Source organism: Arvicola amphibius, chromosome 14 (genome assembly GCF_903992535.2).
Source record: "Arvicola amphibius chromosome 14, mArvAmp1.2, whole genome shotgun sequence".
Taxonomy (NCBI): Eukaryota; Metazoa; Chordata; class Mammalia; order Rodentia; family Cricetidae; genus Arvicola; species Arvicola amphibius.
This window is the reverse complement of record NC_052060.1, coordinates 48297861-48426743: the sequence shown is the minus strand read 5'-3', so window position 1 is coordinate 48426743 and position 128883 is coordinate 48297861. Positions and strand designations below refer to the sequence as shown.

General features: G+C 39.9%; 4 protein-coding genes and 1 pseudogene across 12 annotated transcripts; all 5 read right to left on the bottom strand.

Moving 5' to 3' along the window:
- Window positions 1-8446: 8446 nt before the first annotated feature.
- LOC119800932 (guanylate-binding protein 2-like) lies at window positions 8447-28412 on the bottom strand. Of its 3 annotated transcripts, none has more exons than XM_038311316.1 (12): window positions 28202-28412; window positions 24678-24888; window positions 24085-24212; window positions 22979-23088; window positions 19649-19845; window positions 19059-19301; window positions 17349-17629; window positions 15868-16080; window positions 14070-14172; window positions 13153-13346; window positions 11724-11836; window positions 8447-8893 (listed from the first exon to the last, which is right to left on the bottom strand). In XM_038311316.1, the coding sequence occupies exons 2-11, from the start codon at window positions 24865-24867 to the stop codon at window positions 11726-11728; spliced, it is 1770 nt and encodes a 589-aa protein (XP_038167244.1). In that variant the 5' UTR covers window positions 24868-24888; window positions 28202-28412; the 3' UTR covers window positions 8447-8893; window positions 11724-11725. The 3 variants fall into 3 exon arrangements, with proteins under 3 accessions (XP_038167244.1, XP_038167246.1, XP_038167245.1); XM_038311318.1 differs by having other exon boundaries at window positions 8447-8716; XM_038311317.1 differs by lacking the exon at window positions 8447-8893 and having other exon boundaries at window positions 11209-11836.
- A 22814-nt stretch (window positions 28413-51226) lies between these two features.
- LOC119801079 (guanylate-binding protein 4-like) lies at window positions 51227-67881 on the bottom strand. Of its 2 annotated transcripts, XM_038311537.1 has the most exons (12): window positions 67798-67855; window positions 67424-67550; window positions 66188-66389; window positions 62584-62711; window positions 61799-61908; window positions 61407-61603; window positions 60264-60509; window positions 59136-59416; window positions 57407-57619; window positions 53870-53972; window positions 53365-53558; window positions 51227-51959 (listed from the first exon to the last, which is right to left on the bottom strand). In XM_038311537.1, exons 3-12 carry the CDS (start codon window positions 66357-66359, stop codon window positions 51741-51743), a joined length of 1863 nt encoding a protein of 620 aa, XP_038167465.1. In that variant the 5' UTR covers window positions 66360-66389; window positions 67424-67550; window positions 67798-67855; the 3' UTR covers window positions 51227-51740. The 2 variants fall into 2 exon arrangements, with proteins under 2 accessions (XP_038167465.1, XP_038167466.1); XM_038311538.1 differs by having other exon boundaries at window positions 66188-66383; window positions 67424-67881.
- On the bottom strand, window positions 66966-75668 carry LOC119801081 (annotated as a pseudogene).
- A 1665-nt stretch (window positions 75669-77333) lies between these two features.
- On the bottom strand, window positions 77334-89935 carry LOC119800835 (guanylate-binding protein 4-like). 2 transcript variants are annotated; one of them, XM_038311130.1, is made up of 12 exons: window positions 89790-89935; window positions 88580-88652; window positions 86835-87030; window positions 85293-85420; window positions 84236-84345; window positions 83881-84077; window positions 82144-82389; window positions 81038-81318; window positions 80022-80234; window positions 78832-78934; window positions 78133-78326; window positions 77334-77862 (listed from the first exon to the last, which is right to left on the bottom strand). In XM_038311130.1, exons 3-12 carry the CDS (start codon window positions 87004-87006, stop codon window positions 77623-77625), a joined length of 1884 nt encoding a protein of 627 aa, XP_038167058.1. In that variant the 5' UTR covers window positions 87007-87030; window positions 88580-88652; window positions 89790-89935; the 3' UTR covers window positions 77334-77622. The 2 variants fall into 2 exon arrangements, with proteins under 2 accessions (XP_038167058.1, XP_038167059.1); XM_038311131.1 differs by lacking the exon at window positions 88580-88652.
- Window positions 89936-97696: 7761 nt separating this feature from the next.
- LOC119800873 (guanylate-binding protein 5-like) lies at window positions 97697-114552 on the bottom strand. Of its 5 annotated transcripts, none has more exons than XM_038311214.1 (11): window positions 114421-114552; window positions 108025-108236; window positions 107212-107339; window positions 105963-106072; window positions 104403-104596; window positions 103875-104117; window positions 102512-102792; window positions 100991-101203; window positions 100079-100181; window positions 99760-99941; window positions 97697-98268 (listed from the first exon to the last, which is right to left on the bottom strand). In XM_038311214.1, the coding sequence occupies exons 2-11, from the start codon at window positions 108212-108214 to the stop codon at window positions 98146-98148; spliced, it is 1767 nt and encodes a 588-aa protein (XP_038167142.1). In that variant the 5' UTR covers window positions 108215-108236; window positions 114421-114552; the 3' UTR covers window positions 97697-98145. The 5 variants fall into 5 exon arrangements, with proteins under 5 accessions (XP_038167142.1, XP_038167143.1, XP_038167141.1 ...); XM_038311215.1 differs by having other exon boundaries at window positions 108025-108233; window positions 114421-114517; XM_038311213.1 differs by lacking the exon at window positions 114421-114552 and adding an exon at window positions 110942-111077 and having other exon boundaries at window positions 108025-108266.
- Between the last annotated feature and the right edge of the window lie 14331 nt (window positions 114553-128883).

Genomic DNA, 128883 nt, shown 5'->3' with positions numbered 1-128883 from the left:
GTATAATCCAAATGTCCTCTGTATCAATTAAAATGACGGGCATACCTATTTGGTTACCCTAGACTTACCTGTTGTAATCTTTTGAGGGGGAAGTTTGTTGGTCTTCAGCTGTCACTTGTGACAGCATTAACCTTCAGCTACCAAACTCAGAAGGTCTGAGAGATTTTTTTTCCATGGAGGAAAAACTTGAGAAAACCTTAGCAAGGAAGAGTAGGGAAGTCAATACAACTGTGTTAAAAGTTTGGGCAGGACCCTGGTGGAGGGTGCAGCAGTGGGCAGTTCTCTCTCCAATGGTTAGCATTACCACAATCCAGGTGGAGTTATCTGTGCCCCGTTGTCTTCTTTGGAGACTTTGTCAGAGGAGCTGCAGTCAGCAGTGGAGCTTATGGAGCACAACCCACCAGATAGCACAGCTATGATGAGTGCACCCCGGAGAGGCAAAGTCCCAGAGCGGTTGTTTCCAAAATGTCCCTTACTTCTGTGCCTTCTCCTGCTTGTTGCTGTCATGTTCTTTACTGTATTTGGCATGGTGTTATTACTATGTGAAAGAATCCCACTGTGTCTAGTATAATGTGATTGTTTCATGGGAAAATCCTACTCCTCATTGGACAATTTATTTCCAGATAATAATGACGATGATTTTTATCTTTTTTTTTTATCATTTTAACAATGCTTAGTTGGATCAATGATTAAAGATACCGGTGGTTAGGACGGTTAGTAAAGATGATTCAGGAAATGGTTTAGGTTACTCTGCCAATTTCTCCAATAAAAGATACCAAAAAAAAAGAGGCAAAAACAAGCTAGACATCACATTCCATTATGCTAAATGTGAGACTTGCTGGGGATAGAAAACAATAACAAGGAACTTTCATGCATTACAGACCCATGAATTCTGCCTGTGGAAAAACAGGCTGATAATCAAAAAAAAATTATGGACCTACACCCATTGTTAGGTCTGAGGTCTTTGGTCATGTAGCATACAGAATTAATCACAGGTACCTTGAAAAAACAAGGTTGTGAAAGGAAATTAAATGATTCTACTGTGTGTAGAAACAAAGAAAATTAGATGGTTAACTAGACCACTTATTTAAGGTTTTGTAAAGTAGAAATAGAATAGAAATTTGCTATGCTGAAACTGAAAACAATTGTTTGCCAGTACAGAAGAACCGGCTGAAATATACTTGGCTTGGTTAAAACTTTGTTAATCAATAATAAAATAATCCTTGCTTTGGGGGTGAAGACGTTATGGTGAGAAAATTAATACAAAGGAAAATGTGTAACTACTTGTGGGCCTGTAAGAAAAACATGCAACTTGTGACCACTCATCCAGTAACTAATAGAAGCAGATGGAGAAATCCCATGGAAGAGGGGAGGAAGGATTGTAGGACACAGAGTGCTCAAAGACACTACAAGAACATCGCCTAAAGAATCAAGTAAGCAGGGCTCACAGGGGCTCACAGCAACTGAAGCCACAATCAAGGAGCTTCTATGGATCTGAGCTAGATCCTCTACATATACATTATGGTTGTGTAGCTTGATGTTCTTGTTGGACTCCTAACAGTGGAAGTAGGAGGTGTCTCTGACTCTTTTGCCTCTATTTGGGCTCTTTTCCTTCTACTAAGTTTCCTTGCCCAGTCTTGATATGAGGGGGTGTGCCTAGTCTTATTGTAATTTGTTATGCCATGTTTGGTTGATACCCATGTTTGGGTTGATATCTGAAGGGAAATAGAAGAGGAGTGGATCTGGAAGATAGGGGATGTGGGAGATAGGGGCTAGGAGGAGTAGATAGAGGGGAAACTGTGGTCAGGATACATATTTCAAAATAAAAACATTGCACCATGAAACATAAGCTTCATTAGCTATATACTAAATGAACTTAAACCAGAGAAGATCACAGAATCTTCAACAAGCAACTGACAGAAGCAGATGGAGAGGTCCACAGCCAAGCACTGGACTGAGCTCCTGGAGTCCAATCAATGAGGAGGAGAAGGGATTATATGAGCAAGTGGGGGGTCAAGATCATGAAGGTGATCTTGGATCAGAGAGAGCTGACCCAAGCAAGTAGGAGCTCATGAACTCTGGACTGACAGCTGAGAAGCCTACATTGGCTTGAACTAGGCCCTCTGAATGTGGATGACATTTGTGTTGTTTGGTCTGTTTGTTGAGCCCCTGGCAGTGTGACTAGGATTTATCCCTGGTTCAAGAGCTGGCTTTGGGGAGATCACCTTGCTCAGCCTTGATGCATTGGGGAGGAGTCTGGTCCTGCTTCAACTAGATTTGCCAAGGTTTGTTGACTCCCCATGGGAGGTCTTACCCTCTCTGAGGAGTGGATGGGGGTGGGATGAAAGGATGTGGGGAGAGCAGGATGAGGGGAGAAAGGGGGAACTGTGGTTGGTATGTAAAATGAAAGAATTTAAAATAAAAAGAGTTGCACTCCGAAACATAAACTAAATGAACTTAAACCAGAGAGGATGTGAAAGCAAATATTGAAAACTGCAATATTTAAAAAAAAATATGCTGATGATGTTTTGTCATCACAATAGTAACTCCAAGATACCATCCTAATCGAAAATATTTTGGGTACTTGCTGTTGCTTTCTTAGTTTAAAAGGAAGATACAACAATAATTTGAGGGCTCAGGAGGACTAAGAAGTTTTACAAGTGTTGTCTTAGTTGGTTTATAGTAGTTGGTCATCTTAATCAAGTTGGTGATGAAGTTACATGGCAAGTACTCTTTTAACCTTAGTAAATATGGTTGCTTTACTAATAAATTGATTATCCAACCATGTGACTTACTTTATACTTGCTCTCTCCCTTCTTCTCTCCCTCCCTCCCTCTCTTCTCTTCTCTTCTCTTCTCTTCTCTTCTCTTCTCTTCTCTTCTCTTCTCTTCTCTTCTCTTCTCTTCTTCATTTCTCACTCTCTCCACCCCCAAACTCCTGGCATAGCCTGGTTCAGTCTCTGGGACTGGATGTCTACTACTTCCTCTCCCAGCTCTGGACTGTTCCAGATGCCCCTGACTGTTCTCTCCATCATATCTACAATAAAACCTTCCCTTCAACCACACCTTGAAATATGGTTGGAGCCACAGGTATTAAGTGAGGTAAAGGCCAGCAGACATTTTGCTATGCTAATTACTACCACAGTTAGCTATTTGTCCCAATTTCTTTTGGACCTGACACCTGACACCTCTCTCCTGTCTCTGAGTTTCACTTTCCATTTCTCTCTCAGGGGCCTGTTTACGCTGCAGCTGACTAACCAGTCACATGGTTGTTCTGTCCTGAAAAGGTCATCAGCTAAGATGAAGGAGAGTCACATAGTTGCTATTTTAAAACATCTATTGAATCCAAGCAAATAAACTATAGATCTAATCCAAGCTGTAGCAGATTTGGTTTTCCAAACAAGAGTTGAATCCAAGTTACTTATGTAATAATACTGTAATAAATTAAGATTGCATATGCATACATTTTTAAACTATCAGCCTTAAGGTATAAGTTTTAAGTTAACATTTTGTTATAGATTTCACAGATTTTAAAACATACACAAAGAACTTAAAAAATCTTGAGGTAAATGAGTTTATACCATATAGTCTTAAAAGATTTCTTTCAGAACAGAGAGAAAAAAATCAAAGATATAATGTTTTCAAGTGTGAAAAGTAGAAAAAGCTTAGAGATTATAGAATTTTGGAAATGAAGAGAAGAGAAAGCTTAGACATAAAAGATTTTGGGATCATTTGTTTGTGTAGCAGCAGAAGTGGTTACAATATGAGAGAATTTGAAAATCAAGTGTACCAACTTTTGGTCATTCATTGAACTGTACTGAGGCCAAGCAGTTTGCAGTAAGATAGCAGGTCTTTAATAAAATCTTTTGAATCTGAGGAGGAAAGGAAAAGGACCAGAGAGAGAACGCCAATGGAAGGAGGGTTTCAATAGAGGGAGAGGGCAATGGCTTTTTTCAGAAAGATGCCCACATGGTGAGAGCACAAGAGGGAGTAGAAGATTCCAGGAGCCAGAGAGACTGACAAAGGCCCTGAATCACAGTGGAGAAGTATAGCAGATAGAGGGGAAGAAGAGCTAGACTCTAGAATCTGGAGTAGAATATGATGAGTAGCAGAAGCCAGCGGAGAGCCAGATCAGCAGCTTGGTTTGGTCAAGAGGCTGGGCCCAATAAAAGGGGCCATTTACGCCCTACTCAGTGGATTTTGACATCAGAGTAGAAAACAAGAACATGACTGCTCTAGGCATGGTTGAGAGAATGGGTTTTTTTTTTTGTTTGTTTGTTTGTTTTTTTTTTTTTTTTTTTTTTTTTTTAGTGATGGCAGAAAGAACAGCCAGAGACATCTGGAAGAGTCCAGAGAAGGGAGAGAAACGTAGAGTAAACATGTGCAGTAGACTGAACCAGGCCATGCCAGGGTTTGGGGGTGGGCAGAGTGAGAGAGGAGACAGAGAACAGTGAGAATGGGCCAAGAGAGAGGATCAGGAGAGAGAGGGAAAATAGGACCAAGAATGACAGAGGCAAGAGAGAGGATCAGGAGAGAGAGGGAAAATAGGACCAAGAATGACAGGGCCAAGAGAGAGGGAACCAAAAAGGCCCTTGACTGAAATGGCAGGGTTCTATAGGAAGGAGAGGCTTGGGAAAGGGAAGCTCATGAGCTGGAGAAGCTTAGGGTAGGGAATCAGAGTGAGAAAGGAGGAAAGCAGACACTTTGCTATGCTAATTGCTACTTCAGTTAGCCCTTTGTCCAAGTTTCTTTTGGACCTGACACCTGAGCCCTCTTTCCTACCTCTGAGTTTCACTTGCCTTTCCTCAGTCAAGGGACTGTTTATCCTGCTTCTAACTTACTATTTTTACCTTCTCCTTAAAATAACATATCCATGTTCTTTTCAGTTTCTTACCTGCAGTTTGACTGAACTCAGCACATTCCCTCAATGACAATGACAATGAAATCCATGTCCCTGAAAACACTGAAAACTTTAAGAAAAGACAATCCAGAGACATTTCAGAGCTTTCGCTTAGCCAAACATCTGTCAGAGTGAAGTTTGATAAAAACCCAGATTCTGGGGACACGCTGCTGCCAGAAGATGTTGCAGTATGCCCTCAACTCCTTTTCTATCACAGCCTCCATTGGTTTTCTATCACTTTTTAAAGAAATGAACTGAGCCTTGTGACTCCCTGCATAGAACTCATCACCCTCACTCCCTCTCAAAGAACAGGTCTCTTTGGAGTGGCAGAGAGAGTTGCTTTGGTGAGAAAGTAGATTTCTCTACTTATTACTTCTTTTGTCTTATTAAATAAATAAGTATTTATTCACTTTCAGGATGGGGTTTCTCTGTTTCATAGGGAAAAAAAATCACACCAGAAAAGGGTGACATATTTGCTTGTATTAAAACATGAGACCCATAATCATACAAACTCTCATACCAAGAAACACACATGCCCGGCCATCACAGGGTGGGAGGAATGGCTAATTACAGTCATCAACAAGCAAAAAAATCAGAAGTCAACACAGGATGTGACTTTAGGAGTGAATTTTGCTTGGTGCTGTGGTTCTTATCTGCAGGAATATGAGCTTTTTTTCTGACTCTAGTACTCAGTACTAGCAAAAGGAGAGAAGTTCTTACCTGTTTTTGTCCACCACTGAAAGGTAGGATTTCCACTACCGCCTGCCTCTGCCTGCACTTCCTTTGATTCTGATGTTCTTCAGACACCCGAATGACAGAAGGAAACACGAAGCACTGTTTTCTCTCTGTGAAACCAAAAGTATGAGAGCAACATCTGATCTCATAGCTATAAAAAGATTTCAGAAAATATTGCCAGAAGACTAAGTATTCAGCCATGGTCTCTTGGTTCAAAAGTTTTAGTCTGGGAAGTAACCTCACAAAGTGAAGATTTGGGGTAGTCTAAGAAAGCAAGAAAGAAGACATAATCCATAATTTTTATGAATTGTTAAAAATAGACACACTTAAGTTGTCTGGGTGGTTCCATTAGACATGCAGCAAGCGTGTCCAAAGGGCATTTTATACACACAGCATCTAACCCAGCACCTGACACTTAAATACCTACTATTTTCTTAGAAGAAGCCCCTAGTAGAATCCAGATGTTCCAGCTCAATGCTGGCTGCTTCATGTGGATTACATAACATATGCATAACAAATATTTCCTCACAGAAACTCAAGCACCAAAGGAAAAAAAATAGGTTCTATTTGAATCAGGAAATTATTTCTAGGCACTCAGTCTTCTGACAAGTAACTCTACACTCCTCTCCTCTCCCCAACTTCTCTCCTCTCCTTTCCCTCTCCTCCTCTCTTTTCCTCTTTTCCCCTCCTTTCCCCTTCCTTTCCATTCCCTTCTTTTCTCGCCTCTACCTGTCTCTCTTCTTCCCTTCCTTCTCTCTTCCCCTCTTCCTGTTTCTGTTCTATTTATTCTCTAGCTCTTCCTTTTCCTCATTCTCTTTATCCTTCAAATTTAAGAGCAGGAAGAAAAAGAGAAAATATGAAAGTGTGTATGAATAAAGAGCACATGTTTTGATCCCTTACTCTTTAGCTCTCTTGGTCTTTTCTTTCTAGTTTTAGTCCTTGAACTTTTTCTTATGTTTTGTTAATCCCCAAATCCATGAGAGAAAAGCCAGTTCCATAATTCTGAGGCAAACTTGAAGCAAGATTTAATTAAATACTGACCAGGTAGATGGACTCTGAACAGGTCAACTATCCCTGGGTTTCCATGAGTCATAGTTTGTGGGGATTTTAAAAAAGCAAAACCCATAATTCATTGCATTTCTCATCAGGTCAAATCAGGGAGAAGCATATATCCTGACATATTTCCTACCTACATGTGATGAAGCTCATCCAGTGTATTTGGTTAAAATAAACTTGTTTAGGTGAGTGAAAACGTATGGCTTGTTATTTCCCAAGAACTACAGCTCCCAGCATTCCAGGAAGTTACTTTGTCCTTGGCCAGGTGGGGTTCACAGGTTGACTTTTACTCTAACAATTATTCTTTACTCTTGCTATTCCTCCTCAACAACCAACAAATAAGGCCCTTACAACATCCTTTAATTCTGGAGAATATTATAAAATCACGTTATTTCTCTCTTCCCTTTCCTCTCTCCAAACCTTCCTATATACTCTTTTTTGGTCTTTTTAAAATTTAAGTCCTCTTTTTTATTGACTGTTGTTACATGAAGATAGATAGATAGATAGATAGATAGATAGATAGATAGATAGATAGATAGATAGATGATAGATATCTTTATGTACATAATTATACATATATTTCTAAATATAACCTGTTCATTCAGTATACTATTATTTATATATGTGTTTCTGAAGCTTTGAGACATCATATGATTCAAAAACAATTATAATCTTGCATTGTGACTCTTACAGATTCTGATATGATAAAATAGCATCATAAAGTGGAAGAAAGAATAGCATTAGCATCCTTTATTGACTACTGAAATTAACTTGGTACAGATATGAAGTAAATTTTGATAGACAGGAAGCCTATGGCAAGCATAGAGAAACAATATGAAGATAACCGAGAGGGTTGGAGTGATGGATCTGCAGTGAGAAGACCCTGTCTTGTTCTCAGCACCCACGCCAGGCAGGTCACAACTATTCTCAACTCCAGTGCTAGGGCATCCTTTTCCAAGCCTGGAAGAGAGTTGTGGCTAGTGTTCGCAATCGCTTGTGATTCACCTCAGGTTTTCTTTTTCCTTTAGTATTTGTGCACAGGATTTCTTTATTCATAAATGGTAAAAGAAATCATTTGCAAATAGCGTTCACAAACACATGTCCACATGCAGACACATTCAAACTAAAGGAAGCATAACACCAAGAAAGTGAAGAAATACAGATCACATATTTAGTAGGAAACATACAAACCAGCCGTGTGAGGCACTAAAATGGAAAGATAAACTCAAACAAGCAGATTAGAGTGTCGAAAGCATATGAGGAGATATCTCTTTATGTGAGCAAGTAACAGAGAAGCATATTAAAGCTCTAGGTTATGAGACATTAGGGTATTCAAGACAAAACCACAGTCATTGTCTTCCCTCCTACAAGGGTAAATGCACTTTCTCAGTGGTATTACTGAAGATGCAAAGAAATCAGATCACGTCCATCAGTGAAGAATGTGTAATGGTTCTGGCACTTTGGACCTGTTTGCACTTTCTGAAATGGTTAAACAGAATTACTACTGATCCATCAGTTGCCCTCTTAGGTGTGTGCTGAAGAGAAATACACGTGTCCACGCAAACCCTGATGCACAGCTATGTAAAATACTACTTATAATACCTAGGTGGTTAAATCAGAGCAAAAGATGAACCGACAAATGGATAAATATAATGTGGTGCTAATAACATTATTTGCCAACAAAATAAGAATCAGTACATGTGAACATTAGTAAAACTCAAAAGACTGTGATAAAATTAGAGATAGAGGGAGAGTATGCATTTTATCTTTTTATTTATATAAAATGTAATAATCAGCTAAAATTACAGAATTAGAAAGCATACTAGAATTTTCCAGGAGTTGGGGTGGGGTGACAGAAAAGGATTATACAAAGACTCTTAATGGCTTGGGGGTTCTGTTGTGCTAGAATTTCTTTAATAAGCATGCCAACACCATTGGGAGTAGCAGACAGGACATGTCCCTGATGAATCCAGGAAACTCCTGAAAGGCTTCTGTGCCACATCTGGTTTGAATTCTCATGTTAACTCTAAAACGACAAGGTAAGGCAGGAAAGCCAGTGAGACTTCACAGGAGCACATGTGTCAGTCTTTTGTCTTAAAAGGCATTGGTCAACTTGGCAGCTGGAGCCTTTCGGGGTCAGGTGCTAAGGCCAATGACCTGTTGTTTCAACAATTTCTCCAGGTTGTTCTGTTCCAGGTAGCATCTGGAAAAAAGTCATGCATGGAAATGAGCAATATAAACCAAGTTTTAAGTAAAACTACTCATTGGTTTTCCTAAATTATTCTACTTTATTTCTACTTAGAATGTTGGAGAAATTAAAACTAAAGAGCTGTGACATCATTCAGCATTTCATGCCCAGCAATTTTATTCCTAAGACTTTTTAAATGATACATTTTATGTTATGTCTATGATAGCATGGTGACTTTGACAAAGCTAACATGTGGAAACGGTTTGGAGCGGGCCCCAAATGCTTCTCTAAAATGGTCACATTCTCTGTTTACATTTTCAAAGGACTGACATCCTTGTGTTTAGTTCTAGAAAACTACAACAGAGAGAAGGGGCTGAAGGCCTGGGACGCGCCTCTCATGTTTTCACCAGAGCGTATACACTTCCTGTTACTCTGTACGAAATGACAGAATAACTTGCACACTGGATTAATGCTGCTTATCACAGTCTTTCATGGATGTGTAATTTAGTCTGCAGCTGAATGCAGTGAAAGCCACGTAATAATTGGTATAATCTAAAAACCACATGGATAGATGGACCCCAGCAATGGTGCCCCTATGCACACAAATGTTCTGTATTAGTTATTTTTATTTCTGCTGCAGCAAAATATTTTACAAAGGGAACTTGGAGAATAGAAGGTTTACTTTGACTCTTGGTTACAGGATACAGTCCACCACGGAGAAGATGTCATGGTGGCAGGAGTTTGAGGCTGCTGGCACCTTGCATCTGCAGCCAGGAAGCAGAGGCAGATGGATGCTGGAGTCCTGCCCAGCCTCCCCCCATATTCATTCTGAGACCCCCGCCACTGTAATGATACTGCCCACTTTCAGTGTGAGTGTTCTAAACTCAATTAGCCAGTCTTGAAATCCTGTCACAGATGTGCCCAGAGGTTTGCCTCCCAGGGGATTCTAGACTTTGCCAAGTTGACAAACAATATTCACCGTTATATCTAGGCAGAGACAAAGTTGACAGCAGTCTATGGAAATTATGGAAAAATCATTGTCATCAATAACCGAAAACTTCCTCTTAACTCACTGCCCACTAGAACCAGACACATATATTCACTAACCAAATACATTAGGTGCTGTGCTGATGGTTAACCCACTCTCAGAATCTCCACAGCAGCAGCCTTTAACAAGAAAAATACATAAAGTTTCCTTTCACTGTGTGGCTTTTTTTATTCCTCTGCCTGCCTCTGAGTCTCTATGAGATCCCAGTGGTGGCCAATCCCTCACTATCAGAATCTCTTAACAAACAAACGCCCCTGTTCTTGCCTGTACGGCCTCAGTTACTTGCAGTTTTCTCAGAGGTCCCACTGAGGCAATTAGCAGTCTGTAAGCAGTAGCTGCTACCCACTTGTCTTATTTCTCAGTTTGTCCAGGCTGTGATGTGTGGTAAGACAATATCATCCCAAGCATGGAACTCCTGGTTCCGTTACTCCCTCCATGGACCAACCTAAGCTTCAGTGCTTGATACTTTCCTGAGTTCAGACTCTAGCCTGAATACATGGCCCACAATGCCCTCGTTCTACTTCATCACTATCAGTAAAAAATTTTAAACATCCCCAAAACATCCTGTATTCTTCCTTACTCTGATTTGAAAGGAATTTCAGCAAGCTGCAGTTGAGCCTACTGGTTTTCGTACTCATGCAGAATGATGGACAAGAAGCTTAGATTGCATCTGCTCGTAGCTTTCATCCTCATCATGTGCATGCTTGTTAGGAACTATACCAACTGAGCTACATCACCAGCACTATAATGCACACTTTGAACAAAGGAAAGTTTTGGTGTATGGGTCAACCTATAAACTCTATTTAGCTGATTACCCAGATGTGATTTCCAGTGTCAAACAGTAAACTCTCCTGTTGTGGTACCCAAAAGGCATTGCCAATTTGTTATATGTAGAAAAATTCTTGATTTAGCCATCAGAACAGATGCAACTAATACCATAATGTAATTCTATCTCTTTCCAGTTAGAATAAACATTACAGAATAAATAACTAGCATGTGCTGGTCAATGTTGGGAGAAAGGATGCAGAGTGAGAGAGAAGTCATGTAGCCCTGCTGGAGCCAGACAGAACTTTGCCCGGTAAGTTGCCACGTGGCAATACACAGGTTACTAGAAATGGGTTAAGTTAAGATATAAGAGTTAGCCAGAAATATGGTTAAGTTATTGGCCAAATAGTATTGCAAATAATATGGTTTCTGAGTGATTGTTTTGTGTTTGGAAGCTGGGAACTAACTAGAAGCTTTCCTACAACAAAGTAAAAAATTAAATACATATTCTGAAAAATTACAGTGGGCTAATACTTTTTATTAACTTGTGTAAGACATTTATCCTGAGAAACTTCAAGACATGATGTCACAGCCGGGAAATAAAAGGCAAAATGGAGGTGGGGTTTAGTTTTTGAAGGACTGTAGGAAAAAAATAAGAGTCCTCAGAAAAATGAAAAGGACTTCATTTTGAGAGTTAACTAAAAGTTGCCTGCTCTGTGATTGTAAATGCTATACTGTAGGAAAGAAGAAAGATAAGATTGTAAAGGAGAAACATATGTGGTCTGGGGATGGTGTAAGTCAAGAAGACCTCTAGAAGACAGAGGCAGAGCCTCTGCTCATACATCTATTCTACATAGAGGGAAACTTCGTCTGTCATTGCCCAGGGGTCATACAGTGACCATAGCCTGGAGTGACAGGTGATTTTGAGTTGACGTGAGTTGAGTTTAATAGCAGTTGTTTCAAATGCTGCAATTCTCAGTCATTGCACTCCTTGATAAAGGATTGCTTGGCAGAGCAGTTCGAAACTCAGACCTTCAGAGTATGGTGCAGCCCCCAGATGATCCGCTACTCCTGAGGCTCTCGATCTCTTGATGAAGTCTCCTGCTCTCATTCTGGAATCCTTCCTTGAGAAGTAGCTCCTGTTCCTAAAAGAGAGATGGAGACTGAACTCAGACAGCTTCCCACATTTCACAGAGTGTCTCACAGACTCTCTGGTAGTTATATTATTTTCTGGAGGAATTTTGGTGTTTTTCTTGTAGCCCTTTTTTTCTTTAACTTCCTCTTCCTTCCTCTTCCTCCTCCTCCCCCCCCCCACCTCACTGATCAATTTTCTATGATTTCTCCGGCTTAAGAAATGTTGTCTAACAGTTGCTAAAACACCAGTGGCCCACAACTCTCCTGTGACTTAGTAAAATTCATTTTTTTCTATAAAACCACCAGTTTCCCTCTTCTTTCTTGCCTCATCTCTGGTTTGTGTTGTTTGAACTCTCAAACATATCTAAGATGGATATAAACCAAATGAAAGGTTACTACTTGATTCAGAACCAGGGCAGTTATTCAATCAGGGAATTTAGTACATGTCCAAAATTTTAATAACAGAGAGAGATGACAGAAATATACTGAAGCAACTGTGGTATGCCGTCCTAATGGGATATTCTGGGATACCACTGAGACTCAGAACTGATATAGAGAAATTCATGAATAACAGGACAGCACTGTAATTTGAGTACTTAACCGATGTGTTTGAGTGGGTAGATGGTTAGGAACTCTTGTTATTCATTAGAATACTTCCAGACACAAGGTCATATTAGGTGTGGCAGAAATGAAATCCCTGTGGGTTCCATTTAGTAAAGAAAATAAGCCATATACGGTATCATGTATTCTGATAAAATTGCAATGTCTTCATCTAGCACAACATAAGAGACCTGAGCTATTAAATGGAAATAAGTAGGAGACATGTAAATAGTGCTCAGTAATTCCTAGCCACTATCTGTGAATAGCCTAATAAAAGATTTCATCCATCCATAAGCAGCTCTTACTACTCATGGCTAAAGATAAGCCACGAAATGAAAGGAAATGTATCAGAGCATCTGAACTATTTATGGCATCTCAAGAGTCATAACCCAGGCTGACTTGAACCAGTCATCCTCCTGCCTCAGCCTGATAAGCTTACGTTTTGGTTTTCTTGTTTGATTTTCAGATTTATTTGTGTTAAGTGCATGAGTGTTTTTGCGTGCAGTGTTGTAAATGTACCACATATGTGCACTATCTGCAGAGGCCAGAGGAGGGACTAGGGTTATGGACTGTTGTAAGTCACAATGCAGGGTGCTGAATCCCAAACCTGAGTCCTCCATAAAAGCAATAAGTGCTTTTAGCTGCTAAGCTGGTTTTTTTTCAGTCTCCTGCTGCTCTTATTTTTGATTGGCTCACAGGAACTTACTGAGAAAATATAACCAAGTACCTGAAGTTTGAGAGATAAAATTTTGTCTTGTTCTCTTATTAACTGTTCCCGTTCCTGCTGCATCTTCAAAGTCAACTGTTTCACATGCTCCTGGTAACTCTCTTCCTTCTGCTGCATCATCAGCTCATACTTCTTTTGCTTCGCTTCTAAGTCTCTGTTGGCAGCTTCAGCAGTTTCAGCCTTTATTCGTTCCACTGAGAAGACAAAAAACAAAGAATCCAAACATTAAATTTTATGACTTCACTTTTGCTTTTTTTCTCTCTCCTTTAAAAAATTCTCTTGTCTTTGATAAAATTTCTTGTGGTGATTTTTGCAGGAAATAACTACTTAATAGGAAAACAAATGACTATATATATATGTATATATATATATATACATATATATATAGTCATATATATATATCATATATATATACATATATATATATAATCAGTGTAAAAACAAAACACCATGAATGATACTTGTGATCCTTTCTCTGCAATGATGATTTCACATGTGTTGGCCGAGGCTGTCTGCTCATTCCTGGCCATCCAGACCCAAAATAATCACAGAGAAACTATATTAATTATGATACTGTTTGGCCTATTAGTCAGACTTCTTATTAACTAACTCTTGCATCTTAAATTAACCCATTCCTATTATTTTATATTTTACCACAAGGCTCGTGGTTTGCCAGAACCTTAGTTCCGGGTCATCTCTCTCCTTTGGCTGCTATATGGCGTCTCTGTGACTCATCTATCTTGGAATTCCCACCTTGCTCAGTTCTGCCCTGCCAGAAGCCTAAAGCAGCTTCTTTATTGACCAAAGGTAACAGAACACATTCACAGCATACAGAGGGGAACCCCACATCACATGGACCGCAACTGCTAAATGTGGCAAGAGTTTCCAAGCACCGGAGTTTCTTCAGCAATTCTCACCTTCAATCTTCTTTGCTGCTTCTGTGAGTGACTGATCCGCCTTTAGAAGTGATTCAGCCACATCGTTCTTGGAGTCAAAGTACGTTTTCAACATGTTTTCTGCCTGGTAGTATAGAATAAGTTGAAGACAAGCCAATGTGTCTATTAACTGACATTCGTGATGCCAGTTAAGTAGCAATTCAAATAGCTTCATATGTTTAATGGACCTAAAACTGACTTAGAGACCTCTCCCCAAATCCTAAACTTTCCATAGCCCCATCTTTAAGCATCTAGTAAATCTTTGGAACTAGTTGGATCTTTGATCTCTTTTCTTAGTTGCTTCACATATCTCATATGTGACCATGAGCTGACTGATCATGTTGGCTCTAGTTTCAAACATTACAACCTTTTGCTTGTCATGTGTGTCTCACAGCTCCAGGTCTTGCTTCCTGACTGCTTCAGATGATTCGACTCACAGTAGCCAGAACTTTGCCATGTTACGTTAAGCACAGTCCTATTATTCCAATGCTCTGAGATGACTTTATAGTTCCTCCAAATGAGCAACAAGCAGTTTTCAGTGTCCTTCAAGATCCACCTTGTCTGGATTGTGACCTTTTTCATTTTTGTTAATCTTTGCTCTGCCCACCTTCTCCCAGAGCATCAGGTTTCTTGTTGGCCCTCAAATACACATTAATTTACTCTTATAAACTAGTTCTGTTGCTTGAAATTTCCAACCTCTACATAGCCACTTGTCTTTCTGTCTAGTTTCTTTAACCAGTTTGCTAAATCTTTACCTCATAGTTTATCAAAATAGTAAAATACAGTATCTCTTGTAAGTCTGGAATGTTCATAGGATTAAATACTTATGAAAGGAATACAGTCAGAAAAGTGTCATGGTGTGCCTTAGAAATTTTAAAAGGAGTTGATGTACTATTTTTTGTCCTTTTGTCCCTTCTCTTTGTTTCAAGGTATAAATTTGAAGTAAATCCTGACTCTCTAGCTGCTATCTCAAGGCATGAATGCAGATCATAGATAGAGTCCCTGGACTAATGTTCTAGAGAACAAAAGAAGAGACCTGGGAACAAGTAGGTGGTGGAGCCACCACAGAAGCCCCGGGGTCTTCCTTTGTGACTCATCCAGAAGAAAAACAAGAAATATTCAGCCATTTAAAAGACATTTAGGTTTGTAAATAATTCAAAGTCAAACCTAATCTTAAGCTCCATCATCAGCACAGAGCAGTCTGGAACGGAGGGGTACAGATAATATTAGCTGGCATTGCACTGGAACTGAGGGATACAGATGATATTAGCTGGCATTGCATTCAAGAGTTACTGATCCTTAGCTGTGTGATCTTAAGTGAGTCTTGTGCTTTGCTCTGCCTCATTTCTGTTTCTCTTTATGACATGCTAACAATGCATGGTTTATGCGAGGATGTGAGAATTAAGAGAAGAAACCTCTAAAGCCCAGGGGGAGCTATCTAAGTGCTGACAGCTAAAGGTCATTTGTCCAAGTACTTTGAATGAACATAACTTTTAACTAGTTTTCCTTTTTCATTAATCCTCTTGTCTCTAGCAACCTGAGAAGCCCTTGTCACACAAAGCCAAATAAATCAATGAATGAATTCCGCAAACATTTCTGAGATATCCTGTTGTGCTTCCAAGCAGAAAGGTGCTGTCTGTCTCCTGTTTTTCTCTCTGCCGAGATGGATGTAAGGCAAGGGCACTCTCCACCAACACCAGGGCACCTTCCTTGCTCTCATTAGCATTTGGAAGAGATTCCTCACTAAGCACCTTCGCATGGTACCAACTACTCGCTTTACCTGCAGCCCCTTCCCAGGAATCTGGTTGTACTTTTTCTCCAGCTCTTGTTTCTTTTGAAGAAAGAGGTAGTAACCTCCCGGTTTAGAAAATGTCCCCTGTTTTACTTCTTTTTCCAGAGGTCCAAAAATATCCTCCAGCAAATCTGAGCAACGAGCTGAAGACACGTCCATGTTCTTCTTAATAAAGGCCTCTCGCTTGGCGTCCAGCTGGGCCTGGGTAAGAACAAAATCACACAGATGGTTGAGAGGAGGGAGATAACACAACTGACCACTGGAGAATGTCTAAATGGGGCCCATGCTCTTCACCTCATTGTGAGATCCAAGGTATTCCCGAGGAGGGTGCAGGATACAGAAATTGACACTTCAAATTTTATTTCCTAGAGTCCTTCTCCCCTTTCTCCTGCTTCAGAGATATTCTCAGAGCACAGACACTGTTTCACAGGAAGCCTCTATCTACTGAAGTCACTAATTAAAGAAGCATTTCAGATGATAAAAATTAGACCTAGGCCAGCCTGTGTAGATTTCCTGAACCCACCATTTTGTGGCTTCATGAACATGTCATTAGTGTCCTAAGGTGTACTAAGGTTTCCTTGTCTATAAGGATGGGGTAACACCACCAATCCCAGACATTTCTTTTCAGACTGTATGAGCTGATACCGAATACTAAGCCCAGAGACTCGACAAAAACACTCAGTAAATAGTAATTGACTATGTAATGTTTCCCTGTATTTTCTCACCATACAGCCATTGAAAGTATTAAGACGACATGATGAGTTTTCTGTGTTTGGAAAGGATAACAGAAGAGCTAGTTCTCCATATGACATCAAGCAAGTAACTAAATATTACCTCCTGTATTTCATTTGTGTTGGAGAGTACTCAATTTCTTGTTTACACTGACTCCCCTGTTTTGCCAGAACCTCTGAATGAAACCACTTTTCCTTTGTAAAATCCAGCCTTGGTTATCTAAGAAGCATTGCCAATGATCAAATGGCAAAGCGTTTGTAAACATTCTTACAATTGGTTTGTCATTACGAGTGGGGAGCATAAAAGCAGTGTATTTCTGGACAATAAAAACTACATTAGAAGTGAATATGATTAAAAACACATTATGTTTAAAATTCTCAAAGAATAAAAATGTTATATTATATAAAAGTAAATGAAATAATCCTTTGTAAATGCCAAATTTGTGTAATTAATTCCCTCAGTGGCTGAGATTATCGTTTCTAGAGTGGAGAAACTAACAAAAATGAAATGTGCGTAGATGTAGGTACGTGTGTGTGTGTGTGTGTGTGTGTGTTTGTGTGTATGTGCGCAAAATGTGACTAGTTATAGTGTCATGCTTTTTTATCAAAGTCCAGAAGAATCTAGTCTTTCAATAACCATTGCAAATCTCTGCATATCATGGGGTATCACTGAATAATGCTCATCCCAGAAAAGGCCCATGTTTTTCTTTGTTTTATGATTTGGGGTACCACACATACCCCTAATTCCTTCTGGAACTTTTGGTCTACATCCTTGAAAGAATTCTTCATGAAGATTTCAATGGCCTCATTCTCAATAGGCCTCTGCAGGTCCAGCAGCTCCTGGAGGGATTCTGTGGGCAGCTGGACCTTATGATTCATCTGTTCTTCATAGTGCTCAATGGCCTTTTGCACTGCAGATGAGTTCTCTATCTGGGCCAAAGTCAGGACGGCATTTTCCATGCAGGGTAGTTCTCCACTGCGGATGGCGTTGACATAGGTCAGCACCAGGCTCTGTAGACCTGTTACAAAAGTTAAGAAAATGGCTGTCATTTGGTAGAAAAAGCACTGCACAGTTTTCAGGATTCTCTGAGAAACAAGAGCAGCATAATAATTTATTAACCTTAAGATCCAGAGGATATTAAATCCTCTTTTTCACTCTCCTTCATTTGTTTCAAAGATAGACATTTGGTTGAGTAACTTCTAGTATTGGGAGAGGAAAGCTGTGACACCAAACCTTGTTTCGTTATTAACCTTGCCTCTCTCCTCTCACTCCGTTTCTTTCGTCTCATTCATTTACCCTTCCATTCTTTATTGATTTTTTTTAATAGCCAAAGTAACAGTTTTGCTTTTTATGCCAGTTTTTTTATAGTTGTTTTTAAAATGGTGCATCATCCTAGTCCTTTCTCTAGTCTGTATAAAGGTAACATCCCGGACACTCCTCCACAGAGGTGAAAGTAGATAAGCAAAATATCTAGGCTTGCTCATACTTTGTTGATGGATTGAGAGTGTCACACTCCAGTATTCTACCCTACTCCTTGATAGCACAACAATGTGTTGTATGCAGAATACTCCAGAGAGTGTGGCATGTAGACCAGAAAACTTTACTTTGTCCTCCAAAGTTCCTGCCTGCCAAATCTTCCATAGAACTTAGAACCAATTGAGATTTCTGGAAATCATGTTCCTGTCTTTTCAGGATATCACCATTGCAAAACTCTCCAGTGGGGGACTCTCCTGTCCACTGTCTTCTTTAGTCACCTGACTCTTACTTTCTTGAAGTCAGAAAGTTGTGTGCTGCTTTGGGCCTCCCTCTGTTGCACTGCTACCTCGGGCATTACCCTCTCTCCTTCTGGGTAACTGCTACCCATTTCTAACTTCTCACCTCACTCGGCTTATGAAACCAATGTGTTCTCTGACTCCCTGGACTTAGATCCCACTTGCATAGACCTCTTGTTACCATGTATCAACTTCTTATTTTTTATTAATTGTATGAATTATTATTTATCACTATGAATTTTGGGGTTTCTTATTTATTTCCTTTCAACGTGTCCTTTTATTGTGCTGTGCAGGAAGGAGGATGGAAACCATAGCTCTTTACCCCTCATTAAACACAATAATAAGATTTTTAATATCACTACTAAACATTTTTCTGTACATGAAAGTTTGAAGTAGCAAACTCCACAAATACGGTATTTTCACTTTCCTGACTTTTAATTTTTTTAAGTGTGAACCATGAGTAAGAGGAAAAAAACTTCTAGGGTTGGATTAGATTCTAGTTCATTTCTCTTTTTCCCTTTTGCTATTACAGATATGAGATGGTGAGAAATGGCTTTAGTTCCCAAGTAAATTCCGTCATGTGATAAACACACTACATTTTCAATGACAGCATCACTGAGTATCCTACAATGAGCAGAAGAGAAGCCCAGGTAGAAGGTAGAGGGGGTGACTTACGTGGCCCATTGACTATGATGCCACCAGACAGAGTCTTGACACTGGCAGAGCTGAAGATGTATGAGGTGAATTCTCTAACTTGTTCTACAAATTCTTCACTCAGATCTTCCTCTTTCATTGTCTCTAGTTTGGAAAGATACTTCCTCTGAGCAGGCCTGTCGAAGACAAAGCACTTCCTCTTTGGAAAGAACTTCCTGATGCATAGCCGAGGCTCATTAAAGCTTTTAATTTTCTTATCAGATCCTGCAAAATTGAAAATTAGATATAGTAAAACTTCAAATGAATTACCTCAACGTATGATACTTCCAATTCCAAAACTTCCATAAAGCCTATGTAAGCTGAAAAACACCTAATACAGAGAAGTGATACAAACTTAAAGGAAAGAGAAAGGAAACATCCTTTCGCTAAGAAGAAGCAGCTTGTGAAATTTCAAATGGAGTTCAAATGATTCAGCAAAGCTGTGTTTCATTTCCTGTGACAACTGGCAGGATAACACATTTACAAAATCAAGACCTTTGTCAATCAAGCAGAAATGGCATTTAAGAAATTGTTTTCCCTTTGTATCAGAACATTCCACCAAACTCAGGTACCTTTTTTCAGGGTCAGTGAGTGTTCCAGGTATTCATCAGCAGTGATAGGTTTTCCATTAGCTTCCAGTTCCAGGGAGAAATCTCTCAGTGCCCACACAAAGATTGGGAAGAAACCTACAAAGTTAGCCGAGTCATCTACCCCACTCTGGTCAGGTGATGACTTTGACTTGATAAGATCAGTCAGCTCTGTAACATAGCTGAGATGTTAAATTAAGAAAACTACAAAAGCAAGTTTAGCATTTTTATGATAAACACTTTGCCAGTGCCTTCCCAAATTAATTTTTGTTTTTATTTTTAGCTATATTGGTTAGTTTTTGTCTACTTGACACAACTGGAGGTTCCTCAACTGAGGAATCTCCTCTTTCAGTCAGGCCTGTAGACATGCCTGTGAGGACATTTTTTTTTCAATTACTAATTGATGCAAGAAACCCCAGGCCATCCCTAGACAGGTGTGTGTGGTGCAATCCCCAGACAGGTGGTCTCTGACTGTATAAGAAAAGTAGCCAAGCAAGCCACAAGAAGCAAGCCAGGAAGCAGAGGTCCTTCTTTGCCTCTGCTCTAGTCTCTGCCTCTCAAATTCTGTTTTGACTTCCCTTGATGCTAGACTGTAACCTGCAAACCAAACAAACCCTTTCATCACCAAGTTGCTTTGGGTCATAATGTTCACCACAGCAACAGAAAGAAAACTAGGACATTAGCTCATTCATTCACAGAATTCAGCCATTTGCAAACATCTATCGAACCTCTGCTATGAATCAGGCACAGCCCCCGGGAATAATTTTTAAAATAAATGAAAGGATTCTACCATCATAGGGCTTACAATGCAGCCGATGAATATTTAAAATACAAGTGAATAAAATATTTTAAATTCTCAGATATTTACTACCATTTTTGATGCAGCAAAAGGCCTTAGCCGAAAATACTAGAGAATAACTGTCTATGTCTAGTTACTCAGAGAACTTCAGGTGCTTTCTAAAGTCCTTGATTAGCAGAAATCTACAAGAATTAGAAGAGTCATCTGTGAATGTTCGAGTGGAGAGGTAGAGAGATTGCTCAGTGGTTAGAAGCAGTTACTGTTCCTGCAGAGGACTCGAGTTCAGTTCCCTGGTTAAAGTTTCAGGAAATATGATACCTCGGGTTTTAGCAGGCACCTCATTTGCATAAAAAATGCACAAATAATACCTTTGAAACTTCTACTTGGAGAACATTCCAGGTAGTAGCCAGAAATCCTTCCATATAAAAACATGAGTGTAAATGACATGTATGTGTATATAGGGTACAAGTGCTAAAGAAATAACTGCCAGAACAGGCAAGTTTTTAAAGCCAAAGTAAGAAGTTTCAAGTGTGTTTTCTACTAAGTAGAAAGCTAGTGATGGATTTTGAATGTAGAGGAGATGGATATGATAGTATTTCAAAAGATCACATTTCTGAGATTCCAAAAGGCAGTCAAGACTGTCAGGAAAGAGCAGCTTGGTCTTTGAGACAGAACAAACAAAGCTTAGACTAGAGACAATGGAGAAAAGATGAGGAGGTTGGTCCAGGGAAGTAGCTTTGCTGATGGAGTTTAAAACATGTGAACTAATACTTTCTAGACTACGAGTGAAAAGATCGAGGTGATTTCTGACGTTTTGATCATGGCAACTTTGTGGAACAACTGGGAATTTACTACAATGGGAAAGGTAGGGGAAATGTTTTTGTAAATTTTGAGATTCAATTATCTCTTAAAGATCTATGTGAAGATGTAAAAATTTGAAGTTAGTCACAGCTGTAAATAAATATTTAATGGTGACTGGAATACAGGTGCACAGAAGCCCTTCAGACAGAATGACATTGCCTTGAGACTAAGAGTAGAGAGTCAGGAGAGGTGCAGTAACTAGAGAGCTGCAATATTCGGAGTCCGCACAGGCAATGGAATAGGTTTCCAGAGAAGAAAGGAGAATATTAGGAATTTTGAAATTCTACATGCAAGAACCTAGTGTCTCAGAAAAGGAAAGAACTGATTTTTGGAATGCTGTGATGAGAAGAGATAATCTGACTTCTGAATGAGCACAGTGATATGAGAAAGAATACAGCATGGCACCCAAAGTTAAGTTCATAGAAATTCTTGCAGCACTGATAATGACATCGGTGGGTAACTGAGAAGGTAGGGGCTAAGGACACAAGGAAAAAGAACTGGGGGAGAATAGTGGAAACCCATGTCTATTGGTTACCAGACTCCAAACAGTAGGGGTTAACGTATTCAGCAAAATAAGGCTGTGTGGACTGAAGGACTGATCAAAGACGACAAAGAACGGCCATGTGGTCTGAGAGCCTTGGCTTCAAAGGAGGTCATCTTTCCAATGAACAAGTGACTGGGAGCTGATTGGAGAAACTGGAGCTGCAGGCTAAAAAGCAATCACTATCTCAGATCCCTTGATGAGTTTGTGAGGCAGCGCGATAGCATAATCAAAAGCAAGCACATGAAAACTCATGATGAGTAAGCAAAATTGGCCAAGGCAACCGGTAAGAGGCTCAAAGGCACGGTAAGTAATGATGCGCGCTCCTACCCCATCACAAATCACCAGCAGTGAGTGCCAGTTTCAAAAGGACCACCCAGAAACATTCCTGCAACAGCTTAAGTTTCTTTCTTTCTTTTTTTTTTTTATTTTTTTGGTTTTTCGAGACAGAGTTTCTCTGTGGCTTTGGAGCCTGTCCTGGAACTAGCTCTTGTAGACCAGGCTGGCCTCGAACTCACAGAGATCCGTCTGCCTCTGCCTCCCGAGTGCTGGGATTAAAGGCGTGCGCCACCACCACCCAGCAAAAGCTTAATTTTCTTAACCCCATAAAAAAAAAACCCAAAACCTGTTTCCAATAAAGAGCTTCTGTATTGGAGTCTCCTCAGTCTGTGCAATTGCCTCCACATCTTCTCACTTCCTACCCCCCCCGACCAAAAGGTGACCGCACAACAGGCAGCAGCAACAAGCCTGCAAAAACTATGAGTTTGCAGGATAAATATACTGATAGCATTCTCTGGGTAGTCAGGAGATAGGTAACATTTAGAGATAATGATAATAGTGATTATTGAGTACATGGGTTCTAAATCATGTTGAGGATTTGGACAAATGCAGGATATTGACCTATTAAATAGTGATGTTCTCAACAGTGTACCGCAGGCAATGGGTGACTTAAGTTTGAACTTGTAGTGAAAACAGGCAAAATCACATGATAAGTATAAAGGGATTGCTTAATGACTTAGAAATAGTAAGGTCCTTGCCTGCCTGTCTACCTGATGAAATAATAAAGCTGTTCTTCCTAGGTTTAATACTGTTCTAGACCACACCCAAAGGATACTGCAGTTGGTCCATGGCCTGCTGGTTGATGGTTCCTATGCTGTTGTAGATGAAGGTGCTGCTGAGGAGGACCGCCAAGGCGAAGATCCAGCAGTCGTTCTGGTTGTCTCCCTACAGGCCAGTGAGTGAAGAAGAGTAACTAAGAGACTGTCCATCAACTCAAGTAGCCAAAGATGAATCTTTGTTGTATCCCATTAGCTATGGCATCAAGAGTAAGTCGTTTCTACTACATAATAACTTTTTATGTGTGATGATTTTATGAATATTCAATTCATGCTCTATAATATAACTAAGATGATGTACATCCATGTGTATAAGTGTGTGAAGGACACTTACACTTAAAGGTCATAATGGTGATCAGTTACTAAATCTAAACTGGCAATGCTAAGCTTTATTTACAGGACATACCACATATGGTAAGAGGCATTTTAGCACTAGTCTTAGGACTAGTGAAAGTAAGGTCATTCAGTAAGAGTTTTATTGGTCTCAGCTTAGGAAGAGTAACACATGATTCTCCATGAACAAAGAGATGATGCAGATCTTACATTGTTGTTCTCTTACTGGCAGTCGTTTGTAAAAGTGGTCATTCTTTTAAAATATATTTTATTAATTTTTGATAATTTCTAACATTGTATTTTTATTAGGGTCCCACATTGAATAGTCAGTCATGTTTATAATGTGCACAGGCAAGTTCATGGTATCATTAAGAGTTTCAACCAAGCCGGGCGGTGGTGGCGCACGCCTTTAATCCCAGCACTCGGGAGGCAGAGGCAGGCGGATCTCTGTGAGTTCGAGACCAGCCTGGTCTACAAGAACTAGTTCCAGGACAGGCTCCAAAGCTACAGAGAAACCCTGTCTTGAAAAACCAAAAAAAAAAAAAAAAAGAGTTTCAACCAAAATATTTGGGGTGGAAATAAAAGACTAAGATATCATTATCTATCATTATTATAATATCATCTAAATGCTGATTCATTATTCTTGGCTCTTAGAACAACTTGAATAGAACATTCATTTAATTATTTAGAAGCATATATCCAGGAGTGAAACAGGTTCTTCAAGGTGGTCTACTGACAAGCTACAAGTAGAATCTGGAAGATTTATTTTTACCTTCTCAACGTCTTCAAGGCCCTCAGTGTCAAGCAGAACTAGAGTGTGTCCTGGCTTCTGGGGATGAGGCACACACCACATCCAGATCCCCTTGGTGTGAGACTGCACTGTGGAGCCCAGAGAGAAGCCTGCAACACAGAATGGGCATGGGATGGAGAGGGGAGTACATAATGGTGCTTCTGGTGTTGAGTTACACTTGAAAGAGTGAAACATCTTCAAGTATTGATTTCAATTACTACCCCAGAAATAGGGTACTGATCAATGCATTCATTCCTTACAGCTGGACACTTACTCCTCCTATGTGGACCATCTAATAACGTTTTATAATTCATCATTAAGCAAGTTAACTTTCTCAATAAATGCATTTGTTCTTTCTCCAAAATATACCTTTAACTTTAAATTTGAAAACAAAGGTGCTGTTTAAAAACCAGTGAGTAGCAATAATTCATCAAAAAGAAATTCCACTAGTGGATAGACATTATCCTTTCACATTCCTCCCTCTCTCTGACATTCTTTCCTCACGTTAGCTTTTAAGATTCGGGCTACATGGGTGGACAGAAAGGGCCCAGCACAGCTGTGTTGGTGACACCCACCTGCATTCTTCCCAGCCAGCTTGTTCATCAAATAGGATTTTCCTGTGCGGTAGAAACCCACGATGGCCACCACTACCACTGGCTGCTTGATGGCCGACAGATAACCCAGAGCCTCCTGGTTGACCATAAGCTGCTCCTCAGTGTTCTCAATGAGACATATGGGTTTCGGCATGTGGATGTCTGAGGCCATGTCTTGCGTGTTCTTTTGTCTCTAAGGAAAAGATAATTGGACAACAATTTCTTGTCAATGAAAGGAATAAAATAATATGTACTAAAATTTCCTTCTTTGAAATGTGTTCTTTGTATACTTCTAAGTGTTCTGGAGCTCTTTATGGTTGTCCTATAGGTTGGTCCACTACGTCTATTTAAATTCCACCAATCTGGGCTCCGTAGATAACCAGAAAGGTTATATAGTAGGTTCAAAAGGCTGAATATACCATTTCTTCATCTTTGTCCAAAGATAGTATCTTATATACTCTTAGTGGAGTAACTGACTAGGCTTTCAACATTTCTGCAACACCCTTACTGAAGCTGCATACCTTATACTTCCTCTTTTTCTTAAATCAGATTTTTGCTGATGTCCTTTTTCTGCTTTATGATGTAATCCAGGATCCCTTCCTAATTTTCACATCTCTTTTCCTTCCTCTCATCCTCAGTAGATCCTTGTTCTTTCTTTATCCTTCATTACTTTAGATCCTAGAAGAGTGTATCACATTTATATTGTAGAGTATTTTCAGTGATATTTTTAGTTGTTTTTTAATGATAGTATGAAATTATATTGGTACGCACAGGGCAAAAAGGTTACAAGACTGATATTCTGTAATCTTCATTGATCAAATCAAAGATCAGTGAAGCTGACATGACTTGCTCTGAAAATACTCTTTTGAATATGGCCTCTTTGTTAAGGGGTTACCTGCCAAGAACTGTTTACTATTTTGCATTTTAATTCACTATTTGAATAGCAGATAAATATTTTGGGTAAATGTCTAAGATTTTAGTTACCCAAGAAATACAAGTTAAAAATGTATCAAGGTTCCGTTTCTCCACTAAGAATGTGTAGCTTAAAGAAAACAAATAACAAGTGTTTCCAAGGGTGTGAGAAAAATAGAACCCTTATGCATTGCTGGTGGGAATGTAGCCACGGTAGAAAGCAGTATGGTAGTGTCTCCAAAAACTTAGAACTATCAAATGACCAGATATCACTTTTGGGTATGCATGTATGTATGTATGTATGTATGTATGTATGTATATATGCCTACACATACATATATATGTATACATGTATATGTGTGTATACAGGATTATAAGACAAAAATTCTTGCATCTTCATTTTATTGCTGCACTGTGGAACCAGTCTAGCTGTCCATCAACAGATAAATAGAAAACTGAAGCATAGTACGTATACCCAGCAGAGTTTTATTCAGCCATAAGAAAGGAGGATGTTATATCATTTGCAGGAATCATGGATGGAACTCAAGATCACCATGTTAACCAAAATAAACCAGACTCAGCAAAAGAAACATCGTATATTTTCTCTTACACATGAAATCTAAATTTAAATATATAGTTAAATACACACTCATAAATATGTGTTCAGACACATATAAAATGAGAAGAGCAAGAATGAGAAAGAATAGTTCTAAAGATAAGAGGGAGATAGTGGTGGATGAAAAAAGAGAAAAAACATGACAGACTAGCACACATTTTACTCTTAAATGCATGAGTATGTTCATACACACATATACTCCATTCTGTAAAAGCTTGATAGGAACTATTTGGGGGACAGGAAAGGTACCAGGGAATTGAGGTTAGGAGTGATGGGGTATACTTGGGAGACAAATATGGATGAAACACATTAAAATATGTATTGGTTTAAATGTCCCAGTGAAGCCCATTGCATTGTACACTAATTAAAATTGTTTTTTAGGTGTGAAAGCAAAAACAAGGAGAAAAATTTGAAGTTTCCATTTGGAGAGACTCTAAGAGTCAGCCCATGTAATTTTCTTATACTTCATGGGCTTTGGTCTCTATTTTTAGCATCTACTAATAATGCACACTTATAAAATAAAACCACTATAATGTTTTCATAAGATGACCATCTTCTCTTATCATGCCACATACTTATACTTATTAATTGGCGGTCTACAGAGAGTAAGAGTATTGCTCCTACTGTCAATCACTCATTCATTCATTTGGCTACATCAGTATGAACTCCTAGGTATTTATTTTATTCTGTGTGCCTTAGAACTGTATGATCATTCTTTATTTTATTGATTGGCTTATCCTCTTTGGTCACTGAGGCTCTTTCCTCTGGATCCTGTGTTTGGCTGTCAGACTTCCATCACATCCCCGGTGCTGCAGTACTTTCCCCACCACAGATTCTTCCAGAGACACCTCACACTTTTCCTGTGTTGCCCTAGAGTTGAGCATTCCTCCCAAAGTTTTGGTTCCTTTCAATGCACAGTGGTACTTATACCAAAAATATACATGGAGTACAGTCATTGCTTCAAGGTGAAAGAGTATCTTCTGAAACATGATAGGGTCTTTGAACTCATGAAGTCACAGTTGCTTATAGAAAATCTACATAAATTCAGGCAGTTGTGGCACTTGCCTTTAATCCTAGCCCTCAGGAGAAAGAGGCAGGAGTTGGAGGCCAGCCTGGAGTACAGAATGAGTTCTAGGACAATTTGGCCTACATAGAAAAACCCTGCCTCAAAAAACAACAAAAGAAAAAAAAAAGAAAGAAACCTGCATAAAATTCAGCAGCCAAAATTCTATTATGGATGGGTGAGAGGCTCAGGGAGTCCCAGGGTGTAGTTTAGGAGCTGTTGGCATTGATGACTGACTGCTAAGGGAGAGACGGTTGGTTTGCTTCTGTGATGTGGCCCCTGGTAATTTACCCAACCTCCAGTAGATGGCTTTATGCACATGCCCAAATGACTCACAATAACCTGACTCAAGGCAGACAGGAATTTGTGAAGTGAATAGAGCTGGGGGCTGGGGTAGAGGAGATGGCGGAAAAAATAGGGAATACATACAATCAAAAACACACTACATATATGAAATTTTCAAAGAGTAAATACACACATACACACATATATTTTTAAAATATGCAATGGTTTTATAATTTCCTAAATTATCAGTGGGGAAATTGTCTCTTTTTACAAACTCCAAGAAGCCTTACTTACTTTACCAATAGGCAGACATTGGCAACAAGTAGAGGGATTTTTGTCTGAGTTTCATTAGACAATAAAGATGATCTACAATGGTCCCACGAATGCACTATCAATCTTCAAAGAGTCATACACACCCTCTCCGTGGACTCTCCCTAACCAGAGCCTATTTAACTCTACACAGTAGAGACCTGGGCTCTAACAGCAAAACTACCTCTGTCAACCAACCCTGCTTTCAAGTGATCTCCTGTTCCACTCATGCCTGTCTCGTTTTCAGCCTCCCTTAGAGAGGTCTTTTTAGGGCAATGCAGCAGTCTGGTACAGCCTTTTCCACCCCCACCTCTGTCTTACCTGAGCAAAATCCTTTAGTGCTTATGAAAGCAGCCTGTCTGAAGTGTTGAATGCTGTCTGCTTTGCTTGTGAGTCTGGTTGCTGAGCCCTCTGTCCTCGCTCACAGTTGCTGTGACACCTCCGCCCTCTGCAATAGCCTAAGAAGTTCTGGGGTTTTCAGCAGAGAATTTATGGCTCAGCTCAGTAAAAGGGCAGTGTTTAGAAGATGAAAGTGAAAGTAAAAAAAAAAATAACACTGAACAGGAAGAAATGACTCAACCACTTGACAGGAATGAAGGGCGTGCCAATAGGATGGCTTTAGGGGGCTTCTCAACTAGAAACTTACAAATGATACAGTTTAACTCCAGAGTTTCTGTGGATGGTTAGAAACCTAAGGGGATGCATGTATTGAAGAAGGCATGGTTCTGAAGTCACTCGCTCTTACCTTCCTGTCCTTCTTGGTCCACTAGTGTTTGGTTTGTGAAGCTGCCCACCCCACAGAGCCGCACAAAGGCAATAAGAGATTGTGCAATTCAGAGTTGGACACGAATTTGTTTAAAAGCCATGTCTCTATACTGTGAAAGAATAGAGAAGAAAAGAAATAAAAAGGTGGAGTTAGAAGGAACAGTAAAGGAGGAGGGAGGGAAGGAGAGAGAGGTAGCAGGGAGGGAGGGATGGAGAGAGGAGGAAAGGAGAGAGGGAGGAGGGAGAGAAAATATTACTGAAAGTGAAAGTGAGCCTGAGCTCTTTTAAACAAATCAAATGCTGGAAATCAGCTGGTTTGCTCTGTTTTTGGACTAGTAAACCTATTATTATAATCTGTTAGCATATACCATCCCCCAACAATTTAGCACCTGTTGAATATTTGTCAATCTTGTGGAGCTTAAGGGTAAACAAAAAGGATTTTTGTGTTCATTTCTAGCGTAGAGACTGGGAGTTTTTTAGCCTGTGCTGCACGTTTGTTTCTAAACTGAGAGGCGGGTTCTCCAGTCCTCTTTGTGCCCTGTTTCCTTACAGATAAGTAAGCCAGGGTCCTTTCTCTGAACCCCTGAATGTAAATAATGTCTGAAAAGCCTAGGAAAGCCACTGCCAGTTCTAAATCTGAGATATCTGTGAGCCTTTGAAATGTCCCAGCAGGCTGGGAATGAACAAGGCATTGACAAGCTGCCCTGGGGCTGTGAGCAGGAACTGAAACAGTGGTTTGAAGTTTGGGAGACATTTAATTAACCCTCACGCTGATCAGCACTTAAAACTTTGACATGGACCAGCACTTAAACTTTCTGTCTGAACTAACACAAATCAGAAAATGGGCCCAGTTCTTAATTTTCCAGCTACAAGAGTTGAGCCATTTCAACAAGTCCCCATGATACCAATGTGCACTCAAAAGTATATTGAAAAAACACTATACCACTGCCATTATTCTCTAAGTATTATCAGAATTACATCTGTCAAAGTCTTAAGTTTGATGCCAGCATCAGTAAAAGAATTATACAGAACATACTTTTGTGTTTCTATATTCCACGAGAGTGATGAGACCCACAACTTTGACAGTTTTTTGTGGTGCTTTTATTCTGAATGTGTCGATGCAGAGCCAATGCCCTCATCATTGGGAGACTGTGTCGGCTAAGTCTTCAAATTAGCCCTCTTCTTATAGAAATTTAGGAGAGGATTCCCATGTTTCTGCTGTGGTGTAGAAGGCATTTATCCTCGGGAGATTTGTATTGATTTTTACAAAATTTGCAAATTTTTTTTAAATTTTCTTCAGATTTATGTTATAGTAGTTTTTACGGTAAAAAGTAAACTGCACCATTCCCTGAGTGGCTGTAGCGGGCAGTGGAAGGGAAGGCAGGCAGAGAGAGAGAGAGAGAGAGAGAGAGAGAGAGAGAGAGAGAGAGAGAGAGAGAGAGAGAGAGAGACAGAGAGAGACAGAGAGAGAGAGAGAGAGAGAGAGAGAGAGAGAGAGAGAGAGAGAGAGAGAGAGAGAGAACCAGAGAGGGGGAGGGAGAAGTGGGAAGAAGAGAGCAAGGCAGAAGTTGCCTCTTGTGGGGAGAGACAGAAAGGGCGGAACTCAGGCTGGAAGCAGAAGAAAGTTCTGCTTGCCTCAGCAGAGTGGGGCGGGGCTTGTCTCTTAAAGGGGCAGGACAGACCATTCCATTCCCATCTCTTTTTTATAATAAAAAGGCAGGAGGTTAGCCACAACAGGTTAAAGAAATTAGAATGACAGATTCTCAAGGCTTATTTGTGGGTGTCGTCTTGGGGGTGAACCTGAGAAAGCTGGGTGTTGGTTACATCCTGGGATAGCAGGTCTCTTTGTTACTGTCTGGTGTTTGTGGTATGGAAATGTCTGGTGTCTCTTGTACCTGTTTAAAGTGAATCCTTCAATTCAGCTCTCTGGAGCTCATGAGAATTCTTTGGGTTTGTGAAAACCTAAGTTTTAGACATATGCATTGTATAAATAGTAGCATATTTATGTCAGAATGTCTGTGACAGATTTTTTTTGCATAATAAAAAGTATCTTTAAGACTATGGAAGACAGCATGAGAGAGAATTTTGATAGCTTGTATTTGTTCTTACACCTTTATAGCTTGCAGGTGTACACCTTAATAACTTGTATTTGTGTTTTGCTGAAATTTATTAGGCGAGGTTGTCCTTTTAAGCTGACAAAACCACTTAGCTGTCAAACTGTATCAGAGATCTTTGAGAAGAATAAAACTTTGCTTCAGCTATTGATTAAAAAAAACCACAGAGAACTTACTTGGTTGGGGACTGGAAGGGTAAAACTCACCATTGAAGCTGCTGGTGTGTGTGTAGAGGTTGGCATTTTGGCAGCTGGAACATAGAGCTGTTGTAAAGAAATCTTGTTCCCAAGCCCAGGGTTCCACACATCCTCAGCCAGCCCACCCACAGGCGGGAGGGAGCATGGAGAGCCTGGTTGAGTCATAAGCACCAATGTTGTGGTAAAAGTAAAATGGTGTCATTCCCCCAGTTGCTGCATCGGGCAGTGGGCCAAGAGGAGCAGGGAGCCAGGTGGTGGGTAAGAGACCAAAACAGTTGGCAAGCCATGCAGAGTGAGGTCGGATATTATTTAGTGGGTTATGGAAGGGAATGGGAAGGGGGGAAGGGGAGAAGGAGGAAGAACAGAGAGAGGAAGAGAGGGGGTAGGGAAGAAGTGAGGAGAAGAGAACACAGAGCTGCCTCTTCTGGGGAGAGACTGAAAGGGAGGAACTGAGGCTGGCAGCAGAAAGAAAATCTGCTTGCCTCAGCAGATGGGGGAGAGGGCATGGCTTGTCTCTTAAAGGGACAGGTCAGACCATTACAGTGGTGAAACCAGATAAAAATGGAGATAAGTTTCAGAACAGTTGAGGATGTGGTCATGATCCTTGGAAGAGTAGAAAGGAATTTATTTTAAGTTCCCCATTCTTTGACGATAAAAGTCATTCAAAACTGTAAGAAGAAGAAAAACTTAAAATATTAAAAAGAGGGAGATTAGAAAGAAAATGTAGTTGGCTAGAACATGATGCAAGCTAAGAAAGCCTCAGCTCTGGGAGATGAAGCTTCCACCTGCACATGCATTCTGCATGAAGAGAAATTTTCTCTGCCACTATCCAGTGGTCCTTCTCTGCTCATCCAGCAGCCATGCAGCCTTCACACATTTGAGGACTGCCCAATGTCTACACATGGAACAAATGTCAGGGTCCACACTTCCTTTGCCTGGAAACAGCATGAAATCCAAGAGCATAGAACGGTTGTGAAACTCCACTGTATCCTACGGGTATGTTCATATTTTTATCACATTTACAACATGCCAATCTCAGCTTAGGAAAAAGCTAAATCCTCGAATTACTTATAAGCATGCAGCAAAGAATATCCAGAAAGGAGTGTGTGTGATTCAAAAAAGTGTACCCAAAGAGATGTCATACCACTGTACTGTTTAAAAAAAAAATCCAATGACACAATTTAATATCTCTGTGTAGTCCATGTTTATAATTTCAAATATAAGATCCAATTAAAGATCACATTGCTCTTTAGTTCTAAAATAAACATGAACTGAATCACTTAATAAGCAAAACACTATTTTTATACTTAAACTTTCTTTGTTAATTTTATTTCCACCCTCCTCTCAACAGAGTATCATTTTTTTAAAGTATAATTCAGTGTCAAGTTGCTTCATGGTCCAAAGTTGACCCCAGAAAGAATTTCTTGATGAGTCAGACCTGGGTACAGAGGTTTAGTTGGTGTGAAGTTTAGAACATGGTGCATGAAGATGACAGACTGTGCTGGATTTTCTCCATCTCTTCTTGAAGTTTCCTGCTCTCTTCCTGAAATCCTTCCTTGAGAAGTTGTTCCTGTTCCTAAAATGGAGATGGAGAGTGAACTCACACAGATTTCTTGTTCCTCATGTGTCTCACAAGCTCTCCTTTGGGAAGTTATACTAAACCCTGGGGGAATTTTGAATTTTTCCCATAATTGTTTCCTTCCTCAACTTGTTTATTTTCTCCCCCGTCTCCTCATATGGCAATAAAATTCCTGTGCTTTCTCCAGCTTTATAAATGATGTCTATCAATCAGTTTCTAAAACACCTGTGGCCCACAACTCTGATACTAATTCTCAGATCCTTTTGCTCATGGAAAGTACAATTTTCTATAAAAATCAACACTAGCTTCCCTCTTTCTTGACTCATCTCTGATCTGTGTGCTGTGGACTATCAAACACATACAACAAAATGATAATACTGGCAAAAAACAAGTCACTACCAGATTCAGAATTAGGGCAGGCATTCAATTAAGGAATTTAGTACATCTTCAAAATGTTTAGTGTCCAATATAGGAGACAGATACATATTGAAGCAACTGGAATCTTCAGTGCTCACACACTGTTTTATTAACAACCGTGAAGGTAAAGATGAGGAGGGATGCTCAAAAAATAGAATGTTCCTGGAAATGTGAGAATTCAGCTGTTTTCTTTATGGTTTGAGACTGTGTCTATTCTTTAGGGTGATTTCAGAGATACAGTCATGGGAGGTGTGGCAGGAACAAAATTTCTATGGGTCGCATTCAATAGAAAAGATAGGAGTTGAACATAACATCATATACTTTTATGCAAAAATCATTTTACATGTAGTAAGTACAACTTCTCTGTCTAGCACACGAGAAAAAATAATCCTTGGTGGGTTAAATGAATATTTTGTCACAGAAATCCTACAAAACACATGAAAAGAATCTGCAATTCAAAACTACTGTTTAACAGAGATGCCCTGATAAAGGGTTTCATCCAGAAATAGGCAGCCTTACAGAGCCAGAGGTGGTCAAAGAAAAAGCAGCAAGTGGCTGAGACTGTAGTAGATAATGTAAACAGTTCACTCCACTTTGGAGGACCTTGTGCTATTATCATTGTATTTCGGGGTAGGAGTGGCACAGAGTCTTCATTCACAATCCGGTCAAGCGTTGTTCTTGTGAACATAATACCTCAGGCTCATGATACACATGGTTGATTGGACTGCAGAAACTGAAAATTAAAATGTTGCAGCCTAGTACCTTACGTTTGAGGGTTATAACGTTTTTCTTTTTTTCTCAGCCATTAACTGTTCCCGCTCCTGCTGCATCGTCTCATTCATCTGCTTCTTAAGCTCGCGGTGACTCTTTTCCTTCTCTTCCATCCTCCTTGCATGCATCATTTTCATTTTTGTCAGTTCTCTGTTTGCAGCCACAGCAGATTCAGCCTTTAAATGTTCCTCTGAGAAAATGAAAAACAAAGAACATGAGAAGTGAAATCTATTAGCTGCTTTTTCTATAGTCACTTTAGGGAAAAAAAATCCTGTCACTGACAGAAATTTCCTGTGGCATCTTTGCCCTATAAAACCAGCTAACAAGGATGGAGATGACCACATCTACCAGTTTAAAAACAGCCACCATGGAGCTAAGAGAGACATTTGTCATCTTTCTCTGTAATGACAACCTCATATGTGAACAGTCCAAGAATAAGAATATCGAAATGTAGGTTCCAGAGATAGGAATAGAGAAATAAAGAAATATAATGTTATAAGCGTGGGAGAATGAGAGCAGAAGGTCAGCAGCTTTCTCAGCAACTTAAGGATTAACTATGGACAGTACATTACCTTGTTTTACAACTGGCAGCTCTGTCTGCAAGGCTGAAGTGGCCCTCTGCAAACTGAGGGGACTCTGCAAACTGAAGATCAGCTTTTACATAACCTCCTGGCCGATCGTGACCACAAATCGACAAGAGCTGAGTTAACTTTTAAATGATGGAATGTATGTGACTTTTGGTTTTGCATTTTCTCAAACCGTTTCCTCTATGTAAAACTGGTAGTGTCAGGGAAGTGCAGAGCTTCAGTAAACACAATGAGAAAGTGCCAGAAGGAAATAATTGGCTACATACAAACACTAGTTTAACTGAAAACCCTGTTAATGGAAAGTATAAGAAAAGAAAAAGAAAAGACTAGACTTTAAAATGCTAATTAACCCAGTTAAAAAATGGAGCACTGAACTGAACAGAGAATTGTCAACAGAAGAAGTTCGAATGGCCAAAAGACACTTAAGGGCATGCTCAACCTCCTTAGCAATCAGGGAAATGCAAATCAAAACAACGTTGAGATACCATCTTACACCTGTCAGAATGGCTAAAATCAAAAACACCAATGATAGCCTTTGCTGGAGAGGATGTGGAGTAAGGGATACACTCATCCATTGCTGGTGGGAATGCAAACTTGTGCAACCACTTTGGAAAGCAGTGTGGAGGTTTCTCAGGAAATTTGGGATCAACCTACCCCAGGACCCAGCAATCCCACTGTTGGGAATATACCCAAGAGATGCCCAATCATATTACAAAAGCATTTGTTCAACTATGTTTATAGCAGCATTATTTGTAATAGCCAGAACATGGAAACAACCTAGATGCCCTTCAGTGGAAGAATGGATGAAGAAAGTGTGGAATATATACATATTAGAGTACTACTCGGCGGTAAAAAACAATGACATCTTGAATTTTGCATGCAAATGGAGGGAAATGGAAAACACTATCCTGCGTGAGGTAACCCAGGCCCAAAAAGATGAACATGGGATGTACTCACTCATAATTGGGTTCTAGTCATAAATAAAGGACATCGAGCCTATAATTTGTAAAAAAATCCTAGAGAAGCTATATAAGAAGGTGAACCCAAAGAAAAACATATAGTTATCCTCCTGGATACTGGAAGTAGACAAGATTACAGGACAAAAAATGGGAACATGGGGGTGGGGTGGGATGGGGGGATGGGGGGATGGGGAGAGAAATGTTTGAAGTGGAGGATGGGAAGAGCTTGGGGGAATAGGATGGTAGGGATATAGGAAGGATGGATATGGGAACAAGGAATTATATATCTTAGTTAAGGGAGCCATTCTAGGGTTAGCAGAGACTTGACTCTAGAGGGGTTCCCAGGTGTCCAGGAAGACGCCCCCAGCTAGGTCCTTGGGCAGTTGAGGAGAGAGTGCCAGAAATGTCCAGATCCTATTGCCATACTCATGAATATCTTGCATATCACCATAGAACCTTCACCTGGCATTGGATGGAGAAAATGACAGAGCCCCACATATGGGCACCGGACGGAGCTCCCAAGGTCCTGATGAGGAGCAAAAGGAGGGAGATCATGAGCAAGGAAGTCAGGACCATGAGGAGTGCGTTTACCCATTGAGACGGTGGGACAGATCTAACGGGAGACCACCAAGTCCAGTTGGAATGGGACTGATGGAACAGGGGACCAAACTGGACTCTCTGAATGTGGCTGATGGCGGAGGAGGACTGAGAAACCAAGGACAACGGCAATGAGCATGAACTCTACAGCATGGACGGGCTCACTGTGAGCCTTGTCAGTTTGGTTGCTCACCTTCCTGGACTTAGGGGGAGCTGGGAGGACCTTGGACTTAACATAGTGAAGGGAACCCTGATGGCTCTTTGTCTTGGAGAGGGGTGGAGTGGGGGTATGGGTGGAAGGGAGGGGAGAGAAGGGGAGGAGGAGGGGAGGAGATGGAAATTTTTAATAAAAAATGAGGAAAAAAAGAAAATAATTTCCAACATCTGGAGTCTTCTCAGCAGCTCTTACTTTCAATCTCCTTTTCCTTTTCTGTGAGTGATAGATCCATCATTAGAACTTTTTCAGTAACACCCTGCTTGGACTCAAAGTACGCTTTCAGCATCTTTTCAGCCTAAATGCAATAAGAAATTACAATGAGGAAATAAGAATACGAGCTGAGCCGGGCGGTGGTGGCGCACGCCTTTAATCCCAGCACTCGGGAGACAGAGGCAGACGGATCTCTGTGAGTTCGAGGTCAGCCTGGTTTACAAGAGCTAGTTCCAGGACAGGCTCCAAAGCCACAGAGAAACTCTGTCTCGAAAAACAAAACAAAAAAAAAAGAAAGAATATGAGCTGAGACAAATCATGTCATACATCTCAATTCAATTTAATACTACAAGCTATAAACACATACTTTGTGATTCAAACAGTATTTCAAGTTTAAGGTTTTAAAATTGACCTGAGGTCCCATCAGACTCCACCATTTTCAGTTGTTCAAACATTACTAACAGGTGACTCCATTCATCTAGCTGTATCTTTGATGTCTTCTTCCCTCAAAGTATTTATCCCATATGTTACCATCAGCTAATAATGTTGATTTTGGCTTGAAAATGTATTCTTTTTTTAATGCTTTTCAATCCCTCTTTATAAAACAAACAAGTAAACAGGTAAACAAAAACCAACCTCAAAAAAAGCAAAGAAGAAAAAGAAAAACAAGAAACTGACACACACACACACACACACACACACACACACACGACAAAACCCACTAAAGCACAAAAGTAGAAACCATAATACAAGCAAAAGACCAACAAGATTGTTTTTGAAAATGCCCTAACAAAAACAATATGATACAGAAAGTTTACAATAATACCATTTTGTTTTGTTTTAGCTATGTAATTCTGGGATGGGGCCCACCTTGAAGGGTTAACTAGGAACTTTTATTGGCCTTCTGCTCCTTCCATATCTGCTGGCCTGAGACCTTCCCTCCTGACAGAATGACTGCTGCAGACCATTCTCATCCAGAATATTGTCCTAAGAGTTTAAGGAGGGCCATTGCGGTGGTTTGAAGGAGTCGGTGTGGCCTTGTTAAAGGGAGTCTGTCACAAGAGCTGGCATTAAGGTATGAAAGGCCATGCCAGGCCCAGTGTGTTTCTCTGGGGCTGCTGCCTACAGCTCAGAATGTAAAGCTCTCAGCTACTTTTCCAGCACCATGCCTGCCTGTGTGCCATCATACTCCTCATCATGATGATGAACTAACCCTCTGAAGCTGTCAGCAAGCCACAAATTAAATGTTTACTATTAATAACACTTCCCTTGGCCATGGTGTTTCTTCACATCAACAGAACAATAAGTAAGACAGTGATGCTTAAACCCCTGCTGACTTTCTAACTTATCCAAATAAATATCAGGTCTTTTTGAGTGTCCTCCAAGACAGCCACTGCCTTGTCCAACCTCTGGCCTGTCACTTTATGCCCTGATAGTATTTTCTTTGTCACCAACTAAACAGAACTTTTAAAAAGCATCAATTTATTCTTACGGAATACTTCTGGTTTCTGATATTTCCATTTCCTTCATAGCTACTTCTCTCTGTGTCTAACTTCTTTTTCTGCTGAACTTTCTTGTTGCCTCATATCAAGGGTGATATACTGTTTTGCATATATTATTCTTTGTAAAGCAGGAGTAGGACCAAATTCTAGTTAAAAATCACATAACCATATAATCACTAGCAATGGCTTCAGAGCATGAATATGTCCTGGAAAAGATCACCATATACTAAGGTTCTTGAGCACAACAAAGGAAAAGGCCTTGAACCCAGAACACAAACAAGTCATTAGAGTGGCTGGGTTCTTTCGATCTCATTTCTTGTATACAAAAGGCAAGAAATATTTTGCACCTTTAAAGCCATAAGTGTTCGAAACTAATATGTAGCTAAGTCTGATCTTACCCGCTATTGCCTAAGTAGAGCAACTTACAGCCATTAAAGGCAAAACTATGAAACCTGGATTTTCATTCAGGCTGTAGTTGACTTGTTGACTATGTGGTCTTGTGTGAGGTCTTAAATTCAATCTGCCACAGCTCCTTTTCTCTTTATGAGATAATAATAATATATACTTAGTAGAATTGGTGTCAAAACTCAGTGGATTAACTTCTAGAAAACAGTAGGACAATATGTGTCAACTGCTATTACTACCATTATTGCTAGTCTGTGAGCTAGCATCACCTTGTGGTTGTGAGGAGGAACTTTGTAGCTGGTTTTGGTTTGGTTTGTTTATTCCATAAATTACATTAACTCTAGTACCTTGAGAAGTACTCAAAACATGAGGACAAATAAATCACTGTGAGATGATTTGATAAATAAATGAGGGAATGAATAAAATTCAAGAAACAAGATTGTACTCCCAAGGAGGAAACTGCTGTCTGTATCATGATTGGCTCTCTGTGGATGGATGAAAGGCAAGGGCACTCTCCACCAACACCATTGCATCTTCCTTGCTCTCACTAGCATTTGAGGGAGATTCCACACCAGTCTCCCAAAATGGTACCAGCTAACTCAGTTTACCTGAAGCCCCTTTCCAGGCACCTGGTTATACTTTTTCTCCAGCTCTTCCTTCTTTTGAAGATAGAGGTAGTAACCTCCTCGTTTATAAAATGGCCACTGTTTCACTTCTTCTTCCAGAGAACCAAAGATAGCCTGCAGCAAATCTGAGCAACGAGCTGATGACACATCCATGTTTTTCTTAACGACTGCATCTCGCCTGGCATCCAGCAGGTTCTAGACACAGACAAAATCACACAGATGGTTGAGAGGAGGGAGATAACACAATAGACTACTGGGGAATGGCTAAATGGGGCCATTCGCCTCACCTCACTGTAAGATCACATGGTGTCCCTGCAGAAACTGGTCCTTCAGTTTGTGATTTCCTGAAGGCATCTCTTTGTTCTCCTCCTGATGCCCATCTTCCTGATTTAGGATGGAATTATCAAAGCACAGATGCCACTTCATCTTTGAATTTTCAAGTCTTTTCAAGTCTCTACCTTTAGGGATAGTTTAGATCAGGCTCCTGTGGGAATTCCTGAATCCACCACTCTGTTGTTTTCGAGTCTTAAAGTTCATGGACTGATGATCTCTTGTCTCTTAAACAGGATGAGCAACACCAGTTTCAAAGATTTCTAGTCCAATTATGAGGTAAAGCAAAGCACTAAGGCCAGAGGCTTTGCTAGAAGTACTCAGCAAAAAAAATACTTTTTGATATTCTAACATTTTGTATAGTTCTTGTCACTGCAATTCTAAAGAAATGTGAAGATGATAATGATGGGCATCTCAACATTTAGGAAGCATAATGGAGTAAAATATATATATATATATATATATATATATATATATTACTTCCTGAAAGTAATTTAGAAATTAAGATGCCTATTTCCTACTGACATTGACTATCTAGCTTCATTACAACTCTTGATCTCAACTATCATTCTAAATATCAGTAAAGTTTGGGCTTGCTAATAAGGAAGGGATCATCACAGACTAAACACGCATGTGTTTCTATAATAAACAGAATGAAATTTTGTGTAAAATATGGTTAACTATATTACTATCTTTTATATCAAAGTCCAGCAGAATCTAGTCTTTCAGTAACCATTGCATATCTGTGCACTTCATGGGGTGTCAGCATATTAGAGACTAAGGACAATGCTCATCCCAGAAAAGACCCATGTTTTTCTTTCTTCTGATTTTGGGTATCACACATACCTTTAATTCCTTCTGGAATTTTTGGTCTACATTCTTGAAAGAATTCTTCATGAAGACCTCAATGGCCTCACTTTCAATAGGCCTGAGCAAATCCAGCAGCTCCTGGAGGGTTCCCAATTTTGCCTGGCGATCGTGTCTACTTCCAATATCCAGGAGGATTACTATATCTTTTTTTGGGAGTTCACCTTCTTATTATCTTCTCAAGGATCCCAAATTTATAGGCTCAATGTCCTTTAATTATGGCTAGAAACCGATTATGAGTGAGTACATCCCATGTTCATCTTTTTGGGACCTCCTACAGAGGAGCAATGTGATTCTCCATGAAAAATAATGTTATTGCAAATTGTGGTATTTGCAAGGCATTGACCTCCATAGGCTCATATATTTAAATGCTTACTCATCATGGATGGAGTGAGAAAGTTCAAAAGAATTGGAAGGATTAAGAGATGAGACCTTGTTGTATCATTTAGGGTAGGGTTTGAGGTTTCAAAAGCCCATGGCAAGACCAGTCTCTCTGTCGCTCTCTCTCTGTGTCAGTCTCTATGTCTCTACTCTCTCTGTGTCTCTCTGTTTGTCTCTCTTTGTCTTTGTCTCTCTGTCTTTGTCTCTTTTTCTCTCTCTCTGCTGCCTAGGGATCAAGATGTAGCTCTCAGCTACCTCACCTACTGTTGCAGTACCGTGCCTGTCATTACTGCCGCATTGTTCCCTGCCATGGTGATAATGGACTAAGCCTCAGAAATTGTAAGCAAGTCCATAGCTAAATGCCTTTAAAAAACAATAATACTAACATTGTTCATAGTTTCTGTTCACGGAAATAGAGTGCTGCCTAAATTTTGTTTTTCTCTCACTGATAATGCTGTATAGGAATTATAATTCTTAGTATTTCCACGGTCTCACACTTAAGAATTAGATATGCTCAGAATGTATATAGCCAACTTTAAAAACATCATTAAGAGTCTCACCAAGACATTGTAGGATGGTGTAAAACAAAAACAACAAAAAACCATTGTCCATTATTATTATGAAGACTGGCTACTAATCAGTTGACTTTAGTGTCTACTCTTAGATCCTTTCTCAGCTGAGTTGAAGAACAATATTCAAATTAAATTCACCAGGACTGTAAATGAAAGATTTGAGAGTGAAGAACACAAGGTGAGCTACTGACACAACATGAGTAGAATTTGAAAGATTATGTTGTACCTTCCTTACATCTCCCAGGCCCTCAGTATCAAGTAGGACTAGGGTGTTTCCTGGTTTCTGAGGATGAGGCACACACCACATCCAGATCCCCTTGGTGTGAGACTGCACAGTGGAACCCAGAGAGAATCCTGCAAAGTGAGAATGAAATGGGGAGATAAACAGCACATGCTTCATGAATCTCAGTGGAATTAATATATTTACCACTTACAGGCACAAAACAAGGTACAAGTATTGCTTTTAAATACAAGCCTAGAAAAGGGGATGGGAGAACATCCAGTACTGATCAGCCATTCATTCCTACCTTAGACATCGGTGGACACTTGCTTTTCCTAGATAAACACTCTAATAAATATTTTATAATTTGTTATAAAGCACGTTGACTTTCTCTATGAATGTATTATTTCTTCTATTAAAACATTCTTGTACCTTTAAATGAGGAACTAATGGGACTTGGGAGGAACCATTGAGAAGACTAATTCAGAAAGAGCAAGCCCACTGATGGACACAAACCATCCCACATCACCCAGGTCTCTTACTGTTTCTCCTCTCCCCTGCTTGCTGAATGCTGACAGTGGGAGTGGGAGGGGCAGGAGAACTCAGTGGAGCTTTAATGATGTCACTTACCTTTCTGCTTTCCAGCCAGTTTGTTCATCAGGTAGGATTTTCCTGTGCAGTAAGAGCCAATGATTGCTACCACCACCACAGGCTGCTTGATAGCAGACAAGATGTCTAGTGCTTCCTGGTTGGCCACCAACTGCTGATCAGAGTTCTCGATGAGGCACACTGGGCCTGGCATGTTGATTTCTGAGGCCATTTCCACAGTACTCTTACGTTTGTAAGACATGATAAAACAGGAAATAGTTCTGTATCAGTTAGAACTCAACTCAACAACGTGGACCTAAGGGTGTAATAGTGTCATGCAAACCTTTGCTGGGAACCTACCCAAGTACCTAATGCTAATGAAGCCATAGATCATAGAGGAGACTCTACTACTGCCACTTTAGCAACTCAAAAAGGGCAGCATCCTGGGGACAGTGGAATAGAAGCATAGGTATGACAAAGAGTTCAGTGTAGTAAAGATGCCCAGAGCTAAGAGATCTTTAGTACCAAAGTCATGGCAGGACCAACCATGTGGTTCACAGGAAATTTGTGATGGAATTTGCTACAGTAGAATCTTGAGGGTCAGACTAAGCAAAACACTGGGGATGAGCTCTACTGCGACCAGAAGCCTTGATGAGAACCCAGTGCCTTCCATTTTGTTTCTTTACTCATTTGTGCCTGTATCTTTTTAATCTGTGTTCACCACGATTATGGAAAGGAAAAAAGGCCCACAATCCAGAGCAGCAAACAAAATAATGAATAACAGCAAAACCCTTCTTTACTATGACATTATCTGCAAAGGACCTTGGTCTACAAGTTAAAAGATTCAGATTGAATGACTAACCAAACAAAATAAAACAACCAAAACCAAATTCTGGCTGTGGGAAAGCTGGCCCAAGGGTTAAAAATACTTGTTACTCTTCCAGAGATTGGGAGTTCAGTCCCCAGCATTCATGTAGGGCAACTGACATTCATGTGTACTTACAGCTCCAGGAGATCTAAAACCCTCTTCTAGCTTCTTTGGACACATGCACACACACGCACACACACACACACACACACACACACACACACACACACACACACACACACACAAATAACAAACATTGATCTTTAAAATGAGAAATGCTGAGTTTGTTTTTTAAAAAACTCATTGAGGAACCACTCCAGAATAGGCAGGACACTTCTGAATAGAATCCCACTAGCATTGCAAATGAGATTAAACTTAAACACTTAAACAAGACTTAAACACTTCTGCATTCTGATAGAGATTAGTAATAGAGGGAACACACAGCCTACAGAATGGGAGAAACATCTTTGTCATCTACTCTTTAGTATGTATTATCCAAAAAAATAAAGAACTGTAAGAAAATAAACATAAAAAGCACTGTAATTGGGTCAATGAACAGAACAGTCAATTCTCAAAAAAAGAACAAATGACCAAGAATTTTGAAAGTGTTCAACATCCTTAATCATCATAGAAATGCACATTCAACCAACTTTGAAATTCTCTCTCATCTAGTCAGAAGGGCTATTATCAAGAAAGCCAAGAAAAAGAGTGGTTTATATTCGCTAGAGCATTTATTACTTCTGGGAAGAAACCAATAATATTGGCCCAGGAAAAGTGTATGCATAAAAGTTTATAATCTCGCGCATTGCCAATGTGAGCAGGGTCTGTTTTACATGTCCCAAGTTGCCAGGCTTCATTTTTTAAGAGATGTGCTAACTGGCAACAATGAGAATGAGATGTATGAGAATCTTTACGCTGAAAAGATTATTTAAGAAGCATCCAGGTGAAGGACAATGAGCCCTGAAGCCCTGCAATCCTCTCTGGGATCCACTGGCTGGAGCCTATTGAGCAGAGTGGAAATGGGGACACTGTAGGGACACCTTCCCTCCTCCCCACAAACCCTGGATTATAAGTGCACTGCTGACCCACATCCAGAGAGCAGCATCCTCCCATGGAGAGGTTGTTTCACGGGAAAACAGCAGTATCCTGGAAACCTTCCCACACTGGAAAGAGAGCAGTTGAGGGGGAATTAAGAGCACTAGGCTTCCTCAGTCCTGAATCTGGATCCGCTGATTTATCCCTTCTTGCACATGGACTTTACACCTCCAATTTCCTGGGCGGTGCAGAGCTTTAGCAAATACTTTCTGCTAAGGCAGCTGAACTAGAGGTACTTTAGAAAAGACATTTATACAGGAGAAAAGTGAAACTAAAAACACTCATGGGTGACTGGCAGAATTCGGGGAGAGTGTTCGCTGACAGATAAATGTCATCAGGTTTCTCAGAATTTTCCACCTGAAAGAGTGTTAACAACCTGCTGATAGTTGCAGTGGGGTGGTTAGATTTGAAGCAATACCTTGTATCCCATGTTTGGGAGCCAGTTTGAGAAGCGTAAGAATAAGAATGCCTCATATGATAATATTTCGGATTCATTTGCTTTGAACACTAAAGTCACAGAGGATTTAGTTATTATGCCAACTCATCTAAGACTGTAAGAACTCTGAGACAGTGCCCACGTTTGTACAATTCTGAACGCTGTAACCGAACTCCTTTCTTAGAACGTGGAAATGAAGAACAAAAAAATAATAATGAAGATAGCTTCCACGTGGACATTTGTGAGATGCAAAAGCTTTTGAGAATAGATAAAACCATCCAATTCTCACAAATAATATTCTTGCCACAAATGAATTTATAATTTATTAAAATAACAGGATTACTAAACAAAACTTGACTGGAAGATCTCGAGTTCCTAATTATGTACATACATACAAACATACCTACCTACCTACACACAGGCAAACACACATACACACATGATATTAAGATAAAGACAGCACACTGAGTTGTCTTAAGTTGTCCACACTTAAAGTGTCAGCGCCACTCCAAATCAAAGGAAAGACAAAAGTCTTCAAAAATATTTTGAAGCCACTTTAGTATTCTGTCCCTTTATTTGGTTTCCTGAACACCCCAACCATGGTTTGTTTTCTCCTGTTAGTATGCTACTAGTTGTTTTACTTTAAATTTTAAAGGGACTTGTTGTATTTCTCCTTCTTGCAGTTCTGTGTACTAATATTTTCATTACAGAGTCATCACACTTCTGATCTCTTGCTTTTTCCCCTTCATAACATTTTTCTTCTTTTCATCTTCAAAAATTTGAATTTCCATCTAAATTTTCCCTTTCTTTTTCTCCTTCCTTCATTGTGTTCACTTCCTAGTCCTACATTTACTCTAAACAACAATACACTTGAAGAATTCTAAAGAGCATACCACAGAGCACCTTTGCACACCTGTGTTTATTGATGTGCAGTCAAGTTATGGAAGCAGCCAAGATGTTCTCCAACAGCTGAGTGGTAAAGGATTTGTGCACACACATAGCAGGATTTCAGAAAATTGAATGGAACTTTAACTTATTGTGTTACAATAAATAAGACAAATATCTCATGTTTTCCCTCATATATGATATTTTGTATGATATATGAGTATATGATATGCATGGCATAGAAGTAGGGTGGACGAAGGAAGAAGATAGTGGAAGAAGGAAAGAGGATGAAGCTGTGGGAGAGGAAGCAAGATCATAAAACAGAGGGACAGAGATGGATGAATCCAATGCTTCTCTAACCTACACAATTAAAGAAAGAATTAAAACTACATTAAGCGAGTGAGAGCAATGACACATATGTGTGTGTGCTGGGAGTGGGGAGAGGTGACATGGCGAAAGTGAAAGTGGATCTGAAGTTCTTTGAAATGTATCTAAACGCTAGAAACCAGATGTTGTTTTCTCTAGACCAGTAAAACCTGTTAGCAATAGATAACCCAAAGCTGCTTGCATCTTGAATGTTTGAGAATCTTGTAGTATATAAGCGCAAATAAAAATGAGTTTTTCTGTTTCTTAAAAGTTTAAATGTCCTCTTTGTAGCATGTTTCTTGAGAGATGACTATGTCATTATCCTTTCTTTAAACTACTAAGTATCAGTAAAATTTCCCAACAGCTAAGGAAAACCATAGGCATCTTCACATTCACAGTGTTTGAGTGCCCTAGAATAGTGACAGTTAGGGCACATTGTGATTATGAATGCGTTGGCCTTCATGTTGTCCAGCAATTACTGGTTCCTGATAGAAAGGCCAAGAATCCAGAAGGTATTTAAGTCCCTATGGTCTTGACTTGAGTCAGAAATGAGCTCTATAATCAAATGTACTATGCTTGGCATCCCATTTTGCATTTTGGGCTTGTTTTGATGAACTCTTTTTTGGAGAAAACTGTCATTTTCAGAGGTGCAATGACCTTGCTCTGAGTCCAGCCTGAACAGAGACAAAAGCAGCCTTATTTTCAGGCTCAGAAGCGGCAAGCTTCCTAGAATCTTCTTTACAAACTCCATCCGTCAGTATAGAAACTCCACCACAGGCAGAGCTCAGTGCTGCCTGTCACTTAGGAGTCACTCACACATCTGTCACGTCTGCAATCATATGTCCACTCTATCCTTCATCTTACTTTCATATGTACTATTTTTATTTTGAAAATATTAAGATATGTTCATTATATGAGTACAAATGAGTGAGATTCGCTTGTGTGTGACCACCATGTACCTTCTGCTCTCACCACTGCCAGCTTCACTCCCAGTGCCTACTAGTCAGTTTCCTAGGTTCAGGTTAACTACATGCAGTGCAATAGTCCCCAAGGTAAACACATTGTGCTCTGTCTAAAGGAAGGCACAGAGAAGTGGGCCACTTCTTTTCTTATTTCATATACTTTAAAATTTTATTCATTGACAATTTCACACATTTATATTATATGTTCTTATCATATTCCTCTTTCCAACACCCCTTCTTATCTTTCTCTCACCCCAAGCCCTGCTTCTGTCACCCAGCATTCACCCCACTTTTGAAATAAAAATGTCATTTTTCATTTTTGGTTCTGCTTTTTGACCCACTGGGTTTAAACAGGATCACTGTGTGTGTAAGAAGCAGAAGGCAGCCAGTGGAGCATGAATAATTCAGCAGTGGCTGCAGGACCAAAGACTTTCTCTCCAGCAGCTCTCAAAAACCAAAAGGTTTCCTGGGCAAGGCTGGCACCTTAAGCCCCTCCTCTACCTGTGACTGTAGTGGAATTCCAATTGTGTTTTAATAAATAAAGCTTGCCTGAAGATCTGAGAGTAAAACAGCCCCATTGGTCACTCTTAAAAAACCAGGTAATGGTGACATACACCTTTAATTCCATAACCACACTAGTTGTCATAGAAATCAGGTGGTGCATGCCCTTAATCCCAGTGGTACACGCCTTTAATCCCAGAACTAGAGAGGGTTATAAAATGGAAGAAACACCTCTCAGACATAGTGTCATTAGGAGATTCCTGGAGGCAGGTTCACTATTTCAAACTGAGGTCGAGGTAAGAGCCAGTGGCTGGTTGCTTTGCTCTTTAAATCTTCAGGTTATAAAATAAAAAAAAAATCTTCAGGTTAAACCCCAATATCTGTCTCTGAGTTTTTATTAATTGTGCTTCATGTGACTAAATGTCTATGGGTTCAGTCTTGTGTGAACCCTATGCTGGCAACCACGGTTACTTTGAACTTAAAAATGTCATGGCCATGTAATAAGCATAGGACAGTTTTTCATGACCCCCATCCTCAGTGTCTGGCTATCACATTCTTTAAGCACCCTTTGTGGGAAAATAAGGTAGCAGCCAGCCTGGGGCAGTATGCCCCATGCCAACTAGAAATGTTGCTGATGAAAATGGTCCCTTCTGTTTGGATAAATCAGCAGTAGGAAGTGTCATCCCAGCTCTCTAGCCACTGCCTTCCTGCACATACTCAACTCTGCTTCCTAATAATAAAATAATATTCTTGTCTATATTTTTATGCAGTGGACATTTTTGTTGGTAAAATATAAAATTTTCCTTAATTACAAGTTAATTTTATATCATCTTTCCAACCCTGTCCTGAAGAAGAAATTTGTTGCCTCCTATAGAAAATTTATATGTGTTTCTTGAGAATGATTCATTCCAGAGTCTATGTAAAATGGTCCTATTGATTACTATCTTATAAATCAGTAATAAAACATAAAGATGTGGAAGAATGCATGCTGTAAGTTTAATAGTATTTGTACCTTACTCTTGAGACTGGAGATTACTTTTATCAGTATACTTTGCTTACCATAATGAAATGAATAATAATATATTATTAGTTATATAAAAATGCCTGCATTGTTGGAAGTAATTTCCCCTTTGAAAGAGTGAACCACATATTTTAAATTCATTTTCTTTAGATTTTATTTATTTGTGTATGTGCAAATGTGTATGCGTGTGGACATATAAGGACAACAGAGCCTGCATGAAGGTCAGAGGAACTCTTATAAGAGTCAGTGTCTCCTTCCATCATGTGGGTCCTGGTGATCAGGAGTCAGGCTTAGTGTCAAGCACCCCTACTCAGTGAGCCATTTCTCTGGTTCTCAAGAAATATTTCCTGCCAGGTATTGTTACAATCCCTAGATTAGTTGTTAGATACACATTTAATGATTTTGATTGTATGCCAACTGTCATGATATTCATGGTCAGGTGTTTATGGTTCTTACACTAAAGGACAGAGAGCAGAGTGCGCTTAATACTTCAAGACACTTATGTCACATTCTGTGATCTGTAGCTGTTGTTCCATGACCGCCACTCTACAGAGAATGGTACCTCTGGTCTGGTGTTTGCACTGAAGAAGTGAGCACAAAACCTACATATACCTGCCTCTTCTGGTCTTTGCTTAATGGAGGTCTCTTACCATCTGTGCGTAGGGGCTCAAAAGTCCTTTCTGCCTCTTCTAAGCAATGCCTGCCTACATGGAAAATTTTAGTCTGGAGACACGGAGACTGCTGAGACTAAGCTGTGCTGCTGCCTCCTTAGCTTTCCTGCTTCCTCCTTTCTAATGTTCGCTAACAATCTTGCAACCTATTTTGGTTTGCAATAATCCACCTGCCTCCTCTCTCCATACATGGGCTATACCACTGAGATGTAACCATTTATTTGCATTTCTAATGATTTCCCCCTTCAAATTTCAAAACACAGAAAAGGTTTTTAATGAATCAGTTCTGCTGGGGTACTGAAATTCTCCCTAGTAGGTGAGAAGGTAGCATATGGAAGACACACTACAGATAAAGTCTGAGAAAATAACCCAGGTAATACATGCAAGGATACTAAGTTTGACATCCTACAAAATTACTGAGAAAGTGATTAAAATTGATCTGCCATATCACCGAAACTATAATTCTTCATGAATTTTCAAATGTGTGAGAAGCCTTTTGCCTGGCAACTTCACTTAACAGATGACAAGGGACGACTGAGCTTCCGACAGGATGGAGACTGATTTGACCCTGCTTTTGTTGTTTTGTTCTAGTTTTCTCTCACTGTCATCTCTTCCTGGTACAGAAACAACTGTAATTTCAAGCCAATAATCCCTTATGTTTGGCTTCATATTCCTATTGTTAGACATGTATGTTTGGGAAGCAGCAACAGGGTGTTTTCCACATCCTTGTGGTGCTCATTTTTCCTGTTGTGAAAAAAAGTCTGATCAAAGTAATCCAAGAAAGATTTCCTTTTAGGTCATAATCTGAGGAGATGTTTATCATGACAGGGAAGCACGAGATTCAGGCTATATTGAGTGCCAATCTGAAAGCAGAGAGCAATTATTACTGCTTCTCAGTTTGCTTTTCCTTCTTCATTCAGTCCAAGACACCAGAACATGGGATGATGCTTTCCACAGTTAAGGTGAGCCTTTCCACTCTACTAATCTGATTGAGATAGTCTCTCACAGACATTCCTAGAGGTTTTTTGTTTGAGCAATTCTAGAACCTGCTAAGCTGGCAATTAATATAAACATACAATGTCCACCCCTTGACAACTTGTTGCACACGCATCATTTTAATTGATTATCTCCACTCTTTATCCCCATATACTCACAGCATCGTAGAATGCAAAAATGAGTTCAGTTTATACTCAAAGGTCTTTAACAGTTTCAACACTGCTCATAGTGCAAGTCTTACCTGAGATTCTATTGTAGTCACTTAAATTTGATATATTACAACATAAAAAAACTGTGTAATTCCAAGATACAGTAGCATAGAATAGACATTTTTATTCCCAAATGGAAGAATGGGAACATAGCAAGTAGTGACCATGTCAAAACAAGGTGAATACCCCACATAGAAAACTCTAAATTTTGCAGCTCCACATAAGGGTGGAATTTGTGATGCAATGCCGTGGGTTCTAAAAATCCCCAGTCGTCCTGTACCACCAGCTCTGAGACTGTAGAACACCTAGTCTTTCCCTTGTGCTGGATTCATTCCATGGGTGTATCTTTTCTCAATGGATGTCCCACCTCCCTGGAATCTCCAACATCCCCACTGAAACCTAGGTATAATCTTTTCAGTCTCATGTGGTGGCTTCTGGGGGATTTCCTTTCAAAGACTGATCCTGTCACACATTGACTGCCCTCAACAGTTCTCTAAAACTATGCAGCAAGACTGTATGACACCCTTAAACTTTCATGCCTGCAAAACCAGTGCCATATTGCTGCTGCTGCTGCTGCCAAGATCTGTTGCTAACTTGAGATGTAGCCAGGTTCCATTGGACCACAGTGGGAAAAACTTCTCTATGCTTTGGTATATGTAGCTACAAAAATAATTTCTAAGATAGTTTGTTGATATCGTTGTTTTGGTTTTGGTTGCTGTTCTTAAAGTAGGAAACCCTTTCTGAAATATACTCTTAAGACAGGATTCATCTCACAGATTAATTTCTATTTTGTATTTTTATAAGTTGGTGCCTTTGATGGGATTGGTTGTACTTTCTAGACTAACCTCTTATCCTAATGAAGAGACTGGGATGTCTCTTTCACAAGGGCAGATATATCCACTTTTCTTTCCTTGCCTGAATATTTAAAGTTGCTTACACAACTTTTCCTCCCTAAACTTCATGTTTTCTTTATTTTAAAAACCTCCTTCAGATCTTAATAAAAAGACTCAGCAGCAGTTATGGCAAAGTCTAATTGTTGTAGTATGTTCTCATTTTCTCCACCGAGTACTTTTAAATTCTCATCACAAACACTTGCGGTACACGGGGAGAACACAGCCGACTGTGGCAAGACTGGAGCAAGAATGACCTAGAGTTCCCAGTGGAGTCCTTGTTTCCCTCTGAAATCCAAAGGGCCTAGCCTCCACTGTACATGTTTCTCTCAGCTTCTGGTCTCCCAAACTAAATGTGCATTAAGTTCTGCTTACACCATTCCAGGGTTTTCCTATCCCAAGTTTCCAAGTTCATCCATATCACTAATCCAAACTAGTTCCAAAGGCTCAATGTCAGGATTCTTGGTCTCTCTGGGAAATAGTAGTCACTCTCCATTTCAAAGACCCCTTATGGATTAGGTACCTGTCACATAACAAAGGTGACACAAAAGATCCACAAATTTTAATCTGCACAGCTTTTATTACCAAACAGCCTAACGTTTTTTTCATACTTTGTCCTAAAAAAAAAATCTACCTGTTTACAAGAATTCTTCACAATGAATTATTTATATAACTGGGGTATAATTGGACCATTTTTCTTTTTTACTTACTCACATTCTTTCTAGAAATAATTTCACTATATTCTGACTGGTTTTCCACTTTACTATATAGATTATGTCAATGAAATTTGATGGGATATATAGATGCCATTCTCTTGTATTTTTGAGCCAATGATTTGTATTTTTAATCTTGATTGTAACTGCTAATGAACTGACACTGACTCTCAACTCCGATAAGGTGGTGTCTCTTTGATTATTTAGCAATAGTGGGAGTTCAGACCTCATATATAGCACTGCTTATTAAAGTAGCACATGCAGTTTTAAAACAAGGCATATAGTTGTGGTATCAAAATAATAGAATCATAGCTTTATAAATCCCTTCCCAGGAACTCCCAGGCTATTTCATAAATGAGCTGAGAACTTTCATCCCTGCACCCAATAATTTACCCGCTCCTGGTAAAACAATAAGGAACGCATTGCCAACTGTGTCGAGAATTTGTGCAAACAGTGAGGGTTTCTTTCTAGTTCTCTCAATCTCTTCTCTCAGATGACTTATTTCATCCATTAACATTTCAGACTTCTTTCTAAATCCTTCAACAAGAAGTTCTTCTTGGATCTGTAAAAAGAAAAATCCTCCATTACTCACATGCAGAATTTTGCATTTAACTTTAATTTGCATACACTATCTATTTCACTACCACCTAAGGGTCTTTGATATTTTAAGACATTTATATGTAAAAAGAGGAATATCCATGGTTTACACATAACTAGGGAGAATTTCTCAGGATCTTCCCATGGAGACTGAAGAGTTTTATCCCAATACACACACACACACACACACACACACACACACACACACACACAAAATTCCCTTTTGAAGAGATTGCAGAAGGCAGGTGAGCTGAAACTTACTCTCAATTCTAAGGAGCTGTCTCTCTGATTATTTCATGAATTATGGTTATGTTGATCTTGTATAGAACACTGGTTATTAACTCTAAGATAGGACTTATAGTTTATCTTATACCAGCTTGCATGATGAATCAAACAGGCATAAATAGTGCAATTTATGAGACTGTGTCATGTTCTATTTATTCTATCATTTTATGATATCTCATTTTTCAATTTAATTAATTCATCTCTCTTTTTTAATGCATTTGTGAGCACAAGTGTAAATGCATACAAACGTATATGTTTATCCATATCTATGGAGGCCAGAGGTTGATGTCATGTATGTTCTTCAAATGCTTCCTCCTTATTTTTTATTAAATGTATTTTTTTGCATTACATGTTTGACTATTTTGCTTACATGTGTATGTACCATGTATGTGCCTGCTGTCCATGGATATCAAAACAGCATATCAGATCCCCTGGAATTCTAATTCTGGACAATATAAGGTGCCATGTTATTGATGGAAACTAAACCTGGGTCCTCGGCAGGAACAATAAATGCTCTGAGCCAACTCTACAGCCCCATTTTAAAGATAAAGTTTCTCCTTAATTCCATAGCTAATTGATTCTACTGGGCTGGCTAACTAGAAAGCTCCAGGGGTCCTCCTATCTTTTTCCTGAAGGTCACTGGTAAATGTCACTTCTTCCAGACTTTTTCTACCTATACTTCCTGCCTTGATACTGGCCAATCAACAATGATTTAAAATATAATTGACAGAATATAGATATTGTCCCGCACCACAGCTGATATATCCACACTAGATGGATCCACCTCATTTTCTTTGAAGAATAAGCCTAGAATCCTAAAGACTATTGGAAAGGGTCAACTGCAGCAAAGAAGACCATCCTAGAAATTCAACAAACAGCCACTCAGAACCCTGGGGACATTATTTATACACTTGAAGTCTAACCCTACACAGATACTGGCATTTTATGTGCTCAGAGCTTCAGGAAGGCCCATGTGAACTTTGATGCAGCATTCACAGTTGAAGTTACAGTTTGAGACTGACAGTTCCCTGTTGGGAAGGCACAGCACCATCTGTCTGACACTGACAAACCCCATCTGCACCCACCTTCAGCTTGTGCTCCAGCATCTTCTCCTGCTCACTCAGAAGAGTCTCCCTTTCCTTCTCCATCTTCTCCTGAAGTTTAGCAATGTTTTCTCGGAAGCTTCTCTCTTGAGCTTCCATCACTTGCTTTTGCTCCTCCTCTTTCTGTCTCAGCAGCTCTCGTTCCTTCTCAGCCACCTCCTTCTTTGTCCGCTCAGCTGTTCCACAGATGGTCGAGAGAGGAAAGAAATCACAGTCAGAACGTAGCTATACTATCCAGGGCTCAGAGGGAAACCTGTGAGTACTCCCATTAGCCAGGCCAGCAGCAGTATGGCTCCTAACATGATGGAAAGGCACCAATTAACTGGACACAAAATACAACACCAACACCCTATGTGTTTGCACATCTAGGAGAGGTCGAACGCCCAGCAGGTGGAAGCTCCTTGTTCCAGAAGGATCTACCAGTGCACCAGTCAGAGGACTTTGCAATATGCACCCACCCCTCTAACAGCTGGGCACTCTACCCTACCTGCTATGGCCTTCTGTCCGTCTGTAAGGGCTTTGTCTGACTGCAGGATGGAGTTCTCTACAGTACCCTGTGACTGTAGGAAGCTCTTGAGAACCTCATTTGCCTGGGGACCCAAGAAGAGAAAATATAATTTAGGCAGTAAAGATTAAGTCTTCTGATGAGGTATTTATTGATAAATAAAACTACTAATTTGTTGAGTCCTGTCCCACAAGGTCCATTTAATTCCATGGCCATAATGAAAGTACATGATTTTTCAGATTCAAAAAACCCTCTGCCTCAGCCTCCTTGCTAGCTTCACTGCCTCTCTTCCCAGAAATGCTTGCTACCAGCTCCCCTAGGTTACAGTTCCAACCACAGTTACAAAGCAGTTCCATGCAGTTCCACAGACACACAGTTTCCATTGGTTACCATGTCTGAAATATTTTGTCTGCTACCTTCATGGGTAGTCCAGACTTTACAGCTAAGACAACATATACAGAAATGTCACTTTCTATCTTAGAAAGCTTAGCCTTGTATTTCTGGAAGATCCTTAGTTTTCTTTTTATGCAGGTTTATTATGGTATTATTAACAAATGAAAAAATCTAACTGTTTAAGACACACAAAGTTTTAATGCATTATATGTATTAAGGAGGCTGCTTGTTGGTTCCAGCCACCAAGAACTGAAATAACCACACAGAAACTATATTAATTAAGTCACTGCTTGGCCTATTATCTCTAACTTCCTATTGGCTAGCTTTTACATCTTAATTTAACTCATTTCCATTATATTATATTTTACTATGAGGCTCACGGCCTACCGGCAAGGTTTCAGCATGTCTGTCTCTGGCAGAGGCTCCATGGCTTCTCTCTAACTCTGCCTTCCTTCTTTCTCCCAGCATTCAGTTTAGTTTTCTCCACCAAGCTCTACTCTACCCTATCAGGCCAAGCCAGTTTCCTTATTAACCAATGGTATTCAGCATACAGAAGGGAATCCCACATCAATTATATATTAAGTAATTATTATAGTTGAAAAAAATTATATACCAATTGCCTTAAATAGTTACCTTTGTGTTGTAATAACACTTGAAATCAACATTTTTAGCTTTCAGATATATATCAGATTATTCTATGCATATGCACTATTTGTCTTTCTAAACAATAGGTCTTATAGCTATATGTTCATATCTCTTGATTGATATCACTATTCCCTCTATTTTCCGTCACAGTAATCACCATTTTACTCTATGTTAATGTGGCAGTTTAAACAAGAATGGGTCCTATAGGCTCATATATTTAAATGAATGGTCCCCAGTTGGTACTACTACTTGGGAAGGATTAGGAAGTGTGGCCTTGTTGAATAAAGTGTGTCATTGGGAGTGGGCTTTGAGATTACAAAAGTCCACACCAGTCCCAATCTCTTTCTCCGCCTGTTCCCTGTGCACAGAATGTGAAGTTCTCAGCTCCAGTGCCATGCCTGTCTGCTTCCCACCATGATGACTGTGTATTACTCCTCCAAACTGTCTTAAGTACACGTTGGGCTACCATAAGTCATGAACCATCTTTTTGGGGTAACTTTTGCCACAATCCTAGGTGCAGCAGGTTCGTATGTTCCAGGGTAGGGGCATGAGAATTAGAAATGTTAGGTAAGAGGAACAGAGAAGAAAGAAACAGAGAGATGCAGGACAGTAATAGAAAGGCAACGCAGCAAATACTGAATGATGAATTTTTGAGTACTGAGTTTGTCCGCATTTATTTTTCATACACTTTTATGCCCTGATACAAAAGGGGGAAGAAAGCAAAAGACGGCTTTAACATGACACAAAGGGAAACAAGTACTGTTACTTGTTTCAGTACTGTAGACACCGAGCCATTATTTCCTGTGGATAGTATGGGATGTTTGGGGAAATATACACACCATAGACCAAGTGTCCTGTAGGCAGCCACTCCCTAATCAAACCTCCTATTTCAAAAGAAGGAGAAGAAGTATGCTTGAATTCTATGACCTTAGGTTAGGGTGGAGCAGATCTACTTCTCTGGGCCATCTTAATGCCCAAAACCTTCAGACAAGGTGGAATAGGCTCAAATTTTTGGGTCTCCACACAAAACTATAAGCAAGTCCCAGTAAATAATTTCCTTTATAAGACTGGCATTGGTCATAGTGCCTCTTCAAAGCCATAGATCAGTAATAACACAGTTAATATTAGTTTATCCTTGTTTGTTGTTCTCTCTCTCTGCCTCTCTCTCTCTCTCTCTCTCTCTCTCTCTCTCTGTCTCAATTTCTCTCTCCATGATGCCACTGAAAGTGAGCCACAACATGCATTGTTTGTCTTCCTGTGCCTGGCTTATTAATATACTGTCTTCTAGATCCATTCATATTTCACAATTGGCAGCATTTTTAAGGCTGAATAGTGATTCATTATATGGATATGAATACATAGCATATAGATTATAGACAGATGATAGATAGATAGATAGATAGATGATAGATGATAGACATGCTAAGTAGACAAAATAATATAATGCACTTTTATTAGTAGGTAGTAAAAACAACATGGTCCTTGCATAAAACAGACATATAAATCAATATAAGACAACTGAGACAGACAAGACATAATGAAATTACATCTTTGAATTATATTTTCCACCTAAAAGAACTAAAAATGGATTAAACCTAAGACCTGGTAGTTTAAAATTCTTAAAACAGGGGATAGATGAAAAATATTTGAACAAAAGTTGGGGGGAAGCCATATAGCATTGGATTCATGATTGTGTTTTGGAGTTAGTACCAAAATCATAGACAAATAGATAAGTGAGACTATAGCCAACCATAAACTTCTTGTACAGTAAGAGAGGCACTTGATCAGATCAAAGGGGGCATATCAAATGAGAGAAAATGTTTGCAAGCCAAATACTGATAAGGAGTTAAAATATGAAGACAATGAAGAACTCACACAATACAATAGGGAAAACTAGCATGCTTAGAATAATATGCAATTGCCCTGAATTATAATTTTCAAAATAAGAAATTCAAGGCCAGTAAGCATTTGCACTCAGTTTTACTAATCCTTCATGATATAACAAACTAAAACCACAATGAGGTGTCATCTCACTCTTGTGGCCATGCTTAGTATAATATGCTCAGACGTTTTGACTGAGTTGCCAAAAAACTTTGTAGATTTCTTAGTGAAATGAAAACTAATTACAGTCATTATACATAACAAAATAAAGGTTCGTCAAAAAACAGAATTCTGAGATTCTGATAGCTGACCTGCCAAATCTATCAATGAGTGGTAGTGTGCACGTAGGCAATGTGTTACGGCACCGGAACATTACACTTGTCCAGTACGGGAGAGAGGGAAGCACAGCTACTTAGTTTATATATCCTGAAAAGTAAACTGGTAATCTAGCCAAGTCACCCTGAAATGATTCTTGTGCCAGAACTGAATGCTCAGGGTCTGCTAACCGTGAACTTGTCTTCACCTTGATTAGTTATACCAGTACCTAGTAGTTACCACTCTAGCTGAACTCTGTAAGCCATTCTTTCTGTCATTTCTTACCTTTACTCCCTTCCTGGGCACTCGCTCATAGTTCTGCTCAACCTTCTTCCTGGCCTCTGTGTAGAGACTGTGTCCGCCTGGAACAGAGAAAGCTCCACTTGAAACACTCTTCCTCAGGGACTCTGAAAGCTTGTCCAGCTCAGCCTGGCAGTAACTGACAGATGCTGCTTCATTCTGTTGCATGAAAGCTTCCTTCTTTTCTTCTATGACAGCCTGCAGGGTAAGAGGGGAAGGAAGAACAAAGCTGTTACAAGTAAGGTGTGGTGGTTTGAAAAAAATGGCCATAGGGAGTGGCACTAATAGGAGGTGTGACTTGTTGAAATAGACATGGCATTGTTAGAGGAAGTATATCACTGTGGAAGTGGGCTTTGAGGTCTCTGATGCTCAAGCCACACCCAATATCACAGTTCACTTCCTGTTTTCTGTAGAACAAGATGTAGAACCCTCTGCTATTTTTCCAGGACCATGTCTTCCTGTATGCTACCATGCTTCTCACCATGATAATAATGAACTAAACCTCTGAAACTGTAGGAAACCCTCAATTAAATGCTTTCCTTTATAAGAGTTGCTGTGATCATGGACTCTCTTCACAGCAATACAAACCCTAAGAGAGAAAGTACTACTCTGATTATTCTGAATGAACCAATTAGACAGCCCCAGAGTAGACTGGGAAAGGAGGAGGGTCAGGAATCCCAACCTAGTTAATTCTGTGTGTTAATTTCTAGAAAGTCTGTCAGCTTCCTTGGGTTCATACATAACAGCTGTTAAATATCGTCGGAAGACATAAGACTATTTCCTCTGAAAATGGAGGTTGGTGTAGCTGAAAAACCAATTCTTCAGAGCTGAGATAAGTGTACTCTTAGAGTTTTGAACCCTCATGAATTCTTTCAGAGATAACTTGAGTGTCGGTATGCTAGAACATGTGTGTTTTGTTTCTTTATGTGTTTGTTTATGCTCATAAGTGATAATCCTAATAAATTTCCTCAATATGAACTAAAAGATTTTTGTCCTTCAAGGTTCAATTTCAGATAAATGGAAGACAAGAAACTCTCAGGGAAGCTGCTTTTGGTCTGATAGGTCATAGTAATCCCCTGAGAGTTGTTTTTTGGTGCCAATGCTTCTATCACCCTGGGCTGGTGACTGTGGTGGATAGTAATCCTATGGTGACATTATATTACATAACACAAGGAGCTCTAGCCACCTGGGCTGGTGACTGTGGTGGACAGTAATCCTATGGTGACATTATATTACATAACACAAGGAGATCTAGCCACCCAAGCCCTTCAGAATGTAAGTTTTGGCTGTTTGTTGCTGGAAAAGAAATCAGAACAACTAGAAAAATAGGATGCAGTGATTCCTTGTGTTTTGCTAAGGGGAGAAAGTTTTGGCCCAGACCTATAGATCAGTGTTAAATCAATCAGACAGCACATTTTCTGTTTTTAGTGCATCAAGCAGAGACCCACATACTCTTGCTTCACCTCTCTTTTGAACTTTGAGATAATAAAATGCATGCTGTTTCAAGGTACTAAGTACATGATATCTTGTTTTATAGCAATAAAAATAATATAATGTTATTGCTTCAAGAAAGGAAAAAGTCTAACACAAAGAGTTAAGTTTTCCATAAAAATTTCAATTAAAAAGATTAAGACCTTGAGATTTAAAAAAGTGGAGTCTAAGGGTTGTATCAGAAGGGCAAGGACCAGGCAAGCTAAGTGCTAAGATGTGTTACCACCAGTCTCCTCTGGAACTCTTGCTCATCGTCCTTGAAGGAGTGCTCCATGTAAACAGCGATGGCTTCCTTTTCACAGGCTGTGTGCACATCCAGCAGCTCCTGGAGAGTGTCTGTAGGGAGCCTTAGTTGCTGGGCCATCTGCTCACTGTAATGGTCAGCTGCCTTCTGCACAGCTGCTGAGTTCTCACACTGAGCCAGGGTCATCACCGCATTCTCCAAGCAAGGCACAGTCCCACTATTGATGGCATCCAAGTAGGTCTTCACCAGAGTCCCCAGTCCTAAGAAAAATATCGTTAAGAATTGGAACATTCTCACTAACTGTTATTTATAAGTTTTAGGCCTAATGTTATCAAAAGCAACAAAATTCTATCCAATATGAATTTCTCTTCTCTTCTAACCTCTTCTGTATCTTCTGCTCTCTTTTCATGTCCTCTCAGAATCAATAGCTATTTAATAAAACTGACTTCTTTCCTTTGCAGTTTCCAAATTCAATACACTAAAACTAATCACTGATTCTAAGAGGTTTCAAGACTTTTTTGGAGGGAAATATATGCTACCATATAATTAAAAGAAAAATATCTTAGAGTAAGAAAGCAAATTTCATCTTTTGTGAGATCAAGTTCCAAATGAAAATTCAAGTCCCTTCAGAAAAAAAAAGTCAAAAGTTTGAAGACAGAATACAGTACATGAAACCAAGTATGAGCCCATTTGAGCAGAGACAAAACCTGCTAACACAGGCAGAATGTTTATGGTGCTTGGAATGTTTAAACATGTTTCTCTAATTGAATGGGGCCCTTGACCTGCTGTGTTCCAACCAGTGTCAGCCCAAAAGTAATCTGTACAGTCAAACTGAGTCACTCTTCCAGGGGGACTCCAAGTCATCTTGCAGATTTCTGTCCACTCATCTGGACATCTTTATGGTATCACCTGTGTGACACATCCTAGACTTCAATAAACACTCATATACAGAAAGTTCAAGTATGAAACTCGTATGTGTGATCTGAACATTTGCTTCCTCCATATTCCTTTATATAAGCAAATGAAAAGTTTCAAGACTCCAAAAGAATCATCACTTCATTACATATTCTAAGCCACAGGGACGCGCCTGCTACAAGAGAAACTCACGGTTTCCTGTGACAGTTATCCCCCCTCTCAGCGTCTTGGTCTTTGCATTGGTGAAGATGTAGGAACAGAAATTTTTTGATTCAACCTGGAAATTACATTCCAGTTCATTTTCTGGAACTTTTTCAATCTGAGAGAGTAAACTTTTGTCCCTTGTAGGCCGGTCAAAGACAAAGCACCTCCGTACTGGAAAGAAATATCTGATGCATTCTCTAGTCATGTTGGACTTTTGGACTTTGGGATTGTTTCCTGTAAGAGAGGGAGGGCACTCAGTGATGGGGCAGCTGGAAGATAAGATGATTAAAAACTTTTCAAGAATGTTTTCCAGCCTGTAGCTCCAGGCCATCTGAATGACTGTGCCAACAGCTTCAAAGTAGCGAGTGCTTTGGAGCCTTCACTACTTTGTCATTGCACTGGATTTGACATTATTTTGCAGAGAATCTTGATGACATAAATTAGCTATTTAACATCAATATTTGTCTAAATAATAGATAAATGAATAACAATATTGATTTTAGGTACTTATCTGTCCCACTAAACGTAATCCATGTAATGAATTTGTAATGTTAACATGCCACCATATTGCATAAGGTAAGAAGGTAAATTTCAGTGAATAATGAAGTATTTCACATTAGTGGAGACATACATCTTCTTCCCCCACCCCCATGCACTAAAAGATATACACAGAAATCCACTACAAGGTATAACTATTTGAGCTAGTAAAACATTCAAGTGAGAAAGATTTTTTAAAATATTGTCAGTAGATTTCCCTGTAATTTTAAGGGTTTTTTCCACTTGTTTATTTGATGAATAGTTTTCCTCAAAATAGGCTATGAAAAACAATTATATTAACAGATAAATAAGGCTCAGGAAGTAGTCACCTTGATTGTAATCCTTATCTATTTTTGTTTCTGTTTTCCATTGTAATACTAAAAGTATTTGATATGACATATCCTAAGATAAAGTAAGTTTAAATCTTAACTCTGAATATTTTCAAGTAATAATGATTGCCAAAATTATGGCTACGTGCCAATTGTCATGACCATTAACAAGGGCTTCAGTGCAGTCTAAAGTAGAGATGTCAAGTTCTGAGCAGCATTTAGTGAATTCTGCGTCCCTGATGAAACGTCCCTTATGCAGTGATACCTGGAATCAGCTTCAGGGCATTCTCCAGGTACTCGTCCGATGTGATGACACGTCCATCTAACTTCAGCTCCAGAGTGAAATCCCGAACAGTCCAGACAAAGTCCGGAAAGAAGCTCACAAACTCACTGGAGTCCTTTACTTCATCCTGTCTGGGACTGGCCTTTGCCCGGATTAGCTGTGTTAATTCAGTCACATAACTGGAATTGTAGCTAAGGATATGAAACAAAATACCTTCTAGATAGCATGTCGAGTCAATTATTAAAACTATTCCTCTTTGTCCTGTGTCCACTCAAACTCAACCAAGACTTTCTGACTTGGACAAGAGAACAAGAAGTAAGATGCCTTCATCCTAAACTTAAGGGAACATGTCACTTTGGCCCCTGGAAGGATACTGCAGCTGCTCCAGGGCCTGGTGGTTGATGGTGCTCATGCTGTTGTAGACAAAGGTGCTGCTTAGAAGCACAGCCAGGGCGAAGATCCAGGAGTCATTCTTAGAGTCACCCTAGAGGACACATGAGGACATGGGTAATTAAGAGTATAATATTCATTCAAGCATCCAAATGGTCCTTCATTCTTTCAGATATATTATTAGTGGATCTGAGAGAAATAACAAAACCTGAAGACAATTCTACGTCCAATCCTCATTGCTCACACTTACACTGACCCCTCTCAGTGTATAGCTTGTTTAGCTAAGTTACCTGACAGAGATAGGATATAAGTCAGTGGTAGGAAGCTGAACAGTCATGCACAAGGTCCTGGATTTGGTTCCCAGAACAGACTGATAAAATGACAAAACATTCAATGCATATAAAACATTTCCTAAGTGCCTGGAACACAGTAGGTAACGATAAGAAGGCAGTTACGCCTTGATAAGCTTTGTCACAATTATAGAAACAAATCCTATTCAGGTAAGTACAATTCTTCACTGTGCTTCTGATAAAATGCAGAGATACATTTGGTGGCTATCAGTTTCCATATAGTTGTCTTCTAGAAGATGAATTACTACAATAGCAAAAAATATGCCAACATATACATACAACCACAGTAACACTGTCTGCCAGAAAGAGAGTCAAAATTATTAATAACAAAACACAGCATAGAAAAGCACATAGAGAGGATGAGTTAATCTGAGAATTTAGAGCGAGAAATCATTACATCCAGTAAGATTCTTCCTTACCTTTTCTATATCACCAAGACCCTCTGTGTCCAGAAGGACCAGGGTATGGGCTGGCTTGGTGGGGTGAGGCACACACCACATCCAGATTCCCTTGGTTTCAGACTGCACGGTGGAACCCAAGGAAAAGCCTGAAAGGAAGAGGAACAAACAGAAAAGGTCAGAGCAGGAAGACCAAGGTAGTTGAGTGCTGAGAATATTTAGCAAGCAGCAAGGAAAAGACTTGTTTTTATTTCAGCAAAGACCATGAATTCGGTCCATAAATAATACTCTCCCAAGAAATACTTGTGGCTTCTACTTACCTCATTCTTCCAACTCCTCAAAATGGATTATGTTAAAGGATTAGTTTAGACTCTATTAATTTATATTTATATATGAGTCCAAAAAATCTTGTGTCCTCTTACTTCTGGTAGAGTCTAACCACTGAAACGCAGGAGTCAATGGCCACCTAGCAGGCATTGCCCTCCCTCACTTGTACTCTCATGAGGTACAGTGCACCCGAGACTTATTTCTCACATTGGTCACAGTTCCCTTCATGGAGTTCCATCCAATGTTTCTCATGCCACATGTTGACACTCATTTTTACCTGCTTCTTTGGAGTGAGGAGCAATTAATTCCTACCTGGTCATTCATATTGCGACTTGTCAAGTGCTTGCTCACACCTGTTAGCTCCCTTTGTCCTCCCTGCATCACTGTGAATAGTACCACCATTCCATATCCTTCAATTATCTCGTGAATGCATGGCATAGTTTAGATGTGGAATATCAACCAAAAGCCCATGTGTTCAAGGCTTGCTCCACAGAATGCTGAAATGACTACTTGTGTAAAAACGTTAAGAGATGAGGCCAAGTAGGAGGTCTTTGAGTTATTAGGGGTGGGCCTTTAAAGGAGAGTGTAGAACACTGTCTCTTAAGTATTGCTGTTGTTTTGTTATTGTTGTTTTCTTCACGCCAAGCTTGAAACCAATAGAGCAGCACGGCTCTGTCACATGCTTCCTGCTAAAGATCACTGCCTTCCCCCACCAAACCCAAAAGCATTGTGGCCAATTATCCAGAAAGTGAATCCTCCAGCAATGCCAGCCGAAGCAAACCTTTGTCTTTTTCATTGATTTTTCCCATACTTGGTTCATCATGGTGGACAACTGACCGGCATCGTAGGCTATCATGCCAGGCCCCTGATGGAAATAATAGCTTTTGGCTTTGGTTTGGTTTGGTTTGGTTTGGATGCCCCTTCCTCATTTAGTTTATTCATGTGTTGAGCTCTGTGGCTATTGCCTCATCAATGTGGAATAATCTAAGGGAAAGAGGGAGCCAAGGGACACCTGTTCTTTATTTTCAAAAGTTTAAACCCACAGTTTAAACTTCTCAAAACCAGTGGACAGCGAGCTGTGTCTGTTGCTTCCAGACATTGCCCATCTGCCATTCACAACACTTTCTTCCCCCAACCAAGAAGAGAAACAGATGGCATATAATTCCTAGTACGCCATGGTTCAACACAGCCACACTCTGTGATCTCTACAGGAGAAACGGTAAAGTCTGCCTTTCTGCAGACTTCTGGACCTGACTTCTGTTGAATCACATGGGGAGAGACTGTTGCCTGGGCAACTGTTGTAAACATGGTAAATGTGATAGGAGACCATTTTTTCAGTCATGTGGGTAAAGTATTTCAAAGTGTGTCACCCACAGAGACAAAGAGTGACATGAACCTGTTTCTGGACCTTGGTTGGGAGCTAATCTCCTTCTTTACTACTGTAACGTTGGAAAGTACAAATATAATTCAGAGCTTTAATGGCAAATTATCTGAGCTACCAACGTTATCTTGAGTAGAAAATGAGAGCAATGCTGTTGAAACTTCCCAGTCTAAAACCCGTGACTTGGGGCTCTCTAATACAAATCACTCAAAAGTTTACAAAGTTATTCAATCCAGGAAAAGAAAAATACCTCCCCCAATTGATGGTCAAGAGTTCCTCTAACAGAAAGATAAAGACAAATGGGTTGTGGGGGAGGCAGAAGGACAGAAAGCAGAAAGGGTTGAAAGGGTAGGAAAGTTGAAGGACAGGAGGAGAAGGGGAAGCAAGTAACCAGAGGGAGGATAGGAGAAAAGAAAGAAGGAAGGAAGGAAAGGGGATGAGAGAGGAGGAACCCTGGAGAGATGCATCCAGATGGAAAAGTTTTGCAGTCAAGTTTAATCAGGAAAGGTACTGAATCACTGATGCATAAACTAAGTAACATATTAGGAAGAATGCTTCCTGTAGGCTTTTTAAAAATGAGAACATCAGACAGAATCATGAGAAGAAAGAAGAGACAACTTAGTAGGGAAAACAGCATCCTTTACAAACTAGGAAATAAAGGTCAAGATGCTCAACATAATTTTAGTAGGTTAAGTAGCATACAACTGTGCAGTACATAGGTCAGAAAAATTAAAGATGTATCTTATGTTCCCAACATTAGGGGACATTATTCCTAATGCTAGGAATAGCACCAGTGTTCATCAACAACAAATGGATAAATGGTACGATATCCTCAGACAACCACATGCTATAAAGTGGTAGAAATAAACTGTGGCTATGTATGACAACTACAGGACACTCAGTGTCTTCCTCTGACCTGTGGATATGCACATGCTACACATACCTGTAAACACACAAGCTCATATACTCCCCAACACACAAAGAAAGAATGAATGAACATATTCTCTATAAATGAAAGTATCAAGGAGCTTCAGAGAACATAATTTGGTTAGTAGAGTTTTATTTCCAATATCTAATATTTGATCTGGGTATTGATCTGGATGCTCACTTCATATTCATTAACTCCATTGTCAATAATTCATAAAAAGTTTTGCTACAATAATGAAGCCAGTCTCAGAAAGACAATCGTGTTTCCTCTGATTTCAGCAGATACCTCAAGTCATATGTGTAAAGAGGACAGGAAAGTGGGAGGGAAACTGTATTAGGAATGAAGGAGACTGGTGGGCAGGAGAGAGAGGAAGGAAAAAAGGAAAGATCACTGGGAGAGATCTGTTGAAACATACATCCATGCATGAAATGTCTGTATGTAGCACATTACAGCAAAATAACAAAACAAAATTTGAAAAAGTTTGTCTTGAAATAAAAAAGAAAAGAAAGAAAAGAGGAAAAACAGAAAAGCCAAACCCCAAAGATTGGATATAGCCCAGTTAGGATTTTGGATATATAAGGACCCTACTACACATCCTTCTTCATTCCATCTCATTTGTTCGCTTGTTTGTTTGTTTTTATAGAACAGGTGAAACAATATTCACACTTGAAAGTTTTTATAGCTTGAGCAAAGACATAGGAGGAAGAATGGGGGCTCTTGACAGAGTTCAGCTGTTGATCAGGTCAGAGTAGAGGGGGTCAAGAGGAATTTTGAGGTGGATCTTTTGATAAAGTTGGGGAACAATCACTATACAGAAGAATGTGATCTTTTCCCATAGTTTATAAATTATAAATTTAATGATAAGAATGGGGAAATTTCATCCATGAGAGGGACTGGACTCTTTTTTTGAGATGAGCTTAGAAAAGTGTGCTCTACCACCCTACCGCTGGTCCAAGGAAATGGTCTCCATGAATCAGAAGGACACTCACCATGGTTCTGCCCTGCAAGACGGTTCATGAGGTAGGACTTCCCTGTACGGTATAAGCCAACAATGGCCACCACCACCAGAGGCTGAGATATCTTCTCAAGAATCCTTATAGCCTCCGGGTTTACCGTCAGCTGTTCTTTCCAGTTTTGTACCAGACAAATGGGTGCCTCCATGGTCCACTGAGATGCCCCGGCACCCTGTAACTGAGAGCAATCACTCCTTGAGATTCATGGTCTAAAGGTCATCGTCATTATTCACGGCAGATGCATCAACTTTTGTTTGTGCACCACATCTATCAACTTCTGTGTGTTTCGATAGGGGAAAAATGAGCTTAGCATTTCAAAGCCTGTGACAGTACTTAAAATACAGCATCTTATGATTCTTACTTGAACTAGGCAAAGGATTGCTGTGTTTTTTAAAGAATAAAATGAGGAAAACAAAACACTGATGTGTGAGCCCCGAATGCATTCAGGTTTTGTAGAAAGTGGAGCCAAATGCACATAATAAACTTGCAAAGTGGGTAGGAAGATTTCCTGGCATTCTAAAAGAATTTGAAGTCTCAGTGTATGAAAATTACTGAGTACTAGCCATGTGTTGGACACTGTCTTGGGTGGCTAATACCAAGGAGTAAACAAAATGCAAAATGCGAGCAAATTCCTGCCTTGGTGACTCTCTACTCAAATGTAGAGTATAATCGCAGATAATGCTCGCTCTCTCTCTCTCTCTCTCTCTCTCTCTCTCTCTCTCTCTCACACACACACACACACACACACACACACACACACACACACACACACACCTTAGAAGAAAATGAGTAGAGAATGAGGCAAGGACTTTGGAAGCTGGCTTCAGATGTATGTAAACTGGGACCACCAAATTAAAATGAAGCCTCTTGGTGACATCTTTGATAGACGTCTACCTTCAGGAAAGCATTAAGGGCACAAGGAAGGAACTTGGAAGAAGCTACCCCACCAAAGAGCTACTGCAGGACTGTCGGGTTTGACTCCTGGATCCCAGACAGTGCAGTGTTTCCTTTCCAAGTTCCCTCCAACAAGAATATATTCTCAGCCTCCCAAACCAAGAGTTCTGAGAAAAGCAGAGCATGCACCTTTGGGACGCCAGGAGGCGCTCTGCACCGGGCGACACACCGCGGAGTTGCTTGGGTAGTCTACCCTGGAGTAGAGTGCGCCCTTGGAATTTCTCCCAGGGGTTGAGTGAAAGGCTCATGAAGACTCACCAGCTCTGGCGCGACAGCAGGAACCAGTCCTCAACTGACTAGGCTCCTTAGCTGGGTTTCCTCTGCTTCAGGCTCCTTGGCACAGCCACTCTTAGAAGCTGCAAAATAACAGCCACCCAAACGGAAGCTGAAACAAAGAGAAGTGAAATCGAAACCATGCTCCTTTCCTGGTGAATCAGTAGCTGAGGGACTGAAGAGTTTGCAGCCTGAGCTGAGCTCGTTTGCAGCCTGAGCTGAGCTGAGCAGAGCTAGAAGAATTTCCCAGATTCCTCTGGACTTTCTGAAGTTACCACGGTCTCACAGGCTGAGCATTGCTCTGTCCACTCCACAGCGCTTAAATCAGATAAAATTAACTCAGAAGTCATGGTTCACACCTGCAAGCCTGGCAGGCAGGAGGCTGTGTCTGGAGCCTGGGCAGGAGAGTGAGTTCCAGACCCTGTCTCAAAGAAATAAAGCAAAACCAAAATCAGATAAAATTATGTATGTGCCACATTGCTGACGCACGTAACCCTTGGCACGACTCGGGTTACACCCTGAGTGCTTAAGAACTAAATAATCTTCATATGAACCTAGTAGAAACCCCATGCATTGTCTCACAAATGTGTGTGTGGACCAGCTAGCACACAAGAAAGACTCAGTGATTCAGTGGGTGGGGCTCCCAGATACTTTGGTGGAGAGAAAAACAGTTTAAGTTAGTGCTATACTTGAAAAATGGCAGTGAGGTAGGGTGGGGTGGGGTGGGGTGTGAGGTGGGAGTGGGAATGAGTTCCCTTTTATTTATTTGTTAAAATATTTATTTATTTATTATGTATACAATATTCTGTCTATGTAGATGCCTACAGGCCAGAAGAGGGTACTAGACCTCATTACAGATGGCTGTGAGCCACCATGTGGTTGCTGGGAATTGAACTCAGGACTTTTGGAAGAGCAGGCAATGCTCTTAACTGCTGAGCATCTCTCCAGCCCTGAGTTCCCTTTTATTTATTTGCTCTATCTGTCAAGGGAAGATTGGTTTCTTTTTTTTATTATCATGATAGGTATTTTGTTGTTTGGGGGCTGTTTGTTTGGTTTGGTTTTTGTTTTCTGTTCTTATAAGAAACAGGGTCTTATAAAACCTAAGCTGTCTTCCAACCTGGCAGAGATTCAATGAATGACTTTGAACTCCTGATTCTCTGGCCTCCACTTTCCAAGTGTTGAGATTTCAGGCATAAGCCATCCAGGTGGTTGCATGAGGTGCTCAGAATTAAAGCCAAGTTTCTATGCCTGGTAGGCAAGGACACCAACAACAGAGCTACCTCCTTGACCCCTTCGAACTATTTCTTTTTAATTTGTGACTTGATGAGAGAATTTCATTTGTCGTTGGGAACTTCCTACTCCAAACCCTCTTTAGTCCGATTTAGAAAGGGAAGAAGTTATACAGGAAGACTGCTGGTTTTCCCCAGGGAACTCGTTCCATCACCACTGCCCAACAGAAGAAAGCACAATGCCACAGCATGCACATATGTCTGTGGTGCCGCCCAAAGAGCACTACCAATCAGCCATTGCCAGTCAGTGTTCTGGGTCCCTTGGCCTCTTGGATCTAGACAACTGCATCCACAGTATGGCCTCCTCCTTCCCCTCCACACATCGCAGAACACTGGGGAAATGATTCCTCTCAGATGGAGCAGGAGAGAGCTGCACCAACATAAAACAGTCCAAACCCAGGCTGTGTATCCTTGCCAATGCAAATGGTTGGATTTCCCCCCATCCAAAGCAGCCCTTCCTTCCCCTTTTCCTGCATTTACCAGTGGGCAAGGGAAATAGAAACTGAAGCTATGTCCTAACATGAACCTGCTTCATTTAGGGAGTCAAAGATGAATGTTCAAGCTCAAGTCCTTGGTATTTTAACCTTCTTCTTATTAAAAAAAAAAGTCTTCAATTTCTTTAAAATGATTGCTGTCAGCTCCACGTTCAGTTCTTTAACCAAGGCTTCCATCGTAGAAAATGGTGAGACTGTGAAGACAGCCTATATTCCCAGTGCAGTTTGCTTGGGAAGAACACATGACTCAGTCAAGTCTGTCCATAGAGTTGACGCTGGGTTGTTCCTTCTCTGCCCCAATTGACAAGAAAAGTTCCCTGTGTGCTTCTCCCCAACTCACACTGAAGGATTCCCACCAACAACGCACACTGAAGGATTCCCACCAACAATGCACATTGACGGATTCCCACCAACAGCTCACACTGAAGGATTCCCACAAACAGCTCACACGGAAGGGTTTCTAATGAACATTTCTTATTGCGGCTTTCACCATTGAGATACTGGCACATGAAATACATAGAAACAATATATTTGAACGGCTTATTTCTTAGGTGTTATTACTTCTGCACACTTTAGCTGAAAAAGATGCACCTACTTGTCAAATTTTACTTTTCTTTTGTGTTCTATGTAATATGTATGATTCAAAGAGAGAGAGAGAGAGAGAGAAAGGATGCACATGAGTAAAGAAAGCAAATGCTCCCTTTAAAACAGGGCTGTCTGTCCATCAGGAGACCGTCCCACACAGCAGTTCACGCACTTCGATCACTCTTTCTCCCCTACTGCACACATACTTATGTTTCTTTGCACAGGGGTGGATGCAATCATGTCCTGTTGTCATCCCTAGATTCCCAGGGAACAGACTGTGCACACTGAAAATGCAACAGTTAAAATCGGTGTGCATTCTGTGAACAGAGGGAAAGATAGCGCTGAGTGGGTGGGAACTAAAGAGTGAAATAATTCTAAGGAAAGCCTACGCACTATCAAAGTACAATTGTAAATATACTCTAGTTATTAAACACTCAGGGGATGGTGACTTTGCCCCTTAGCCATCCTCATTTGAGTACCAATTGATACATGTCACACTATTGCTGATAACCATGGGAGCAGCCCGCTTAGACTCAGTCCTGTGTTTATGTCATTGTCCATTGTCCTGGTAAGAGATTTATGGTAAACAGTTGAACAGAATGTCTCTAAGTTCCAAGACCTACTGGAAAAAGTTAAATAGAAATGGTTTGGCCTCCCCTGATTTTCTGTAATATCTGATTTATGAATATGTTATTAATCTTCAAGCCAAAAAAAAAAAAAACTGTACCTGTATCTCTAAAACTTGTCAAAGGTAATTCACTACAGGCTAAGAAGTTTTTTGAATTTTTGACTTCAGCAACAGACCAATTAAAATTTGCTGGTTTACTTTTTGCATATTTACTTTTGTGGGGGTTGTTTGTTTTTTGAGACAGGGTTTCTCTACATAGCACCGGCTATCCTGAAACTCAGTCGACCACACTGGGCTTGAACTCAGAAATCCATCTGCCTCTCCCTCCCAAGAACTGGAATTAAAGGCATGGGCCACCACCACCTGACTTCATTTAAAATTTTTATATATGTTATTATAACTCCACTGTCTTCAGAACCACAGCTTATTTTGATTCTAAAATGAAAGAGGGGGGAAGGAGAGAGGGAAAAGGGGAATGAGGGAGGGAGGGAGGGAGGGAGGAAGGGAGGGAGGAAGGAAGATGAGACTTCAAAGATAGCTTAGCTGGTAAAGTTCTTGTTATGCTAGCATCAAAACTTGAACTCAACTTTGAACACTTACAAAGACATCTGGACAGCATGGCATGTGCTAGGAATCCCACTGCTGGAGATACGGATACAGATGATGGCTCCCTGGAGCTTCCTGACCAGACAACCTAACCTAATCAGTAAGGTCCCAATGAGAGTCCTTGTTTCAAAAACAAGAGATGTTCTTGAGAAATGACACCCAAGACTGACCTCTCTATTTTTGTAATTTTAAAAATTATTTTTGTTTTTATGCTTATGTGTGCATTTGAGTATGTGTCGGCACATGTCCAGTTGTGAATTCCCATGTTCCACAGAATGCATGTGGAAATCAGAGGACAACATGCAGAAGCAAATTCTCTCCTCCCACCATGTGGACCATGGATGAACATTGATATCATGTCATGTGACTTAGGGGCAGGCATCTTAATCCGCTGAGCTGTCTCTATGGCTCTAATTACTCTTTTTCTTTTTTTTCTTTACTATGGATTTACCTTCAGTGAATATGAATTGTTTTTATAACTATAGAAACACATATTCCTAACAGTTGTGTGGTTAAACGTAATTAATCCATTGCAGGAGACAATCTCTGGGTATATATTTAGTATTGCTTTTTAACTTGTTCACCTGGTAGAGAGATATTTAATAAATAGAAATTATGTACAAAACTGTTGTATTGGGGTTCAGTTGGGCACAAGTGAACTAGATCAGCAGTTTATATAGAAGAGGCTACTCAGAATAAGGGATTGTGCTAACCATGCAGACATAAGCAAGAAAGAGTTACTGAACAAATTTATGAGAGAGTTACTTATATGAGAGAATTACTGAACAAAATTAAAAGGGGGTGTGCTTCTTCTTACAAATAAATCAGAAAACTGTGATGTCAATAGCAGGTTGATTCTCAGGATTTTTAATCCTTATTCATATAGTAATTTGCTTCAAATATGCTATAAGCACTGTGTAGTGCATTCCAATATGGCAGATATGGGTTCCTTTAGTGAGCTTGTCCTTTACCCTAATTTGAGAGATCTGCTGTATTAATTGGTAACTTAGCAGAGCAAGCCCCAATTTCTGAATCAATAAAAAGGGTGTCACCTCATAAAAGTGATTAAGATGATGGTCAGTGGGGATTGGGGTAAGAGGTGGGTTAGGAGAAGAAATGGCTTCATATTCTTAAATGAACAGGGCACAAGGAATAACAGGCATCATCACTCAGGACAGCTGTGCCCTGTTTCAGGGCCAGAACCTGCTGCCTTCTTTCTCCCCACTGCAGAAGGGACCTGAACCAAATAGCACTTTTCGACTAGAGTTCATTTCTATAGAACTTCATTGTCCTATTCCCCATGCTTCACATGGAGGGTCCTCCTGAGACTTCAGAGAGCTTCCTTACGTTCTTGCTGTGGTGGAATCACATGTAGGTGACTCAATGTGACATGGGATTTTTCTCTAACCAAAAACTTGGCATCAAATTATTGACCCCTGATATCTACCGTGGGGAGCAGAAAGGTTACCCAAGGACCCCTGACATCTGCTTCCTCAGCACAAGTGGATATGAAGAAACAAGGTTGGAGTGCTAGGAAGTCACAATGGTGTATTTCAGGGACAGGATGAAAGAAAATTTACAGCGGTTCAAAGAGACTCGGAGAACCTGCTCGATTAGTCTGGGGTAAGAAACAGTAAGCAACAACAAAAAAAGAAACCCTGTCTTAAACAAGGTGGAAGATGATGCCAGACATCAGAAGTGTCCTGCATGCCCACAGTCACACACACACACACACACACACACACACACACACACACACCATATAAAAAATCTTTCCAGAATTGTATTTTTATTTCACATGAATAGAACCTATGAAAAACATGACTTTTTTTCCATATTATAACAGAAGAATTTAATGGGATGTGTCTTATTCCAAGTAAAACTTGACTATGGTATAACGAAAGTAAATTTATGTACTTCAAAGTAAAGCAAAATAGCAAATTATTGTTTGAAATTGTTTTAAATATAGACATAAGCATATTGCCTCATTACCCACATCCTATATCTAGTCCATACCAAATCATTTCCATATCAGCTAGCACTCATTAATAAAGATGTTTCTTAGTGTGATCTGGTTAGTTGGAAAATAGCAGGAAAAGCAACAGTCAGAAATAACCATAATTTTTAAAACATATTCAACTGTGTGGTAGCCAAACTACATATATATATATATATATATATATACATATACATATATGTATATATATATATAGTTCTGCACTATATACGTAGTTCAATCATTATCACTCCATAAATTAATTTAAATAGTTTTCACCAATATTCTGGACATGCTGATGGTTTAAAATCAAATGGTTGCTATTTTAATGTTTGCACAGGAGACCGTTTCTCAAAATACTCCTTTACCTAAAGTGAAAGTGTCAAATTAGTTTGTTACCAGCTTTTGGATTCAAGCATAATGCATGGACAGAAAATGTACATTTAAACTCTACGATAAGATACAGCTGATCTAGAAATTGAACTTCAAGTCTGGTCTTAAGTATTTATTTCTGAACATGCCAAGACATTCTTTACCCTTTCAGTTTTTCACCAAATGTAAAACCACGCAATTATTACCAGGACTAAAAATTCTGGTAACTCTACACTCTAAAGTTGGAATAAGATGCAGTTATTTGAAACACATGAACTTAAGTAATGTGTGGTTTCTTTTTCACATTACCTAGATTTGAAATACCTTTTGCCTGTGTTTCAGAATATGAAATTATAGTATAAATTGACAGATTTTTACAATGGCAGATAGGCAATATTAGTCTTCTAAGGAAAATCAAGAAAGAAAAAAACCTATTTTTTTTTCTTTCTTGGGAGTAGAAAAATTAAATAGAGGAAAAACAACAGCCTGATCCCCTAAAAAAAGGCCATAACTGAGGAAAGCAGTATTACTTTTTAGACACTTAAAATCATTATCCCTAGCATCATGAATAATGTAATACCACCTAATTCTTATGCATAACAGTCACATATGTGTGTATATAAACATATATATATACATATATATACATATATATACATGTATATGTATATATATATATACACACACACACATAAAAAATACAAACACTGCGTGGCAACTGAACACCTGCAGAGCAAAACCCGAGTCTGACTCACAAGTCACTTACATTGTAACAACTTGTTTAGGCCTGCGTGCAGACTAGCAGTTTTTAAATGATGTAATAAAACTCTGGTTGTGGCACTTTATTTTGGTAGCTGCTCCACTTCATCTACTTTAATACTACTATGTTCTGGATTGTATATTGCAAACACACGTATAGAAACTTGAAAGGATCTTCCATTTTCCATGAGGGAGGCATCATTTAGTCTGTATCATTGGTAAATATTTGTAAAACATTTTGACACTAATGTAAACATTAGAAGTTTTATGATCAGGAATGGAAGGTGTATGCTCTACTAGAGTGATGCTGGCAGATGTCTACACAAGGCATCAATCATTCAGAGGTAGGACTTTGTCGGTGAAGGACTGCTGTCATGAACTGTGCATCAAGCCTTCATAGTTTTTCAAAGTTGTTTGCCTTAGAATTACCAATGCTTTTAGTTTGTCAGCAGTAAGAGAATCGAGCACCAGGGGAACTAAAGGGTCACATCTCCATGGCACTGGCGAATACAAATATATTTTTCCGAGCTATGGATAGGACCCTGCGGAAACAAATCCCAAAGTGGAAGCCAGCGTCTGAGATCAGTGACACCAACCAGTTTCTGCCATGTGAAAAAAAAAAAAGGAGTGGATAAAGATAATGTGCCTCCCTGGGAAATGTCCCTAAATAATTCTGTTAGAAGGAATGCCACGATTCAACTCTCGATCTATCAAAGCTTTTACATTTTCTGCTGCCTGTTTAGTTCCAGATTCATCCTCCTGGGAATCTGGTAATAGTTGGGTAAGACCAAACCAAGAAGGTATAGCCATATTCAAATTCAATGTAATAGGCATAACAGGCACATGGACAGATGCATTTCATGTGAGAATTTCTGATACCTGCAAAGGCTTCTGCCCATCTGTGCCTAGTTTGTCCTTGCAATCTAGAAGGAAAATTACCAGGGTGGTGACCTTCTGAGCAGTGGGCAGTGGGGCAACCATGTTGTTGCCATACATCCACTGACTGGCACACAATGTACACTAAATTTTTTTAAATAGATTGCTTTTTTTACCTTAATTGAAAATAGTTTAATTGAATATACATTTTATATTTAAATTTATAATTTGTATATTTATAGTTTAATTGATATATAAACCAGGATTCATATCAATGCAAATCTTTATAGCATATCCCCCTTTAAATGTAAACAAACAATTATAAACAATATTTGGGAATATGGTCGTAGTTCTGTCCATACTGCTTCCTGCTGTTTGGGGGCGCTGTTAATCAGATCTTTCAAGGTGTATCCTGTGTGCTAGGTTCATCTCAGTCAGCAGTTGGGCGAAGTAATTTTTTGAGGGATGTTCAAGGCAATCTTTCAGGGGGTCTTATTCCATGAAACCACACCAGTCTGGAAGCAATCCACAGGTTCTCATCCTCTGTGGAAACAAGAGAAAAACCTCTTTTCCAAAGCAACACATCCTTAGACCTAAATTTGGAAGTCATGATACCTTTATAATATATATGCTGGTTTAGCTTAGCATCCCATACAATAAAATGTCTCTGTGTACTTAGCTCCTTCACAGTCAAAAACTTCAAAGAAAACATAATGATATACATAATCCAGACTCTCTGTGTATATTTCATCTTTACATGGCTTATTTTTCTTTACTCCTTTTAACCTATGACTGTCTACTTTGTCTCTTTAGAGTCTTTTTTTAAAAAAAGTTTTACTTTTTTCCCAACTCTCTATACTCTTTTTCTTCTCTCTTCCAAGCCTACATATATTTTTCCAAAACTGTGACCCATTTAGAGTTCTTTTATGTATGAATCTGTCATTATTGCATTATCTGTAATTCTTTACTGTCTTGAAGAGCTTTTAAAATGATAAGCAGCTTGGTCACAGCTGCTCTGGATGCAGGCTCCACCTCCCTCCCATTTTAAAATGGTGGAGGCTCTGGGGCTCAGGACTTTAACCCTGAGAATGAGCGTGCAGCACGCAAACCCTTTTTATCTGACCAATAGCTAAAACTGCTATGCAGAGCACTAAGCAACCTAGAAATAGCTCTGTGTATGGAAGCAGGAGTCTGCCATGCTCTCCTGCTTGTGCACACCTAGTAGACCTGATCTTGCTGCCTGCCCAGGCAAGGAGTGCTATGTTGTGGGCAAGGTCTCAGCTACTTTCCTCCCAACCCCAAGTGGGCACACAAATACCCAAGCCCACAAATGCCATTCAAATGCTCCATAGCCAGAGTTTGCCCTGGCACCATGGTCCAGGAAGCCATGTTTTAAAACCGCACAGCTTTTTTTCTACTATGGCTGAATCAGGAAAATCTCTATTAAAGGAGCCATGCCTCTGCCCACCTCTAGCTAACAGAGCTCACTCAAGAAAATGCCTCTACCAAACTACACTTAACTCTGTTCTTTTGTCCGTTTTAAGCTTTTTAGGTTTTACATGGATTTAGCCCCACCACTTTGGAACACCAATTGTTGCAAGGAACCACTTATTTGTTCCCAGCTGCCCGGCTAGCTTAGCCCCAAAATAATCACACAGAAACTGTGTTCATTAAATCACTACTTGGCCCATTAGCTCTAGCTTCTTACTGGCTAACTCTTACATTTTAATTTAACCCATTTCTATTAATCTGTGTGTCGCCATGTGGCTGTGGCTTACCAGCTAAAGTTTCAGCATGTAGTAGTCTGGCAGCTCCATGGCATCTCTCTATCCTCCTTCCTTCTCCCAGCATTCAGTTCAGTTTTCCCTGCCTACCTAAGTTCTCCCTTGCTATAAGTCCAAAGCAGTTTCTTTATTCATTAATGGTAATCACAGCACACAGAGGGGACTCCCACATCACATGGGTCTTTATACTTGTTTCTATATGCTGCAGGAGGAAGCTTTTCTAGTGATGGCTGAGCAAGGCCCTGATTTATAAGTATAGCAGAATGATATTAGGTGTCATTTTATTGCTTCTTTTGGGGTGAAATGTATAGGAAAGTAGTATTTGGTTTAACTCTAAGCTCTCTGGGCTATTTAGTCTCTGGTTCTTGGTCACACTAGCAGTTATGGGATTCATTCTGTGGAGTGGACCTTAAGTCAGATCAGGGATTGGCTGGTTACTCCCAAGTTTTGTGTCACCACTGTACTAGCATACTTTACAGGCAGGACAGTCTTGTAGATCAAAGGGCTTGTGGCTGATTGATGTTTATTTTTCTTTGGTAGCATGCAGAGTGTATCCCTGTGCCAAAGATGTTAGCATGTGGGGTGAAGGTTCTATGCGCACCAGCTTGACTTTGACTTCTCCATGTCCAATGAGTTGAGTTATGTAGGTATTGTCATCAGCAATGAGGACTTAACATCAATTTGTGGACAGTGACTTATGTACATTCTTGGTTTTTGAAACTTAATAAATAAAGTTAACATGACACAGAGTTCAAAAATAATTCTCAGGAATAAAGACGCCATACCTACAGTTTTCTAAGAAGAACTCTTTGACTTTTTCAATTGACTGCTTAGAATTTTCAGCCCTATACCAAATAACTTACCAGCACCAGGCAATACTGAAATTAGCACATTTCCAAACCCATCGAAGACTTGAGCAGCTAATGAGCTACTCGGATTCCTATTTTTTTCAATCACATTTTGTAGTAGGCTTATCTCATCACCCAGTGCCTCATATTTTCTTTTAAATCCCTCTTTAAGCATGTCTTCTTGGACCTGTAAAAAGGAAAATACACTTGGAAAACCACGGATTTTTTTTTAAGGTTAGGGGTTTGCACTTACAACTCAAGTAATTAAGGACGCATATCTATCACTCTACTAAAATGCACTCACTAATGAATCTCCCTAATAAATGAGTATGAGAAATGGTCAAAACAAACTGTATCCTGTATTTTCCTCAGCACCATTTGCAAGAGTGGAGATGTCAGACAAGGCCAAACCTGAACACTGTTCCTCTGATAATTTCTAGGGCTCACACGAGCTTACCTTCAACTTGTGTGCTAGCATTTCCTCTTGTTCTCTCAAAAGATTCTTCCTTTCAGTCTCCATCTTCTCATGTAGTTGGACCATATTTTCCTGGTAGCTTCTCTCTTGAGATTCCATCATTTGCTGCAGTTCCTTCTGTTTCTGTCTTAGTAGCTCCTGCTCTTGTTCCGCTGCCTCCTTCTGAGCCCGCTCAGCTGTCCCACAAGGGTTTGAAAGAGACAAAACCCAAGAGTCAGGACAGAGCTCTTATTTCTTGGGCTGAGAGACATAGGTGATTTTGAAAACCTCAAGGAAGAACTCTGAATTCTAGGGCCCATACCTCCAGGGCACATTTCAGAATGAGGCTAAAAGACACCTGCTACACTAGCTGAGTGAGACCATACCTACCCTTCTTTTTTTAAAATATTTATTTATTTATTATGTATACAATATTCTGTCTGTGTGTACAGCTGCAGGCCAGAAGAAGGCACCAGACCCCATTACAGATGGCTGTGAGCCACCATGTGGTGGCTGGGAATTGAACTCAGGACCTGTGGAAGAGCAGGCAATGTTCTTAACCTCTGAGCCATCTCTCCAGCCCCCCTTCTTAATCTCATAGTAGCAGAGTATGCAATCTATGTAGAAAGACCTTCCTGACCATACATCAGCAGGCTTAACAGAAGCCTTCCCATCCCTGTGAGAGGCAATCCTCCTAGGTACCTTCCATGGCCTTCTGCCCATCAGTAAGGGCTTTGTCTGATTGCAGGATGGAGTCCTCTATGGTAATCTGTGACTGTAGGAAGTTCTGAAGGACATGATTTGCCTAAGGAAACAGAAAAGTGAAATTGCCAGGCCACAAAAACACAATGCTGCCCTCTAAGTCCTATATATATTTCTCACCCTTCTTAAGATCCCCCCTTCTGTTTCCTTTGCTTTAACAGTAGTAATTCAAATCTCTTCTGCAATTCTTGAAAATCTTAGGTGGTAGCCATCTCCCAAGTCTCTCCTTCCAAATAGTCTTTCACTTCTCAGACCATAGAGCCCTAGGCAGAGCCTCAAAATTGTCCTCTCCATTGTTTAATGTACCCACACACTTCTTGCCTGCTAGAATCCTTGTGTTTTTATTAGACGGGTAAACACCCATTGATAATCTATCTTTTCTCTGTATCTTCTTTTAGGGGAAGCTTTGCTAAGCTGTCTTCTGAGATCTGCATGGTTGCTAAATGTATTGAGATAACTCTTTTTCTGTGGCCTGACAATGCATTAGTGTCTCAGTCACTCCATCACACACCTCTTAAATTCACACAACAGTAGTCCATAATCACACCCTTATTCTGAGGATTGAATACTATTGCAACCACCATGATATTAATTGCATCATTATTTCTGCTCTCTGTTTGTGCCAGGATAGTTCTTATTCTGAAGAATCCAACTGACTATAGTGAGGCAAGAGCATCAGTATCTCATGGACAAGGGTGCCTTTTATCTTCAAACCCCACTATTTAGTTCAGAAAATAATTGCCTGGGTTAATCAATGGAACAAGTATTCTGCTCCAGTTAGTGTTATCCATTCTAAAGTTCTTTCAGGGAAAGACTAATTTTATGACTTTATTGAAAGAGAAGGATAGAGCGATATGGGGAATATTCTCACCATACCATATACATGAATGTGTGCATGTGTGTATGAAAATTTCTTAATGTAACACAGTACCATGCACAGTATATACTATGAAATGTATAAACAATAAAACTTTTAAATAAATACATAAGAATTATTAACTTTAAAATCTGGAAGTGCATAGGTAGACATACTCAGCCTTCTCTTCATGAGCAGTTCAGATCTAAGGAAAAAGGATAATTCCTAGCAACCCTGAGCCCCATCTCCCTGTTGCTTATTCCTCATTCCTTACCTTCACTCCCTTCCTGGGCACTCGCTCATAGTCCTGCTCCACCTTCTTTCTGGCTTCTAAGTAGAGTCTATGCCCTCCAGGAACAGAGAAAGCTCCACGTGAGATGCTCTCCCTCAGGGACTCTGCAAGTTTCTTCAGCTCAGCCTGGCAGCAACTGAGAGATGCTGCTTCATTCTGTCGAAGGAAATCTTCCTTATGTTCCTCTATGGCAACCTGCCAGGAGATAACAGAGACACCAGAAAAGGAAGCTGTTGGAAAACGGATCCAACGTTGGTCTTGGGTGAAGTAATAAACTTAGATGTGGAAATTTCAACGTGAATCAGGAAACACTCTTCACTGCCATGTCTGAGTCACCATGGACATCCCATGCCTTTCCAGTGGCCAGGCTCATCGCCTGTGAAACAATAAGGTCTAAGCGCAGGACCTTTGGCTCTTTCAGCAGCACTGAGATTGACAGTGAACCACTCACCCGGTGAACGGTGGGGCACGACTGGCAGGTGTATCTCCTCCAAGAATTAATATGGAGGAAAATACAATGAAAAAAAAATTCACACAGGGACAGGAACTTTACATAGGTTCATGAGCCCTTCATTAATTCCTCCATGAAGAACTTGAGTGTGTACAGACAGAATAATAAAACTTTGTATTATACTTAGAAATTGCAGTCCAAGGGATTCCCTTACTTACGAGGCTTCCCAGAGCTTTCAGGTGAGGGCTGAACTCAGTTTACAACATGCTTCAGTCTCCTGATGCCCTGAGCAGAGCACACAAGCCTCCCTGCACTGTGCTAATAGTCTACAAAACTGAGTGGATGTATATGTGCTTTCTCATCCTGATATGTTTATTGAAAATTCTTTTGTGGCAATGAAAAAATTATCAAGTCCCTGAATTTGATCTTGTGGAAACCTGTCACTCACAAGAATCCAGATGAATGATGAGGTCAAAGTGGCAGCCATTTTTCAACACTCCTAAAGGTGGGTATCAGGAAGGAAAAAGAAAAAGCACAGGTACAGTACCACCAAGTTCTTCTGGAACTGCTGATTTTCATCTTTGAAGGAGTGCTCCATGAAGACAGCAATGGCTTCCTTCTCACAGGCTGTGTGCACATCCAGCAGCTCCTGGAGAGTGTCTGTAGGGAGCCTCACTCGCTGGGCCATACGTTCAGTGTAGTGGTCAGTTGCCTTCTGCACAGCTATGGAGTTCTCACGCTGGGCCAGAGTGGTCACTGCATTCTCCAAGCAAGGGACTGCTCCACTATTGATGGCATCCACATAGGTCGTCACCAGAGTTGCCAGTCCTGACCAAGGCAAGAAATTGAAGGTTAAATATCAAGCTAACTATTGTTAATTTTGCATGATTCACACAACAGCAATGAAATACTAAATTACTTATGCAATGGATATTTAATGCATGAGCGTAAAGCCTACTTTGTTGGACTCAAACACAAATAAAAGTGATAATGTTTATCGAAAATTTTGAATTTTAGGACAATAAGAGAGCATTATGGGAAAGGAGCAGCTCTTCTGCGTATTGGCATCATGTGACTATACAGAGATATTTCATTAAAGGACATGTGTATATTGTGTTGGGGGGTTATGTGTCTGCATGGTTGCTTGTATTTGTGTGTGTGTGTGTGTGTGTGTGTGTGTGTGTGTGTGTGTGTGTGTGTGTAGGCAAATGGCAAGCCTTGCTAATCTGCCTGTCTCTGTTTCCCCAGTTCTAGGTGTGCACAGACACTCTCAACGCTTTCAGGTGGACTCTGAGAATTGAACTCATGATTGTAAGCTAAACATTTTACTGACTGAACCATCACCTGAGTTCAAAAATAGTGAATTTTTACCTCAAATTCACAATGAACTTTTAGGAACCTTGGTCTCTTACTTCCTTTAGAACTCTTTTCTAACCAGACAAGCAGCTGTGTCCTTCTTTGATCATTAGCCATTTCATAAGCTTTATTAGGTTTCAATAAGACTCCATATAGAGAGATACTATGTCAGAAAGACGAAATTTTCTGAATAGCATAAACAACTCTTTCTCTGTATGAGACACTGACCTTTAATCAAAAATTTTTGGCACACTATTTCAAAGTAGAGAGATATTCCTTCGCCCAAAGGTAACTCACTGTTTCCATTGACAATGATTCCCTCTTTCAAGGTCTTGGCCTTGGAATTGGAGAAGACGTAAGAACAGAATTCTTTCGATTGCATTTGGAAATTGGGATCCAACTCGTCTTCTGGTATTTCCTCAACATGGACTAAGAGTTCTGTTTCTTTTGTAGGTCGATCAAAGACAAAACATTTCCGTTGTGGAAAGAAATGCCTGATGCATTCCCTAGGCATGTTAGCATTTTGGGCTTTGAGACCCCTGCCTGTAAAAAAAATATGTAAAAGAAATTAGTTCTTTAACAAAATGGTCCTCAGGCTCAGGGCCTGGCATTTTCATTTCCAGAGAACCTGGGGTCACAGTTGTTCTCTACTTCATCTCCTATAATACACCCACATGCTCTTCATTTGAGCATCTTAGACAATGACAAATCCATTTCTGCTTAAAAAATAAAGGGCAATAAAGCAATTATGATGATAAAGAGTACCAGCTATCCATGGGATAAAGGCAACTAATTTTTGGTCTTCCTAGTGTTTGGTACAGACCCCAGTGGATTAAGAATTTAGCAAACATTTACTGGACAATTAACTAATGAAACCAAAGTGTTAGAAGAAGTTTTCTGACTTTCCAATATCCTTGTCAGAAATGAAATTTGGACCTTAACACAAAGTGATGTAGAAAACAATAAGATGCTACCAGAAAAAATGAAAGATGGCATATGATATCAGGTCAGGAGAGAAAAACACAAATATCAGCTTCCTGTAGACACACACCATAAATACTTCAGAAGATTCTGTGCCTTGACGATTATGATGACTAATACTAACTTGCATGTAATGTAAAGGCCTCTTTTCTTTGCTAAATAAGAGTCTATTAGTGTTGACTGAGAATTACAGTAATCTTGTGCCATACAACTATTCAATGAATGTTTGTTGAGAGAAGAAAATAAATGAATGAATAAAAATGCAGAGAGACCTCTCTCAATATCTAAATATTATATATTCAAAAACAGATATAATATTAAATATGTTAACTGTGAGGCTGTCAAAAGAAAAGAAGAAGCTTATGAGAAATGAAAAATAAAGATTTAAGTTCTCTGTAAAAAAATATTGATTTTTTTCTGAACTATTCATAATACATCTTTATCTGAAAAATATTAAGTAGTCAAGTAGTAATAAATATACTGTACAAAAGAATTACAATTGGAATAGATCACTTCATTTCATGTGATTTTATATGATTTGTGTATTCTCTCTCTGTATATATGTGTGTATGCATAAAGTTAAATATAATATATATATATGGTTGGAATATATGTATGTTAAGGTTAAGTTATAATATATATCATATATATGATCTATATTGTGTGGTTGTGTGTGTGTGTGTGTGTGTGTGTGTGTGTGTGTGTGTGTGTGTGAGAAGAGAGAGAGAGGAGAGAGAGAGAACACAGAAGTCCTTTATAAGGAACATAATATGTGGGGTATGAACATTATAGAAAGTATTACTATCCAAAAAACATTTTTCACAATTGATTTAAGATCATTTGGTCCAATATTTATGTCTCATTGTTTCCACTGTATTTAAACTCCAGCAGCTGGAGATTGTCCAGGATAATAACCATGGAAAATGCTCACTAATTGCTTTTAAGTTATCAGTTTATTACTGGCTAAGAGTTCAAATTAGGGTAAAAGCAACATTTATGTCAAGTAATGAATGAGACAGTTAGCGCCTTCCGTCCCAAGCCAGGCTCTGATACCTGGAATCAGCTTCAGGGCATTCTCCAGGTACTCGTCCGCTGTGATGACACGTCCATCTAACTTCAGCTCCAGAGTGAAATCCCGAACAGTCCAGACAAAGTCCGGAAAGAAGCTCACAAACTCATCAGAGTCATCTGCTTCTTCAGATCGTGAAGAGGATTTTGTTCTGATCAGCTCAGTCAGTTCAGTCACATAGCTGGGACCTTTGCTAAGGAACAAAAGGCAACATTCTACCCTCCTAGATGTCTTCTACAAGCCCATTTCCTCATTCTGAAGTACTGAGTAACATAAGCCATATTCCCAGCTGTCACTCTTTTACATTAATGAAACACGGTTCGGTCCCTGGAAGGATACTGCAGCTGCTCCAGGGCCTGGTGGTTGATGGTGCTCATGCTGTTGTAGACAAAGGTGCTGCTTAGAAGCACAGCCAGGGCGAAGATCCAGGAGTCATTCTTAGAGTCACCCTAGAGGACACATGAAGACGAGGGACTTCAGAATCTAACCTCCACTCTTTCACTTATTTATTGGCTGCTTAAGCAGAAATACATCAGACTGATAGAATGAAGAATAATGATTTGAAGAATAAAAATTCTTATTTCCTTTTCAGCATTGAAACTGACCTTACCAGTTTCCATAACCAGAATCAATGACACTGTCCAAGTATGCAAAATATTTGCTATAGTGCTTAGTACAGTATATGTGCAACAACCCCACCATACCATTTAATTAACAGGTTATCAATTATGTCATATTAGAGGCAGTAATATTTACTCAGATTCAACAACTATTCATGAAACATCTACAAAATATGAAGTACTACATTCATCTGTAAGAATGCAAATTTTCAAGTAACAATAGGAAGAGGCAGACCTGTTAAGGACAGAAATACAAGCATGATGACTATCTGTGCCAACAGCAAAATGCAATGCTAGTACACGGAGAAACATGATTAACTTTAGTAAGTGAAAGGAGGGCTGTGTCATTTTAGTGTGACTGTGTACCTGGGCTGTCATGGCTATGGTAGAAAAACAGCTTCTTTTTTAAATACTTGCTGGTAGATGAAATTATAGATTCAAATAAATCACACATGTGGCAAGCTTAAAACTCAGTAAATAAAAAATATTATATCGCACTGGTCATATAAATGCCTCGCATATCTATTTGGTTTGACCAAAGCAGAGGCTCCGTGTGAGGATTTGGAAGTTCAGGTTGGAAGCAATATTTGAGGTAAGATGTGCTACTCTGAAAGCCAGGCAAATAGATTAGATGCTACCCAATCCCACAAACTCCAGAGCCAGTGGGTTGTACTCTATCATGTTTGCGATTCTTGCAACCAGCACGGAAGGTGAACGAAAGCTGCAATCAAATAGTACACAGACTCAAGGCTAGCCCCCATAACTCTCTGACTTACCTTTTCCACATCACCTAGACCCTCTGTGTCTAGAAGCACAAGAGTGTACTTTGACTTGCTGGGGTGAGGCACACACCACATCCAGATGCCCTTAGTTTCAGACCTCACTGTGGTGCCCAGATTGAAGCCTGCAAGAGAGAATAATAAAGCCATGTTCATTCATATTAATCCTTAGAATATAGGAGGCAGAAGTTCTACCCACAGTGGCACTGAGCTGATCTAGGTACAAAATATTAGGAGGAAATAAGCCCTTTCATGTTCCTTATAGGAAGAGGAAAGTAGTGGGAAAGGGCAGATTGAATGACCTAATTTTTGAAAGACTTGAGTGTATATTTTACAAAATAAGGCATGAGAATTGCTAGATATGAAGAGATGCCCCACCTTATCTATAAGTTGGTGGCACAGAGCCAAACTAGCCACATTAGCAAAAAATAAAATCAGATGGAGTTTTTATTTTTAAAAAAAATGCAGAATTCTCTATTGTTGTTAATATACATGTGAACTGCATATAAATTTTAAAAAGCAATTTGATGTCATTTGGAAACACTGAACATGCAAACGTCCTGAAATCTAGATTCACTTCTGGTTATGTTACACTAAGAGAAGTCTGTGCAGAAGTGCCCCAACATAAAGACAAGCTTGTGTGTGAAAACCTTAACCTTCAAAATAAGCTCTGCAAAGAAATTCATGCTCACTACAACAAATGATATTTTCACATATTGACATATTAAAAAATTTTAAAGTAATTTAATAATACTTACAACAAGCAGGATGAAGTTTATAAACTTGTGATCAAAGGAAGCCAGAGACATCAGACAACATGTGTTGGTTGTAGTCTGATGCGTTAAAATAGACACATATGCTTTATACAAATATGTATGAGTATACTTGCTAAGAAGTTTAAATGGAGGTCAAAGTGAACTGATTTTTGTAGACGCACAGTTAGATTTTGTAACTGATTTTGTGAACTAGTGGGAGAAGTTTCATGAAAAAAAGAATATTGATGAGCCTTTGGAGAGTAGAAGATGATATGCATAAAGTATTTGAATGCTAACAAAGCTTTATATTTTGACCTGGCCAGTAAAGAAATAAGAATTATCTTTATTAATTATGCCATATACTGTATGTTATTTATGTAATTATGTATTACTACATATACATTTTTGAAAAGACTTCATAGAGAAATGTATATAGTTATTAAAATGCTGTGATGAAGTAGAGCAGAAAAATAAAAAGGTAACTCAAAAAGAATATGACACAGAGCGATGCTTTCAAAACCTAATTGCCCGCCCTTCCTTCCTTCCCTCCCTCCCTCCCTTCTCTCTTCCTTCCACCATCCCATCTTTATTATTTTAATAAACAAAACACAGTGAATTGCATTTGCATTGACTCCATAGTAAAACTAAGATGAGAGAAAAGGGAAGGTGATAGGAATTGATCTGATGATTGATCAATCTGATGATCAGGACAGAATGACCAATTTGCATTGCCAATGATTCCAAACAAATGGTCTCTGTCCTTCTGTCTGAGGACAGCACTCACCGTGGTTCTGTCCTGCTAAGCGGTTCATCAGGTAGGATTTCCCTGTACGGTACAGTCCTACAATGGCCACCACCACCACAGGCTGAGTAATTCTCTCAAGAATGTTTAGTGCTTCGGGATTCACTCTCAGCTCTTGATTCTCATTTTCCACTAGGCAGATGGGAGCCTCCATGCTGGCACTAGATGTTATGGTAACCTGCAAACCCAAAAAAAATCATTCTCAGGAGAGTATGAGATCTCCAAGCCACCTCTAGTGGCATGTCAATTTGCATGTATTTACATAATGAGTGCATCCGATTAAGTTTTTGGTATGGGGTTATTTTATTTTTGTTGGGGTTGAATGGTAATTTTTCAGGAATCTCTCTAAAGCAACCACTCCAAAACCAATGAGAGTGGAAGAGAAGAGATGTATTCACCAGTAGACCAAAGTCAGGATGGTTCCTGAAGGTTTCTATCTGGAGTCTACTTTGCATTCACATTTATACTGGCAAGCAGGAAAGCAAGGGCAACTTTTTTTTCAGAAGCACACATGGCAGATAGCTTTTTTACTTTACAAAGACGTATGTTACATTTGTCAGGCATAGGCTTTTGGGGTCAGGTTAAGGGCAACAGCCTGTTGGGTTTTATTCCTTTCTCCAGGTTGTTCTATTCCAGCGAGCAAATGAAGTCATGCTTGGTAACAAGCAATATAAACATGGAGCTTTAAGTCAATCTAGTAACTGGTCTTTTTTGCCTTATTCTACTGCAACAAAGTCTTATGTAACCCATGCAAGGGCCAAACTTTCTATATAACATAAACTGGCCTTGAACATCTAATCCTGCCACCACACACTTTCTTTTCTATTGAGATTACATACATGCATCATCTTACTTGGCATTCTAATTGTGATTTTTCTTGTGGGGGTGGGCAGAAGTTTTGCTATGTTTTCAATTTTTTTTCAGGTAGTATCTCACCAAGCCCAGGATGGCTTCTAATTTTTTTAATTTTTATTTTATTTATCTTTTTTTTTCAGCAGCAAAAACTGATCTTGAACAATTGATTCTGGTGCTTCCACTTCCTGAAAGGCAGGAGCATGGATGAATAACACCATGCTGAATTTATATGCTGCTGAGGAGTGAAGGCTCATCAACACTAGGCAAGCAATCAACCAACCGAGAGCAGCCCCAGGACCTTCAGCTTCCTTCCTGCACAATGATAAGTGACAAGTGTGTGGTCTTACACTGACAACTCATCATCCCACATCTGCTTCGTGCCCGTGGTGTGGAAGATGACACATGAATATTATTTCTCTCCAGTGGCTAATTTCTCTGAAAATGCATCCTAATCAATAAATACTTCTGTGGGCAAAGGTTTGAAGGTGGTGTCAGATTTATATTATCTCATAAAAGTATCCTGTACTTTAAAGACTATTTATTGCCTTTCCTTTTCCCGTGTGCTGGAGGCCATACAGGCATGCAGAAAAATGCTTTGGGAGCCTAAGATACTCCGTGGAATAGGGAGTCAAGGCCACTCTTCCTATCTCCCTTTTACAGACCTTACCTCCAAAATTTCCCTGTCAGAATCAACTTCCCAATTCAGACTCCTAAACTGATAAGCTTCTTAATTGAGAAGTACCAAATGGTCTCTGCTAATTGGTGACGTGTTATGATAAGGCTGCATAGCACGATTAATAAAAACCCAGAGACAGATATTGGAGTTCAACTTGAATGTCAGAAAAGCAAAACAGCGAGCCACTGGGTCTTACCTCTACCTCAGTCTAAAGTGGCGATTCTGCCTCCAGGAATCCTCAAAATGAGCCTGTCTGCGAGCTGTTCCCACTGTAATGTCGGGAATAAAGATGTGCACCATTACTGCCTGGTTTCTATGGCAAACTAGTGTAGCTACTGGGATTAAAGGTGTGTGTTACCACTCCCTGGTCTGTAAGACTGACCAGGGTGGCTGTTTTACTCTCTGATCATCAGGCAAGCTTTATTTATTAAAATGCAAATGAATTATCACTACAGGGTGCTATTTGTCTTGTGATGTCAACTTAAAACCTTTGGGTTTTTTGTTTGTTTGTTTTTACTTAACATCAATTTAGAATAGGTATCAAATGGGAAAGTTCAGCTCACCTTAAATTCTGTGAAAGACATTACCTTAATGATCAGTTCCCTCTCTCTTAGGATAATATTGATGAGCATGTCATTTTTTACTCCCTGCTCTCAAGCAGATGCTAATAAGAAGCTTCAAATCCACATTAAATAAGTAGGATTACATAGCTCCAACTGTATCATGTAAATCATCCTTGGTTTTCAAAGGTATCTCGAGTCACACAGAAGACAGTTAAAACTGCCTCAGCCCTAGATTTTTCACAAGTTGCCAAAGCTGTCTTAAAACTGTTCTTGGATGAATGATACCCTTTGAAACAATACATGAAGGTACTCAGGCTTAAGTGCTGTTTTTAACCTTTGACTAAAAAGAGTGACTGACCTCACCCCCCAGGGCACGGGAGTGCAGCTGGTACCACAGAGATGCTTCAAACCCCCATAGCGGATTTAGTCTGTCTGACATAACATGACATGGCTCTATTTTCTGTTTCTTCAACTTCAGGAGGCACACAGGGAGAGAGCAACTAAGGAGCCTGGGGTTAGGTCCCTCTGTAGTAGAAAGAACTTCGCCCCCTTATGGTGGAGATGTGTACAGGATTGCACAGACCAAAGCGCGTGTTCCTATTGGAACCTTGCTCGCATCCCCCATCCCTGACTATGGCTGAGGCAGCAGAGCCACTGCGCCCCCATCCCGTGCGAAGCAGCGCGGGTTCACAAGCCCTGGGGCAACGGAGCCGCTTCCTGTCACCTTCATCCATCCACCAGTGTAACCTTGAACCAGGGTAGAGTTTGCACCCTGGGACCTCAGGACCTTGCTGAAGCTCTTTAGAAATGTGTGCATTGGGTACCGATTCGCAGGGCACTCACCTGACTGCAAGGGACGAGTCTCTGCTACCCTGGCTCGGCACTCTAAAGCTTGCTGCTGCGTCTGGCCTTCTCTAAAGTTCTATTCTTAAGAAAGAGGAGTCAAACAGGATATCGCACCCACCCAGTTGTAGAAAACCGAAACTGAAACTGCCTTAGCCTGTTTATGCTTGCTTTCTGAGTTTTGCACTGTTTCCCGGAAAGAAAACGGAATCTGTGGGAGACCAGAGGAAAGTCCATAGTTCTGTGCCAGATGACCAGGCGAAAACAAAAAATAATTTGCTGAGTCTCCAAATATGGACTTTTATTGGAGAATAACAGAGTGTGGCAACAGGGATATGCCAGCTCCTACCACAGTGAGCTATTAGCTTATTTGAAGATGTTGATGCAAATGGATATTTTTAACTTGAAAGTTTTCAGCCCATGCACATTAATGCTGTACATATTAACAGGGTAATGGATGTTTACACATGTTTACACACATGGTGTGTGGTGTAGATTGGGTTAACAGAGTTAACATTTCTTTTTGAGGCGTGTACCCCCACTGTAACCGGTACTCGCCTCAATGGGCAGCTGTACAAGAGAACACTGGCTTCTCTCTTTTCTACAGTTGCCACTGTAAATCCGCTTCCTATGTCTCCTACCATGGGAGTTTTTTAAAGGCAAAAGCAAAGTGATTGCAAGAGATGTTTTGAAAAACTTAAGTAAGCTTTGCTTTAAGTGCCTTTGCCCAGATGCCTGCTAACACACAACAGTCTGAGCTGTCATCTTTGTCTGGTTAAGTGTTTGGTGCATTTCATTTTAGGATGGTTTTTATGATTGGAATGTAACCTCATGTTGGATTGAGGAGCGTATATATTTAGAGAAGAATAGTAAAGTGTCTGTGCTCGATGCCTCCCCGGGGTTCCCTAGGCATCATCTTACTGAGCTAGGGGCTAGGGCAGGCCTGAGAACTATCCCTCCGTATGTCTTCAGTTGGGAATGTAGGTTTGATGCCCATCTGTCAGTTAACTGAAGTAAACTTAGCCCACGAAGCAATGGAAAATGTGAACTCTGTAAAATACTAGTTGTCAGACTCAAGGCTAGGACATGAATGCAATTTATTGCAGTTAGTCAGGGTGATTTGGGCAAATTGCAGGAAAAAATACAAGCTTGATAACTTTCATGAAAAAAAGCATTTTTATGATGCTTTTTTCAAGACCAAATGGACCCGTTTCAGATTGACTTGTTCCCTGTAGCAAGATTGTAAAAACTATGGGAATGTAGAACTAAGACCCTGTTCAATGGAGCACAATGAGATCTTCCTGAAATTCCCAGAAAATAATGATCCAACATGTGGGAGAACTGTAATAAGGTGAGTTCAAGGACTTCAGCAGAATCTAGACGGATTTGAGACTTTAATGAGGCATATGTCTGGGCTCCAGCATCCTCTCCTCCTCTTGGGCAGTTTTCTTTTCTCCTCTCTATTTCTTCCATCATTTGATTAATACTTAACTTGAAGCTTCCCTCTTTATTATCCACAGCTGGCTTCTTGCTTCTCTGTTGTTCTTTACAATTTTTTTAGTGTCTCCTTCATGGCTCACTTAGTGCTATGCAGAGGCCATGGAAGACAAAAGACTGCCTGGGCTAATTTCTCCCTGAGCCATTAAGAGCTGAATTTGCAATGTAGTGGGAAAGGCCATGCTCAGCTGATGTGAAACCACAGCTAACCACTTGTTAGTTTTCAGATTCAGCACAGTGTGCATGCCACGAAAAGAGAGAAATACCTTCTTCCTGTTCAGCCTCCAAAGAGATGAGCTCTGCTCATTAACTTGTATAGCTTGTATTCATCAGTGGAACTGCTAACTAAAGGATTAATTTTCCCATTGCTGCCTACTGTCCAGGAATTTCAAGAGTAACACCACTGCCCAAGGAAGCACAAAGAGCAACAGACAGGACTTCAGCCTCTTTCTGAATACATCATTGTTCTATGCAATCAGATACTGGACCCAGTAGACTTCACATCCTTTCTTGAAATACCTTGTGTTTTCTTTCTAGCCATGGATAAACTAAAGTCTAGACTCTCATGAGACATGAATACTCCCCCACAGTAGCTCTTCTCTCAGTCTCTTAGACTCTTCCCGACCCAACTCACACCAGGTATCAGACAACCAGATTGCCATGCACTTCCCTAAGCACCCAGCTGATCATTTTTATATACTTGCACATTATTTTTCTTCTGCCTGGCAGCTGTTTAACTTTTAACCCTTAGTTTATGTATTGTTCCTTCATCTCAATACCCGTCTTCCTACCTAGAAACCTCCCCTGACCTTTCCCTGCGGCCCTACAGTATACTTTGAATTGTACTTTGGACTCCGCCAATTTTTACTATCGATTTTACTCAGTCACTGTGTGGTGTCTGACCCTGAGTGTTTCTTAAATATTTGTTGAATAGTTGATGGATAAAATATTTTAAAATCTCAGAATTACTTCTGATTGTTATCATAGCACCAGGATTGAAAAGGAGACTTTAAATAAAGTAATATGAGAAATAAGGACAGCATTTTGAAAGCAAAAAAAAAAATGTCAGGATGAAAACAAGTTATTGAAGTCAATATAGAAGTAGATTGCAAACATAAGCAAAAATTGCCGTAAGCATCTCCACCCACTTCCTTTAAATTAACCCAGAAACTTGAGGGTTTTTTTTTTCAGATCTCCACAGCACATTTATCATACATGTCCAAATCCAAATATGTGTCTCTGTGATATATATCCTATGCTCAAATACACATTTATTCACATAATAGGTAATGAATAAATGAAATAAATATCTCCCCTAGATGCCACCAATTATCTATGCTGGTAAATAGCACATGTTAGTCTTATAATGTTAAAATAACTCTTTACATTAGGCTAGAGAATGAAGATGATCATATGAAGAAATAAAAAGAGGAATTTAATGATTTTACTGAAAAGTAATATCTATCATTTTTCTGCATCATTTGCTGTCTGAATTTTATTTGCTTGACATATGAGATAGTTCATCCAGTAATAAAATATATTGCATGAAACAATTTAGGTATTTGAATTCATTGTGATTTTCCATTTATAGCAACTTCCAGTCTGATGAGCTATGCTTAACATTAAAAACAGGTCAAAACACACAACAAAGAGGATGAATTTGTAAGCGTTAGAAAATTATGGCATTGAAAGCTCTCTACACACTTTTATTCCATACTAATTCTATTAACATGACTTAGACCAGTGCTGAGTCATAAATTTCCTAGATGATTTTAAACTCCAACCACTAGAATCTTTCAAGTAATAACAATCCCCAGGAACCAACCACCAGTCACCAATATCAGAGCAAAACTTGATGTCATTGGAAAATGATAGGGCTTAGAAGTTTCTGCCTTCTGAGCCCTTCCCTTCCCAGACCTTGCTCTGATAACTGGGATCAGTTCAAACTCTCCTCTAGGTTGACATCTTTACAGATGGACTCTTTCTCTGTTTCCAGATACAGAATAGAATCCTGATTACATCAGACGAGATCTGGAAAGAAACATGTAGATACATCTGAGTCCCCAACTCCACCTCTGATTTTATTTCAGATCAAAGAGGATTTGGCCTCTGTTAGCTCTGGCCCAATTACATAAATGGGTCACAGAAAATGCTTATATTATATATTTACAAACCAAAATTTAAAGTACATTGGTGATATTAGCTTTTGTCTACTGTCTTTTTATTGTAACTAAGTTTCAATAAAGAAGAAAGTCGTAGTTTCCCTTACTGGAAGTTCAGTGAAATATGGAAGGATACTGCAGCTGCTACAGGGCCTGGAGGTTGGTGGTGTTCACACTCATGTAGACAAGTATTGCCTAGAAGCACAGCAAGGCCAAAGGTCCATGAGTCATTCTTTGGGTCACTCTAGAAGGCACATGAAGGCATGGGACTAAGGGGCACATTCTTCATTTCTTCTACACGTATTAAATATTTGAGCTGGACTTTATGCCGTTCAATAGTAAACAAATCACATAAGTTTGAAGACAACCAAAAATGTCAAATCTAATTCTGTATATTAGTACCAATCCTTTAAGAACCTCATTTACACTATTTTGTATGTAGAGAAGAAAATGACATTTTTTTTCAGTGTCAGTGAAATGCTTACTATAGTCCATTAGAATATGATAGGTCCAGAATTAAAAATTGTTTTTGTAGAAAACTTGTGTTAACCATGGTTATATCAGGGGCATGCATGCTACTCAACTAAATTCAGAAAACTGTCAGTACCCATTTATAAAAAGCTAGACACTGTCTTCATGATACAGATAAATATTTCCTTAGGACAACAATATGATTATTTTCAGAGACAAACATGCAAACATAAATATAAATACTATAATTATCTCCAGTAGGATTAGAAGAGTATAGGATTATATAAAATAAAACGAGTAATTTAGATGAGGGAACCAGTGTTTTAAAACCTGAGACCTGGAGGACTGCTGGCAGACAGGAGGGAGGCTGCAGAACAAATCTCGGTTCTCTGTGCTTGGAATATAGCAGTGAACACACACATGTACACACACACACCTTCTACTGAGTCCTGATGGAGGAGAGTTATCTGTCTATGTTTCTTTCATTGGTTAATTAATAAAGAAAACTGCCTTGGCCCTTTAAGAGACAGAAAATTAGGTAGGTGGAGTAGACAGAACAGAATTGTGGGAACAAGGAAGTAGAGTTGGAGAGACGCTTCAGGCAGTCTCCATAGGGAGTCTCCATGCTGCTCCTCTCCGAGATGGACGCAGGTTAAGATCTCTCCTGGTAAGCCACACCTCGTGGTGCTACCCAGATTACTAAATATGGGTTAAAGAAAGATGTAAAAATTAACCAATAAGAGGCTGAAACTATGGGCCAGGCAGTATTTAAAAGAATACAGTTTCCGTGTAATTATTTTGGGTAAAGCTAGCCGGGTGGCGGGACGCAGCCCCGCCGCTTCACACTACAGAGTCCATAGGAACATTATTAGCATTGCTCATATGAACATGTGTCCAGAACTGATCACTTGGAATTTGACGATTTATGTGGGAGCTCTTTCTGGAAGAACTGATTCTCCCTCAAAGCAGCCATTGCCTTCCTGCAGCTCCTCATTTGGAGTGCAGTTATGTGGAATTTCCCATCCATGTTAGCACCGCATCTGGTGCTGCCATTATGCTGATCTTCTCTAGAAAACAATAATGTTGTGGGTTTTGGGGGTGTGTTTTCCCTGTTCTGTCTAGAGGACACTATCTGGAGGCAAGGGTCTTGATGCCTTCTGCATTATTACAATCTTCCTGCCCTTCTTCCGCAGTTCTTTCTGAGCCCTTCGAGTAGGTGTTGCATTGCAGGTGTATATTACTGAATTCTAAGGGGGAGAATATATGAAATATATACAAAGTTATAAGGTGTAAGGGTTTTGTTGTTTATTTGTTTGCATGGGGATTTTTGTTCTTACTGCAAAGGAGAACTAAGATAATAAAACCTAAGAAGAGATTTTTAACTCCAAATTTAACTAGAACGAGATTAATTCTAGTATATTATGTTGATGCATGCATGGGTCATACATGTTTTAAAAGTATAGGATAAAGAAACAAGAGCAAACCTGAGAGTTATTTTTACAGTTACTTAATTCAAAGGGATATGAATATTCCATATTATTGTGGAATATGGCTATATTTTTAAAAACATACAAAGTACAAATTCCAGCAACTAAGTCATCTGGAAGATGAGCATCTTTTCTATTTTTGTAAGGCCTGACAGAATATGTCAAGAAGGATCTGAGGTTGAAGTTAACAGTCAAGAAGAAACCACTGTACTGCAATATCTCTGCAGAGAGCCTAGGGCTTAGTCTCTCATTCTATAGGCCCACTTTAGGAAGAAGATAATGGGGTGCACATTCCTGCTCTTTTGCTGCAGCCCTTGGTGAATGCCCAAAGAGGTACAGTGTGTCCTGAGATTCAAGTATATGGGAACCAAATTCAAAGGCTAAATCATGGGCATAACACACAGCTGTAGGACCCACCCATGACAAGCTCAAAAGAGTCTCAGTAGTTTACCCTGGTTCCAAGAAAGACCACAAACTGAGACTGCCCAGGCACCACCCAGGAACAGACCACCCAAAGGAAATTCCTAACGTTCCAATCGTTGTAGATGGGATCACCTGTCAGTAAACACCCAGTGCTTTTCACCAGAACACTCCAAGACAAATGTCAGCCAATCAGGTGTCCCGAACCTTAGAAATCCCTCACCCTTACCTTTGCTACTATAAAAACCCAATCCTAAATGAGCATGGAGTTCTCCAATCACTCCAATACATTAGGCACAGAGAGAGTCCAAGTTTACAAACTTGTGTAAGAATAAAGACTTTTGCTCTTACACGCAGAATTCAGTCCTTTAGTTGGTTATTTTGAAGGGGGGAACTCCATGATCTGGGCATAACAGCAACATCTAACTGCATGCCATCATTCGGTCACCTAAGTTGGTTCCTTCTGTTTTTATGCAACAGTCAGTGTGGAATTAATAATTTATGTTCATTTCTTCTCTTTTATTTTCACCCTCACTATTCCTTAAAAACTACTGGTGTTGTTAACATAATTTAATCCTTTCATCAAAATGGGATAGATAGATAGATAGATAGATAGATAGATAGATAGATAGATGATAGATAGATAGATAGATGATAGATAGATAGATAGATAGATAGATAGATAGATAGATAGATAGATAGATTGATAGATAGATAGATAATAGGAGAGAGAAAGAAACAGAGACAGAGAAGTCGATATATAAAAAATTCCTAATGCTCTCATCCAGAAGTAATCACTCATTTTGTTGAATATTCTTGCAGATTGTTTTCTCTACTTACTCTGAGCTGTCTATCTGGACTATAACGTCTTGGAACTAGTTTAACTTAAGTTCCTATTCTAAACGAAATAGTCACAATTCAAGCTCAAAGGTAAACATTTAATTAAAGTGAAAAAAAACCCTCACCATCATATTTGTAAACGGTGAAAATGCTTCATTATATTTCAGTTTCATTTCTTGCTCCTGCTAGGATGTTTCTGTCTTTTCTGTCTTATTATATGTGAATTTCAGTATGAGCAAGAATTGTAGTATATTAAGTTGAGGCATACAGAAGGATCAACTTAACACATTTTACATTTACATTCAATTTTATTGAGCAACAGAATGAGACTTACATAAGCAATTTTTTTTCTTTCTCTCTCTGTTGGCTTCTTGGTGGATGCAGGCAAGAACTATTCTACTAGAACAAACTAAAGTCTATTTACATCTGAATAACTACAATGAGCCAATGGTCAGAAGCATCTTAACAGAAAAGGGAAATGCACATTCCAAGCATAAATCTGTAAGTCTTAGCTATGCGACCAACAAAGCACAGCATTTAATTAAAAGAATTGTGAGACACACAGAAAAAAAACAAGTACAGTTATATATTTTAAGGAGATCAAGCAAATAGATGTGTGAATAGAAGACAGACTTAGAATGATTAGAAATCATTTAAAATTTCAAAAGTTTCAATTGCTAAAATGATTTTAAAAATCAGTATAATTGCTATGTAAGAATCCGGTGAAAAGTGGGCAATATGCATGGGCAGGTGTAGACTGTAAGGAAGAATTATTGAAATGGACAGAGCCAAATGGCAATTCTGTGTATCAGAAACACTGTATTGTGAAGAAGAATTTCTTTAATGAACATAACAAAAGATAAAATGTGCAGCCGGGCGGTGGTGGCGCACGCCTTTAATCCCAGCACTCGGGAGGCAGAGGCAGGCAGATCTCTGAGTTCGAGGCCAGCCTGGTCTACAAGAGCTAGTTCCAGGACAGGCTCTAGAAACTACAGGGAAACCCTGTCTCGAAAAACCAAAAAAAAAAAAGTGCAGCCGGCAGAGAAGACAATCAGTAGAAACAAATCTTATCTGTAAGTCAATGGCATGGTAGCTGGGCCTGTGACAAGGTTGACTATGTTATTCGGCTCCCAAAGAAGAAATACAGAGGAAAGAGAACATGCAAATGACCAACTTCCAGTACTGAGGAATCACACTGCCCAAAGACTACTACTCTATCCAGGTGAGAAATATGCATTGTTTCTGATTTCTCACTGGTACTTTCTTTCTGTCCACCAGCAGGAGAGATACACATGTGAGTCCAAGATATTGATCAAGTTAACACTGTGTAGGCAACGTAAAATGCCTTAAGACGAATATGACAGTTAGACAGGAGCATTGGGGTTTTATAACTACTGGGTTGTCTCAAGTCCTTTAGTCTCTTGCTCCTTTGTGTCTTCAATGAGAAGCAGTAAGGAAAGGAAGTCCTTCCTTTGGTGGTTAGCTTAAGATACATTGGTTATGTGATCGTGAGTGATAGACCATTTCTCTTGCGATTTGAAGCTGTTGATTGAGTTTTCTGAGTTGAGCTTCTTGTTCTGCCTTGATCCTCTCAGTCTCTTTCTAAGAGGAAATAAACAGAATTGATGGAGTTCAACAAAAATAAATGACACCCAACTCTTTTCTCATTCATTAATCATTGGTTCATCCATACTTATACTACTGTACGGTAGCAATAGACAATCCCTGAACAACTCTTCATCAGTATCTGTGCAACTACTTCTATCACTTTCCAACCCTTTTCTCTAGTTCCAGACCCAGTCTCTGAAACGTTAGTGTCCCTAGAATTCCACCCCAACATGACCTTCTTCCTTAGACCAAAACATTACCTTGGCAATCTCACTTACATAGTCTCTTCAATTCTCACACACTGAATATTGTCAGATAAGTTTCTACAAAAAGAGTCTGTACACAGAGCGACAAGGTACCATCCAGAGTGTCAAACACAACCATCTGAGTCCTATCTAAAAGGTAGAATACTTGTCACCACACTTTGACTGACAGGAGTGATGGCCCTCTCTGCCTTTCATGAAAGCAAGGGAATATGAAAAATAAATAGTAGTAGCTCCTGATAAAGCTAATACCTGTAGATATACTTGTAAGTCAGGGGACGGGTAGGGACAGTTTTATGAGTGGTGACTAGGAGTGTCATACTATCTCTGCAGAACCAACTATGTTTGAGATCCCATTTGTAAGCCTGTGTGATGCCAGCATTTGGGTTATTCTTGTGGAAATTCACTTAATTCACTTGAGAGCTGGGGACACAGTAGTTCTGCTTCATGGTGACTAGAGATTGCTTCATGGCAATCTAAAGGCTGTGTATGTGTTAAACAATGACTACTGCTTCTTGAGTGCTGGTAAAACTGAAGAGACAGGGGGCTGGAGAGATGGCTCAGTGGTTAAGAGCATTGCCTGCTCTTCCAAAGGTCCTGAGTTCAATTCCCAGCAACCACATGGTGGCTCACAACCATCTGTAATGAGGTCTGGCTCCCTCTCTGGCCTTCAGGCATACACACAGACAAAATATTGTATACATAATAAATAAATAAATATTTTTTAAAAAACTGAAGAGACAAACTACAAGTTAAAGAACAACGGAACCAGAAGTGACCAAGGGAAGACAGGAATAAAGACACAGAACATGAACCTCATGTAAAAATAATAACATGATCAAGACACATGATTGCCCAAAGCAAGTAACAAACAGAAGAGGTAGCTAATTAAGAAATGCCTCCGTTCTTATTTAATATTTTTTATACTCTATGCCAAACATCATTCTAAACACAAATACTAAAGCATTGATTATAACCTTGTAAAATACATATTCCTGCCTCTATGCTGCACTAAAGTATAGAAAGAAGAGGCAAATTGCATAAACACACATTTAGTAAAAGGTGAGACTTGGGATTGACATCCAGCAGTCTGACTTCAGAGTCTCTGCCCTGAGCTGTCCCCATAAGACTACCTTTCCCCTTGGGCCATCATGCTGTCACCTTGACAGATGGGAGACTGAGTAGCTGAGTAACATCCAAGAGGAAACAGTTCAACAAGTACCTTGATCTTCTCTGCCCTGATCCTCTCTTGCTCTGCCTGGAAGTTTGCTTTGTCAATCTCCATTTGCCTCAGTTTCTCTTGATGCAGTCTCTCCTGCTCTGCTCTCCTTTGTTTTTCCTGGATTCGAATTGCCTCCAACCTCTGTGCTTCAGCCCTGGCAGCTGCTGCTCTTTCTTGTTCAGCTGAGGAGAAAAGAAAGTCAGTCACAGTCTTTGGTGTGAGAACAGCGGCCTCTCCTTGCAAATGTTAGGAGACATTAAAAGACTGCGTTAACTTTCAACTTCCTGTGCACCATGCATTGCTTCCATTTCCTTCTCACCTTTCCTCGCAATCTCCTTGGCTGTGAGAGCCTGGTCTGTTTGTAGAATTGTATTGCTCAGTTGTTCTTTGGTCTTCAAATACTTCTGAAGCTCTTCCTCAGCCTGGGAACCCCAAAACATGCTGTTAGAACTAGGAAATGCTAATTTGCAAACCAGAAAATGTCTTTCTTTCTTTTCCCACTATCTTTCTTTCCTAGGGGATGCTCAGTCTGTACACGATGGGTGTGTCCATTAGTCTTCAGTCACGGAAATGATGTTGCCTTTGCCAATCAGAGCACCCAGGAATGCTACACCTAACAAACTTACCTATAGGTGGCTAAACTCTGAAACGTGGGTGTTTTAAAAACTAACGTGGGTGCTGCAAGATATGCTTGCCCTCCTCTGAGATGTAAGTCTCTAAAGGCAAGCTAAACTAGGGCTATGTCAGAGACTTCTGGATTTTTTGTTTTGTTTTGTTTTTGTTTTGATTGTTTGGTTGGTTGGTTGAATTTTTTTGGCAGGGGCGAGGGAGATTGCTTGAAAATGAAGTTAACAGTCAGGAAAATGAAGCAGGGGTTGGAAAGAAATAAATAGAAGGAAAATGGATGACGTCATTTGAACTCTGGCATGTATCTATACTTGAAATAAAAACCTTTTCAGCCAGTCAATTATTGGCTTTCCCTAAATTGGCTTCACTTATTGAGATTCTGACTTGTGTAATCCTAACCAGCCCCACTGATGTTCATAAACGCTGATGACTACAGCTGAAGTCTAGTGACGACAGTGATGGGTTTGCTTTCTTCTACAGCTGCCATTGAGTAGACGTTCTCTGCTAGAACACCGAAGCCAAGTACATTTCACCCAAAAGCAGAGTAACTCATGGACAGAGACAGAGAGTACATCACTGCACCTGTACTGGGAATGAAGGATACCTGTGTTCCCTTCCCTGGCTTCTGACGATACTGTGCCTTCAGCTGTTCCATCTTCTGAAGGAAAAGACTGTGGCCTCCTGGTTTAGCATAGATCCCCTGTGCCACTTCTTGCTCCAGAGGCTTAAAAATACTCTGAAGTAGGGTTGAGCAGTGGTCTGTAGAGGCTTCCTTGTTCTTCTTACAGATCTCATTCTGCTTTCCACTTAGTAGGGTCTTTAAAAGGGGGAAAAACATGAAAATGTTAGGTATACTTCAGTGCTCCTGGGAATTGTTTTTCAAAAGAATCTGCATTTAATTTCCTTAGAAACTTAGACAAACATGTGTAAGATTATATCCTTATCAAAGCTGGAAAATTTGCTAGAAAATATTTTATGAGAAGTTATGTTTACTTGGCAGTTTTCCTTTCTAACAGCAGATTTATTAAGTTGTTTCTTAAGGAACAGTGAGAAAGAACTCTTATTTTTGTTTTTTTTTGTTTCATTTGGTTTTGTTTGGTTTGGGTTTTTTTTTTTTTTTTTTTTTTTTTTTTTTTTTGGTAACAGGATTTCTGTGTGAAGCCCTGGCTATCCTAGAACTAGCTCTATAGACTAGGTTAGCCTTGAACTCACAGAGATAGTCCTACCTCTGCCTCCTTAGTGCTGTGATTAAAGGCACATACCACCACTGCCCAGCATGTTTGTATCTTTAATCTATTCATCTTGATATTTTCCTACATTTATGTAGTGAGGTTTACTCTTATTTACCCCACAATCTTTTCTCATTTTTTCTTCTCCATCTACTGCCTGCAACCCTTCTTATTCTCAGGAAGTCTCTCTCTCTCTCTCTCTCTCTCTCTCTCTCTCTCTCTCTCTCTCTCTGTGTGTGTGTGTGTGTGTGTTTGTGTGTGTGTGTTTGTGTGCACGCGCATGCACGCGTGTGCGCGTGTGTGTGTGTTTTACAGAATTTAATTGAGGTTACTTGAAACTCTTTTCTCAAGATGCTATTTCTATTTTAGATGTGATTTTATGGTTTCAGAGCTCTCACTTGCACCATAATTTTAAATGTAACCAACTGTTTAATTATGTTTCTTTCAGAGTTTTCGACTTCTAGGTGTATAAAATTGAGTCACTAGCTGCACTATCTGCTTATTCTATTAACCCTACTTTCACTGTATCTTAGTAAATGCCAAAGCAATTCTATCTACTTGACCAATTAAAAAGTAAATGCATTGTTAATGATTATTTTCATTGAGGGAAAAGAAATTCAAGGTTTTTTTATGGAGTGTGTGTGTGTGTGTGTGTGTATTTGTGTATTTGTGTGTGTGTGTGTGTGTTTTGAAAATGTCAGGATCCTTGGGGCCATATTCTTTTAGACTTTCCTATTTTGCAAATTAACTCACATCAAAGCCACACAAGTGACTGTCATTTCTTTCCCATCTAGTGGAAACTGATTTTTTTTCTAATTAATCCTATTTTCCAGTTGTAGAGTATTCTTGCCTTCTGTTGACTCTGATATCTACAAACAAATACAGAAAGTAATGACCTCCAACTCCTGCTGGAAACATTGGCCCTCATCCTTGAGAGAATGCTTCCTGAAGATGTCCATGGCTTCGTCCCCGCAGGTCCTGTGCAGGTCCAGCAGCTCCTGGAGGGTCTCCGTTGGCAGCTTCACCCTCTGGCTCATCTGCTGGTCATAGTGGGTGACAGCCTTTTGCACTGCAGCTGAGTTCTCTCTCCGGGCCAAGGCTACCACTGCATTCTCTATGCAGGGCAGAGCACCACTATTGATGGCATCGACGTAGGTCAGCACCAAGCTTTCTAGACCTTCAGAGAAGGAAGGGATGTTTGTATCATTTGCAGAAAAGGTCTAAGATTAATATGGAATCATTCTGAGAATGCTAATTATGTATTGCTTGCAGTTCTTCAGCATTCTACATAGAAATTCAAGTGGCCCAGAGAAGTTCTTTTGAAGAATTATAAGATGAAGATGACAAGTAGTTATTTCTTTGAGGAAAAGCATATAAAAATAACAAAAACCTAGTCAAATCTTTGTTGAAAGAAGAAAACAGAGGAATTCTTAAGACATATGTGATGATCTGTATTTTACCCTTCTCCACAGAGAAATAAGATGATCATATAAAAGTCATGAACACTCATCTCATTAACATGCTTTAGATTTTTGATACTTTAAACTTCCTATGCTTTTTTCTCTTTTTTTCTCAGTTTTCTATTCTATTTATTTTTTTCCTTTTTTGCTTTATTTTTATAACGGTTAGGGTGGTATGAGTTACTTTCCTCTGTAAATAGGATTCAGCAATCTTAAACCTTATTCTTCATCAAAACTCCTGTGTTTTTCTTCCTTGTCAGCTTCTGCATGAAAGTATTTCCTTTCACAATATTTGAAGTATTTGCCAAGTTCTAAAACATGGGGTTCTTAATATCAACTACATTAAATAGTGTGTATAGACACCTTTCAAGATTATAAACAATATGGGATTACGTTCAACATCTGTAGAATTTTTGCAACAGAAAAATTCTGTTTCTACAGGGAACATGTATGTATTTATCTTACCTTATTTTATCTTATCTCATGCGTATCAAATGCTATGTCACATAATAAAAATATAATTAATATATTATAGAAATTTTGTCAACACACATGAGTTAATCTGTTTCAAGATAAATAGGTAAAACTTCTATAATTGATGTCATCATTCTTAGGATTTTATATGATGCAACTTTGAGCTTTTACTAAAACAACACTAGAGGTAAGCTTGGTATCTGTGGTACATTGGATTTCCTTCCCAGCAATGACTGGCCCATTTGTCAATCATCAACAAAAAAAAAACTCTATGTGTCCTCCATTCTTTATGAGTTGACATAAAGTCCTTTTAAAAAGTACTCACAAGGTCCATTGACTTGGATGCCTCCTGGGAGAGACTTGGTCTTCGAATGTATGAAGATGTGAGAACAGAATTCTGACAACTCCTGCACAAATTCAGGACTCAGCTCATCACTTTTGAGTGTTTGAAGCCGGGAAAGCTTATTTCTCTTAGTGGGGGAATCAAAAACAAAGCATTTCTTCACTGGGAAGAACTTCTGTATGCATAGTCGCGGCAGATTGAATATTTCAGTTCTTTCATCACTACCTGAAGAAGGAAATAAAGGATTTAACATAGAATATAATTTATAACTTTAATCTATTCAATTTAAATAAATATCCTTTCTCCTGATGCTGCATTAAACATAAAGAATAAAGACTAACTAGGAAAGGAAAGCAAAACAATTAGAGAAATTTGTTCAATAACTGGAGACTAATAGAGTTTTGTGAAAGGGTTAGGTGGGTAAATATGGGAAATTATATACTTAGTTGACCATTTAAAACAAGTTCCTGGGTACTTTTCTTTCTTTTTCCCAGACTGAAGCTCTGTTACCTTGCTTCAGCTTCAGCGACTTCTCCAGATACTCATCTGATGTGATGGCATGCCCATCTGTTTCCAGACTCAGGTAGAAATCTCTCAGAGTCCACACCAAGTCTGGAAAGAAGCTCATGCCAGCCGGTTCTTCACTTTCATTAAGGTCAGAGGAGTTTCTTGTCCGGAGAAGATCTGTCATTTCTGTCACATTGCTGAGAACGATTGAGGAAATTGGCAAAAGTGGGACTGTATCTAATGCTTCCTTAAACTTCTTTTGCTCCCTTCTGCACTTAACTGAATTAACACTGCATTAGTAACATACTCGAGGGCTCTTTTCCTTGTGTTTCTACTCTGTATGATATTTTTATGTGTGTGTGTGTGTGTGTGTGTGTGATAGAATATTATTTTAACTATGTAAAGGTGTGTTACATTTGTTTGTGATGTAGACTATTGCTTTAATTGTGTGGAGCTGTTCTACTTTTGTTTATGTTGCATTTGTTTAATTACGTACAGAAGTGTTGCTTCTGTTTCATCTTGTCTGTCTAAGGTACCCTATTGGCTCGATAAGAAACCTAATGGCCAATAGCTAGGCAGGAAAGGGATAGGTGGGGCTTTCTGGCAGAGAGGAAAAATTAGGAGGAGAAATCCAGACGGAAGAAAGGAAAAATAAGAGAGAAGAAGGAAGAGAGAATGAAGGACACACCTGGGACAAGAAGCCAAGCAGATGCCAGGCAGCAGACGTGAGAACCACTGAAAGTACACTATACAGAAGTAAGAAAGGTAAAAAGCCCCAAGGCAAAAGGTAGATAAAGAGAAACAGGTTCATTCAGGTTAAAAGAGCTAGCCAGAAACATGTTTGAGCTATCCTGAGAATCCAAAACTAATAAGAAATCTCCTGTCATGATTTGCGAGCTTGTGGGTGACCTAAAAAAACTGGTGTGTGTGTGTGTGTGTACACATGCAGTTCTGTGTGTGCAGATGTGCATATCTATTGAGGCCAGACGTTGGTACTGGATATCTTCTTCTAGTTCTCTCCACCTTGTGTTTTGAGACAGTCTCTTACTGAATGTGAGACTACCTGATTGGCTCTACAGCTGACTAGGAAGCCCCAGGAGCCCTCCTGTCTTAGACTCCCCGCACCTATTCCCGGCCTTGGAGTGACAGGTACACACTGCCACGCCTGGCTCTTTTATTATTTATTTGTTTGCTTGTTTGTTTATTTATTTGTTTGTTTATTTATTTATTTATTGTTTATTTATTTGAGATACGGTGTCTCTGTAGTTTGGAACTAGCTCTTGTAGACCAGGCTGACCTCGAATTTACAGAGAACCGCCTGCCTCTGTCTCCCAAGTGTGGGGATTAAAGGAGTGCAGCACCACTACCTGACTCCATGCCTGGATTTTTACATAGATGTTATGGATCCAAACTCCTGTCCTCATTCTCGCGTGACAAACATTTCTCTGACTGAGGCATCACCATTGCCCCTTTGTTTTAACTGCTATGAGTCCAAAAAGTCTCATAGGTAAATAGATGGTGTGTTTTCTCCACTGTAGGACTGCCCTGGACCACAAAGGATACTGCAGTAGGTCGATAGCCCCCTGATCAATTTTGTTCATGGTGTTGTATACAATGGTGCTACTGAGAAGGATTGCCAGTGCGAAGATCTGAGTATCATTGTTTTCATTAATCTAGAACAGAAGAAATTGGAGTCATACATCGGGACATTCTTGGGTGAATATCACTAAAAATAAAATGTTAATATAAAGATATTAAACAAAGAAAAATAATTTGCATGCTTTCCCATTGGTAATTTTATACTACTGATTTATCATTCTTTGCTAACTCACTAGTCTTTCCTCTAATGACGCTTAGATGGTTGCAAAATGAGCAAGTTAGTAGGGCAACCAGAGTACTTAAAAGTAAAGTTTTACAGGGGCAAAACAGAACTGCCTTATATGCATGATACATATATCTGCATTACTTATTACTACCCATAAGGTGGTCTCATTAACAATCTTATCTCACTCCAAGACCATGTTGAAGAATGGGTTTATAATAACTTTTCCTATGCTGCAGATTGAGTAAATCAAGTTCAAATTATGGCTTATCATCTGTGAATCTTGACAAAACAGAAATTTTAAAATGAAGAAAAAGCAAAAACAAAAACTTTTTCACAGTGGACATTTAAGAGAAAGGTCTAGTAATACCCAAGAACCAGCTCATACTGGTTAAAAGGCATATCTCCCCAGGTCCAAATTCAACTCTGCATTGGAAACTTGAAGTCAATAAGAATGGCAACATTTAGGAAAAAGTGCTGTGCTTTAGACTGAAGTGTTTTATTTATGGTGAGTGGTGTATTAAATGCTTACCAGTGTACAACTAGAAAATGCCAGGGTGTCCACTGTTCACATAATTAGTTGGGAAAGACAAACAGAAAAACATTTGGAGAAACATCTTTTTTGTCAAAACCATGGAACTACAGGTACAGTCATGGTTTAGCAACTTGATCTAACCAGTAGTCAACTATTAGTCCACATTCTCTGTAGGACTGGGTTTGAAGCCGTGATTTAAATTCCACTATGCTTCAGTACTTAGGAAGTACTTAGTTTATCATCACGATAGTACTCTCAGTATGGACTCTGCCTTAGGAAGGTATTTTCTCACTCAATGCATCCAGGCTCTGCCTATTAAAAATAAAGGGCAAAAGTGCACTCAGGTCAACTGGAAATGCCCATTTTATGGGTAGTGAGAAGAGAAATTCCTGTACTAAGAGTATTTAGAGACCTGGGAAGATAAACCTAATCCAAACAGAATCCTCTCTCCTTACCTTCTCAACATCTCCCAGGCCCTCAGTGTCAAGCAGAACTAGGGTGTGGTCTGGCTTCTGGGGGTGAGGCACACACCACATCCAGATTCCCTTGGTGTGAGACTGCACAGTGGATCCAACAGAAAAGCCTGAGAGGCAAAGGGAGTGGAATTGATGTAAGAGGGCATCTGGGAGTCAGGTGGTGGTGGTGCATACCTTCAATTCCAGCACTCAGGAAACAGAGGCAGGCTGATCTCTGTGAGTTCGAGGCCAGCCTGGTCTACAAAAGCTAGTTCCAGTACAGGCTCCAAAACTACAGAGAAACCCTGTCTCAAAAAACAAAAAGATAACAAAGAGGGCATCTGGAATTCAGGAATTCCCTTGAAAATTTAAGCTAGGATGCAAGAGAAGCAAATCGGCAAGACAGAAGAACAGACAAATGATGATATAATTAGAAGTAAAGGAATGGGCAAAGAGTATTAATCACTTAAAGTTGACATCTGATGCTATTTTAAAAATATAATCTTATGCTTCTAAAAACTTAAGAGTTTGATTTTATTTCATTTGATTTATTTTGTTGAATTTATTTCATTGATGTCTTAGTTCTTATAAAGGTAATATATTTTACTTTTTCTGGGAAGATGTTGAGGAATAAACACATGCTAAGTCACAGACAGGGAGCTTCCCTTTAGCTACCAAAAGATGCTAACAGTGGCTGTGGCACAAACACAGAATCTAGACGGGTCCCCAAGGTTCTCTCCTCACACCCTAGGCTGGATGCTCAAAGTATGGGTGGATAGAGGGGACTCAGCAAGCATTGTTGGTGTTGCTCACCTTTCTCCTTCCCAGCCAGCTTGTTCATCAGGTAGGATTTGCCTGTACGGTAAAGGCCCACGATGGCCACCACTACCACCGGCTGTGTGATGGCAGACAGAATCTTTAGAGCTTCCTGGTTGGCCACTAGCTGTTCCTCATTGTTCTCAATGAGGCACATGGGTTCTGGCATGTGGATCTCTGGAGCCATGTCTAAAATCTTTCTTTGTCTGCTGGAGAAGAAACAGGATGACCTGAAATTCCTAGTATTTAAAGAAAGGCATTTTACCCACTGAATCCTGGAATAAATGATCTGAAAGCATTGCCTGAGTTTCTGAGATATTGAAAACTAAAAACTAAGAACTAAAAATAAGTAGCAAAGTACAATAGCTCCTGCCTGTTCACAGATCTATAATAGCATATACTACAGACTCTTAAGTTCTTGTTAGACTCGGGAAACCCATATTGTTAGCCTACCTACTAACAGTTTGGGTCTAGCACATTCCATTGGCTGCCAGCTTGCTAATGTTTCCTGGCGTGTACCTACTGGTATCCTTAGATTGTTTGACTGTGACATGTCGTGCACTCTCTTACTGAGCTATATGACCAAACTGCGCCACTTCCTTGCCACCAAGCCATAATTCTAACATATATCATTTTCAAAGACATTATACATGTTTACTTATTAAAGTGGTACTTTCAAAAACATTTTTACATAGATATGAATGTCCTTTATTAATCCTAAACTTCAAAGCATGATCATTTTGTAATCAGCAAAATGATTGAAAAGACCTTACTGGTATGCTGACAACTGTCTAATAAAATAGTTTAAGCTGAATTATAAAGGTAACACATGCTTTTTGGTCGCATTTATCAGAGAGACAGCTATCTTCCATTTTAGTATTGACTATTTAATAGAGAAGCTAAAAAGCCATGATCTTCATTGAATTCATTTTTCATTACAAAACAGTAACAAGAAAACCTCTGAATTAGTTGCACCCGCAGGCCATAAACAAGGATGGGTTATTTTGCGATTGTATTTAATGGTCATAAAGACACATTTTCTCCTCATGCTCAGAGCCAGGGCAGGGTATATCATGCCTGTGGCTATGAAACTGAAACAGAAACTGTTTTGCTACGAGCAGACAGTGGCAGATTCACCACAGATGGCAAATGTCAAGCCATGAGCATTAGGAAGTACCTAGTGCAAGCCCATGCCAGAAAACAGCCTTATCTTAGTGAACTGAGAATCTAATGCCAAGTGCTTGCCCATTCTAACCCATCTCTAGTGTGATATTGCTACCCTCTATCAGTAGTTGCCTTATCTATACACAGCAGGAATTAAAATAATTTTTTTGCAGACTATATAGATGTAGCTTTCAGTGATGATCTACAATTAGCCAAGACAAGAAAGATCACATCTGCACGTGATATGGAGGTTTAGAGGCCCTTGTAATTTTGGATGATGTCAGTAATGGAGGAAGAAACTAACTTAATTGAATGTTCAGCCTTTATAAAGAGCATTAGTACTGTGTGTTTCTAGTAATAGTATTTTACGTGTTAGCACCAAACAGTGTCTGAATAGAATCCTTAATGGTTTTACTGCAGTATGCTTCCTACAAGTCAGAAGCAAACAAATCTATATGCATTTGTATCAGTAGAGAGCTGGCTGGAGTGGTGGATCAGTGGTTAAACGCACCCGAAGTAGAACACCTGGGTTTGGTTGAACCCACATCAAGTGACTCAACTACCTATAACACCGGTGCCAGGGGACCTGATGCTCTTCTTAGCTCTATGGACAGCTGCACAGTGGGGAGTGTGTGTGTGTGTGTGTGTGTGTGTGTGAGAGAGAGAGAGAGAGAGAGAGAGAGAGAGAGAGAGAGAGAGTTTGTGTGTGTGAGAGTGTGTGGGGGGGGGGTGACTACAGAGAAGAAAACTACTATGAAATCTGAGAGAAAATGCTGAGGAGTTCTGGGGACAAACCTCTGGAAGAAAACAGGTCCTTGTAGTTTTAGCTCAGGTTCGCAGGACAAAACTGAGCGCAAAAGAGGTTAAAAAGCGAGTGACTGCCAAGGAAAAAAGCGCCTGGAAACTTCAAGAGACCACAGCAAAGCTGAAAGCCAACTGCAGTGTCAGGGAGTGTCTCCTGCTGTGCCTTGGAGTTTCACCTTTTCTTTGTCTTGCATTTTTGTTTTGTCTTCAGCATCTTAGATATTGACATTGCAACTCAACCTTTGTTCTTCCTCGTGCCAAGAAACAGTTGCCTGCTGTTCTAAGAATCCCCCAGGTCACAGACTGAAGGGGCTGCTGCATCAGGGGTTTTTTTTGGGGGGGGGATGCTTTGATCCCATTTTTATTTTTTAGCTATGTTAATTTTCTAGCCCTTTCAACTTTCATTAATTTTTTAAAATTTATTTTTGATTTTTACATACCAACCCCACCCAGTTCCTCGCACTTCCTCTTCTCTGTCATGTGACTTGATCTTTTGGGGAGGGGGCCCTGATAGTGGCACCAGAACCTATCCCAGGGGCATGAACTACCTTTTTAGAGCCCATTCCCTGTGCTGGGACACCTTGCTAAGCCTTGATACAGCAGGAGGGGCTTGGTCCTGCAGCAGGTCTTAAAGGCAGAGGAATTTAAGCAGTGGTTGTGGATGCCAAGAAGTTATAACGAAGCGATGAAAGAAAAACAGCTGGAAGGCATTTCTAGGCTTCAGTTTAGTCCCTACCCAGGCTGCCTCTCATCATCAGGAAGCAAATGTGACACTGAGTAAACCCTCTGACTGACAGGTGAACAATTGTTTGTCTGATAACACTGTGACTTAGTCTTCCTTAGGGCTGATCCAGCATCCCAGGCTAAGATGCATTCCATCCTGGAGAGAATATTTTAAAAACTAAACCATAACAGTCTCTGCCCTCTCATGCATGTCCAATCTTACCTTAACAAAAACTGAGGAGCCAAGTCAGAGCAAGAGCTGGGAAGAAAGCAGCTTCAAAGAGGACTTTGCCAGAGTGCAAACCTGTTGTCTGTTTTTAGCTGTGCTTTTTTCTCTTAAATACTGGCCAGTTCTGGGAATTCCCTTTCTTCCCCCAGCTCTCTAGCAGAGAACTTATGAAATATAAAGAAAAAACTAACATGGTTAGTTCACAATCCTGAAAGGAAACTGAAACTACCCAAGCTCAGACCATTCAGTTAAAGACGATTTCCTTTAACTGCATTGTCCCGTGAAAGGTGTGGATACATTGAACTGATTTCCCAGATGTTGCCCATTGTTGCTGAAGCAGAAATTTCTCTTTCAGAATTGACATCTTTCTTAAATATTGGGAGCATGGTTCATTTTGTTCCTTTTAAATTAGAGTGATGTTATACCTGGTTTCGAGGCCGGTACTTTTTGAGCGCAAATCGCACTTACTACTTGAGGACTAATTTCTTGCAATTGTATCTGCATGCACTTAGGATAAAATTTGTATTGTTGGTAGTAGGTTGACCCAGAGTCACAGGGTCTCTTTTGTGAGTTCTAAAATACCATATACAAAAGAAATAAAACCAGGCTTAAAAGGAAAGTTCAAGACCATTTTATTGGAGTTCAAAGAAAAAAGCAAAGGGGAAAGGGAGGTGGGGGGGGGGGGGGAGACAGCAGTTCTCAGCAGGGAACCAGAAGCGGGAGGTGGGGTAGAACAAGAGCAAGTCATGCTTTCCAGGTTAGAGACCAAGCTGTCTGTCAAGCAGGCGCAGCAGTGAAAGTCCCTAAATATCTGCATGGGGTGTGGACCTTCCTCCCAGCAACAGACAGAGATGTTAAATCCCAAAGTTGGCTTGATCCAGGAGATGATGACAGCCCCAAGCTGGAATCTTGAATCTAGCCTGTGAGAGACACTGGATCAGAGGACACACTAAGCCAGACCTAGATTCTGATGAGCTTAAGAAACTGTGATATCAAAAGTGCCATTGGTTCAAGCCTGGATGCTTTGGAAAGGGGGTTGGGAAATAACAGATGACTAATCAAGAACCATCTGACATCTAACACTGTGGGTGGCTATAGTCTGGGTTTTGTAGTTTTATAACTTACTTTACATACGATGTTCCATTTAATGGTTGGCTTAGTCTGTTCAACCTTTTATTTTAGAATCCTTCAAGTTTGAAGGTGCAGTAAAATATTCTGCATATATACCCAGGAATAGAATAAAATGGTCAGATAGTGTGAATTTGTCCACATTATGGAAGATGTTATAAATCATTCTGCAATGTGATTTCCCAAGTCTGGGTTCCTGCAGCAATGAATGGGAATTCACGGTGCATCAAATATCACCATTGAAATGCCAGAATTCTACATTGTTATCACTCGGAGGAATTCATGGTTTTAATTGTAGGGTTTGTTTTGGTTTTTTGAGAATGAATTATAGTTAGAGAAATGAAAACCCCTTTCCTTGTCATTGCTTTTTAGGATATGTGCAATCAAGACACTTGATGTTTTTATGTTATAAAGTTTTAAACTTCACTTACAGATTAATTCAACTCATGTCCTTAATATGAGATGTGTGTACACTAAAAACTGCAGTGTGCCTTTTCATTCTCTCGTTGTGTCTTAGGATGAATAGGAGGTTTTAGTGCTAATCTGACTAAACCAATGGGTTCTTTGTTGATATCTAGTGCTTTTCTCTCCTATTTTCCATTATGAAAGACCTGAAACTAATGTCAACCATTTCTGAAAATACTTTCTCATTCACAGTTTTAAAAATCTACAGTCCTCTTAATCGATTTCTCTGAATGCCAGTAGTAGTAAGCTAAATTTTGTCACTCTTGAATGCAAATGCAAATGACCCAACTTCCTTACTGACAAGAGCATCCTTCCCTTTTAGCTGCAATGCCTTGAATCACCACGTACGTTGAGTCTGCACGTGTGTATTTATCCCATTATGCTCACAACCACATTATCCTGTATTAGTTCCTCTAGTCTTGGTTCCGGTTTGAAATCACTAATAGAATTTGTGATGTTTTGTTTTCCCCTGTTGTTGGGGTTAGGGTTTCTATTGCTGTGATGAAATACCATGAACAAACTGCAAGTTGAGGAAGAAAAGATTTATGTGACTTTCATATCCAAAGGCACAGTTCATTGAGGAAGTCAAGGTAGGAACTCAAAAAGGACAGGACCCCGGAGGCAGGTTTCTGATGTAGAGGCCATGGAGGGGTGTTACCTACCAGCTTTTCCTAAAGGCTTGTTTAGCCTGCTTTCTTTTAGAACCCAGGACCACCCCCCCAGGGATGGCCCCACCCATAATGGGCTGGGAGAAAATACGCTACAGGCTTACCTACAGCCCCATCTTTTGGAAACATTTTCTCATTTGAGAGTCTCGCCTTTCAGATGATTTTAGCTTATATCAAGTTGATGCCTGTGGATTTTATAAGCTGATTAATTTTCTCTGAAATAGTCGTCGGAGTTTTGTTTGCTATTGCATTAAAAGTGAAGATGAATGTGCATAGAAATGTCATATTAAAAATAAATAAATTTTATAAGCAATTTTTCTAGATAGGCCTGTCTATTTCTTGACTCTTTTTAAGTCATCTAGAATTCTTGCATAATTGTCTAGATACAGTTCTGGAAATTTTATAACATTTATTATGGAGTAAGTATTGAGTAAAGTTGTCAAATACAACTATATCCAATGTACACATTTTACAAGTGTACAACTTCATGAATTTTCTTAACACACTATCAGAAATAAAATAAAAAGACAGCATGCCAGGGGATCCCCCTCATGTCCGTGTTCAGTATCTACTGCCTCTGCTTTGCCCCTTCAATGAAAACAAATAAGCCCACTGCAAGCATCATACACTGAGTTCCATCTAGTGACTAGACCAGCATTATTCAGTGTGATTATGTGAGACTTGTCTGCCTCCTTTTCATTTAGCAGACGTGTAGTGAAGATATAGTTGGGGAATAAAGCAAACTTCATATCTTGGCTATTTTGTGTCTTTTTTCTTGTTATGACAAAATGACAATCTATGTCATATACATATATGTTATCAATATTCTATCTGCACTTGGTTATATGTTTCACATAGGTTATGTGTGTGTTTATTATTTTCTTGCAGCTATTAAAATAATTATATTTGCTTATTAGTACTAATGTCAGTCGTTTTTGGTTTTGGTTTTTTTTATTTCTCATCTTGTTTTTTCCTTATTTATAGAACACTCACAACATTCCATAGGGTGTCAGCATCAGCTCATCCTCCTATACCGGTGCTCACCACAGTCCTGGGACGCCAGGAGCTGAGTCTCTAGGGATTTCCAGTGGAACACAAAGACTCTGGTAAGAAACTTATTTTTTTCAGCTGTCAGTTTTACCCTGTGCTTATCTATAAGGTCAATGCAGCTACAAACAGAGTCCAGAATTTCTGAGATAGATGTCCACTCACCTTCCAAAGATTCCATTCTATGGGATTCCTTTAATAGACTCCTTTCCCGTGGAATCATTCACTTCCCAAGAGAGAGTAATCTCTAACTCGAATGTGTAGTCTCAGAGTACATGACCTCAAAATGAAAAGTCAGATTGATGACACATTTTGTTTTCCTATGGTGCTTGAGTGAACTCAGAGGTAGAATCAGATACAGTCCAACCGCAGATTGAGTTGTGCAATGTCAGCGGAATTGTTGCTGTCTTCATGAGTGTGGTAGCCCCTTGGCTTGGGGACACTAACTTAACCTGAGAAAGAGTCGGACTAAGCACTTTATGGAAGCCCCACTCCCAAATGGAAAACTCCAAAACTCACAGGCAAGTACAGGAATTCAGCTGAAGGTCTAGAATGGTGGCTGTTGTTAAGACCTTCACTATCACATTTTGAGGGGACCTGTGGACTCTCACTCCTCTGCCCTTCCCCTTCCACCTGGCTCCTTTCTCTCCATTGCCTTATTCTCTCACCCTTCTCTATCTTATTGTGCTTTGAAGAGCAAGAATATATTATCTGATGGGATTTTGGTTTAGGTTTCACCAGTATATATAATCATCTGTCACCCCCTGCCCCTGTCCCATGATTATATGTATGCAAGAGATTCTATAAACACAAGCACAAACCCTCTTTATCAAGAATTGTCAGATCATGTTTTAAAATATCAAGCTTCTGGTTTTGCTTTTGTTATCCTGTTTTACCAATAGCTATTCTGTGATAGGCAATGGGAATGCTATGTTAGGACATCAACAACTAAAAAGAGCGGCCACCCTGACTTTGGAAGCCCTATGGAGGACAGGGGCACAGTTGACAGTGAGCAGACGTAGTGATGGCTCCAAGCATTTGGCCAAGTTCCCAGCCAGTGACGCTGTCCACACCATGGAGATTTTCTAGACTAGGAACTACAGATTGTCCCTGTAGAAGAAAGTGTAGAACAATAGTCTTCGAAAGTACCCTGGCATCTAGAGATATGACTTAGCAGGTAAAGTGTTTGCCATGTAAGCATGAGGACCTGAGTTCATATCCCCAGAACCCATGTAAAAGTCACATGCTCTACTGTGCATCTATCATCCCAGCACTCCTAACATCAAAACGGGAAGCACATAGGATCCTCTCAGAAACTTGTGGGGCCACGAGCATAGCTTAGGAAACAGAATGCAACTGAAGAGGGACCCTGCCTTAAACAAGGTGAAATGCACTCCCACATGAGTGTGTCGCACACGTGGCTACACTTACACACATTAACATGCATACATACACAGCAGCACACTTACACACACATACATAAGCAGAGAGAGAGAGAGAGAGAGAGAGAGAGAGAGAGATCGCACACACACGATAGAAATATAACACAGGGTTACGTGGTTTAATTGCCTGTGGACTTTAATTTTGTAGTTGGCTCTTTAAATTCTTTAAAAGAAAACAATCACATTTTCACTTTGCAATCGGAGAAAAGCAGCCGAATTCCTAGAAATGGCCAAGTTAGAGCAGAAGTTCAGTTGCTTTCAGTTTCCATGAGAATTATATTTCAGGAAATGCCTTCACAAAGAGCTTTGCTTTGGCGCAAGAGTTCATTTTCCTGCTGAGAGAACAATCCTGCCAAGCTGCTTGAGAATGCAACTCCTGGAAGTGTGTTCAGTTTGGAGGGAGAAACCTCAAGGGTGGGGTCCCAGAACCCCCCTGCCTCACTACTCCTTATGAGCTGGTGTACGGCACTGTCTGTCCAGCATCTTCCTTGAATTAGACTATGTGTAAACCAGACTATGTATAGAATGTAGATAGGCCTGTTGCTAGGGCTTGTCACGAGCACTATTCAGCATTTTGGGTTGTTATCAATTCGTTCTCTGTAAAAGACACCGTGACTTAAAACACACACACACACACACACACACACACACACACACACACTTAATAATCACATCACTTGCTGAATAGTCCCAAACTCTTTCTATAGCTTGGGATAAAAGCTGGGCGTGGTGGTGTACAGTTATAACCCCAGCACTAGTTATGTGACTCTCTGGGTTACTCTACAGAGTAAGGAGTGAGGTCCAGGATAGCAGCCAGGGCTACACAGAGAAACAGAGAAACCCCCATCTTGAAAAAAAACTAAAGAAAAAAAAAAAAAAAAAGCCTGCAAAAGCTTGCGCAGTCTGCCCCCTGCTGGCACTTTCTAAACCTAGCCTATCTCCAATTCACAATCTGCATAACCAAACTCTTCCCCAACTGGGAGTTTTGCACAAAATCCTTCTGCCTCGAACTAATTTTTACTTCATGTTATCTAAGTAAATTGTGCTTCTCAAAAGTTTGGTTCAATTCTACATTTCTTGGGGAAACATTTCTATCCAAATAGTCTCTCCTTTCTATACTTACTCCATGCATTATCTCCTGTTTGCTTACAGTGCTTAGCAGAAGTTGAAATATTTAGTTTGTTCACATGACCATTTAGCGTCTTATTTCTAAAAAGCAAAAGAAAGAGCACTAGAATCATGACTGTTCTGGTTGAGAGTGTATTATCCTGGCTACCTTCCCTCACATCAGCCCATGTCAGTGGCCAATACCTGTCGTCATTGAATGAACAGATGCAATCATTTTGAAAAGTGCTGCTTTATTTTTCCTTTTCACACAAGAATTTTGCTCTGTGCACATGAACCTTCAACAGAAATTCTCTCCCACAATTTTGGAAGCAGGACTTTCTGAAAGGGAGATCTTGTTGCCACAAGAAATTTTGCCCTTGTTATGGTCATCAACAGGGTCCAACATCTTCCCATTATGTTCAGTTGTGGTCTGGGAATTCTGCAACACAAAAGAAACCCAAGACTCAAAAAGAAAGAAAGAAAGAAAGAAAGAAAGAAAGAAAGAAAGAAAGAAAGAAAGAAAGAAAGAGGAAAACCAGTCAGTTTAGGGCTTTCCTACTTGCTTTATAATTTTAATGGTCGAGCTGCATTTAAATCTAATACTAATTATATTATCTGTTGAACAGAAAAAGAAAATAATTGTGAGGCTTCTGATCTGGTGACTTTTTGAGCTGGATGATGAGAAAATTTACTAAGCAGTTTATAACAAAAATAACTCAGGTGAACATTCTTACCCCAGTGCATCAGCTTCCTACGGGTACCATAATTGAAGACTACACTCCTGTCTTTGGTTTCCCAAAGGTCATGTTCTTTTGTAGGCAGAGCTTTTCTGTGTCCCGGCAGTCACTCTCAAATAACCACAAGAGACCTAATATTAATTATAAATGCTTAACTGATAGCTCAGACTTGTTACTAGCTAACTCTTACATTTTAAATTAATTCACTTCTATCAAGTGAAAGCCATGAGGCTCATGGCTTTTACTTCTCCTGCATGTCCTGTTTCCTTTCCATCTGACTGGAGACTCTTCTGACTCTGCCCTCTTTCTTCTCAGCATTCTCTCTGTCCCCCCAAATCCTGCCTAGCCATGAGCCAGTTAGCTTTTTATTAATATAGTTACAGAGTAGAAAGATTGTTCCACAGCACCTTTTCTTATACAAAGTACATTCACCTCGTGCCCAAATGCCCAATGGTGCCCCTCATCCTAGCACCAAACTTTTTTTTTAGAGAAAACAAAACATTTAATAAAATGTCCAAGGAAGAAAGTTAGGAATGGAAAAAAATTGAATCTAACAAAAACAAACAAAAAACCAAAATGATTCTAGATAGCCCCGGTTATTATATTTATAAAAGTATGACTCTAAGACCTATGAAGTATATGGATTCACAAGGAAGAAATCTCAAAAGCCAGCAGAGTAAAAGACTCAGGTTTTCCACAGTGGCAACTAGACATTGTGGAACTTTTCGTAGAAGCAGAGATAAGCAACAAATTCATTACTTAGAAGTTTCAAGAGTTTTCACACAGTTTCCTCAACAGTAATGAGCTAAACCACAGATGAGAATATGGTCAAAGAAAGGTTCTCAGGGGTTGTCAAACCAGTAAAAAAAAAAATAGAGAAATGTTAAAAAGAATATTTAGGAGTGGACTTAACCCCAGAACAATGATTTGAGGGAAAAGAATGACTGTTGAGTCAAACACACACACACACACACACACACACACACACACACAAGTAAATTTTTAAAATTATTTGTTTATTTTAAAAAGAAAACAATCCTTTTTTTTTCATTTTACATACCAATCCCAGTTCCCACTCCCTCCCCTCCTCCCCTTCCCTCCACCTAACTCTCCCACCCCACCCCCATCCACTCCTCAGAGAGGATAAGGCACATTGACACAAGCATAGTCTTACAAAATAAATGCACAGAGTTCATCTGGACTGCCTCTGGTTTTATTACAATAGTGCTCAGTAGGAACTTTAGTTAAACGTCAAGAAGAAACTAAAGGAGCAACAACAGTAGCTTGCCCCATGGCTGAGACAGAACAAATGGAAACTTTATTAGACGGTTTAAAGGAGAAAATGAGTCACAGTCTACAGTGAGATTTACAGATTCTGGCCTATAGACCAAACTCCTCTGTTGTCTGCTTGGTAAATAAGGTTTTTAAAACACAACTATTTCCATTCTTGTACATGTTGTCCGCGGTTGACTTTATGACATAAGAACACTACTGATTAGAACAAAAACTGCATGTACCACAAAACCTAAACTGTTTCCTTCAGGACTTTTTATAGAAGCTTAGAGACACATAGTTTAAGTAAGAGAATAGGGTAGAGAGTAACTTAGCAATAAAGGTGAAGAATTCTCTAGGGAAAAATGACAAAGAATGACCCTGAAAGTCACAAAAGAGCTGCTGCATCATCTATATATATAGTTGTCCCTTGTCTCCTAATGTATTTGCAAATTTAATGTGTTCTATAGATAAAAAAAAAATGTTTTCATGAAGGTAGGAAAATGGCCATCATAGATGTGACTAGGTGCAAAAGCAAAACCTGAGGACTATGGGCGGGGCTCTCTGAGAACATCTGAGAAACCTTCGCCCTTACATTGAAGGTACACACATTGACACTCTGACCTTTGCCAGAACTGGGACACAAGACGTTTCACGCAGGCCCCACGTGACTGTGAGCTGTCCTGTGACTGGGAGGAAACGCAGTTTCCTGGAACACTATTTTCCACCAATTGCTGTCTCCTCATTCTGAACACCAGAGGACAAGGTCTTCTGACCCCTTTCTTAACAAACAGCTTGGATTAGTCCACACCCAGCTTAATCCTTGACTAACAAATGATGTGACTACCAAGTGCTTTAAGGATTTAACTTACAAATGTACCCTCATTTCAAAGCTCTATGAACAGCTGATTCTTATTGAAATGTTAATTGTCTATAAATAAATGTGATTTTCTTGCTAGAAGACAAAGTTAAAGTGGAAGGGACAGGACTCCTCCATGTGGCAACCCCAGAGGGAAGGAACAGACTCCTAGCTTTAGTACTGCCCTCTGCCTTCATCTTCGCCTTCTCCCTCTTTCTCTGCCACTGCCATCAAATCCAATTTAAAAAAATCTTAACTTAATATCAAGCTGAATATCTTTAGAAATTGTGTGTGTGTACAAAACTATTTAATTTTTTTACAACTTTATCTCTGTAGACATTCAGCACAGAATCAACTACTACCTCCAGGTATCTGGAACTCAGCCCCTGATCTTTTCTTTTCTAGTTGATTTTCCCTTTATACACAGAGACAGACAGATAGACTGAGATCCCCCCCCCCACACACACACTACCTACAAATGCCCCCAAAGCACACACAATCCAGTCCCCCAACTTGCTTTCCCTCTCAATGCTAGATCATTTATTCCTGTCCCTCAGGGGCAGGAAACTGGTCAGTTATTTTGACCCTTCTTCTCCTCTCATGCTGTGGACAAATCTATATGGCTATCCTACTGCTTCTGCCTTCAAAATGTAGGTCTTTCACCTATCTCCATCACCGTCACCACTCTTGTAAATTACTGTGGTGCACAGGTTTTCTTTTCACCATTAGGTGATGATTATCTTAGGTCGGGTTTCTATTGCTGTGAAGACACCATGAACACAGCAACTCCTATCAAGGAAACATTTGATTAGGGTGGTTCCCTTACAGTTTTGGAGGTTCAGTCCATTATCATCACGGCGGGGAGCAGGCAGATGTGGTATTGGGGTGGACGAGTTCTTACATCTAGACTCAGAGGCAACAGAAAGTTGACTGACAGTCACACTGAGAGAAGCTTGAACAAGAGACCTCAAAGCCTGCCCCCACCGTGACACACTTCCTCCAACAAAGTGTGACTAATAGTGACACACCTCCTACTAGTGTCCCTCCATTTGGGGGCCATTTTCTCTCAAACCTCCACAGTGATAGTGCAGTGAACTCTCTGTAAGAGTGGTTCTCAGCCTTCCCAGTGCTGTGACCCTTTAATGCAGTTCCTCATGTTGTTGTGACCACCAACAATAAACTTACTTTGTTGCTACTTCATAACCATAATTTTGCTACTGCTATGAATCATAATGTAAATATCTGATACTCAGGATATCTGATATGCAATCCCCAAATGTGCCATGACCCAGAGGCTGAGAACCTCTGCTCTAAAGTATAGAACAAATTATGTCTCTCCTCTGCTGAAAATCTACCTGGGACTCCCTTTCCACAGTGACAACTAACTAGTCACGTATTCATTGGCTTCTCTTTCTCTCACCAATCTTTTTTACTATTTTCCCAAGTCCTTCAATTCCAGCCACACTCGATTTGTATGTGTTTTCAAACTCATCTGCCCTGCTTCTGCATGACCTCTGGGGTTCTCAGCTTACTTCCTTTTCCTGAAAGGATCCATGAGACATATAACTAGGACTTACCTAAAGAAAAGGAATTGTTCTGGTGCCCTCTTCTGGCCTGCAGGCATACACACAGACAGAATATTGTTTACATAATAAAATAAATTTAAAAAAAAAAGAAAAGGAATTGTTTACATAGGATAGCATTCCACAACACTGGGGGCATTCAGGACCTGATGCCTGTTGATTGAGGTAATTTTTTAAACAACCAGGACCTGGGAGTTTCTGTTGATTGAGGTAATTGTTTAAATGATCAGCACCAAGGCTAAAAGCATTGCTTCTGCAGATGACCAGTAGATGGCGCTACACAACTAAAGAATCTGGCTTCCTTCTGTAGTACAGCCCTGCAAGCCAGAATAGGTGTGAAATTTTCTACAGCAAAAAGCCAGTTTGGGGTCTGAAGTACAATAAACATAACAAAATACAGGAAGCACATTTTAAATATAAGACTAAGATACTTACATACTTAGATACAACAACACCATATTTGGAAATGAAAAGAGTTAAACTATTTTTCAGAATTCTTTAACCACAACAAACTCAAACTTCCAAAATTTCTAGATTAACCAACCCATCCAAAGTACAATTTAATATGTTGATTTAAATTTATTTTAATCATTTAGTTGTCTTTGCAAAGCCTTCACCTCTGCCTCTTTTGTGTTAGCTTTGTGCCCACAATTAGTTTTGATCCACAGGCAGTCTTGATAGAGAACATCATAGGTTTATCTGTTTCTTTATTGGAGCTGTGCAGGCAGCACTCTCCTCGGGGACACTGCTCTGGGAGGGTAGGTCAGTTCTCGGTTTTAAACACCTGTTCAGTGAGTGAGAATGAAAATTCCAAGTTGTTCCTAGTTCAAGTTTCTAGTGCTGTGATGAAACCACCATGGCCAAAAGCAAACTGGGGAGGAGAGGGTCTATTTGTCTTACATATTCACTGTAATAATATTCTATTGATGGAAGCTAAGGGAGGGTATCCAACTAGGCAGGAACCTGAAGGTGGGAGCTGATGCAGAGACCATGGAGGGATGCTGCTTACAGGATTGCTTCCCATGACTTGCGCAGCCTACTTTCTTACAGAACCCGGGACCAACAGTCCAGGGGTAGCCCCACCAACAGTGGGCTGAGCCCTTGCACATCAATTACTAATTAAGAAAATGCCTTTAACTGGATCTTATGGAGTCATTTTCTCAATTGAGGATTCCTACATTCAGATAACTCTAGCTTGTGTCAAGTGGATGAAACTAACCAACACAAAACCCTTCACTGGGATTCAGTACAATTTTGGAGGTGGCGGGTCAGGTGCCTTTGAGTATATCTGTTGTTCTCCTACAGATTTTGAGTCCTCGCATGAAAGATTAGAGATCCTCACTAAGGACACATTAAGGTGTTCAGATGCTCTCTGATAGGTCACATGGGTCGTAGGTAGACTGCATTTCTATGGTTGGGTTACTAGAAGCCAATCCCCAAACACTTTAGTTTCCATTAGAATCCACTCTCCCTCTGAATTACCTTCATTTTTATATGTTCAAAGGTAAAAGAAGACTATGGGGAAATAGTTAGTAAATAATATTTGTTTAGGGATTTGTATGCATTTTATGATTCCTGAAGATTAATCAAAAAACAGATAGGTATTAATCACCTACTGGGTGGTTAACAGTGTGGTTTCAAGAGACATAAAGGACATCCATTGCTTTTGCAGCATTTCATCAGTAAATTGCAAAAAATTACCACATACCGGTTATCTGTAGAGTCCAGAGTGAACTGCTCTTGTAAAAGATCTAAAATTTGGAATAAATGTTGTGTTGCATTTAATGAGAAGTAATCTCTGTCATTGTCTATTTCTCAACTGGCCATGAAATAGATATATTTTATATGTTTTTATTTAAAACCCAAATGTAGGAGGGGGCCTCTTGTTCATCCCAACCGCCCATAAACAAAATAACCACACAGAAACCATATTAATTAAAACAGTGCTTGGCCCATTAGCTCTAGCTTCTTATTGGCAAACTCTTATATTAATTTAACCCATTTCTATTAATCTGTATGTCGTCACATGGCAGTGGCTTACTGGCAAAGATTCGGGATGTCTGACTCTGGTGGCACCATGGCATCTCTCTTACTCTGCCTTCCTTCTGCCAGCATTCAGTCCAATTTTCCCTGCCTACCTAAGTTCTGCCCTATCAACAGGCCAAGGCAGTTTCTTTATTCATTAACCAATAAAAGCAACATGTAGACAAAAGGACCTCCTACACCACCCAAGTGAACCCTTTGGGGAAGCTGATGATCCCCTCCTGTAGAAGAGAAAACCACACTTCATAGACTTAAGAAATCTGCCAGATAACACAGGTAAAAATTTGAATTATTTTCCTACCTCCTTCATGGCCTGGTCAGTTTGATCAGTGCGTGCTAAAGGCAGAGCCACATCCTGAGGTAGAGGGGTCCACATGGGATTTGAATTACATGGGGAAGGCAGTTGGCCTATGGATAGGTGAGAGATGGGGAAAGGAAAACTGGGTGCGGGAACTGGCAAGGGAGATGAGTCAGTTAAGGAAGACTGGCACCTCCAGAATGAGGGAGCTCTAGGAGAGAATGGGTGTAGCCACAGACAAAAAGCTGCCCTTGACTGTTGTTGCCATGGCTAGAGGAACCTCTAGTGTGGAACAATCCTTTTGTACACTGTAAAGATGTTTTGTTCTCATTGGTTTAATAAAGACCCAATTGGCCAATAACTAAGTAGAAAGAGTTTAGATGGGAGAGTCAGACTGAGAGAACATGGGGAAGGAGTGTGGAGGCACCAGAAAACTCAGAGGAAGCAGGAGATGAATATGTCATTTTAACAAAAAAGGTACTGCCACATGATAGAGCATAGATAAAATATAGTTAGTAACAAATCTAAGCTATCAGCCAGACATTTATAATTAATAATAAGACTCTGTGTGGTTATTTGGGGATCCAGTGATCCTGACCAAAAAAACAAAAACAAAAACAAAAAAACTCCACCTAGAGATCACTGCTAATCTTCATGAAGCTTCCTACAAAAGGCAAAGGATTTCATATGGTGGAGTCTATAGAAGACAGGCTTTTTATTCAGGGCAAAGAGCAGAGTGAAATCTGGGAGAAGCTCATTGGTATTATTACAGAGACAGACACAGACTTAGCATGAGGATGTCAAGATGTGCATATCTCCCACTCTGGCTTACAGGGTGTTTTAGTTAGGGTTACTATTGCTTTGATGAGAAACCATATCCAAAACAAGTAGGAAAGGAAGAGTTTATTCAGCTTACACTTCCACATCACAGTTCATTGTCAAATGAAGTCAGGACAGGATTTCAAACAGAGCAGGAACTAGGAGACAGGAGCTGATGCAGAGGCTATGGAAGGACATTTACTCAGGCCTTGCTGGTATCTTGCATTGAGCTAAGTGCTACACTTTACCTTATCAATCCCCTTTAGTGATCTACAAGGTAAATACTTTTCCTGGTTAGTTTTATGTCAGCTTGACACAAGCTAGAGTCATCTGAAAGGAGGGAACCTCAATTGAGACAATACCTCTATAAGATCTGGTTGTAGGGCATTTTCTTATTTAGTTATTGATAGGAGAGAGCTCGGCCCATTGTTGGTGATGCTATCCCTGAGCAGGTGGTTCTAGAACAAAACAGGATGAGCAAACCAAGATGATAAAGCCAGTAAGCAGCACCCTCCATGGCCTCTACATTAGCTCCTGCCTTGGCTTCATCCCTCAGTGGATTGTGACTCCCGAATTATAAACCAGATAGGTTAGCCCTTTCCTCCCCAAGTTGCTTTTGGTCATAGTATTTTGTCACAGCAATAGCAATCCTCACTATGACAGTGTTAATTCTGTGCCCTAGTTTGTGAGTGAGGCAAATGAACTCCAGGATTTTACATGGTGGGGTCATGCAGCTAGCAATAAGAGCAACATAGCTAGCTTTGTGTAGCTGCCACTTCTTCACCATAGTTGTTATCACTTGGTCATTCAGCTCCAGATAAATGTTAACTACGGGTATCGTAGGATGGGGTAGCCAGAAGAGCTGATGGATATTCTGTATGGTTTTCCTGTTTGTTCTGGCTTGGTTGACAATGCCATGAATCCATCATTTCTGGAACAGAGCCTGATATGAGACAGGCACACGTTTTCAAATGACCCCACAGTTGTCACAAATCCCAAAACAATGGTAGAGTTTAAGTAACTGGTGATACCGTAGTAAAGTATTACACTGATCTGGATGATATATGCCTCCAAAATCTTCCTAGAATACTGGAAAGGAAGTTAGAAAAGAAATTATTTTTCTTCCCTGAAGAGGTACTTGTAAAATTCTTAGCCCTAGTGCCAGAGCTGTTTGTTGACCTACAGAACAGAGAGAACAGGATTGTAGGAGCCTACACAGGAGCCTATAGTATACTTCACAGTTGTACTTGACATTGAGCACCATCCTTGCATGATATTAGCTTTTTCCCACCTCAGTGAGTCAGACCATGTGTCTTTATTATTTGACAGCTGAGGCCATTGAACATGTAGTCTCTGCCTTCCCTAGAATCAAAGCTCTTACAAACTGAAAAAAAAAAAAAACCTTTCTCACAAGTATTTCCATAACAATAAATTCCAAGCTTCCAAACTACGAGGGTGTAAGGACGAGCTAAAGGGATCCCTGCTGTGGGATATTTGTTTTGCTAGACAAAGATGTGTTATATTTGTTTTTGTTGCATTTGTTTAACAATATAAAAATATGTTGCATTTTTGTAAATTAAATAAAATTAACCTGGGCTCAGAGAGGCGGGGTTAGCAACTAGCTGATAGAACATAGCAGACAGGAGCGTTGGTGTAGAGGGGGGTTTATAGTTGGGGCGGTGTGGAGGGATGCCAGCTAAGACAAAAAGTCAGCCAGTTGCTACTCTAACTCTGAGCTCACAGGTTTTTACCCTCGCCTTTGAATCTCAAGTTTTATTAGAATAAGAGAGAAGAGAATGAGGGAGAAAGAGAGGGACATGCCCAGGACCAAAAGTCAGGTAGACTCCAGGTAAACCTGGAGACAGCAGGAAAGTAAGATGAGAGAAAGAAAAAATAAAAAAGAAGGAAAGAAGAAGCCGGGTGGTGGTGGCGCACGCCCTTAATCCCAGCACTCGAGAGGCAGAGGCAGGCAGATCTCTGAGTTCGAGGCCAGCCTGGTCTACAAGAGCTAGTTCCAGGACAGGCTCTAGAAACTACAGGGAAACCCTGTCTCGAAAAACCAAAAAAAAGAAGGAAAGAAGAAAGAAAGAGAGAGATGGGCGGAAGGAAGGAAGGTAAAAAGCTGCAAGGAAAAGGAGAAATGGGTTAAAATAAGAGCTAAGATAAAGCCAAGCATTCATAACTAATAAGAAATCTGTATGTCTTGATTTGGGAGCTGGCTGGTAGGTCAAAAGAAAGCCTACTACAGTTCCCTTTGTACCAAGAGTCCAGATAGAACAAGATACACTGAATATCTGACTGGTAATCATGGTGTGTGTGTGTGATTATTATTATTATCCTTGTTCTCCAGACAACTTCTGAACCATGATCATGAAAGATACTGTTTAGATACAGGAAAGTAGAGTTACTGGTGGTAAATTTATGCAATTCCCCCAATTGCACTGCCTTTGATTCTAGTTCACAGGTCAGTGACCACATTTTAAGCATTGACCCTATGGCAGGTGCTTGACTACAAAGAAGTTTAATTCTCTAGGTGTGGAGTCTAGCTCAGATGACCCGACTCAAAGCCCAGTATGGTGATATTTTGTTTCTGATCTAACAAATAAAGCTTGCCAGAAGATCAGAGTGTGGAGCTCAGCCACCAGTTAGCCATAGAGGCCAGGTGGTGGTAGCACACAACTTTAATACCAGCACTTGAGAGGCAGAGGCAGACAGATCTCTGTGAGTTCAAGGCCACCCTGGGCTATAAGAGATTGATCCAGTCTAAAAAGAAAACAGATCCAGGCAGTGGTGATTCATACCTTTAATCCCAGTACATGGGAGTCACACGCCTTTAATCTAAGCACTAAGGAGGTGGAAACAGGAAGGGACATGGCTTGGTAGAGAGAGGAATATAAGGCAGGAGAAGACAGAAGCTCAGCCCATTCAGTCTGAGGATTTGTGGGGACAAATTTGCTCCTTTGATCTGAGGATTCAGTAGAGGTAAGAACTAGTAACTGGCTGCTTTGCTTCTCTGATCTTTCAACATTAACCCCTATATGACTCCAGGTTTTTATTATTAAGACTAATTAGAATTCGCAATACACCCCAGAGCAAGCAAGTGGCAGGGTAAGATCCAAACCCAAACCTCTGACAACACCCATTCTTAGTGACCTTTCTTGTTCAAAGAGTTACTGACTAAATATACCACATAGTGTTTATTCATTCTTCAGTTAAGGGACATCTAGGTTGTTTCCAGCTTCTGGTCACTATGAATAAAGCTGCTATGGACATGGTTGAGCAGGTGTCCTTGTGGTAGGATGGAGCATCCTCTGGATATATACCTGAGAATGGTATAGCTGGGTCTTGAGGTAGATCGAGTCCCAGTTTTCTGGGGGAACTGTCATATTGATTTTCTTAATGGTTGTACAAATTTGCACTCCATGGAGGAGTATTCCCTTACTCTACATCATTGCCAGCATAAGCTGTCACTTCTATTTTACATTTACACAATGAAGCATTTCTCAGATGCATCATGAAATTTCCAGGCAAATGGATACAACTTGAAAAAAATCTTAAGTGAGGTAACCCAGACCCAGAAAGACAAATATGGTGTGTACTCACTCAGAAGTGGATATAAGGTGTAAAGTAAAAGATAGTCATGTTACAGTCCAGACCCAGAGAGGCTAGGTAAGAAGGAGGGATTAAGTGGGAGAATGTAAGGGTCTCCCTGAGGAGGGGAAATAGAACAGATTTCACAGGTGGACTGGAGGCAAGTAGAGTTGAGAACAAGAGGGATCAAGTTGGAGAGGGAGAAAAATTTCTGGGAGAGACAGCTGAAATTTGGGGGTATATCAGGGCAAGATCAAAACCTAGTGCAGTAGAAACTCCATGGAATCTATGAGAGTAACCCTAGTAATCCTAGCAAAGCCTCCTAGTAATGGGGGACATGGAACCTGAACTGGCCTTCTTTTGTAAGCAGGCAAGGTCTCAGTTGGAGGGATTGGGACATCAATCAACCCAGCTATAAAACCTTCAACCTACAGCTTGTCTTGCTTGCAGAGTGTTCTGGGACTGGAGCCTAGCAGAATCCTCATCAAAGAGACCAGAGAAACTTCATCTAGCAATCGAGAGGAGCAGATGCAGAGTTCCACAGCCAAACTTTAGGCATTTCTCAGGTGCGTCCTGCAGAGGAGGGGGAGGAATGATTGGAGGAACCAGGGGGGTCAGGGACACCAAGGGAATGAGGTTTACAGAATCAATTGACCAGAACTCAAGGGGATTTGTAGAAGTCAGGAAGCCTGCAGGGGTCTGACCTAAGTTCTCTACATATATGTTATGGCTGAGTAGCTTGGTGTTTTTATGGGATTCCTAATAGTGGGAGCAAAGGTGGTCTCTGACTCTTTTGCCTGCTGTAGGACCCAATTCCTTCTCATTCCTTCCCAGGTTACCTCATTCAGCCTTGATATGATGGTATGTGTCTGATCTT

Bases quoted from the DNA above. Each gene is read 5' to 3' on its own strand.
- LOC119800932 (XM_038311316.1), bottom strand. From the start codon at position 24,867: ATGGCCTCAGACATCCACATGCCGAAACCCATATGTCTCATTGAGAAC. The intron at 19,846-22,978 runs GTATCCTTTGGG...TTAACATCTCAG, and splicing joins CAGGCCATGGACCAACTGCA to CTATGTTACAGAGCTGACTG. The intron at 19,302-19,648 runs GTACCTGAGTTT...TCAATTTTGCAG, and splicing joins CTCACTGACCCTGAAAAAAG to GATCTGATAAGAAAATTAAA.
- LOC119801079 (XM_038311538.1), bottom strand. From the start codon at position 66,359: ATGGAGGCACCCATTTGTCTGGTACAAAACTGGAAAGAACAGCTGACG. The intron at 62,712-66,187 runs GTGAGTGTCCTT...TCTTCCTTTCAG, and splicing joins TCTTGCAGGGCAGAACCATG to GCTTTTCCTTGGGTTCCACC. The intron at 61,604-61,798 runs GTATCCTTCCAG...CTACAATTCCAG, and splicing joins CAGGCCCTGGAGCAGCTGCA to TTATGTGACTGAATTAACAC.
- LOC119800835 (XM_038311130.1), bottom strand. From the start codon at position 87,006: ATGGAGGCTCCCATCTGCCTAGTGGAAAATGAGAATCAAGAGCTGAGA. The intron at 85,421-86,834 runs GTGAGTGCTGTC...TCTCTCTTGCAG, and splicing joins CTTAGCAGGACAGAACCACG to GCTTCAATCTGGGCACCACA. The intron at 84,346-85,292 runs GTAAGTCAGAGA...TGTGTCCTCTAG, and splicing joins GTCTAGGTGATGTGGAAAAG to GGTGACTCTAAGAATGACTC.
- LOC119800873 (XM_038311214.1), bottom strand. From the start codon at position 108,214: ATGGCTCCAGAGATCCACATGCCAGAACCCATGTGCCTCATTGAGAAC. The intron at 104,118-104,402 runs GTAACAGAGCTT...TTCCTTCTTCAG, and splicing joins GTCGCTGAAGCTGAAGCAAG to GTAGTGATGAAAGAACTGAA. The intron at 98,269-99,759 runs GTACTTGTTGAA...ATTTCCTCTTAG, and splicing joins TCAGGGCAGAGAAGATCAAG to AAAGAGACTGAGAGGATCAA.